The 144,179-nt window shown below is 41.0% G+C and overlaps 7 protein-coding genes and 1 long non-coding RNA gene across 15 annotated transcripts in view; 4 read left to right on the forward strand and 4 right to left on the reverse strand.

Moving 5' to 3' along the window:
- Positions 1 to 1,822: 1,822 nt before the first annotated feature.
- LOC108163902 (chaoptin) lies at positions 1,823 to 62,605 on the reverse strand. 4 transcript variants are annotated; one of them, XM_033392801.1, is made up of 11 exons: positions 62,110 to 62,605; positions 32,224 to 32,525; positions 24,031 to 24,175; positions 18,202 to 18,312; positions 14,679 to 17,955; positions 14,556 to 14,582; positions 14,213 to 14,415; positions 11,708 to 12,215; positions 2,420 to 2,831; positions 2,127 to 2,323; positions 1,823 to 2,066 (listed from the first exon to the last, which is right to left on the reverse strand). In XM_033392801.1, exons 2-7 carry the CDS (start codon positions 32,522 to 32,524, stop codon positions 14,236 to 14,238), a joined length of 4,041 nt encoding a protein of 1,346 aa, XP_033248692.1. In that variant the 5' UTR covers position 32,525; positions 62,110 to 62,605; the 3' UTR covers positions 1,823 to 2,066; positions 2,127 to 2,323; positions 2,420 to 2,831; positions 11,708 to 12,215; positions 14,213 to 14,235. The 4 variants fall into 4 exon arrangements, with proteins under 4 accessions (XP_033248692.1, XP_033248693.1, XP_017154917.1 ...); XM_033392802.1 differs by lacking the exon at positions 11,708 to 12,215; XM_017299428.2 differs by lacking the exon at positions 14,556 to 14,582 and having other exon boundaries at positions 62,110 to 62,603.
- LOC108163903 lies at positions 34,546 to 35,231 on the forward strand. The gene is made up of 2 exons (XM_017299429.2): positions 34,546 to 34,657; positions 34,713 to 35,231. Exons 1-2 carry the CDS (start codon positions 34,642 to 34,644, stop codon positions 35,123 to 35,125), a joined length of 429 nt encoding a protein of 142 aa, XP_017154918.1. The 5' UTR covers positions 34,546 to 34,641; the 3' UTR covers positions 35,126 to 35,231.
- A 1,211-nt stretch (positions 62,606 to 63,816) lies between the features above and the next one.
- On the reverse strand, positions 63,817 to 70,180 carry LOC108161584 (titin). Its single transcript, XM_017295873.2, has 4 exons — positions 69,746 to 70,180; positions 64,345 to 69,689; positions 64,119 to 64,283; positions 63,817 to 64,060 (listed from the first exon to the last, which is right to left on the reverse strand). The coding sequence occupies exons 1-2, from the start codon at positions 69,774 to 69,776 to the stop codon at positions 65,515 to 65,517; spliced, it is 4,206 nt and encodes a 1,401-aa protein (XP_017151362.2). The 5' UTR covers positions 69,777 to 70,180; the 3' UTR covers positions 63,817 to 64,060; positions 64,119 to 64,283; positions 64,345 to 65,514.
- Positions 70,181 to 93,528: 23,348 nt separating this feature from the next.
- Positions 93,529 to 96,279, forward strand: LOC108163341. 4 transcript variants are annotated; one of them, XM_017298582.2, is made up of 3 exons: positions 93,529 to 93,694; positions 94,605 to 94,672; positions 94,736 to 96,279. In XM_017298582.2, exon 3 carries the CDS (start codon positions 94,748 to 94,750, stop codon positions 96,152 to 96,154), a length of 1,407 nt encoding a protein of 468 aa, XP_017154071.1. In that variant the 5' UTR covers positions 93,529 to 93,694; positions 94,605 to 94,672; positions 94,736 to 94,747; the 3' UTR covers positions 96,155 to 96,279. The 4 variants fall into 4 exon arrangements, with proteins under 4 accessions (XP_017154071.1, XP_017154070.1, XP_017154069.1 ...); XM_017298581.2 differs by having other exon boundaries at positions 94,593 to 94,672; positions 94,731 to 96,278; XM_017298580.2 differs by having other exon boundaries at positions 94,731 to 96,278.
- Positions 96,280 to 97,707: 1,428 nt separating this feature from the next.
- Positions 97,708 to 98,829, reverse strand: LOC108161200 (BTB/POZ domain-containing protein 9-like). Its single transcript, XM_017295421.1, has one exon. It carries the CDS (start codon positions 98,827 to 98,829, stop codon positions 97,708 to 97,710), a length of 1,122 nt encoding a protein of 373 aa, XP_017150910.1.
- A 17,583-nt stretch (positions 98,830 to 116,412) lies between these two features.
- On the forward strand, positions 116,413 to 116,931 carry LOC117188644. Its single transcript, XM_033392805.1, has 3 exons — positions 116,413 to 116,503; positions 116,555 to 116,725; positions 116,787 to 116,931. The coding sequence occupies exons 1-3, from the start codon at positions 116,428 to 116,430 to the stop codon at positions 116,867 to 116,869; spliced, it is 330 nt and encodes a 109-aa protein (XP_033248696.1). The 5' UTR covers positions 116,413 to 116,427; the 3' UTR covers positions 116,870 to 116,931.
- Positions 116,932 to 120,060: 3,129 nt separating this feature from the next.
- LOC108163343 lies at positions 120,061 to 122,904 on the forward strand. The gene is made up of 3 exons (XR_004472772.1): positions 120,061 to 120,212; positions 120,446 to 120,915; positions 121,430 to 122,904. It is a non-coding gene; the product is annotated as an uncharacterized LOC108163343 (long non-coding RNA).
- The window catches only part of LOC108163340 (zinc transporter 2), a 25,703-nt gene continuing 3,105 nt past the window's right edge, over positions 121,582 to 144,179 (reverse strand). For both annotated transcript variants that reach the window (XM_017298577.2, XM_017298578.2), the window contains 6 exons: positions 137,501 to 137,611; positions 136,379 to 136,499; positions 131,657 to 131,836; positions 122,977 to 123,523; positions 122,364 to 122,511; positions 121,582 to 121,893 (listed from right to left, as the gene is read on the reverse strand). In XM_017298577.2, coding sequence (XP_017154066.1) covers positions 121,748 to 121,893; positions 122,364 to 122,511; positions 122,977 to 123,523; positions 131,657 to 131,836; positions 136,379 to 136,499; positions 137,501 to 137,611 — 1,253 coding nt within the window. In that variant the 3' untranslated portion in view covers positions 121,582 to 121,747. The remainder of the gene's footprint in view (positions 121,894 to 122,363; positions 122,512 to 122,976; positions 123,524 to 131,656; positions 131,837 to 136,378; positions 136,500 to 137,500; positions 137,612 to 144,179) is intronic.

A 144,179-nucleotide genomic window follows, 5' to 3' on the forward strand; every position in this document is an offset into this window, starting at 1 on the left:
GAGTCGATTGAGCCATGTCTGTCTGTCCGTCCCCTTCAGCGCCTAGTGCTCAAAGTATATAAGATCTAGAGCAACAATGTTTTGGATCCAGACTTCTGTGATATGTTACTGCTACAAAAATATTTCAAAACTTCGCCCCGCCCACTTCCGCCCCCACAAAGCACGAAAATCTGTGGCATCTACATTTTTAAAGATACGAAACGAATCGAAATTTTTAACGCAGAATCGTAGAGGATGACTATATGTTCTAGAGTGTGAAATCTCAACCAGATCGTATAATTATTATAGCCAGAATCAAGAAAACAATTTCATTCTTTCTCGCTCTGTCTCTCTCTAACACACAGGTTTCATGGTCGGCTTTGCCAATTGCAAAATATGAGTTCAAGGATCTCAGAACCTATAAGAGCCAGAGCAACCAAATTTGGTATCCTCACTCCTGTGATATCGGACCTTGACCGTTTCGTGTCCAAATTTCGCCACACCCCCTTCCGCCCCCGCAAAGGACGAAAATCTGGGGCATCCACAAATCTCAGAAACTATTAAGGCTAGAGTAACCAAATTTGGTATCCGCACTTCTGTTAGATCTCACTATAAAACGTATATCTCAGAATTTCGCCCCACCCCCTTCCGCACCAACAAAGGACGAAAATCTGTTGCATCCACAATATTGCAGATTCGAGAAAACTAAAAACGCAGAATCATAGATAACGACCATATCTATCAGACTGCTGAATCTGGATCAGATCGGATCATTTTTATACCCAAAAGCAAGAAATCAATTTTCAGTGGCTACGCAGCGCCCGACGTCGCGCTCAGACTGATTTTCTGTCTCTCTCGCACGCACTCTTTGTCGTGTCGTTTAATATTAGCGGCGTCTGCCGGAGGAGAGCCATACTGACTAATTATCGGGTATAAATGTAGAGATGCGGTGTCCGCAGCAACTCACAACGTTCCCCCTCGTTTTCTTTTGTACGGTGGCGCCCCCATCGGTGATTTCTTGAACTACATTTTTAAAGACAGTTATAATCCAGTTTTGTTTTCTCCGTTATTTGTGGGCCGATTTGGACGTGCGACGTCTTCCTGTAATCGGAAAAGTGTCCCCGATTTTTCGAAGTCCTTTTCAAGGACCAAGGATATCCAGGATCACAAATATTAATTTCTCCGCTCTTTATGGGCCGATTTGGGCATGCGACGGCTTCCTGTGATCGGCACAATATCCCTGATTTTATGAAGTCCTTTTCAAGGACCAAGGATATCACGGATCAAAACTATTCATTTTCTCCGCCATTTATGGGCCGATCAGGACGTGCGACGGCTTCTTGTGTTCAAAAAAATGTCCCTGATTTGATGGAGTCCTTATCAAGGACCAAGGATCAAGGATATTTTCTCCAGACATATACCTTGTTCCTTGGGAAAGGACTTTAACAACCCCCAACGTCCTTACTTAGTTTTCTCAGCTATTTGTAGGCCGATCTGGGCGAGCGATGGCTTCCTGCGATTGGAATAAGATTCTTGATCTGATGGAGTCCTTTCCAAGGATCAAGGACATTTTATCCAATCAAAAATATCTAATTTTCTCCTCTTTTTGTGAACCGATCTGGGCATGCCACGTCTTTTTGTAGTCGGGATAGTTTCCCCGATACAGGATACAGCAAGGATGGGTTTTCAATACTTTTATTCATCATAACCTAACTTAGTATAAATAATAAGCTAGTGGACCCAATTTATATCTATTATCTAAGCGCATAAACGTGTATATACTTAAACCTAACAACAACATGGTCTATCTAGAGTCTAGTAGTCCGCGTAGCCCCTGCCTTGGTTGCCATAGCCAAAGTCCTTGAGATAGTTGTTGATGGCCAGGTCGAAGGATGATGGCGGCTCATTAGTTTCGGGCTCTTGAAGGGGGTGCGCTTCTGTCCTGCTGGGATACAATTCGGTCTGGCTGGGATAGGACTCCGTCTAGCTCGAATACACCTCGGTAATGCTTGGATACGATTCCGCTTGGCTGGGCGCAATCGGATACGACTCTCTGTTTGTGGCAAAGCGTAAGGTGCATAAGTCCTCTGTGAAGGAAGATATATTTTAAAATATTTCTACAATTATATGTATACTGATTCACTTACGCGTTTCGAAGCTGAAGCCCAGCGCTTGATTCGGCGGTGTTGTTGATATTCTTGATCCTTGGATAAAGATTCTGACATCCGAGTATACATATGCTGATTTCGTCGCTATTTGTGGCCCGATTTAGTCGTGATATGGCTTCCTGTGATCAGGGGAACATTTACAATGGCGTCATTATCAAGAACCGCTATTTGTGGACCTGCGATTAGAGAATTTTGTCTCAATAAATGGAGTCCTTAACAAGGTAAATACAAGGTAGACAAGATATTTTTCGCAGCTATAAATATGTACCTACTTTCCTCCGATATTGTTCTTGTTCCATCTGTGCGTGCCACACCTTCTCGTAAGTCGACTATTTCTCGTCATCTCTCGACATCTCGTGATCGTTGGAGCGTAGCTTAAGTTAAAATCTGTTTTTAATCATATTTATGTTGCAGCCGCTACATAATGTTGTTGTTGTGCATGTGAATAGATATAACTGATTTAGCTAAAACGTAATTTCATTACACAGATTCAATAAAATTTTAAGCTTAACTAGGTAACAAATTGTACAACTTATTTTACAGCTTTAGGGCAACGCAACATGCATCCGCCAACAAATTGGTGCAGATTTTCAACAAGCATTCCCATGGTGATTTTGGTTTAGCAAAAAATACAAGAAAATTCGAGCAAAAAAGGCCACAGACAAGTGCATTCGGTGTAGTCCCCTGAAATAGAGAAAAAAATGTATTGCATATTGAAAAAATATAGAATATTTAGTACACCTATGGAAATGGAAATTGAGTGTGAACTAAGAATGTTTTGTTTGATTTGGTATGAATACTTTTCATTCCACTTCATTCATCGAATATTTTGTTTGATTTGACATGAATATGAAGTTCGAGGTCAGAAAGAGTTCGGAAAATCCCCCAAAATTCACAAGAAACACATCAACTTCGTCCCAACTAATCTCTCAAGTACACATACTTTTTGGGATATCAATATGCAGGGAACAATGTACTTTTTAAAAATAGATTGCCAACCCATTAAGTTTTGCCCAAGTACGAGCCCGAGCCCGGGCCCGAGCTGCCGACGTAATCTGCTTTTGCTCTCATGGAAGCCGTCCCATTCCACCCACTGGAAAATGGAAAATTTGCTCAACTTTTTCCCAGAGTTATGTCTATGAAAAAGTACCGAAAATCTTCACCGACTTTTGCCTCCGTTGGAGCGTCGGAGCAGCTGCTGTTTGCTGCCTTGGCGCTCTCCACAGCTCCACATCCTAGCAGCAAATTGTCAAGTTGCGGTTGCGCCTTTGAATTATGCAGAAACGGGGATGCAGGAGAGCTCCGGCATCCTTTAACACAACACGGAAGAGGAGTTTTTGGGGTGGCTTGGGGTCTGAGATGTGTGGCAGTGGCAAGCAGCTGAATTTATATGCAGCTTAGTTGCAACCCAAAAATTCTACAAATTTTAATAATAATGAGCTGTACACACACATACATATACAAGTAGTGGAGGTCTTTCCGAGTGTGTGCGCGTGAGTGTGTGTGTGTGTGTAGACATGTGCTGGTAAAATAATAAAGCACTCGCACACACACACACACACACACACACACACACACGCTTTCACATTGTTCGAGCTAGAAATTGGATTGCAGCTGACGCTCGGGCAGAAAAAACAGCCCACTCTCTGGACCAACCTCAACCGAAGGCCCCATACCCAGACCTCATACCATCCCGGTGCACCTCATAATAATATTATGTTGCAGCTGCCAAGGCGCAGAGCGAGATCGTTGCTGCAACTGTTTGCACAGTTTGTGGCATGAGGCAGGCGAAGCAGAAGGCAGCAGGCGGCTGGCGGCTGGCCTGGGGAAGAGGAACGACTGCGAATGTGGCGACGTGTGGTCGCAAATGATATTAACAATTCATTAATTAACCTCATTTCGTTTGGGGTTATGACGAGGAAGGACCGAGAGGCTGAGAGCCGAGAACAAGAGCGACAACCATGGCACGAGTACTGTAGCGGTGACAACATAGAGGAGACTGGACCGACCTGGCCGCTACCTGAGCAAGCCCAATGCCAGGGAAACCGAAGCCATGGTCTCCTTGTCATTGTTCCGGTATCTGCAGCTGGCCCCCAAAAGCTTAGTCAGTCAGTTCATGTGCATATTTATATATAGTCACTATAGTTAGTACGAGTATAGTCCTTTCCGGCAGCCTCCCTTCTCCCATCTCCCGGCACGTCACCGTTCAGTCTCTGCTTTACGCTGAGTTAACTTTGAGCCGGCCATAAAACTCACATGCGGTGTGGCTTTTGGCAGGGATGTTCCAGTAGTTAACACAATTTGGAGTTTTAGGAGAGAAATTATTGTTTGATGAGGAAATCTAACGCTTAACGGATTCATCATTGTTTGCTTCTGCTCATATAATGGTGGTGTAACTACCTTAGCAACTACCTTCCATTACGCCTCAAGAATCCACCTGAAACGAAATCGAAATCAACAGTCGCGAAATATACATAGAAGGATTGAGAGGAAATCATTTCAGACTTGGCCCAAACGTCGCTTTGTTATTACAACTGTCACCCGCCCACTCAAAGACTCCTCTCTATCGCTCTGAGTGCTGTGAAGGTCTGTGTCCTCCTGCTACCATCCTTCTCATCGTCATCATCTTCATCCTGCCTAGATGTTGCTCTGACATTTTAAATAATTAATGTATAATGCATACCAGATGGCAGTGGGCTGAGGGCTGAGGGCCGAGTCCTTCCTACACAACTACCGAAAATGCTGCTACTGTTGAACAAAAATAAAACAGAGATGGAATGGTATGGGATGGATGGAGCTCAACTTTTAACTCAGCTGCGAGTCAACTGTGGGCTCTGAGCACCGCGCACCGAGCCCCGAGCACCGAGGGCACTCAGCTTGGACTCGTTTCCCTCTAATAAATAAGAGATATTTTAATGTTTTTACGTAATTATATGGCGAAGCAATTAAATATTAAATAACATTGCGTTAACTAGTTTTGCGGCCCACCAACACCAGCGATACCACCGCCACCGCCCTACCGTCAAACTGGGAGTGCGCCTCTGTAGGGAAATGCGGGAAATGCCTTCAATTGTGTGTGGGTCACAAAAGGGGTCGAGGGTCAAGAGGTGACAAATCAATCAGAAAATCACTTGGCGTAATAAACTGAAGGCAGGTCAGCAAATCAACCCAGACAGACGGCAATTTCCGTTTTGCAATTGCCATTGCCATATCGAAGAGGGGGTGCTGGCAGAGTGGGGGAAAAGTGACAGTCACGGAGGGATGCAGCGAGGAAGCAGCGCGGCATGGGGCGGCAGGGGGGGGGGGGGGGCGTGGCATAATAAAATGTCTGATGTACGATAAAGCGACGACGAAGCTGCTTAAAAGCAGCAAAGGCACAAACACCACAGACACACACACACACACACACAGATACTAACCCATACCCTCGCGCACACATTCAGAAAGAGCTTTAGAGCTTCCAATTGAATGCACAGCGAGGAAAGTAGGAGGGGCTGAAGGAGGGACGGAGGAGTGGAGTGAAAGCGGATGGCAGACCCGTCCGACTTTTGCTGGGCTGCATTTGGAGTGCTCTCGAGAGCTTGATATTATCACTTCCTGGACATTATTTGGTGCCATAGGCCAAAAAAGGCTTAAGCTCTGCCAAAGCGTCTCAAAGATGCAATTTGTATGTATCTGTATCTGTAGATGGATCAGAGCGAGATGTGCCACCAAAGAAGGTCTTCGATTTGCATACAAGCTATATATGGAAATGGGCTAAAAAGAGCTATAAGTAGGAGAAGACGTTAAACATGTTCTTCGAGGGGTCCTAAGGCAGTCATCTAACATTTAAAGATGGAAATTTATGCAGAGGAGAGATATTGGAAGTGCTAGAAAGATGATGATTGTTGCCATCTTTTTTAAAAACTAATCTCAGGATATATGTATAACCTTCCATCCTTCTTCCATCTCTCCTGCACAGCTCTCAACATTCTCATCGATAATTCTTTGGGAAGCCCTCGCTGTTATGTCTGTATGTGTGGTGTGCGCTTTTGTTGCTGGCAAAGTTTCTAAAGAAATTGCACTTTGACTCATGCTTATTACAATAAGCGTCGTTCTCTGGTTCTCTCGTTCCCTCGTTTGTTGGTTTGTTGGCACCTGCCAAGTCAAAAGTGGATGCCACTGGAAGGACTCTCCACTCTTGCAACTCCCTGTAGCTCCTTCCTCCACTCCACCCAACCTGAAATCTCTGTGCGTCTATGGGGCGCCCAGTTGAGTCAAGTTCGAGCCTTGGTAACAAACGTAACGAACGGAAACGGATATTGCATACTTATGCCGAGTGCAAAATGGCAACCAACTTCGGTGGGAGTCAGAGTCAGACACTCTGGCAGACCAGCTCCAGCCCACCCTTCGTTCACTTTGCACAATCGTCCTCCCGTTCGATCCATCCATCTACAGGTACTATATACATACATATATAGTAATACACACATCGATACGATACGATACGATGGGATACGAAAAGCGGCAGCCACCGACAAACTTTGTGAAAAGGACTTGTAAAATCAAAAGCCGATTAGATTCCATTTCAATGAGCAGCTGGCTCTGGTTGGTCATTTGGTGGGTGTTTCCCAATCTGAGGGAGGGATGGGGCATGCACCTGCTCTGCTCTGCTCTGTTCTGTTCTGCTCTAACACACCATATGAAGCACGAGCCGGGAATCGGACTAGGAGCTGTGGCCATTGTCGTTGCCGTTGCAGTTGCACAATATCTATACTCGTAGCTGAGGAACGGCTTCACGAAAATTGAAACGGCCGCAACGTTAGTCAAGTGTGGAGGAGCGGAATGGAATGGCCTGGACAGTGGGGGTGGGGAGGGCATATGCGTATCTGTGGCCCGTACTTGATTAGTTCTGAAATTAAACTAAGCAACGGGCATCGGTAAACGCTCACGGGCCTGTAAACCGAGCTGCAGCTGCAAATATTGATGGCGATGCTGTGATTAGCGATAGATGACAGGGTACGGCACACAAGGCTTTGCGATGGTACCGATAGAGCGGTGATATTAAAAGGTGTGGCTCTACAAATACTATACAGAGATTCTGAGAGCATAAGTAGTTATAGGATCTCTTGGGTTAACGTTTAAGGAAGTTTAAAAGACATTAGTCTAACTTTAATGATAATTCTTTAGAAGATATTCCCAGCAGCATGTTAGCTGCAGAAAACCCTACACCAGAATCACTTTTAGATATCCCATTACAAAAACAAACACAATCCCTTAATTTTATAAAATTTCCTCTATATATAGAAAAAGTCGTTAAGTGAAAAGTGTGATTTAATTTCCACTCTCAAGGACGTTTCATCAAATCAACTGTGGGAGTTTTCAATCAGGAATCACATCATTGCTCTTTGGTCTGGCATGGTCGGCCAGGAGGAGCCAGCTCTGGCCAGGTGCCCCCATCCATGGCCGCACTGAGAGCACCATCATCAACATCCTGGCGACTCCTTCCACTGCGTCCTCTCTTTCATCTCTTTGAGCCGCACAGAGGGGCTGGGCTCTCCACTTACTCCCACACCCACTCCCACTGTCCCTGCCGCATCTGCATTGCTTAGTCATGTGTGCATTTGCCAACTGATTTGAGCCAGAGCCCTCAAGGGAGAGCATTGAGGAGCGTATCCAATCCCCACCAGTCCGCAGTCCGCCATGGTCTCCTTGTCTATTTGTTTTAATCAGTGTAGTCGAGCAGCGAGCTAATCGTTTATGATTTAGTTTTGATTTGCTTGGCCGAAATAACCATAAACGGCAATAGATGGTTCCGAATGGACTGGGATGGGTTGCGTCGGGATGGGATGGGAGATACTCTCAACAGAAGTGGACTCATCGAGCCCTGTAACGAGTACGAGCACGGGCACTCATACGAGTGGTGCCACTGTGTAGTGAACCAAACCGCTCCCGAATGGGAACGGGAGACCCGGCCAACCGCTGCTGTGTGTGTTTTCGACTATAAAATTAAATTGCGATGTGGTGGAAAAGTTAGAGGCAATGCCCACTGTTGCAACAACAACAAACTGTTCCTTACTGCCCCACATTTGGTCAAACACAGATACACACACACACAAACACACTGTGACGCATAAAAACCAACACACGCACAAAAAGGGAGAGGAAGAAAGAAAGGGTAGTTTCGAAGGCCGTTGGTTTGGATACCCTACCTGAATTTCGGGACCGGATTCCTGATGGAGACTTCTCCTTTGTCCTTTGTCAAAGTTCATGACTAGAAATTTCATTGAATCTCCAGCTATGACTGTGGAGAGGTTCGCTGTTTGCAATTTGTCATCAGTGTGCTGGGAATCGTCATCAGTTGGATCGGATCATCAGTTCATCCTCTAGGAGAATCCATTTATCAAATTCATAGCCGAAAAGGGGCCACATTTAAGAGAGGAGGAGATGGAGGACATCAAGGAGACTGCCTTACAATTTATAGAAAAAGTACAAGGTGGTGTACTGATGAATTAACACACGTCTTGGCGTGTGATAGATTTGGATTAGTTACTCAAAAACAAGGCCTAAGCCATGCATACCCTTGAAGATCGTATACCTATTTATCAGATATTTGTTATATACAAACTGTTAAAACCAACTGCAATTGTGAATGTTTTGTTGGGCTACTTGGAGCTATAAATAAAGGTTTTTTGATGGTTATTTACTTTACTTTTCCAAACTTCAGTTCATAATCGTTATACCCTCCGCTTGAAGGGCATGACTACTGCAGCAGTGAACAATTGTTCAGTGCATATCATTTGGTTAAAAGGATTCGTTTTACTCTTCGGTGTGGTTTGGTCTGCACACATACATCGAAGAGCAGCGGCTACCTCTGTGTGCGTGCTGTGCCGTGTATGTGTGTGTCTGTGTCTGTATGTGCAAATCAACTAATCTGCTCCCCACGGCAAAGTTACGAGAAGACCGACAATTATATCCGCTCTCTGCTCACAATTTTTGCATGTCGTAAAGTTTCTAGTGGTGCACAGAGCTCCACTCCACTCCACTTCACTTCACTCCCATTCCCCATTCCCCGCTCCCCATTCCTCCCACCTCTGCGGCCCCCAGCCGGCGTTCTAACGGAACTCAAATGGCCAGCAACATACGTTAGTTGGATTTGCTGAATGCTCTTTCTCTCTGCATGGTTTTTTCCTCTTGTTTGGCGGAAATGCCCAGAATTTGTTGTGACGGAAGCAGAGGATGAGGCCTGGCATCGGTTACGGGGGAGGAGGAATCAGGTCGCTGGCTATAAAACTGTTTTGAGTAGCTAAAATCAGATAAAAATATTGCATTTGAAATGCATGAAATTGTTTGAAATCTCTCTTGCCTAATGGATATTTTCAGGTACATTTGAATGTGTATCTTGTGTGAAGATGATTCCATGAAGAAAGATATAAATCTTGGGTATTTTAGTGCGAGAAAAGAGATTATAGGAATTTCTATTAATGGCGTGGTTTCCATATATCAATCCATTCCCATAAAGTTCTCCCAAGGCCATCTTTATCTTCTATCTAAGATCCTCGATGCATCTCTCACTTGCTCCCAGCTGAAAGAACTCATGCCCTAACTTCTCCCCCAAAAGAGCATCTTAGTTTCGCTAGAAAATCTTGTATTTTTCTCCAATTTCCAATGTTGTTGCATTCTTTCAGGAGAAGCTCTGGGTGCACGGCACGTGTAGCCATCCCATGTACATATGTATGGGCGGTGTGTATCTGTATCTGTATCTGTGCCATGCTGTTGCCGTTGTGCCGAGTGTGAATCTGCCCTAGCATTACTGTTTGTATTGCAAAAGTTGTTGTAACTTCGTTAAAATAAGCACTCTGTTAGTTTGCCCGCTGGCTCGACGGGAAGCGGCGTCCCCTGCCCATCACATCCCATCCCATCCCGTCCCGTCCGTCCTGTTCCTCTCCGGGTCTATGCCTGTCCATCGGTGTGGCCTGGTCCCCCCGTTCGAGTCTCCTCCTGTCAGGACTGGGGCGGACTGCGGGGTGGCTGGGCAATGCAGCAGATTTGTCGGCGGTTTTTGCCATTACTACCATCCGGGCTACTGGCTCTCCCCTCCCCGATAGTTGGCACATCTGCATTAGTAATGGTGAGTGGCGGCGAGTGCCAGGCAAATTGGGTGGATTTGGATTTACCTGCACTCGTCGCCAGCTTTGACAGCCAAGTGCATACACTCAACTTATCCCCCTATCCCTCCCCAGACCTGCTGCTGCCACATCCCCAGTAAATACATGTGGCCATAGCGCGCCAGGGAGCTAAACTTAACGTTTAGCTGCAGTCGTAGTCGTAGTTTTTTGGTGCTCGTTCCTTGGTGGCTATTAAATTGCAGCAACTCTTAATGGAGCTCCCCCAGCTGCTGCAGCCCGAGCTGTTCATTCCTTTCGCTTTCGACTGAGATGTGGCTAAAACAATACCGATACAGGTTCGGGGAAGGGCAACAAGACCACCCCCGGGTAATAGCACCAGTCTCAATGGCAGTCCCTCACCGACAACTTGTACTTAGCGCCGCTTCCTTCCGCTCGACAACGGGGTAAAACGAGAGAAAGGCGAGCAGAGAAATGCACACACGGAGAAAGGCATTCGGGGGAAGCTATCGCCGAGAAATGCTCATGGAGAAAGGCGGCGTTTTTGGGGAAGTCCGTGTACACGGGCAAACAGCTCGTTGGCAGGCAGCGCTGTCAGAAATGCAATTAAGTCGCATCGACATGCAATCTCCGGCAACGGGGTGGAAGAGAGTCCCGTCCGTGCACCATAAAGAGACTCGGCAACAACCACACACACACACACACACCCGTACACAAAAGTCTCGCGACCACACACTCCTGACGGGAGTGGGAGATGAGAAAAGCCTTAAAAGCGCTGAAAGGTTTCAGTTATCCCCTCAAAAAACAAAAACAAAAAAAGAAAGAAAACCACCAAACACACACAAGAAAGAGAACACACAAGCTGCAAAAAAGGGGAATCCGGCTTGACGAGTCGGGAAATACCCTCAAAGGAACCTCCAAAGGAGAAGACTCGCGGCAAAAATTGGTATACGATGGCGGAAAATATGCCTGTCCTGAGACTGTTGTAATGAAAGAAAGCAGGGAACCTTTTCGATCATTAAATGGGACTCAAATATAGACAAGCTAAGACCCAGAGTTATCCAATTCTAATACTTCTTTCTAGGATTTCGGTTAAAGGTGACGATTATTATAAGGATAAAGCTTTCATATCACACTCATGCAGATTTAAAGAGCAGGGGATACCCAGAAACAGCACGTATATAAAGAGTTTTTTAGATGACGGAAAGCAAGATTTAGATCAGAGTCTCATTTAATAATATAGCCTAACATTAAAATAGATTCCAGTGCTAGAGATTTAGTACCAAAATCATCATCTAACGCTTTCTTTAAGCTAAGACTTTTGTCTCTGAACTTGAAGAGTATCAAGTTTTGAATTTAAGGCCCTTTTTCCCCTTTCAATATATGAATTTTTGAGTGCATTCCACGCGTTTTCCCCTCTCGCTGCGAAACTTTCAATTGTTTCAACTCACTTACCAATCAATTCCGGGACAAAGGGTATCCGCCGATTGCAGCAGCTGCCACGCAGGATTGCAGGAGGCAGGCTGCAAGGGCTGCTGGTCGTAGTGGGTCAGGGAGCAGTCAACACACAGGATCTAGTGGCCAAAGGAATGCACTCATTGGAACACTTTGGCCCGCCGATAATCCAATTATGGGCCTGGCCAGGGGTTCCATAGCCGCGTGCTGCCTCCCCCTCGGCACACATACATATACAGACATACGTAGTATAAGCCCTGGTCCTTTCCTGGTTCCGTGTTTTCTTTCTATGGGGTTTTATGGCGGCGCAAGGGTAGTGCTGGCGCGCAACACCTGAGGCAACCGCGTCGCCCTCCCATAATTTGCGGCAACTTATTTCGCCCGGAGTCAAGTTTCACACTAAAATGTGTAAAAGGGTCAACAGCTGCAGGAGAGACCCAGTCGTCGGTGCAGCCGTAATCCTTATTGGCGGCGGGAGGGGGGCGGGCTAATCTCTGGGGTGTCTCGCCTGATGGGTAGGGGATGGATAAAATAGTACACTGGGTTACTCGTGAGTGAAATGTGCAGTGAGCAAAACCCAACCGATACCATAACCAATTCCCATTAGCGTGAAACACAAAGGGTTAATATTTCTAGCATTTTTGTTTTTATATTTATTTCATATTCAATTTTTCATTCAGTATTCGATATTCATTTTCAGTTTTCAGTTTTTATTTCTTTCGGGTTTTGTTTTTGTTTTTGTTTTTCACTACTTTAATTTTCTTTCTCCTGTTTTTATTTTTATATTTATCTTCTTTTTTTTTGTGTGTTTTTATAGCTGCTGTAGATTAATTGAAAAAACCAAATAACAAAAAAAGAACGAAAAATTGAATGAATAAACATAATGAAAATTCCAATCCATTTGCTATATGGTATATATGTATTTGTATGTATGTACAATATTATTTTATAGAAATTCCTTAAAGTTTTTTTATTCGAATGAAATTTCAGTTAGAAAAAAATAATTCATTACCAGCAGCTTTTTGTGTGTCTCTGTCTGTCTGTGTGTATTTCTGGCCATATTTCATTTACCACTTTGTCCCATTGAATAGTTTATTTATTCAATATCATTATTAATATTATTATTATTATACTTGTGCATTTTGCATCATCGTCGTGTAAACAACTACAATTAGTATCACGATTGTCATTGTTGTAACAAAAGGAAAATAAAGGGGGAAAAAGAGGGGAAAAAACATAAATGCAACGAAAAAATATGAATGCATAAAAACTCGATTACCTCTGCATCTGGGTAGGGTCTTTTCTCTGGCTTTTTTTTGTGTTGTAATTTATTTCGCATCGCTTGAAAATCGCTTTTCTGTCTGTTTCTGTTTCTGTGCGCGACACGATTATGCTTTTCATTATTTTAATGATAACTATTCAATTTTTATGCTCGTACTCGTATGTACTTCTTTATTTTTTTCAACCTTTGCCCCAAAACTGATATGTACTTATATATATGTAGTGTGTGTCTGTGTGTGTGTGTGGGTTAAAAATTGACTGCCCGCAAAAGTAGGCAAAAATTTGTAGTTCTAGTTCTGCTGTTAGTTGTGCACTGTTCTCTACGGTTCGTTTTAAAAAACAATTGTTAATTGCTATCCAATAACTGCTCATATTTATCGCCATAGATATATGCCTCCAATCGTATATATATATATAGATTTATTATAGTTAATGTACTTATTGGCCTTGACTATGTAAATTATAAATTATATGCAAATATTTGTAACTAGAATTCGTTTTGTTTTCCGTTTTGCTCCTTTAAAAATAGTTGTTTAAACTATTATTAACAACTTATGGCTCTAGTTCGGATCTAAAGTGTTGATTAACTATTCTCTAAGTGTGTGTGTGTGTGTTTTTGTGTGTAGGAATCATCTTATGTTCGCTGGTGTGTGTGTGTGTGTGTGTTATCTGTGTAATCAATTGCATTAATTACCATTTATGTTGGCCAAGACACAGTCGTCATGCACTGGGCGGAGATTCTCGCGGGAGGTTAATAATTTTTGGATAATTAACAAAAAGTTTCGACAACTTTATACGGGAGTATTGTTGTGCTTGGAAGTCTTTGAGCGGAAGAAATGGTTTTTAATGAGCATATCAATGAGTTTATCGTGAAAAGATGAAGGAAAATTGAAATCGAAGTCCCTGCCCGGCACATGACTTGTCCCACTAATTATCTGTTTATATGTATGTATATTGTATGTATATATATATATATATGACTTTATTGAATATAAAACTTATCAATTACGAGTGGACATAAACCGATTTGCTTGTCATTCAATTGTTTAGTATCTTTATTGTTACGCGGGCCCTCTCACCCTCTCATTAGCTAAATCCCAAAAATTCGTAGCTACCGATTAGAGTTAGTGTTTTATATATATAGTATATATATTTAGTATCTACATATCATACAATCAATTGTTAGTTGAGTTACTTCGGAGTCCTCCACCACACACAACTTACTTGGCCGGCAACTAGAGCCAACATCAAAGGGTCATCGTCGTCATGATGGGCAGCAGCAGGGCCATGGCGAAGGACAGCAGGAACAGCCGCTGGCCGGAGCTGCTCAGAGCACTCGCCTGGCACAGCAGATCCTCGGGAAAGATCTCCAGGATGGGCAGATGACGACCCGAAGTAGGATCGTGGCAGGTGTTGGCACGGGCGCGCTACAGGGAAGAGTGGGTACACGTCATTAGAAGGGGGGGGCCAAAGAATATTCCATGGAAATGTGAATGTAAATTTGCAAAGATACTCGCACAAAGAAAAATAATGAATATTCCAATGAAAGATATGTGCAAAAGCTTACGCGCATATCGGCAATCGATAGGGGTAACTTTTTCCCGAAAAAAAACCAAGATTTTTCATTAACAAAACAACATCAAAAGAAGGAGAGTGTTTGTGGAGAGGGCGAATCAATTACCGCACTCACCTGAACCATGCGCTTCAGGTCATCCTTTTGTATGACCTTGATCTGGGCCGACTCCCGCAGCCATCGTCGCAGCCAGTGCCCGAACCACACCAGTCCGCACTCGCATTCCAGCGGATTGTGCGAGGTGATGAGGCCACCCATAATGCTGCGAGTGCCCACGGCATCCCAGTAGCTCTTGTTCGGATAGAAACTATCGGCGGCCAGAGCATTGATGCGATTGTGTGATATGTCGATGGAGAGATGCGGCACCTCCCGGAGCGTGTAGAAAATCCCCGGCGGCAGGTCGGAGATTCGGGTGTGGGATATCTTCACTTGCAGCCGCTGATTGCGGGCGAGGCCCGTGAAGACATCGGGCGATATGGTCTGCACATTGATGCCGTACAGCTCGACGAGTCGCAGTTTCGTGTTGTTGGCCAATTTGGCGAAGAACTGCGCCCCAATGTTGGGCTCCAGGCAGTGCACTCTCAGCTGCTGGAGTCCCGGAATTCTGGACACAATTTCGCCCAGATTGGCATGGGAGCTGGCATGGAGTTTCCGCAGCGAACGCAGCTTGGAGAAGGCCTGCGGATTGGACACCTTCACGTCGAGGATGTTCAGCTCGGACAGATGCCGCAGGCTCACCAGATCGTGCAGCGTAATGCGTCGCAGGGGATTGTGGGCGAGGTCGAGGACCCTCACCGAGGGCGGCAAGTGCTCGACGGCACAGCTGGCATTGATGAGCTTGTTGTGGGACACATTGACGTGCCGCAGGTGCCGCATCGAGCCCAGCGGCGACAGCTCCTGCAAGTAGTTGCCACTCACGTCCAGGTACGAGAGCAGCGGCATCTTCAGCGGCGGCAGGACATACAGTCCCATGTGATGGAGACTCAGCTTTCGGAGGCGTGGCGTGTGCACGAACACCTCGCGCAGATTGGTCGTGACCAGGGGGTTCTGCGACAGATCCAGGTTGGTGAGATTGTTCAGGAAACTGAAGGTGTTGTCCGGCAGGATGGTGATGCGATTCTGGGCCAGGCTGATGTCGTACAGGAACTGCGAGTTGATGAACATCGAGGCATCCAGGTACTCCAGATTGTTGCGGGACATCTGGATGGACCTGAGGGTGAAGCCAATGTCCGTGAAGGCCGGCACGGGCCACACACTCAACTGATTGTCGGCTATGTCGAGGAACTCCAGGCGCGTGTTCATGAACACCTCGCGGGGCAGAGCTCGCAAGCGGTTGGAGCTGATCTTGAGGATCCTCAGTTTCCTCAGATTCGAGAACTGTTCCACCTGCAGCTGGTCCAACTGATTGTGGCTGAGGTCCAGTTCCTGCAGGCTGTTCAGGCCCTGAAAGCTGCGGCGCCTCAAGGAGGTGAGGTTGTTGTAGGCGAGATTGAGGATCTCCAGGAATTCCAGATCACCAAACGCATGGCTCTGCAATGCGCCCAACGAATTGTGGGCCAAATTGAGGAACCTCAGGGTATTGGCCAGGTTCATGAAACTATCCGACTTGGCCACGTGGTTGTGGCTGATGTCCAGCTGGTAGATGTACATGTAGCTGCTCAGCTCATCGTCGAAGCTGGAGATGTGGTTGTGGCTCATATTGAGGCGCAGCGGAGTCGTCGCATTCGACACGTAGTGGAAGGACTTCAGCGACAAGGAACACAGCTGATTGTGCATCAGATCCAGGGCGGCCAGATTCGGCAGGACTGTGAAGGCCGCATGCGATATGTTGACCAGCCGATTGTGGGACAGATCTATGTAGCGTAGGAACTCCAGATTGTGAAAGGCGTGACGCGCAATTGTCCTCAGACGATTCGACTGGAGGTTCAGCGTCTGCAGATCCCCCAGGTTGTGAAAGGTCTGCGACTCCAGGTGCTCCAGGCCATTGTAGGACAGCTCTATCTCCACCAGATGGCTGTGGACATCGGGCATGAAGAGACCGCGGGGCAGGGCCTTCAGCTGATTGAAGCTCAGATTTATGTAGCTCAGCTCCCGCATTTGGGCAAAGGACTCGTTGGAGATGCTCTTCAGATTGTTGTTGTCCAGTCCCAGCCAAATGAGCTGCGACAGCGGCAACAAAGCGTCCAGCGGATCGAGACTCTCCAGACTTCTGGCCGGGAAGACGGCGAACGAGAGCTCCAGTATCTTCAAGGATCTCGAGACATTCTCAAAGACCAGCGGATGATGGATGGTGATGTCGTTGAAGCTCAAGCTGATCTCCTGGATCTGATCGAGACCCGCAAACGATCCCAGATGCAGATGCGTGATCTTGTTGTTGCGCAGCAGTATCGTCTGCAGATTAATGCCCCACGAATCGACGGCGAATATGCCCTCGGGTATGTCCGTGATCGAGTTGTAGCCCATGTTCAGATACGAGAGCTGTGTGTAGTTCTTCAGCCCCAGAATGGGTATCATGCTGAAGTTGTTGCCACTCAGGCTGAGGACTCGCAGATTGTCGGTGTAGGAGGGCAGGTTGACCAGCTGACTGATCTCGTTGGACGTCAGATAGAGGTACTTGAGGCGATGCAGCGAGGATATGGCCACGGGCACTGTGGTCAGTCTGTTGCGCTCCAGGTCCAGGTATTCCAGGGTATCAGTCAGGCCCTCAAAGGCAGCCGGGTGCACTCGGCTGATCGCATTGAAGGCCAGCACCAGATGGGCAATCCCCGTGGCCTTGAACACTGCCGCCGGCAGCTGAGTCACGAAGTTCTGCTCCAGATTGAGCGCTCTCAAATGCACATCCGAGTAGTTCTGCTGGAAGTAGTCCGACTCGAGGCTCTCAATACAGTTCTGTCCCAGGTCCAGGCGCTCCAAGTGCATGCGCAACGGCCGCACTTGCAGCTCCTTCCACTGCACACTCTTGACGAGATTATCTCTCAGACTCACGATCCTCAGGCCCGGCAGCTGCTCAAAGAGCTGCAGCGGAAAGATGTTCAGCAGGTTGCTGGACAAGTCCATCGTCACCAGCGATCGCGGCAGATAGTTCCCCGACACGTGGTAGATCCTGTTGTTGGACAGGTCCAGCCACAGCAGCTTCTGCAGCTGCTCAAAGGGCCGACCCAAGGCCGAACGATCCCCGGAACTGGGCGAGGGCTGATACAGCGAATTGCTCGCCTCCTGGCTGGTCTGCACGGCAGCCAAGCTCGAGGGCTGCGAGCTGTTGTCATTGGGGGAGCTGAGCTCCAATGAACCGCCATTCGGGGACACTTCGGTGATGTCGTTGTCCGCCAGATGCAGGGAACGAAGTGTGTCATGCTGGGCCTCCCAATTGCCATCCAAGGTGGTGATGTGGTTGCTATGGAAACGAAGAGAAGTAGGATACAAGTCAATAGAAAACTACAAATATCTATAGACTAGGAGGCAAGCCAACCCCCGGCTCACTCGCTTCTCTCGCTCACGCCGATATGAGTACAACTTGTTTATATAATAGACAGTTATATTCAGCTCTACGCTCATATGAAATCCATCTCTAAGAACTAGTCTGAACTCTCAACAATCTCAGAGAACTTCCCAAGGAAGTGACCCCCTCTATTCCACTTACCGTTGCGCCACTAGTCGCGTGAGTGAGTGCAATCGCTGAAGTGCCTCCAGGGGTAATTGTTGCATCTTGTTTCCTGAGATATCCAATGTCATCAGCGAATGTGTCATCGTGCTAAAGTGTGAGATGCAGATAGAGAACGTGGGTGAAAGAGATGTACATATATATGATTATCGTACGAGTGCTGGTGACGGTGGTGGGGCAGGGTAATAGTTATCAAAAATATATATAATGCTTGCAAAGTTTGGGCAAAACTTTTCCAAAACTATCAACAGTTTCCGCTTCTGCCTGCCGCCCCCTTGGGTGCTTTGGAAATTGACGTGCTGCCTGCCTTTTGACATATCCTACACACAAGTCGGAAAACAAATATTTAAACTTAATTAACGCGTCGCAAGTCCCCGACCCAAGCGACCCTCTCTCCCAAACACATCCTCGCTAGGCTTCATTAATAGCCATCCACACGCACTAGATACACACCCACCTATGGGAGTACCCAACACATACACATACATAAATACATACATATGGAGAGTGGAGAAAAGAGACAGAGTGTTTCTGGGGTGAAGCGACGACCTCAATTATGAAAACCACGAGGTTTTCCAAACAAGCCCCACAGCCTCCTCCTCCTCCTCCTCCTCGTCCGCCCCAGCCTTTTCCCCCTTCCATCTTTTTGTAGTTTTTGGGGTGTTAGTGTTTGTGCTGGTTGTAGTTGTAGCTTTGTAGTCGTCGTCGTTGTTGTGGTTGTTGTTACTGTAGCCGGACTTGTTGTTTTATGCGACGAAGAATCAAACGCAAAACCACATTTTTGCGGCTCGTTGTCGCCCCCACTTCTGTGAAATACCCTCCATCTCTCTGGCCGCTTCAGTGGTCGTCGCTTTTCATTTGCTGCTACTGTCGCTTCTCTGCTCCCCGCTCTTCCCATCCTCTGGCTACAAGGTGTATTAAATAGAGGTCTGAAATGGCGGCCAAAACTTGTTGTCAACTGCGTTTCAGACTACGATCTTCTGGGTGGATGCAGAAAAAGACTAATAGTTCGACAGTTTGGCTCTGGTTCAAGGTATATTTTGTAGGAGGTTAGACAGTCTTAGAGACTAGTCTTATTCAGCATTAGGTTTCTGGGTGGCAAACGAAATCGTACATCGGGTATTTACATCGGCTTCGTTTCTTGGTTACGAGCCACATATTGAATATTCCGCTCAACCGAAAGTGCTGATTGGTAAGAGGGGACCTGTGTACATATACGGGAAATCTCAAAACTCTAGTTGTATTAAGCATTAGGTTTCTGTGTGGCGAACCAAATCGTAGACAACACAAGTACATCGGATATTTACATCAGCTTCTTTTCTTGGTCTCGCATTCGATTACGAGCCACATATTGAATAATCCGCTCATCCGAAAGTGCTGATTGGTGCCATGGCCAAAGAATGCCCACATTGTCTGAGCAATATATTGAATATTCCCCTCATCCGAAAGTGCTGATTGGACATGTCCACACTGTCCTGTGCTCAAATTCAAACCTGACTCAGATGGCGTCACCTTTCTATTCAATGCACCTTGTTCTGGCGCTACCTGCTCTTCTCTTTCTTTTTGTATCCACTGTCGGTGGTTAGCGGCTGTTTTCGGTTTGCGTTTTGGTCGCCATTGGCCGGTTGTCGTTCTTGTAGTTGTAGCTGTTCTTGTTGTTGTTGTTGTTGAATCTCCAGTCCAGTTGTCGCTTTTGTTGTTTTTCTTGTGGTCAACAACAAGTTGCGTGTATGCGTGCTTCGGTTTTGAGCAAGTGTGCGTGTCCATATGTGTGTGTTTGTATGCGTTTGTCATCAAAAAGTCTCCCAAGTAAATATAGGCAACATTGTATGGGTCTACGAGCAGCACATGCGAGTACATAAGTATAACCCAAGAAGCCGAGGGTTAATTCAAGTTTTTCAAAAATACTTGTACACAAATGGAAGGACATGAAAGCGGAATTGTTCTGTATCTGGGGAATTCAATATTTAAGCTCATATCTGGATACAATTCTAAACCTGTGGGGTATTCATTGAACATTAAATATCCATTTCTTTCGCCTGTTTTCTCGTTCGACCCTCGCTACCCATCAAACTCCCGCTCTCTTTCTCTGCGGTCATGTCATTCAGAAATGTATATGGAATAAGCGGACAAGTGCGCATTTAACGGCACTTTGCCACCGAGCACGCAACAAGCACGGCACAACAAACAAAAATACATTCGTACATGCATGCCATATGGGGGCCAGCAGTACAGTTGTGCGTGTGTGTAATTTAGCAACATTGCATTGTAAATTATTAATTAGCAATTTTTGAAATACATAAGTACTTAAATATTTATGAGAACTTTTCCATCTGGCGTAGCCCACAGCCGAAACGGAATCGAGTCACCTCCTGAATATGCCTTTTATGGGTATTATAAAAGGTATACAAATATACCACATATGCATACACATGTACATACATAAGTTGTATTTACTATAGGTGCACATTCAACTTTAACCAGGGCCTGTTTTTGCGGTCGGAACCGGAGAGATGCTCAAACACGTGTTTGTTTAAGGTCCGCAAACGCAAATAAGCGGGGAAATCCTCTCAAATTATATTAACTTTGATGGACTCACCCAGATCCGTTGCCGGACTTTAATAATACCCAATTAAGAGTGTAAGTTGCCACAATAAAAACTTTAATTTAATTCAAATAATTCTGGTTTAAGGCACACATTTAAAGTAAATATAAAAAATTAATTTACCCTGAGGGCATTAAGTGGGAAACTCTAGCGAGCCGAAATACGGGTCATATTTTCAAGCAAATTAAATAAAGATAATAAAGTGATAAAAAATGAAATGCTATAAAATTTCAATTTAATTTTAAAGCCGGTTTTAAGAACTGTCATAAGATTTCATCATGCGTAGCTCTTAAAGAACTCATTAGCATATCCATAAAAAATGCCATCTTTAATAATTTGAATGAAATAAAACTTTTCCAATTCGCTTAAATTTTCAGTGAATGCTGAAAGGAATTTATGTACACCGAGAAAAAAAATCGAATCTTAAGACCTTTTTGAGTCCTGCAATTCAAATTTGATAACCTTTACCTTGGCTCCCTCTCGAGAGCCGCGAGAGTCGGAGCCTTCCTTTCTTTTCTCGCCTAGCCTCTGTTCCGTGAAACTAGCCTTTGAATCTGTTTCTGAAAGACGGATTTTCCCCCAGTGTATTATATGATTACATATAATCCGTTTCCATGCAGTATGATATATTTTTTTGCCGCCCAGAGCACATTTATACTTGTCCTGATCTCTCCTTCTTACTCGAGTGGAGTTTTCTTCTCTTTTTTTGTTCCGCTGAACAAACTTTTTGATTAACTGACGTCGCACTGGCAGTGGCGGTTGGCTGTGGCGACGGCGATGGCGATGGATGATGAGATGTTAGAGAAACAGGGAGCCGGAGCCGGAGCCGGAGCAGGGGCAGGAGGCACTACTAGTAGGTAGATTGCACTGTGAGGATGGGTAGGTTTTAAGCACATTTGCCAGGTTTATGAGCATTAATTAGTTTGATTTAAATTCTTAATGTCGGTGGAGTGTGTAACCGTGTACCACAGATAGTCTGTCTGTCTGTCTGTCTCTCCCTTTTATGCTCTTTATACTCCTCCTCTCCCCTCCGCCCTGTCTCTCCGAGAACTGCAAATAACTGTTAACTGTGGGCATCCATTTAACTTTACTAACGTTATGCGTATGTGTGTGTGTGTGTGTGTGTGTCTCTCTGTGTGGAGGGCGGCCGCATGTGGTTAAGGGGCGTGACCCCAACTCCGGTTACCCTTTGTGCTCGTTAAAAAATTTTCGCGTTTCATTTCGCAGCAACAAAAAAGCGCATAAGAAGATGGAAGAGTAAAAACAAAATATAACAAAAAGGAAAGGAAAGCCCAAATGGCTGCCAAATGCGGTCGACTCGTTCCCTCTCCTTCCCCCCAGTCCACCAGTCTCTTTGGCCATCTCTTTCCCACAAACGGTTAGCAGAAGCATGGAGTTCGGGGTGGGGGTGGGGCAAAAAAGGGGCACGTCACCGACGACTCGGTCAAATGCCTGATGCGTTGTGAGTGCGCGTGCGGCATCATAAAAAGCTAACGAAATATGAGCTTGTATTCACTGTACTACAGTCAGCACAACAAGCACATTTCTCTGCCGGGCGTGAGTTAACTTTCTCCAAAGGGTATCCTTGGGGTTAAATGGTTTTGTAATCGAGTTATTCTGTGAAAGGGAAAGAAGGGACCCGATCTACCCTTCCAGATCGATGAGTTCTTTGAGATCTTGGGAACGCCACAGCTCGAGTTAATTCTGTGTAATACAGGGATCTCCCAACTCAATGTTCCCGATTAAGAAGTGCCTCTAAGAACTTTAAAGTTGATAAGAAGATGGGACTGAAGAATTTTCAAATTTGTTACCTTTCCAGAATTATTGCGAATTGCTTTTATAATTAGAGTTCGTAAGAATTATAATTTTGTGATATAAAATATTTATTAATTTTTTGATTTTAAAAATATTTATTTATTTTTTGATTTTAAAAATATTTAATTTACAAATATTTTATCATTTTTTTTTTATATCCATTATAATTTTTGTAATAAATAATAATAAAAAAAATGTATTTTTGATTTGATTATAAAAATATATCAGCATTTTTTTTATATCCATTATAATTTTAAAAAGTTGAATAAAGTTAAAAAGAAATGTATTTCTGATTTTGATTATACAAATATTCATATTAAATATAAAAATACTTTAATAATCATACAAAAATTAATAAATAAAAATCATTTTGCTATTTTAAAATTTGTAATTATATTATTATTTTTTATTAAAAGTTAAATTACAAATTGAAAATAAAAATGTAATTACTATATTTTTTTTGAAGGTGGGGAAGGGAAGGTGTCTATCTATACTGATCTCTCGGTTATAACAGTTATTAATATAATAAAGTGGCAGTTTTTATCCTGATTAGATCCTTTAAAACCCCGCCAGGAAACGGTTTGAAAATAAACAGACAGGACGAATGATCTAGATGTATGAATATATCCAAAATGCAGTCGGAAATGCTTCCAGTTCGACGTTCCCTACACCTGGACACGTAATAATTGTCTGTGTAATTAACTAAAGTTAATTTACACTGAAAAGAAAAAGGTATTTTCCTTTGAAATTGCATTCTCTAAGAGTACAAATACTTTCGGTCCTGGCATATCTTTAATTTTCTGCTCTCGCTGGCTTCGCTTTGCACACGTTTTTCTCTTTTTGTGATTATTTACACTCAAACAAATAGCGCTTGAAAGTTGTTCCTTCCGTTCTTGTCCCACGCTCTCTCTTTCTCTCTCGCTCGTTTTTGTTGAATTTTCCCGCTGCGTGTGTGAGTTTGCATTTCCCGCTTGCATTTTCAGCCTGAGTGCCCCACTGCGAGCCATTCTCCGCTCAGCGCGCCCAAAATCTACCATCCACCATCCCACACACACATCCCAGAGCGCGGCCCCTCCCCCCCCCCACGCTTTGTTAAACTTAATTTTACGCCGTTTTTACAACTTGCAGTTTTCCGTACGAGTGTAAAAAATATACAAAGCGCAAAAACACTCTTTACTCTTCAGACACACACACACGCACACACACCTCACCTCACCACATTTTCTGAGATGAAAAACGGGTCATAGGCTCACTCGCTTTTAGTGGGTAACCTGTCCTGTCATCATTCCTCTATGGAGCAGCACCAGGTGCCTGAGTGGGGGTTCTGGGTCACCCATATGAGTCAGCACTTTCCCCCGTTCGCCCCCGTTTTGTTCTTTTACACTCACCTGAAACTCCGCTCGGATATGTCCTGCAGCTCGTTGTCGATTAGCTTCAGTGTCTTGAGGCGCAGTCCCTGGAATGTCTCATCGTCGACACTCTGCAGATGTGTGTTGGACATTTCGATATACCGCACACTGCTGTGCATGAACTCTGTGGGAAACCAAAAGATAGCAGATAGATAGATGGGGAGATGAGATGGTGGTAAGAACGTTAAGTACATAGAGGGAGAGCTGGGAAATTGGAATTGGTTGGATATTGGATATAGTCCCGAGCACTGGCGTAACCGCCACAAAGTGAGAGCGACAGAGAGAGTCCTCGCAGCGATGAACCATCAGTTCATCATTCAAATTGATTTTAAACGGCATTCGAAGCGCTTGCCATAAAAGAGGGAACACCCAGTGTACCAGGACGTGTAGCGACCCCCATCTATGGTCCATCTTTCCCTGTCTAACGATGATGGCTTTTGTTTTGGCAGTTTTGATCGCCGGCGCGTTAAGGCAAATGGGTCATCAGCGTGGCATCAGACAATGGACCGAGCGGAGAGGAGTGCACACCACGCTCGCCATATTCGAGCGCCAGAGGCACAGGACCCGGATGAGGACAAAGACCAGGACAGCCGGCAAGCAGCAGGGCAGGAAGCAGGACAGCTGAAACAAATTCCATTTCATGTCTATGGCAAAAGACAGTGACATCTTGCTGGCGTATAACAATGAATCTCGCCCGTACTCGATTCGCTCGTTTTATTAAATTTTTATGGGCCAATGGCCAAATCGATTAGGAAGTTAACCAAAATGTTTTGAATGCCACATGAGGGATGTGCCATTGGGGGAAGAGCGAAAAAATTAAATTGCCCTTGGGGATTCTCAATTATTCATGAGAGCCGCAGAGAGAGAGAGCGAGCGAGATTTTGGGCTATATTTTGCGTTTATGAATGAAACCCATAAATGAAATTCTATTTAAAAATTGTTACCCCCAGAGCACTTTTCTGCAATTTTACCCCAAAGCCAAGCGGAACTTTATCAATTGAAAACCAAACCACACTAAAGTTCCATCAGACATCATCGCTGGCGTTGGCACTATTAAATATTCCACGCAGCAGGAAACAGAACAAAAAATATAGAGCCAAAATAGGCAAAACATTGAGCGATTGAATTCTGCACTTTCTGTGCCATTGAATATTTATAAGAAACAATCAATTGTTGGTCAGAGATTCTGTTGTTGCTGCTGGCTTCTGGCTTTATTGTGTGGCTTTTTGATTTTTTACTATGTGCATTTTTTATTCTGGTTTGAACTGATCAAATTGATGTTTAATTATTTCGCTCCGCAGTCAAGTTTTGCGCCACGGTTTTCGCTTTTTGTTTAAGCATTCAGTTCATGGCCACATCAGTCAGTCAGTCTGTCAGTCGGCCGTGTGATACAATCTCTGCTCAGTCGGGCATTTCGCTTTGACTTTAACGCGGCGTATCCACGAGATACGCAGATACAAATTGGAATACACATGCATAATGTATGCGTTTGAAAACCTGCTAACTAAAAATGGATATCCATTTACCATCCCTCCCCCCCCTCCAGTATCACTGACCCCATCTTTCACTCACTCAATCTCTCACTCTCTCTCACTCTCTCTAAAAAAAAGCCGAAAATGACAATTCACAAAACAACGAACCGACAAAAAGGAGGAAATTTTTCAATTAAAAGCGAAAAGTGCATTTTCATGTTGCACGTCAGTTGCTCTGCCAGTGCTGCGGCGTTACCCCCCTCCTCGCACACGTATTCTGAGCAGAGCGGGAAAGACACGTCACGCCACTCGGGAAGGACACAGCAGTACAAAAAAAGAAAGATATTTCTTCTATGATGGAGAACATCTCCTGCTCCGACTGTATGCCCACGGCAGGAGCATACCAATCCACTCCTTCGTGGAATGCTTAAGGTAAGGTCAGGCCATAATTTAAGTTGACAAGCATGACATGGAAATTCCCTTCGGACAGTAGTAGCGGCAGCGGCAGCGGCATCAGCCGTTACCATAATCAGGCTAAAACACATGGTCACCCTTGGTTGCCCTGTCTCCCTCTGGTCTCTGTGTGTGTGTGTGTGCGTTTGTCAGGAGTTCCAATTCCATGTGAGGACTCGCCTTGGGTGACCGATTCCTTTGAGAGCTACGCCATCCACGCTTCAGGCACTCCAAGGACTCCCCGGGAGTGCTGCTCTCTGTCAGCTGCCAGCTCCTGCTCTCTGCTCCTTGCTGCTGCTGCTGCTGCTGCTGTGGCCCCTGTTTAATTAACACATGCTCAACGAATCGTAATTTAATTGCGGCGTTGATGTCTCCCCCGGGCCCCGGCTTGAGTCACATAAAAATTGAGGACCCTGCTCTAAAAGGGGGCAATGCTGGGGAAATTCATTAAAAACCAGTTTGAAACTTATTTTATGTGCAGACGCTACTAAATAATAATTCCAAAGAATTTATTCATTAGAAAAACTCATTTCAAACAATCAAAAGTTGCTCTGCGAAAGAGAGGATTTTTATTTCTTTGGTGGACGCGAATGACGTTCATAATGAGAGCTCTGCTCTGGACAGCTCCCAGACTTTGACTTTGACAGACACTAAACGAAACTAAATCAAACTCCACTTAACTTTAAACTTCGATCTTCCATAAGTTATGACTCTCTTTATGAAATTGTTACTTCGCAGCTTCAGAGAATAGATGGATGTACTTTAAGCACAAAGATCAGGATCAAATCGCTGACAGCCTTTAAATTGTGCTTTCCCTTTACAGCAGACACCATGTGTCGATGTGTACACCCCGTACACACGTACTGCAAACATATATTTTAGGTGGTGTGCCCGCCTACAAACAGTAGTATAAGCACAAAACAGAGCCAGCTTACATCTTAATTACATATCGCATATTAATACAATATTAATCATACGCCCTGTTGACACGCGTGTGCGCTCTCGCCCTGACCCCAAGAGCAAGGACCCAGCAAACACGTGGCCGGCCAGGCGCATTCGCCATGCAAGTCAAGCAACAATATATCCATATAGGAATATACTATATGGATAGACGTGTACGTATATCCGTTTATATAGGGTGTGTGTGTGCATATCTAAGCTGTTGTTGCCAGTGTTTTGTTATGAGTGGACAAACCAACCCGAAGAACCAACACCAACACCAACTACAGCACATATGGCGTTAATAAACTTCTACTAGTCCGATGCCTGAAGGGCCAAGAACTGAAATGAACTTGGGGTGGTTGGGGGGTGGGTGGGTGGGTGGAATGGGGCTGGGGAATGGGGTGTCGGAGGACTTGGAATGGAAGCACTATGGCCACTGTTGGAACCATCCGTCCATCGTACGTTTGGCTTGTATTTTATGGCCTCAAGTCAATTCTCTGACAAAATGCCAAGCATATTTATTTATTTACTCTTGCTGCCAGGCAAAGACCACTCTCTGAACGTAGTCGGCCCCACGTTTCAACATTCAACATTCACGTTCGACGCTCTCGTCTCTCGTTTTGCGTCACTTGCCAAGTGTTTATTCAACTCCCTCCCCGGGCCAGTATGTACATATGTACGGGTATAAACCATATACATATACATATATCCGGGGCGGCAGTGAAACTCAATAAAACAAAAAACAAACAATAAAGTGTCCGTGAAGGGAAGCAGAGAGAGAAAGCGAAGGAGATCCAAGGAGGAATGCCTAACGAGCTGTGGACACATAAAAATCCAACAATTATCTCATCAAATGTTTCCAGAAATATACATATCCATGACTTGAATTAAATCAAAGTGAGACAAAATAATTCCCCAAAAAATACCGTATCAATTTTATTACAGACTTAATAGAGTAAACAAAATATTTTTGACCAAAGAACAAAATTTTAAGTGTAAATAAACGAAAGACTTACATAATTATTGAAATAGTTATAAAATATTTGCCAATTGCTATATCAAATAACAACCAAAGGAAAAGCCACTCAAAAGTTAAAATAGTAAATAATACTCGTAGTCAAATGTGCAATCTTATTGAAAACTTTACGTAAAGCTAAGCTGTCTGTCTGTCTGTCCGTAAAAGCTTACATAATAACTAAAAGATAATATTTTTGTTGTGAAACTCTTTAGACAAACAGCGAAATATTTGCAAATGTCAAATGGCAAACTATTTCCTAATTGTAGTATCAGCAACAGTCAAGGAAGGCAAATAAACAAAATAATAAGCCAAAGAAATATTTTCAATTATTTTACACTCGCAATAAAGATTTATAGTCTGTCCTTAAATGCTATGGCAACAGTCGAGCAATCAGTTATTCTCTTGGCATTAAAAATCTATATCTATCCCCTGAACTATTCCTTCAGATTATAGACCGTAATATTTACAATCACCTAAACATATCAAGCTTGTAAATTCTTTTCTTTCCTACTCTCCTTTATTTATCTTTAATTCTTTAAGTATCTTAGTTCATTATTAGCAGATAATTGTTGGTTAAATTAATAAATAAATACGGTAGATCCTCCAAGATCAGATTATTATAATATGCATATATCTGACATAAAAACGATTGGTCTAAATTGGTTTCCATGAATTTAAAAAAATCTATAATGCTCTTTTGATGATGAAAATAAATTCAAAGGGAAGGAGGGATTGCTAGAGAATACACCCAGGGCTTATAGCATTTAAAAGAAATATATTTTCATATTTAAATTAAATATATTTCCTACAAATTGAATATAATTTATTTATTTTTAAGTATTTTATATTTAGATTAAACATGAGCAGTATTAAAATAAATTAATTTCACTATGTTTGTATTTGAAAAACCGTATATTTAATTTAAATACGGATTTTAGATAATACTATGCCATTTTGTCGAATAGATGAAGATCTCCCAGACTGTGATCAAATCTGATCATTTTGAGCAGTAATTAAATCAAAAGCAAAATTTTTCAAAAATCAATTTAAGCTCTTAATGCTAAATATTGACAAATGAGTGACAGATATCCACAGTATAATTTTGAAATCTACATGATTTAAGTCTATCCAGGTTTTTGTCTCTTAAACCCATCTGTAGTTCCCTTAAAATATGAGAAACACTTTATTCTTCCTAGTAATAAATATTTATAATTTGTAATTAATATTAATTTGAGGTTTTCCCAGCAATTGTATTTAATTTCATAGCATTTCTGTCTGCTTTCACGGAAAAAGCAGAGTCACTCAAAACGATATGGAAACTGTTTGCGAGAGCTCAAAAGGAGTTGAATTTCGAGTCTGCTATTGGACCAATTTCTATTCTATACCTCAACTAAAGACAACCCTTCGGTTAACAAAAACTTAGAACCCCTACATTCCCAGCCTGTGTGCATGTGTATCTGTGTGTGTGTGTTGATGAAGATTACGTCAGCTGAAAAGTTATTGTTTTGGCCAGGCATTCAGGAAGGGGGCTAAAGACAGGGCAAAACCCCTCCAATAGAGAGCGAGAGAGCCTGGGAATAGGAAGCTTCCATTTATATCCATATAGTTTGTGTCCTGCAGCCAGCAACAAAAAAGAAAAAAAAATGGATGACACTGGACACAGGAAACGTGCGGCATGTGGGCAAACTGTCGACGTTCATTTTCGTTTTTCGGTTGCTACGAAAAATAGTTTCGGCAGGAAAATTGCGGCCAAATCGAAGAACGTAGGGCTAGCAGCAGCCCAGCCAGGCCTCTGGGCCTCTCAGCAAAATGCTTCTGGCCAAGCGTGAAAATTACCAAGGGAAGAGAGAGCCCCACAGGGGGAGACAGAGACAAAGGAGGGGCCCCTAAAATGAAACATTAAAAATAAATCTAAATTGCAACACAATCTTTATTTTTTTTTTGTTTTTTGTTTTGTTCATTTGCCCCCATTCTTTCACATGAGCAATGGACAATAGAAATTCAACATTAAATTACGGACATACTCAGGAAGGACCAATCTGCACCCTCTGCATATTTGTGCCCTGTGTGGCACAGGGAACAGAAAGAGAGACAGACGCACAGAGAGATATTTTTTGGAGAATTTTTAATGAATTTTTCAACTTGTCATTGAGGGGCGCATCCCCTGGTGGCGTCTGCCCCATCGTCTCTACAAGTTTTTCTGGGTGCATATTTGTGCTTCCTTTTTTCGGTTGCTGCTGGACCACATGGTGACATACCAACTAGCCAACCAGCCAGGCAGCCAGCCAGCCTTCTAGCCAGGAAGTCGCTTCGATGAGGAAGGCGGAGGCGGAGGCGATGGCAGGGGCCGTGGCACGCAATTAGCCAGGCTGTCAACCAAAGTGTTTTCTGGGTAAAAGCAGAGAAAAAACTATGATTTTCCTTTCTCTCTTTCTGTGACTCTGAGTCGGACTCTGACTTTCTCTTCGTTTGCATTAGAATTGCTAATTGCCAAAAGTTTTCCAACTGCAACATTTCTTCTGCTGCTCGAATGCAATCGTTGTCGTTGACATCGCCATCAACGTCGACAAAAATATATATATATATAGAGACATCTGCATATTTTGTTGGCATTCATTGAAGGAGCAATTTTGAGTGGTATTAAAAATAAGAAGAAAAAAAGAATTTGATTTTTGGGTTCCATAAAAAAAGTGTACAGATTTTCTATAGAATTTTTGGCATTTAATTATCTATAATATTGGAAAGTTTGCTTATTAAAAACACTATAAAATTATACGATTCGGGTATCGATGAATATATAGAACTAATAATTTCCTATTTCATTTGCTGGCATATAATTAATTTTAATTTGATTATCCATAATATCGGAAAGTTTTTCATTAAGGCAAATGCCAATGCAGATGCAATTGAAAAGTTTTCCATAAGAAACGATGGATAAATTGCCAATGCGGAGTGGCGACTCCTCCGGCGAGAGGACCTCCAAACAAGAGACAAACTTTTCTCTCTCTCTCTCCGGTGCCGCATCCTTCTGCCAATGTCTGGCCAATTTTTGTGTGTTTTGCCAGTCAACAACTTTGTTTATTATTTTGTTTCTTTTATTTTCATTTTTTCCAACTTTTGCGGTAACTTTTTCCCCAAAAAAAAAAAAACCGTCGAACCGACGACTCTGTGGACTCTGTGGGCGTGTCACAGTTGTTCCGAGTATTGCGGAAGAAAAGGAACATCAGAAGGTAGTAGAATGCTAATAATTTCAACGCGAGAGATTCTCTCGCACACACACACACAGAGAGAGCAAGAGACAGCGGAAGGAAGGCAGAGAAGAAAGCCGCAGCAATGAGCAACATTTTTGTGGGGGCAAATGGAAATGGAAATGGGAAAACGACAATGGAACTATGGAAACTTGCCATTCATTCATTACTTAAAAAAAGAGCATAAAATAATGCTGGAGAGGAGAGTGTTTCGCGACTTTGGAGATACCTACTATAGGGGGAGAGATCTACAAAGTTAGAAGATAAAATATCCATTTTCTTGTATAAGACAGTATTTCCTATCTTTGTCGAGCTTTTCTTATAAACAATACATTTTTCAGAATTATAGTAGTCATTTTTAGTGGCTCGTTATGTAAAAAAAGGAAACATCTGCAGACAGTATCTGAAATTCAAGTCAGGAAGCTCCTGCCTCGCTCTTGTGCTACCAATCGTGAACACACCCTCACCCTCTACAAATAATGGGTATACAAAACTACCAAAATTAGCGTGGAATTTGCCACAGCAATCGTTACAGAACTTTGCCCCAAAAGGCACACAACCAGAGAGAGACCAAACGACAGACTGCCTGCAAAAGAAGCAAATAAAATGAAATAAAATAAAACTTTATTTTTACAACTAATTGGCAAACTTAAATGTAAGATTTCATTTTGTTTGTGGCCCACGACAAAGCCGTTTGAGGCTTCATTAAAAAATTACACTCTTGCCGCTGCAGGCAGGCATAAAAGCACAAAGGAAAGGACGGGTGACAAAGGGACACCATCGAGGCAGAAGGCCAAAAGGGGACGGGGACGGGCAGATTGCTAGCCAGGACAAAACAATAGTATTTTCATTACGGGCTATGTGGCCAAGGCAATTTATGACCAACTGGCAATGAAAATATTTGCCACATAAATAAGAGGGGCGAGACAGGGCTCGAGGGGGGGACAGACACACATTGACAGCCGATGCACAGACACTCACGTGTGGCAGGGAGAATGGGGTGGGGTGGGAGAGTGGTATCTCGTGTCCTGTCTCTTACCTGGAAACTTGTACAGTGCCACCTCGTTGCAATTAATCTCAATCAGCGTGCTGGTCTCGTTGGGCAGCCCGGCGCACTGGCACATCGAGTTGAGTGGACAGGCATAGAGTATGTCCTGCTGCTGGGAGCCCAACAACGCCGCCGATCCTCGGCCTCCGCCGCCTCCTGGCGGCATTGGCGGCGGTGGTCCCCGTGCCAGGACCCTGGCCGTACTCCTCGACCATCGCTGACCTCCGCCATCGAACTGCCAGCAGTGCGTTGAGCTCACCAGACAGGAGATCAGCACTAGGTACAGGTGCATGCTGAAAGCAAAAGAAAATAAGCAAGTTCCATTAGCTTCAAATACTCGGCTGAACCAGTGGTTAAGAGGGCGCTTTAAGAAAGAAATTTGGCATTGGGGGCAGCACATGGAAAAATCCAGAGTGTAGAGACACCTTGGCCCTCAGGCATTTGTTTATTTGTTGCTGCTTTGCATAAATCACACGTTTGGAAAGCGAAAGCAAATGAAATGGCATAAAATTAACGTTAGTTCACACGCATCAAAGTTGCACAGTGGTTTGGGCTAAAGAAAAAATAAATAAAACAATCTGTACATAATCCCATACGTCCAGACAAGCCCACTGCACACAGCACTAGGTGTTGGCAATGCCTAGAGAAAACACACAGCACTAGGTGTTGGCAATGCCTAGAGAAAACACACAGCAGTTAGTGTTGGCAATGCTGAGAGAAGAGTTGGTGGAACCAACACTATTGATAGTGTTGGTAAAGTGCGATAAACTATGAGAGTTTCTGCGATACCAAGTCTTTTAGAGTGGTACCTCTACATCCTTATCTTTCTATTCTACAGTTTTGGCTCGTCGTCCGATATTTTACTCATATTTGCGCGAGCGAACCAAGCGAGTGAGCCGGAGGCTGGCTTGCCGCCTAGTGTTGTATAAATATTTATTTATTTGATTAAGAAATACATTGAAGCATATTTGGATTATACAATTAGAAAGTATAATGTTCTTTTCTACGATCTCTCCTTGTTTCTTTTGAGCTTCTTCATTTTGTAGCGAAGTCTGTGTGTCAGCTATGATCTAATGATACCCTGTGGTACATAATTAGCCTGCAATTGAAATTTGATTCAATTTAAACATTAAAATGTGATAACAACTTTACAAAAGCATAAACAAACCATTTTCCGAGGGCACAATGCCAATTAACGTGGCTCTAATTGTGTTTTAAATACTGTTGAACCAATGTAGATATTTTTGCTAAAGCGACCTCGGCTCTCCTCGGAACGACGGAGGAAGTTTTCGACTAAAAGCCTGCGACAACTCATGCAAATGAGCCGCAGTCGTGTGACACACTCTTCCTTCAGGGGGGGATATATGGCTCTCTTTCGGGCTTTCACACACACATGGCAGGCAGTGCCTAGCCCTAAAAAAAAGGGACCAAAGAATGGCAGGAAAGTGCGCAACCACAACACGTACGTACGTACGGCACGGGGACGAAACGGAGGCGCCTCCACAGCCACATCCATGCAGAGAAGTCGCATATAAAACATGTTTCATGTACGCTGGATGTGTGATGTTTATTTGACACGCCAAAGTATATAATAACAAATAAAAACTTTTGGCTTTGGCTTTGGCTTTGGCCTACCGCACCGCCAGACGACGACGACGACGGCGACGGCGACAAGGATGAAGGACGTGAGACGAAGGACGAGGACGAGGACGAGTACGGCCCATTAGCACGATTGTTGAGCTTTAAGACTCCCGGCGGTTTACCTTGCCAGCGTTCGAGTGTGGGTACCGGTGTGCACATTACGACCAGCCATAAAACTAGCGTCGAAAAATACTCGTATAACCGAGAGCCGAACCGAGCCACCGACACACAGCCCCTGGCCATCCCCCTCGCCGTCCACCCGCCGAAAAATCCGCAAGTTATTTCAAGTCGACTCAAAGTTTCGGGGATAAGTAAAATATATGTTATTGTGCATATAGGAATATTAATAAAATATGCTTCAAAGAGGCGGCTGTGGCACGGAAATAATAATAGGGGCTAAGCCCCTGCTGTCTGAGTGCCAGATCAAAGAGCCGGCAAGGCGATGACCAGAAGAGCGGCTTATTTGAATGAGAAATAAAGAGGGAATATATTTTACAGTTAATAGGTTTTGGCCTGCAATAATGGCGATACATCAAAGAGCAGGGACACCTCTGGCCATTTGAAGGAGAAACAAAGAGGGTCAATAAGGATTACAGGTAATATATTTGTCGCGATACCTATTGCCTGAAAAGTAATCGATATGTGTTAGTTATCAATTTCACTGACAGTCGATGCGGAAGGAGTTTTAACTTAGTTCAGTTTTTCAGTTTTTTTTTCCAATTGAGAAAAATCCGAATACCTAAAGAAGAAAAAAGAATACCTCGCATCATGAACTTGAATCTTGGTCAGTGCACATGTTAATCTAAAATTCTTTTGCTTGACTTTACTTTAACCAATAGACGAGCACTTCAAGCAGTCCCAGGGGCAAGAGGCAAGTTCTTCGCGCGTTACTGTACGCCGCAACCGACATCTGTCGCTCGACGATGAGAATACTTCAAAGAAGCCTCAAGCGCTTGACATTGAGCCAAAGAAGACTCGGATCGAATTTTTAAACTTGGAGAATCTCCGACCAAGTCGCCGCAATTGTAAAAAGCGACATCTCGACGATCGCACTGCAGGACCCAAGCCACTGGAGGATTCTCCTGCCAAGAACCCAAAGACGCGTCGCTCATTGTTCAAAACATTTGAGGCAGACATCAAAGAGCCAAAGAAGGAGCCAATGGAGCCGGTAGTGGCCCAATATGATCCTATGGCAGCGCTGTCCAAGACCTTGGCTAGCCTTGAAATATCCCACTCAATGGATATCGATTAGGAGGAATAACCGATTTACACACACACATACACAAATAGGGGGAGGGATCAATTTCAATATAAAAATAAATCTATTGGGCCAAATCGGAGACATTTTTCTTAATCTTTCGCCTGTTGTTTGGCCATATGTTCTTGGCATAACATTTCGGCCACGATGTGGGGGAGGCAAAAACCAATCAGGAAGATCTTTCCATTTGCCGCCCGCCACTCTGGATGATTGTTTTTCATTATGGCAGGATGGTGACAAATCGAAGTATTTTCCTTTGACCATGTAAAACAAATGATACATCATACGGTTGAGTGCGTATCCACCTTTGTGTGCACCTTCCACAGAACATACAAAACATCCACAAAGTCAAAGAAGTCGAAGTCAAAGTCGAAGGATGGAGGCTGCCGGACGGAAGACAAAATAAAAACGAAAAAGATAAATATGTCGTAAAAGTTTTTTATTTGCGTTTTATTTTTGTATTTTTGTATTTTTTTTTGATACGGCAAATGACTAACTTGTCGGCTGACAGACGGCCAGCAAACAGGCAACGCTCTGGGCCAAGAACACAGCAGCAGGTCAGGGAGGGGGCTAAAAGTGGGGCCCCGGATGGCAAGAGTGGGGGTCTAGGGGTCTATGAGACAGTCAGGAGCGACGCCTGTCACGCACACACGCCCCCCAGCTGAGGGACCCCGGCAGATGCGGGCTAGGCGGACGGACGGCTTCCATCTGACCCTCAACCTTGTCCGACAGAAACTTTTTTACAGCACAGCACAACAAAATAAACAAAATGTTTAAACAGAAACTAAGTCAAGTTAGATGAAGTTGGGATACTCTTAAAAAAACGCTAGAGATGAGCAAAAGAAAACGTTAGGTATATATTTATCTGAGGAGCAAAAAGATAGACAAAGGCAGAGCTGAGTTTTGAGGGGAAATTCGGTGGAAAGTTCATTACGAACTGGCAGGAAATGTGCAGAAATCTTAGGGATATGTTTGCTTATCCCTATGGATATTCCATTTAAAATATAGTCTTAATTCAGAGGCCAAGGCAAATATCAATTTCCAACAAAGATTGTTAAAAAATGAAGTATCTTAGGATCTGTCCTTGACATCTGCTCTTTCTCAAAGCCTAACCACTGGAACATCTGCAAAATGTATTTTGATATTAAAATTTGTATGTTAATTCGAAATTTGTATACTTTTAAACTTTTTCGGCTAAAATTAGGGAACGGAACCTTAAAGTACAGAAATAATTCTTGACGAATCAACGTCAAGGTATCTTTAAATCTTGACATATTCGTACGAGTATGTACGGCTCATTATTCATTCATTTGATAATACCCATAAAATGTCCGATACCCGTTTTTTCTGCATTTTAAGAGTATGCCAAAGAGCAAACTACACAATAAAGTGTCCTTCCTCTGCATCCGACACTCCCTTAGCCTTTGGGGCCATCATCTTGCCTCATTCAACAGTGAGAAAGAGAGATGGAGATACCGGAGTTGACTGCCACGAAAAGGTCAACAAGCGGCACGAAGGCAGGCGGCAGCCAGGCAGACCACAAGTTTTTATTACGCATATAATGCCAGCGATTTGCCCCAAACAGAGCTGCAGAGTCGCTCGGTCGGTCGGTGGAAAGTGTGGGGGCGGAGGGTGGTTGGATCACAGAGGTCTCTGCATCATTTTTATACTTTTAATTTTTTATGTCGGTGACACAGTGACATGAAATGTCAACGAGCTGCAAAACAAACAGCAGGAGAGACCTGGACCTGGACACAGGACCAGGACCAGGACCAGGACCAGGACCAGGATAAATATGATGAGCGTCCTCCTTTGGGGATCTCCGGCACTCGCACTCGCACTCGCACTCGCACTGTAACGAGTAGTTGCTGGAAAACTGACTCTGAAGCTTATTGCGAAGGCAGAGGCAGCGGCAGAGGCAGCGCAGCAGCAGCGCAGCAGGAAAAAGCGTAGCATTCATTGGGGAGTCGTTGCCAGAGCCTTGCCTCGCCTCGCCCCGCCCCGTCGCTTCCCTCCGCCACTCTCTGGTGAAAATTTGCGAGTTTGTGCGATAATAACATATGTAAGTTGCCTCTTCCACCATTCGTGTATCTGCGTATCTGTGTGTGCGCCTGCCTGGATGTGGGTTTTAAATTTAGCCCATAAGCTGCTCCGCACAGCTCCTGCTTCGCCCGCTGTTGCACTGGAAGGTTACGGATGAGGCAGAGCTTTTGCCCAACAACAAAACAAATAAAAATAATTTTAAGGCCGCCGCTCAGACGGGGATCAAAACTTTAAACGAACTTAACAAACTGTGAGCGTGTATTTAACGCAGCCGAACATGAAAAAGGTTGAGGTGTGGCCGACGAGCATACCATACTCCTATATGGTGTGTATGTATCTTCGAGATACATTTCAGTTAATCGGCGTCAAGTCAATTAAGGTTTGCCCCCTCCCGAAAAAGTTCACGAAAACTGTTTGCTTTTGTTTTTTGCTTCCTGCTTCCTGCCGGCTAAAGCGTTTGGGCGTTAGGGAAATGCTTTCCTCTATTAGAGTACAGTTTTTTGTTTTGTGCAGGGCGTTGCCAGTCGGCGGAGGATTACCAGGGCTTTTCCGGCTAGTAACAATATTAGCTTTGAGGGTTCTGGGAGATGAAAGCCTGTCGAAACTTGTGTAACCAGGTTATGGCATGAATAATACCGAGTATTTATTGTGTTTGGGTATATTTATTAGCCATTCTATGGACGTCATTAACATTTAGTGTGTTGCCAGTCTGGGTTATGGACTAGCAAACTATCGTGCTTATGGGTATGGGTATTTATTACTTAAGTATCATATATAACAGGGAGAAAACCTCAGTTTAGAAGGCAGTTTTCTTTGCGAATCAATGATCATCTCTTGGGGGGAAAAATAATGAATTTGTACTGAAATAAAAACTACAAAACTACTGTTTATCTATATATCCATCAAGAAATGTCCATTAATCTATACATCTACTCCTAACTACCTTTTTTACATATATCCAAAAACAAATAACTTCTTTAAACAATTTCCGATCATCGAATCCCCTTTAGACGCTCCACAAACTACATCCAAGTGTGTGCCCGTCTATAGCTCTTCCACTCTCATATCACACCTTGACAGATGCAAAACGATCCATCTTTGGGGCGCTTGACTTGCAAATATGCAACGGATTGGGTTTTATGAAACCATTAGCAGAGAGCGCCGCAAACTTTAAGATACATTCATCTTGTGAGGCGCTCTAAAAAATATGTTAGCCTGCAGTAAGGGATTGGCTACAATTGCTTGGCCATATAAATCACACACACACACGCACACGCACACGCACACGCACACTAAAAGATGCATCCACACACACACACACACACACACACACTCGCATATCCAAAGTACAGTCAGTTCATTCAAGTGTCGTTTATCGCTTTTTGCTATTTTGGCAGCGCCTTCCGTGAAACTGGCGTTGGGTCATAAATATGCCAATTTGGCAGTGCACCCCGTCCCTGAACACCGTCCTCTCCACGTACAATCTCCTGCCACTAGCACTCCCTAACAAGGTGATTTCTTTGCTGAAACTCAAACTCTGAACCCAGCCAGCCATACAGCCAGTCAGTCAACGGGAGTCAGTCAGAACAATAAAAATAAAATTTATTACTCAAAGTTTATGGCATAGCAATAAATGTATCTTTTCTGCTGAGTATCTCAGTATCTGTATCCATAAATATGCACCCATTCGCACCTAAGTGGCGCGGGTGGGGTTTGAGATGGAAAGGGGCATGGCCACAGGGGTCGCCACATGTGGCGCACTCTTATAGTTGCCTTCTGTTGAAATTATTATGTTGTTTGCCCTGCCCCTCCCTCAAACGGGGAAAAAAGGGTCGGTCCATCCTCCCATAGCTCCAATCCGAAACCACAAAAAACCTGGAGTACAACCCTTGATTCAAATCCCATAAAGTTGTCGAGTTGCTGTGATAGTTGTGTGCCGGCCGTTTCCATGCGGCATGGGGCATGGGGCAGGGGGCATGCGGAGAAGCAGAGAACTGTTGGCTGTTGGCAATTGCCGCATCATTAATCTTACTCACGGAAACGGCGCTTAGGTCAAAGTTTTGAGTTTGGGTAATTTATCTTCGACTTGCCGCAATTATGTGCTAGGGGGGGAGTCCCGGACTCGCAGATAGGTGGGCGAAGAAAAAAACGACCTAGGCAATTTCCCCAAGTCGTGACTCCAGGTCCCAGTGGCAATCCCATTCGCACCTGAACTTGAAACCTGATTGCAACAGATTGGAAAACTCTTTAGCAAACGGTGTAATGCGGGAGTTCTCCTGGCAAAAGTTTGGGGATATTGAAAACTATAGTGCGAAAAGGCAACAGGTTTTTGGATCTACAGAAAAGTGTACTTAAAGATAAGACATTGTCGAATCTATAGATATAAGGACCTTCCTTACTTGAAGAGAATCCAAAGATTCCTAATCGAAAATTTCCCACCAGCTTTGCGAAGTGGTGCTTCTAGGTCCCCAGGTCCCAAATCCCATTTCGCACCTGAACTTGAAAAGCCGCGGATGTACGGCGGTCGAGGCCCCTTTCATCAACTCTTTCGCGAGGGCTGCTCTAATAATTCTTTCACTCAATAATTTAACAGCAATTTCGCGCCCAGAGGCACTAAAATTAAATTGAAGTGTTTACGGAAAACACATGAATTGCTTATGAACGACACAGGCGCAAAACTATCCATGGGAAATAGAAGAGAGACAGAGAAAGAGAAAGAGACTTGCCCCCCCGAAGCGTGTCATGTCGTGCGGTGGGCGTGGTCGGTGTCCCACTGCGTCTGTCTGTGTGTGTCGGAGCTCTGAATGAATGAATGAATATGTATGTACGTATATTCAATGCTTATCAAGCAAATGACAGTGCAGAACCAGAAAGTTGAGGCCGACAAACACAAATGATGACCAAGCAACCCGTTAGAGGGCACATTGGTACAGGAAAACTGAAAGAAATTACACATAAATAATGACCGAAGGGTGCAAAAGTAATTAATGGAGAAAAGGCGGATAATTAGTAAATGAAGAAACAACTAAATAATAACTGAATTATATGCGTACGATAATGGCACAATCTTTAATGTAGGAAGTAATTCTACTAAATATTTCCTTTGACATCCCATTGAATTTGAAATTTATTAGATTAAATGTGCGTTAACAATTTTATTTTCTAAAGGTCTTTATGTGCCGGCACGCTTGTTATCCACGCAATTGCGACATGCTCACATGCACATTTTCGTTATCTTCTTGTTTTCGTTCGCCTGTTCTGCTCTACTATTTCGCCTGGAGGCTGTTTGATGGATATTTCTAAGCGTTTTGCGGTTAATTTCTGAGTCAACGCTTTTCCCTACTAAAAAATGTAAATCCCAGAAAATAACCCTCTATTTCGTTTAATTTTTCCAACAATACGCAGCCCACTGTTTGGCTCCTGCTGTTGTTCTCCCGGACACACTGCCGCACAATTAATTGCGTAAACAAAACGCGACACGAGCTGGCGGTCGGGAGCTGAAGCCGGGGCGGTTCTGGGCATTGAATTATTCAAATCATCTATAATTACAGCTGGCAACTCGCTCGATTGCCTGCCTTCCCGTCCTGCCTGCCTGCCAGTCCGTCGCTCGGTGCTGCCTGCCACCTCCTGTCGCAGACCCTGACGCATTTATCAATTAAATGCGAACGCAGCAACAAAAGCAGCAAAAGCAGCAACTGCAGCGGTACCGACAAATCCAGTAATTGCAACAATGAGTAGAATTGGGAGGAGCCCTGGGCCCTGGGTCCTGGCCTCCCTGGCTATTGCTGGGCCAGCAATTAAATTATTAAAAGTTTGTCATAAATAAAGTCAGGCACTTGACAATTATTTAAACGAATTACATGCTCGAGCGGGGCAAAGCGACAACAAAAGGGTACCAAGAGGCCTAAATGATTGGCCCCCAGTTTCAATGCGCAGAGGGATGCAGGGAGGGGGTAGGTGGGATGGCTACGAAAAAAAGGATTGACTGAGGGGAAAGCCAAAACGATATACGAGCTTTTAAATTTATGCCCAGCTTTTATGGCATCCCTTTCGCGTATGTGTGTACTCGGGGTTTATGAAATGCCGTGCGGCTGTTTTCAATTCTCTTTATTTTTTATTTTTTTTCAACTGTTTAATCTCAATTACCAGCGCGAAATATGCAATAAATCTGTTATTGTTTGCAGCTATAACCAATTCAAAGGGGTATCAAAGGGTTGTATTGGAACAGGCGGGAGATAACAAGGGAAAAGATCATCAGAAAGAATATCTAGAAATATCATAGTCTAAAACTTATACAAAATACCTAAGGCACTCCTTCCCTACTACACAGAACGTCTTTTTATAGTTCCAAAAGTTTGGTACCCATATAAGTGGGTATAATAAATCATGGCCCATCATATATCATGGTTTTTATGCTATATAATGTGGTAAATACTCATCCCACTCCAGTCTCTAGGCTTAATTTTCAGAAGTACTTATCTCCAAGCTCTTTTCTAGGCGGAAATCCCCCTGAAGATCCCTGAGTTCCCCTTTTCCTTATGGTATACAAAAACGTAGCATACTTTAGTGCTGACTATTTACTGCCGAAGCAAAAGGATCAATTTTGAGCCCCTGCAAAACCCCTAGGTATCCCCTAGTCGAATCCCCAGTTGGCCAAAACGATTCAAGCCTTTATTTGTGGCTGCCGCTGTTTCTGTTGCCGCTGCACGAGGGTCCGAAGAGTGTGTGTCCGCGGCGGTGTTTTATGCCATTCGCTCAAGTGCCCCCGAACGCAGTTGGGGCAAATGGCGCTGGCGCTGGAGCTGGAGCTGCTCTCCTCTGGCGCTCTCGATTTGCTACCTTACTCCGGTCTGGTTCGGTCCACTCCGGGCTCCTCAATGCTCAAATCCCTCACGGTACTTCTTTTCACTTCCCCCACTTTGGATTTTTTTCTTTCCTTTTTTGCTTTTTTTTGTGTATGTTTCATGTATGGCGCAATAAAAACACAAATAATGGCAAAAGTCGTATGAAATGGTGGTGGTGGGGGGGGGGTTGGTGGAATATCTGAGGGGAGAGAAACATACGCAATTTGTGCTGCGTTTGGGGGATTCTTGTTTGGATGTTTGTTGGATTGTTACATTTTCTGATTATTTGTTGTTGTTGCGCTGGTTTATGCGCTTTTTGTGTTGTTTTATTTGTATTATTTATTTGGCTGTTTGTTAGGCGGAGGGTTTAAGCCTTTAAGCACATAATTTCAATTGCTGTGCATAACACAAAAGGGATTAACTTTGATTTTGACGTGTGATTTGTATCTGTGTCTAACGGACGGGGGCCAGCCTTCCAAATCTGTGTGTAAATTACCCAAAAACAAAAAGCCTACCGCCCCGAAAGCCCAATGAGTGTTTCACGCAGATTTTGGCCAGATTCTGGAAAAGCCTGGCTCTCCATCTCTCTCTTTCTGGCAATTGAAAGGCAAACGGAAAACGGAAAACAGAAAACTGGCAGTTAAAATCCACAAAAACCAGAAAAAAATTCACCGACGCATCTTTCACAGCCTCAGAGCTCAAAGGAACACTATGAGGTCTGCCTGTCTGGCTGCCTGGGTCTTAAATGATGGGATTTATCTTGGCCTGCCGTTTGAGGAGGTAAAATATGCAGCTCTGCCTCAAGTAGATTTAGCTGCTCTCATAGCTGCCGGCTGTTTAATGTATATGAAGTACACTCGCACTCGCACTCGCAGTCGTCCTCCGGCGTACATATTTATGCGTAAAGGAGGTCATAAAGTTTCCTTTTGCCCAGGATTTCGCCTCATTTTTGGCTTTGGCCAAGAGAAAGTTTGCTGCCAGAGATTCTTCGTTAAACTTTAAGTTACTTTATATTTCGACAGCTTAAATTGAATTAAATTAAAAGATTTACTTGGCGCCGCAATATTTGTTTGGTAAATTAAAGAAAACATGAAACTGCCCTAATTTTTAGTTGAAGCTCTTTTAGTTTTGGTTGTAATCAATCTCTCGTTCAATGAAGCCCAATTTGAATTGGATTGAACATATTTTCAGGATACTTTTTCCTACACTGAGAAAAATGGCAGAGTAAAAACAAATAAAACCATTAAATTAATAATAAGATTGAAAATTACAAACATAGTGAAATTAAATAGAATTTACTCAGATTTAAATATAAATATTCTTATTACACTTTTCAATAAATAATTCAAATAAATAAACATCTCAAAATAGATGTTTTAAATTAAATTGAAATTAAAATTATTTAATTTAAATATGAAATTTATTTAATGTAAATATAAAATCTATTTAAGTTAAATATGAAATTTATTCAATTTAAATTTGAAATATATAAGGATCAAATATTTTTTTATTAATTTAAAAATGTATTTAATTTAAATATGAAATGTATAAATAAATAAACACCTCAAAATATATGTTTTGAATTCCATTTTTAGGAAATATATCTAATTAATGTAAGAAATTTATTTAATTAAAAATAAAATCAATTTAAGTTAAATATGAAATTTATTCAATATAAATATGAAATTTATTTATTTTAAATAAGAAAAATATTAGGATCAAATATTTTTTTATTTATTATAAAAATGTAATTAAAAACACTTCCATGTTAATATTTCCCCATCTCGAGGCACATATAATGCCAAAAATATTTAAATCCAAGTGTAACTTTTCGAGTCTCTTGGCTTTTTTCCCTGGTAATAACTCTTTTCTTTTCCCTTTTATGCAATACATTCTCATCATCCATCATCAGTGTTTTGATGCATATAATTTAGAAATCATATTCATTTCATTGCGTAAACCTCTTCTGTCAATCCAATTTGCATAAACTGCGCCTATTATAATCGTACAAATGTCATCACAGAGTCTCCGCATTGATCTGCGGTTTCTGCACTCACATACAGCCCTCATCCAACTCCAATTTGCAGCAATCCAACCGCAACCAGCACTTCTGTAAAGCACTTCTCTCTCTCTACGTGGCTACACATGTGTGTAGGAATGAGAAGCCAGAATGGCGACACTTTGCTAACTAGAATGGCTTCATTAAGGCATTAAAGCGACAGAGCCAGAGCCAGAGCGGGTCGTGTGCTGAGAGAAATTTATGAATATGTGGCATGATTTGGGCTAATCACGTTGCTGCCATTACCCAAAATTATTTCACATGTAAAGCGCGTGGAACCCCAAAGAAAAGCCAAAAACAAAATGCGAGAAAAGAACATTATTTAAATATCTTAATGCGTTAAATTTACGAGGTCCAAGGCATGTATACGAGTGTATTATATACCTAGGATGAATGCTTTTGTGGGCGGTGGAAAGGGAATATTCAAATTCGGTCAGGTGTATAATTAAATTGCAAAATTTGCGGGCACACGCACAGGGCTGGAAATGTTGAGGATTTGAACTTCTAAATGGTTGCCATTGCCACATCGCTATCGTCGCCTGATTATGCCAGCCACTTGACCGCCACTTAAGACCAGGGGCCGCCCCCCCAACGCCCTCAACAACGAAAAAGGTCAAAGTATCAAGTTTTCAGTTTGTTCAAAGCTCCAACTAAAGTTCTATATGGAAATGTCCAGGGGGGTGTTGGTCATCAGTTGAGAGAACGTAATTCCCCATAGATGAGCGCACTGGCCCATCGTTCATTGCGTTCTGTGGCACTTTGATGATGAAATGTGTGTCAATGACTCCCCGAGGAGGGCGCGGAGACCAGTCGACAGATGATATGCGTGCCTCGTTATAAACCTAATGAATGTATTAAGCTTGCAGGATGTGAATGTGTGAGGGTCCTGCGAGTGTAAGGTGGTGTTTGTTTTGGTCTGGAAATTTCATTCAAATTGAGTAATTTGTGGAGGTATTACACATGGAATTTTCTATTAGTTAAAGAGACATCTGACATCCAAGCAGAAGGGCAAAGAAAGATATTATATCTATTAATAATTTACTGTAAGTACGATGTACATTTTCTCTTAGTCTTATCCTCCCATTTCGTATTATAATATGTACATGAATTACCCAATTCCAAAGTTATACAAATGAAATGTTAATGACTTCTATTTAAAGAACAAAAGGTGTGAAGGCACTCATTATGCTCCAGCCCCCAACGCCCCACCCCAACCGAAATGCCAGCCTTTTGTGGACATGAATATATTCCAGGAAAGGAAATGCCATAAATAGCTGCCTTCAAAGGTATTAGAACGAAAGAAAAGCCGTAAGAAAATCATCCTCAATGGGCAGAATCGAAATGCCATTAATCTTGGGGCGTAAGTGCAGCTCATAAGTTGGGCCTAAAAGTTATTGACCATGCAGTTAATTAAGTAGCTCTGCTCTGCTGCCAATAATCCTCACACTACTGCGGGTATTTCTTGTATTTCCGCTGCCGCTGTGTTGGTGGCACGTTTGAGAGGTGCTTTTCTCATTAAATGCGTAAATTTAATTGCTTCGACGGCGACACGTGGCGTATAATTAATGACGAGAATTGTAGCTGAAGAGTGCTGTAGAGAATCCAGGCGCAGCTGGAGAAGACAGAGAAATTCCGCAAAGGGGGAGAGAGGCAGAGAGGGAGAGAGGAGAACTTCAACCAAACATTCACTGAATAAGTCATAAGGTTTTGGCTTTTCACCAGAGCAGGAGAAGCTCAAGGAGCAAGACAGAGAAGGGACAAGGACAGGGACAGGGACAGTCAACATCCGTCGTACACAAATAAGCCATATCATTCGCATTTCGTGTATTGACTGACAGTTAACATGGCTTGGCAAAAAGTTTGCAACGACTTTTGCAATTGTCCTCCGTGCATACAAAAAAAAAAAAAAAAAAAAGAGCCCCAAGTCGAAGCCAAAACCAAACCTAAAGCACAATTGCAACTGTCATACGCATGCAGCCAGTACAGGGGGGGCATGCAGCACAAAAGTCCTCCACCAGCACTACCCATACATACATATTGTACGGTAGGGTACGGGGATACATATATATTTGGCAACAATTTATAAGGGCAATACGTGCAGGGCATATGCCCGGGTTAGGTTAGACTTCCTGTCGAGGACAACTATGCGAGGTCCACGCGTGTGCATACCAATGGCCCCGGTCGGTCGGTCGGTGGGTCGGTCTCGAGGACAAAGACCTGGACAGACAGCCAATCCCAGCAAACATTTTAAACTCCAAGAACAAGTCATGGGGCAACAGCAAATACACGCAAAACATGAAAGGAAGCCAAATCTAGCCTTGGGCTGGTTCCAAACTTCGAATACTCTTAAAGGGGTTTTTGCAGGTGAAGAAAAGGTCATAAATACACACGTTTTTTGGGTTTAAAGGACAGAGTTATGATATGGTTAGTAGGCAGGGGGCTGCATATGATGCTAAGGATTATCCTGGACAACAAATATGAGATGCAGACCATTTTTGCTTTTAATTTATATAAAATCTAGCACTTGTGAAGCCTTAGCTTTAGAGAAACAAAAACAAAGTTTCTCCCCAAAACTTGTGCTCCAATTAATTGGCAGAAACCATATGTGTGTATTTTGAGGGCAGCCAAGGCATGAGTATTGTCCATTTTGGGCGGGAATAAATGAGTAAAAGCTACAAAAAAAAAAAGAATAAATAAATAATAAATATAGAAAAAAAATAAAAAATAATAATTTGTCATAATAAATATGATTAAAAAATATTTTGGTCTTAGGTTTAGGTGAAATGAACTTAAAAACTGAGAGATTGGTATTCCTTAGAAGAATAAACAGATCTTAACATTCAGTTTCTTAAACAAAAATCTTAATCACATTCCTACCTTCTGCGTGCAAATTCCTCCTCTACCTTATAATACCCTCGTTTTTAGGGTATCCCAAAAAAAAATGTAACTTACAACTGCAACTTGTGCCCGAGGTGGTCCCAGACTTCTACTTCAAGTTCTGGAAATTGCTCGCACTGCGTTGGCATATCTCCTCCTCGGTTCGTACCTTCCCCCCTCCCACCCGACCCAACCTATGTTACACAATTCGATAATAAATATTACAAGCTAGACAACAAAAGAAGAAGAACCCATACATACATTCTCCATATACATACATATATATGTATATATATCTCGTATAGAATACGAGAATTCGAGAAGAAAACGAAAAAGTTGCGAGCACAAAACGAGCGAAAAACAAATTAAATTCGGTTTGCTGTTCTCATTTTTTGTTCCGACGCTTCTTTTTCGTTTCGTTTCGTTTTTTATTTTTGTTTTTGCAGTACACAAATTTTTTTAGCAATTACGTTTTCACGAGGTGGAGGGGCTGCGATGCGGTGCAGTGCTGGTATCATAGGAGGGTATAAAGACTGCACGAAGTCAACGATTTGCATAAGTTGGGCGTGGCCCTGCGGGGAGAGGGGTTTCGGCTGGGGCGTGGCATTGGGGGCCGCGGCCGGGGCCGGGGCGTTGTCGCATTGATTACAAGCGTGAAAATGAATTTCGATTATGCGACGAAGGACGAGCACAACGAAACGACAGCACAGTGGGGTATGGTTGAAGCAATGGCCATGTTTTCGTTTGCCTTTTGCTTTTGCGGCCCATTGTCACAGTCGTGGGTCGTCGGTCGACGGTCGCCTCAAGGTACGCCATGATTTCTGAGTCCTGGCTGGGGATTCCCCCAACAGAATAAACCTGATGAGGTTCGACACGGTTCGCTGGCCGTAGCATATGTACATGTGTACACGTGTATGGATTTGCTCGTAATTTGTGCAATCCACACGGAAATGTAATCAGAGAAGGTTCTTTAAATTGTGCCACACACACACACACACGCAGAAGATTTACATCGGTAAACATGTCTGTATAGGGCACATGGAAAAAACATTTGAACAGAGAAATCCCTTTTTTGTGGATATCTAGCGAGGCAATGAATCGCCTCCAAAAATATGATGGCTCTGAATATTTAAAATATTTAGTTATGGTATTTGTTTACTGTTATTCAATAAAAAAGGAAGAGATCATATGAGAACACAAACAAAAATATTATTTTAACCGGAAGAAAAATATTTGTACCAAAATTCTAAAGAATTGTTGATGGATTTTTATACCCGATACTCAAAATGAGTATTGGGGTATATTAGATTTGTGGTAAAAGTGGATGTGTGTAACGTCCAGAAGGAATCGTTTCCGACCCCATAAAGTATATATATTCTTGATCAGCCGATTGAGCCATGTCTGTCTGTCCGTCTGTCCGTCCGTCAGTCTGTCCGTCTGTCCGTCCCCTTCAGCGCCTAGTGCTCAAAGACTATAAAAGCTAGAGCAACGATGTTTTGTATCCAGACTTCTGTGATATGTCACTGCTACAAAAATATTTCAAAACTTCGCCCCGCCCACTTCCGCCCCCACAAAGGACGAAAATCTGTGGCATCCACATTTTTAAAGATACGATAAAACCAAAAACGCAGAATCGTAGAGGATGACTATATGTTTTAGAATGTAAGATCTCAACCAGATCGTATAATTATTATAGCCAGAATCAAGAAAACAATTTCATTCTTTCTCGCTCTGTCTCTCTCTAACACACAGGTTTCATGGTCGGTTTTGCCAATTGCAAAATATGAGTTCAAGGATCTCAGAACCTATAAGAGCCAGAGCAACCAAATTTGGTATCCACACTCCTGTGATATCGGACCTTGACCGTTTCGTGTCCAAATTTCGCCACACCCCCTTCCGCCCCCGCAAAGGACGAAAATCTGGGGCATCCACAAATCTCAGAGACTATTAAGGCTAGAGTAACCAAATTTGGTATCCGCACTTCTGTTAGATCTCACTATAAAACGTATATCTCAGAATTTCGCCCCACCCCCTTCCGCCCACACAAAGGACGAAAATCTGTTGCATCCACAATATTGCACATTCGAGAAAACTAAAAACGCAGAATCATAGATAACGACCATATCTATCAGATTGCTGATTCTGGACCAGATCAGATAATTTTTATAGCCAAAAGGAACAAATCAATTTGCACTGGCTACGCAGCGCCCGACGTCACGCTCAGATTTTCTGTCTCTCTCGCACGCACTCTTTGTCGTGTCGTTCAATATTAGCGGCGTCTGCCGGAGGAGAGCCATACTGACTTAGTATCGGGTATAACTGTAGAGTTGCGGTGTCCGCAGCAGCTCACAGCGTTCCCCCTCGTTTATTTCTGGAAATGTGTATCAAATAGATTGAATTTCGTACAACTTCCAGAGAGCTTTAACAGTCGTCAGTCACACACTAATGATATAATCCGCAGCCAAATCCACATTCATTAATTATTTAAAATCTATTTATAAAAAGCTGTGCTTTTTTCGGCGTATCCCCTTCCAGTATTACTTGATTTTTTGATCAATTACTGTTGCTGTTGTATTCGCAGTCGTCTTGAAAAATGTCCTTTTTATGCTTCATTACATGGCGTCTTCCTGTTGTCAGTTTTTCTTTACATTTCGTTTAACATTTGTCACTTTTATAGCCGCATGTGCGTCTCTGGCTCTCTCGCGTATCTGTATCTGTGTCTGTATCTGTCTGCAATGGTGTGGGTTTCCTTCCGTAAGTGTTTGCGTGTGTGTCCGCATATGCCTCGCAGCTGCCCATCTTCATTTTGGTATGTTTTCGCTTTTCTTTTCTTTTGTCTACCCTGATTTTTGGGGGAGTTCGAGGGTGTATTGGACAAGTACAGGTGTATGGAACATATTTATGGGAGGAAGGGTTTTAGAGTAGATATAGGGGTCACCAAATGTAAGCCTGTCACAGATCAGAAGATTATTAAAGCCAGAATAAGGAAGAAAGATCTCTCAATTATAGAAAAAAGTTGTGAGTCGTCGTCCGATATTTCATTCATATCGGCGCCAGCGAGCAATGCTAGTGAGCCGGGGGTTGGCGCAGGAACGAGGCGAGTGAGCCAGGGGTTGGCGCAGGAACGAGGAGAGTGCGCAGGGGTGTTCATTTTATATATTAAAAGTGTTGCCAGTCATGCAAATGAAATTCTCGTTGACAGAATTACCATCTCTCACTGCACAAGTATTTTTTGAACAGCTCTCTAGCCTTTAATCTAAAAACGAGGAATCACCTGGTCGATACACCCAACATAAAACTCTTATATATGTTTTTTTTGTCTCCTACTCGTGTTGCTATGACTGTTGTTGCTCTCGTTTCATCAACAGCTGCCGCTATTGCTGCTGTTTCTGTTTCTGTTTCTGTTGCTGTTGCTGCTCCTGCTCCCAGCTAGAGAATGGGGATCCCCTGAATACTTTCGCCCAGCCTCTTTACAACTTGATTTAAGGTTCAGTTGATATGTCGCCATGTCGGCTTCCCTTCACTCTCACTTACACACCCATTGCCATTTCCCCACATCCATTGTGCCACTGTGCCACTTCCACTTCCACATCCACATCGAGTCCGTTTCTCGTTCTGTCTTCGTGTGTGTTGTCTCCTGACAAATGTCATGTTCAAATTGCAGACTGAACTTTTGACTTTTGACAACGAATGGTAGCAGCAGCGACAGCCGATGGCACCATACCCAGAACCAGCAATGATGATGCCTTGATAGATATGAAGTGGATTTCCCCACCAACAGTCAAGGTCGAACATAAATAATGAGTGACGAAAAAGGTCATTCGAGAAAGCACACTCTTAATATATAAAAGTGATTGACTTTCCATCACTCTACTCTCTCCTACGCTTTTGCGAAAATTTGATTCCCATGATAACATTGCATTATGAAATTCCTCTCTCTCTGTCGCTTTCCAACGAGTATTAATAATTGTGGAAATATTTTGGAGCTCTTCATAATTATTGAATTTCAATATTTAATTCATTTGCATTTGGCTGCCATCCGAGTTCTCCTACCATTTCCACTTAAATTTGCATCTCTAATGAGTTTCAATCATCGACGGCAGCAGCCCAGGAATTAGTCCAAAACTAAGTAGACAAATCAGTTGCACACGGCATGGCATCGCATCATTTTGAAAATTATATATTATATAAATTTGTGTGGAATTTTGTCAAATTTATATGACGGCAAATGACCAAAAGCCCAACAGCCACATACATTTTTAATAATTATTCTCCATCTGGCTCAAAACACATAAATACTAATGGGATTGCTGCGTCAAATTATTATTAGATATTGTACTCGTACTCGCCATACTCCAAAAACGAAGGCTATTAAAAACCTGAAGCATGATATTGGCAAATAAATATTTATGGATAGGAATTATACAGAAATATAGTAATGAAACTCTGAAAAATTTATGAAAAATAATACTTAAAAAAGTAAAAACAACCACACAGAAATATGGGTATATTTTTAAACAGCTTTGTGCTTAATTTTTTCACTAAAAAATTTGTTTGTTTTAATTGTATTATGCTTAATGGTAAATATAGATTAAAACAATTTTCAAGCACCTTTTAGACCTGAGATTTTATCTATGATTCAATGTCAATTGATTGAAATCACTCGAACATTCTTCAAAAAATATTATATAATGTTCTAGAGGTAAATAAATTTAAAACTATTCCCGATGTGAACCAAACCAACTTTTTCTGATAGTTCGGGGGTTACATAAATTTTTAAATATATTGATACTTTTTTTTCTTCAGAAATAGTGCTTGTTTTTTATTATTTTAGTATTATTTTGACTTTGCAAACTCGGAAAAACTCGAAATAAATTTATTCCTTGGGAGTTAGTATTTTTCTGGTATAGTTAGATTATCCTTTATCCATCGATTTTTATAGATTGTTTTTACATAGATGGTTCACAGCGGAAAAAAAGTGTACACATCAAATTAACAATTTTTCAAGTAGCAAAAACGAATCTGTTTTAAGGAATATAAGCGGGAAGAATGGGGCATGCCGTTAAGCCCCAAGAAATCTGCTTTTCTACCGATTCTCCCCATCAATGAATTGATGAAGTCATCATTATGATTACCAGTCTAAGAAGACTTTTATGCAGCCCTTTTATACATCAAAAATTAGCTCCGTTCTGGCCACGTTTAATTTATTGATCTATCACCGGATGGGGGAGGCCTCGGTGGGCATGGCCCTTGGCATTGGGGCCTCAATCAAATTAGCGTGTTAAACTACTTAACATGGTGAAAGACAAGCCCCCAAACAGAACTCCAGGAGGAGGATGCGAGGAATACCTACAAAAGGGGGGCGTGCCACATTACAACTAATTGAATTAATCAGCTTCATTATTTTGGTAGTATTTTGGGAGGGATTTAATGCATTTACAGGGCTTGTTTCAATAAGGAGAGGGAACCAAGACCAGGACCAGAACCAGGACCAAGACGATGACTCCCTTTGTACACAAATTCCCTTACCGAATCGAATCGAATCGCATTGAATTGAATGGCAAGGAATGTTTAATGTAAGAGAAGAGAGAGCTTGAATTTAGGAATTTATGTGGCTACGTGCGGGGCATTTGCCAGTCCTCCAGAAAAGATACATGTGTCGATGTCTCTACCTTCCCCAAAACGGAAGAAAGTGTGTGGCGTGTGTAGTGTAGTGGCATTTGTGGTATGCATATTTAATGACATCGCTGGGCCATTATTGAAATTGGTTCATACAAAACAAAAGGCGCAATCAGCACACACACAAAAACCCACAAACCCAACATAAAATCAACCAACAATCAAACAAACAAACAATCATCCACTCAATATGTTTATGTTTAAACAAAAATACTTTAGAAGCTTCGATTTGTATAAGTATTGCCGCCAGATATGGATAATATAATATACCTTTTTTTTGGTATCGGTTTAATCAAAAGGTTTGGTTATTTTGGTTTCGTATTTTGGAAAAGAATCACTGGGAATTACAGTTCAAATGATGATGATGACACAATCAATGTCCCAAAAGTGCGCCCAAGCCCACACCGAGCGACAGGTGACACAACAGAGAGAGAGAGAGAGAGAGAGAGAGTGAGTATCTTGTAGATACTTCACACAATAAGGTACACAGACAGGGAGATATATTACCTACATCCAAATACCCATACCACCCATCCCATCCACTTTTATCCCCACACGAATATTGTATTATTTTCAATAAGCAGGCGACATATTGATAACAAAAGCTTTGAAATATATACAAGCGTTCCTCTGATCGGGGCGAACCCCCATGCCATCCCCCACATCTACGGAACATTTTCAATGCCTGGAAAATATTGAATATCCCCCAGCACACACACACACAAAAGACATGACAGAGCGAGGTAGCATCCAAGCATAAAACATTTTGTGGAGAAGAAATATTGTATGGTCATGTCATTGTATTGGTTATATATTTATATATACGGATGTGTCTGTGGTGTGCATGTTGATGTGGGATTAGACTACTGGCATCGAAAGGAGGCACTGAGGAATGGGGGCTAGCAGTGTGTGTGGACTGCAGTAGAATTTCTATTATATTCTCAACTCTTAAGCGGAGATGATGCCAAAATGATGATATGAATGCAATGATAGAAAAACCGCAAAAACCAAGAGAATTTGAATGCAAGAAAAAAAACGGTAGAAAAACCACCTAGAAAGAAAGAAAAACCATTTAAAAATGGCAGACAGCAAAAGATGCAAATGAGAAACGGTTCTGGTTCTACTTCAACCTTCAAAAGTTAACCGTGTTTTAGCCTCTCTCTAACCTCTCTCTATCTCCCTCTCTTTCAGTCAGTCAATCACTCCTCCTCCGCCTTCGATTACAGCCGGAAGAGTGACATTTTTAGTTGCAGCAGCAGAACCCACAATCTGAATGGAAAAGATGTGAAGGAAGAACCATACCATTTCTCCCGTTCTCTCCCACTCTCGCTTTACAATACCTTTCCATCTTTTGATGCCATTCCAACCACCCTTTTTGGAGCAGCGTCTGCTGCTGTCACATAATCCCCTTTTTCAATAAGATTTAAATTTGCATTTGACACATATTGGACGACGACAACCAGAGCCAGAACCAGATAAAGAATATGGGAATGGGAACGGGAATGAGAATGGAGGTACGACGAGGATGAGGATGAGGACGAGGACGAGGACAATCCAAAACCATCGAAAACCAAACCAAACGACGATGTCGACAACAACTCACAAAACAGTGAATAGGAATCTATATGCATATATCCTTGCAAATACAAGTGCAAAAAATATCTTGGCAATAATATTTGACATATCGAAGATTACATGCCCTTTAGACACGTTCAAATCTCACAAGAATGCATGATAAATTGTGTACAGAAGTAAGAGTTATGGGAACTGGTAATCTCTTATATTGTAACTGAAAATAATCTTCTATTGAGAGGAGATATTGATGTGAATTTAAGAAAAACATAAGCACCCATAGACGGACTATTTTTAGAGGCAGATACATCAGATATTTTATTTTAAAGTTAACTCCCTCTTTTTACAAACTTGTTTCTCTAGACGAAAGACAGCTCCTGAAATACTGGGCAGATATTTTATCTATCCAGTGAATTTCTAACTAAACAATTTGTAAAGAGTGTTCTATAAGAATTATCCTATACAAATCTAATAATTCCCAACAATTTAGAACACTTTCCCGTGCAAAAACATAGACGAAAGCTAAATATTAGTTATACAAAATTGAGTTTCTTTCAAAAAGGGTAAACTTTAAGCAGATCTTTAGTATTCCATTTCCTTCGTTTCCTTGTATGTACTTACTTCGTACTCCCTCCACACATTAGCATAGGCTCCACAACAGAACATATATTTAACCTCGTCGCATGCATAGCGGAAAAGCAGAAAAGCGGAAAAGAGAATGCAATGGCAATGGCAAGGAGGTGGCGAAATCGGCTGGGTGGGCTGGCTGGGCTGGGTTGATGGGAGGTTACCTATGGCACCTATGCGGGACAGGTGACAGCTGAGGGACAGCGCAAGGGGAGGGGGGGGAGGCTAAAATAGTGCAAAAGGTAGCATACAATAGAAGGAAACTGCGCGTCATTAGCATAGCTAAGGGAATTGTTTTAGTTGGTTTCACTCGGTTTGGTTTTGTTCAGTGGGGGTTTCTCTTCGGTTTGGGCTTGGGTCTGGGCTCTGTTCGGTTTTTGATATAGGTAGGTACGTGGGGCTGGGACCGAGCCAGTGGTAGAAGCGACCAACATAGCTGACATGTTATGTGATTTGATTTGGTTTCGCATACTCTTTCCTTCTATCTGTCCGTCCCTTTGTGAACGTACGAATGCAGATATGCTCCACACACTGGCGGGGTGCGCGGTGGCCAATGGGGGTAAGTACGTTTTGGTTTGGAAACCTCATTAGTTCGACATTCCAATATGTCAGATTGTGGCTATTGCCACATGCGGCAAATACGAGTACCAATCAAAATTCCAGCAACAGCAGCACCAGCGCCAGAGAGTATTCAAAGCCAAGAGAGGGAATCGGAAAACATTAAATCAAAACGATAAATGATAGCCTGGTAATTAATTGTGAAGATTATTCCTGAACAGGCAATTGCTGCCACAAAATGGTTTTAGCTTCCTAATAATTTTGATTTTGGTGGCGAAGAGGAAAGAGAAATTGGCATTAAAAATAAGAAAATTATTAGTAAATTTCCTACAGCCTAAAATAAAAATTGCAATCTAACAAATTATTTCAATATTTGTATTTAAAAGTTACGATATAAAACTTATTTAATTTTGTTATATTTAAAAAAATATATATATATAAAATATTATAACTATATACATACATATAAAGTTTTATTTAATGGCTACGAATAATATTTATTTTTTATTTCTTCAATAAAACGATTTTTAAAGAGTTAAGTTTTATCTATGTATTTCCAAAATTTAAATATATTCTAAATACAATACCTTTCATGATAAGGGATCTATGTCCTTCAAGGACGTATACTATTTTCTATTATATATATTTTTTCTTCCATATTCTGTTGCATTACTAAATGTAGTATTAATTGGTAACGTTTTGTTTAGGGAAAGAACAACTAGAGCTATGTTTTGGTTAGGATAGATTTCCTGGTCTCTCTTCGACTTCTAAATCCGCTCTGAAACCTCCTACAACCCCTTCAAATCAATTCAATCCTTTCTCCATTGTCCTAGTGCAAATCTACATTATTTCATTCTTTTATTTGAGATCTATGCTTGCCATTCAAATCAATACTCGCTTTTCTGTGCTACCATTTCATATTTCATCATTCAGCAGATGCATAACAATGCCGTAATATCGTATTGTGTCATCTTCCACTTATTCTCTATCTAATTGCATCTCGTCTAACATTTCAATTCATGTTGCCCCATTCACTGTACTGTCAATAAGTTGTCAGTTTCCTTGGGCACACAGACATACCATACAGATAGATAGATAGACAGGCAGACGTTCACTTAGTCCTTTCCACATATATCGCACATACACATGTACATAAATGTCCGTACATGTACGTACGAGTCTGCTCATCCATTTTGCCATTGTGTCGAAACACCGCCAGGCACCCACTCCGTTCGTAGCCTCTCCTCGCCAGCTCTGTGGATCGTGTTTCCTCCTTAGCTCGCTTCATTAAAAAGTAAGCCCTTTTAAATTGGCCCTCCTGCTTCCCTTAGCCCCCGACTCCGGCTCCGACTCCAATACCGATTCCGTCCGCCACTCTATTCCCGCTTTCCATTCCGCCAACCAATTGACATTCATAGAAAGCAACGACAGCGTTTCGTTCCCAGCTCCTCTATTTAGCTATTTTTTCCCCTTTTTTTTTGGGTAGTGGTATCCTTCTCAAATCGTTTTGGCCTGTTCATCTTTTTTGGCCATCTTCTTTTTGTTGGTTTGCGGAGTGCGTGCCCGTGTGTGAGTGCGTGTGTGTGTTTGCCTTTCAATTTGCTGACTGCGTGTGTGCCCAGTTAGAGAAACATAATCGGGGAATACTTTTCCAGCTATTTGCGTGGCAAACACTCGCAGGCCCAAGATGGAAACCAACGAGCCATCGAAGCGCAGCAAGCAAAATTGTCAAAAAAAAAAAAGGGTTTGTTTGAATTTGTTGCCTAGGTCCTAGGCTCTCCTTTGTCCTGTCTCCTGTCATCATCTCCCCCAAAATATCTGTCGGGCAATTTACATTTACGATCCAAAAGCAGCCCCAACCGGTGGTACCCGTCAAAATATGTTAAATAACAAACTATTTTGCATTTTTATTTTTATTTTTTTCTTTTTTCGCCCCTACTCGTAGCTTTTTTCTGCCGCCTGGTATCGGCCATTAGGCCAATGTTTGGTTGGTGGAGGGCGGAAAGGGGGAATGCTCTGGTTTGAATGCTTTGAATGCCAGAGAATTTTCTTGTGGGTCTTTCAATGAGGAATGTCTGCGTCGGTCTGGTCTCTGTTTCTGTTTCGCTTTCTGGGCTCTACGCCTATGTCTATGTCGGTGTTGGTGTTGGTGTCTCCCCCCCCTGTTTACACAACCATGTCAATTTAAATCTATGTCAAAACACACGACTTAGTTGAGGTTTATTTATGTCGGTCTGCCCTCGCACACAAGACTCCTCCTTCACATGGAATTCAATAAAAAAAATAAAAAAGAAACCTGAAAGCGTGGGGTTTTCCACTCCTGTATTTTATTTGCATTTCCGAGTCACGTAAACGGATCTTTGGCACTATCTCTGGATAATATTCGATTCGTTTTTGTCCTGCCTTCTTTCTTGCTTTACTGTAAATTCCATTGAAATTGGTTTTGGCGCGGGGGCAACGCCCACGCCTCATAATAAAGATCTACTTTCCGTCACATATTTGGGGTTTGAATTAAAGTGGAAAATGTGTGCTCAACCGTTTAGACCCGGAGGGCGGGGCGTGGCTGGCATGGAACGTATGATTAGCATCAATCAGTGGATTGGCTGGACGTTTAATTAAAAATCAATCAGTTGCTGTGACATAAAACTGAATGCTTCGATAAACAGTGGAAAAGCAAAGGCTGTGGTGCTGTCGATGCATAATAGATACAGGGTTTTAGGGCTTTAGACCCTAAACTGTTTTCTAGCGTGTTTAACGGCGAAGGACTCTGCCGTTGGTGGAATGTGGGTGGGTGTGGCACCAAGCACGAAGTACCGCTACAATTTTGTAGTGGACATCAATCATTTTGTTGCGTTACATGAGGCAAAGTTTTCGTGCTAATCAGCAAACCCCAATAACATGATAGATTAACTCTGACTTCGTGGGCAAGTCCAAGGCTAGTCGGAGGTTAGATCCCGGTAATTAAGGCTACGAATTGATTGGGAAATTGTCTGTGATTTTCGTGGTCACCCAAAGACCTTTAAGCTTATGGTAGGTCGGGGGCTACTTCCCTCATTTCCATTTATTTTCGTGACCATTAATGGGTTTCATATTTTTTGGGATTATAAAAAAGGAATATGCAAAAGTCCATACTTGATTATTTATTTGGTATTTTAATACCATAATTATTATATTTTGTTTTTTTTTTTTTGGGCAATTAATGCTTTTTCCTGCATTATATAAATTAATTAGTGTGTTTAAAAAATTGAATAAAATATTTAGATTGTTAAAAGAAATCTCAAATATTGTATTATTTTTATTATATTCAAAATAATCAACTCCGTAAACCTTTTGGCTACGTTTTCATAAAAACCAAACAAAAAAAAAACTTTAACAGTTTAACAAAATATTTCATACAAAATTTGATTTATTAGGCTCATAATAATTTATGTTTCAAAGAAAACTAACGCCCAGGCAACTGCCGCAGGACGACAGGCCGACATGAGCAAAGGGCCAAAAGGTTTAGGCCAGAAGGCTACAAAGGAATCGAAAAACATGAAATATTGCCTTCTATAAAGTGGATTATAAACCACCCGATGATAGAGCGGGTGGACAGGACCTTCTGATGATAGAGCCGGGGGTCTCAAAGACCTTCTGAAGACAGAGCCGGGGGTCTCAGAGACCTTCTAGAGGCGGCCTCGCAAGGACCCAGGTCAAGGTAAATTAACTCCGACAGGACAACCAAGTGGACCCTGTTTATGATTACTTTCACGCCTGTCTGGTCATTAACCTCCGAATACCGAATACCGTGCAGCCACATACCACCCCGCAAAGGAAAACATTTTCGAGGTCCGTTCGCCCTAATTTGTTTTTTTACATTTTTATTAGTCCACAAATAAAACTTTTGGTTGTTTGTCTATCCATGACGAGGGGCCTGAGCGATGGGTGCTAGAACTGGTAGCATAAACAGATCAATAAAACAAAACGTAGAAGCAAAGCCAGGGTCGACAGGGCACCACAGAAACTACCAAAGGGAATGTAACCAGAAGACCAAACAGCAACACCAACAACTGGCGCAGTTCCCATGCAAATTTCTCAAGAACTGCCGCCGAACCCCAGCCCCAATGCCAGATCCTGCCTATAGGAGGACAACGACAACGACAACGAAAACACTCTCCACGCCATTAACTGTTGCCCGTCTATTTGTTGCTACAAATAATGTGTAAGCAGGCATATTTTTGTCAACGAGGCTAATTTCTGTCACAGATTTACGTGACAATGGCCTCCGCAGAAGGCAAAAAGCAGCCCCACCCCACCAGCCGAACATAACAAAAAATATGGTGGGGGCGGGCAAAGGTGAGGGCGAGGAAGAAATCCAAAGAAATCCCCCAAAAAAACAACAATTACAAAACAAGTTTCATCAAAGGAGCTGGGCGCTGGGGTTCTGTTGGGGAGCTGGGTAGGTTCTGGCTGGTTTTTGGTTGAAATTTTTGTTGTTCTTCTTTGGCTGCTCTGTCACTGAGGTTCGTCGTCGTCGTCGTTTTGCGGGCAGTCCGTAAAAGCCATAAAAAGAAATATAACAGGCAGAAGCAGAAACAGCAGCAGAAACAGCAGAAGGAAAAAACAGAGAAGCCCAAAACAAAACTGAGCCGTGAAGCAGCAGCGTCACAAAAAAATAAAACTGGGTTAGCTTGGGTCCTACGAGTACTCATACTCATACTCATACTCATACTCACACTCACACTCGTATTCGTATACTTATTCGTACTACTCCTCCAGCCGCCCCCTCTTCCATGCCACTCATTGTTGTCTTTGCACCTACGCTATGGTGTGTTTTTTTGCTCTTTATGAATGATGCGCCCTGTTGTTGTCCGTCTTGGTTATTGTTGTCCGAAGAACCTGAATGTGTGACACATATGCAATGCCCCCACCGCACTCTACACTGTACACACACTCATCCCATGGATGATTCTAAGCATTTGTGCTAGTTTTTTCCTGAAAGCATCTTAAAGACCAGGCATAACAGCATGGATGATGGCCAGTACAGCCAGAGATCGATGGAAGTCATCCGCCATAGTCAAAAGATAGGTAGACCAGGGAAACACTGGGAAAATCGTAGATTATCTATATTTGGAATATTCCTTAAATGTTGCCCCCAACGGCTTTCAAGATTTCTGCCTCCCTTGTACAATGCAATGGTAATCCTCTCGGAGGAAAATATCTTACGACACTTCCTAAACCCCTTTTAAAGTAAAGTCGGAAAGCTTCTTACACAGTGAAAGCTTAGGGAGAGCCATCTTAATCCTTGTCTCTGCTGCTTAAATTTGGAACGTACATCGTACTTATGTTCGCATGATTTAATAACTGATAGTTAAGAATATGTGAGTGTAAATTATCGTTGTTATGGTTAATCGTATCACTTATAGCACACACACACACAATAAACCATCATCTAATATCGATAATAATAAGCGACAGTTAATTAATTGCTATGTAAGAAAACATCGCTAACGCTTATTAGGACACACATCAGGGAACATGTCGGATAGTTAAGAAGACAAAATTAGTCCGAATTCAGGCATTGAAACGCTGGGCAATATTTTATTTCATTTAATTTATAAATACCTTTCCCATGAAAAAGTTCACAGAAAAATTATTTAACGTTGTAAATTCCACACCTAAAAATAGTTCACATTCGAAACCTTTGAAATTTTATTTCTTAACACATTCATGGGCAAATATTTCGTCATAACTCGCACAGCTTGATGCTTGTACATCGTGGATTTCCATTCTAACAAACCGAATTCCATCTGTGTCATTCCCAAAACTATGACAAATAAAGAAGGAATGTTCTAAATACAGAAAGCTACCGCTGGAATGATATTCAGACTATTCTGCAAACTACGTTCAGCAACAGGATTGATTGGTATTCACAGTGGTTTCGTAAAACGATGCTTCAAACGAAAAAAAAAAAGATAAAAGAGGCACTTGATAAGCTATAATTTTTCTAATAAGATTAGGATAAAAATATATAAATTAATGTTAATGGTGGCACAGCCACCACGTTTCCAATTGAAACGTAACCTCAATTTGGGAATAGCCCAATGCCCATGCCATTGAGGTGGCCCACAGACATTACCGGGCTCTGGCTCTAGCTGTGGCCGATAGCGATCCGAAACTCAATGGACATTACCGCAAAACAGCAGGAGGTGGCCATCATCGAACCCGTAGACAGTCAGTCCATCACCATTGCCGATTGATGCTGATGTGTTTGCCACCAGATGAACATTTAATTCCTTCTTCAGTGCCCAACCCCAGCCCCTTTCTGCATATATGGTGCCCAAGTGCCTGCTGTCCCTGCGTCCCTGGCTTTTGTTTATTGGCTGACAAGTGCTGCACATCCGGGCTGGTTGCGTTTTGCGGAAATGAGCAAATGACTAATGACTGACCGAACAGAGCGTGAGAGTGAGCGGGAGCGGGAAAGAGGGGGAGAGGGAGACACCCAAAGAGCTACAGAGACACCCATCCATACGATGGGAGTCCGGCTCTGGCTCTGGCTTTGGTTCTGGTTCTGGTTCTTTTGCCTTTTTCTGTTTACTGTGCGCTTCAATTAAAGCATCTTGCAGGAAATTGAACTTTTAGTCAAGTGGCCAAAGGATGGGGGCAGATGGGCAGATGGTGGATTCGAGATGGAATGCCACTGGGGTCAGAGGGGGCGGCGTCATCAATCTGTTACGTACTTGACTTGAAGCGGGGGGTGGTGGTGAGGCGCTGTTTAAAGCTTCTGTGGCGTATCCGTATCGAGTTGTTGCATGTGCCCAAGATTTGTTTTCCTTTTACTCAGCTTTTCCTTGGCTTTTCTTAGCTTTTCCTTGGCTTAGCTTAGCTATTTCTTCCTCGGCTCAAGTTTGATTAGCACTTCACTTCACTACAATAATCACAATGTGATTGGCGTTGGATTTACGCTTTTCCTTTTATTATGTGAATTATTTGCTTATCTTTTTTTCAAAAACTTAACATTGCTGTTTAGCGTTACACGTTCACGTTCCATCGCCATCGCCATCGCTTAAGTACGAATTTCTCATAACATCAGCACTAGAGAGATCTCCGCTATCCCGTCGTATCTCCACACGTCTCAGGCGTCACGGTGCAACCCCAAAAGCGGTGCTCACGCGCCAAATAACAAACGTGCACTGGCACATCCGTGCAACATTATGCGGATTTTATGGCACGACAACGACACCAGACCGACCCAAAGAACACGACGACCAGCTACGACGGCGGCGGCGACGGCGATGACGACCTTCGACCAGAGCTTCGTTTTTTTAGATCACACGAAAGCACAAAGGCAGCATTCAATACGAAATTTGTTGTCCTAGGCGCAACAGACGAAAGCCGACGGCCCAGTCGGCTCATGAGCGCCGGAGAGCACTCCACAAAGAGAGTCTGCACATGCGTGCCCATTAATTTCGAAGCTGGCAATGCTGTTCGAAACTGGACAGTGATTTGATGACGATGAAGATGAATGAATGAGTGGGCTGTATGGTGTGTGGGTGGGGGGTGCGCTCTATGAATAGAGTGGGATGGATGGTGGGGCCTGTTTTGCAAGATAGGAGGGTTGATTCAAGTTCAGGTCGCCCTTTGACCACAAAATACCGGCTGCTAGCTAATAAACTCCCAAGGAGCAACCAAAAATGTTGTTCCAATTTATTGTTCAACATTCTTCTGCTCGTCGTAGTCCTGATTCTGGGGGCTTTTGCTGGCCCACTCTCACCCCTCCCCGCAAAAAACTAAGACTGATAAATGGCCACGCACTCTGGCAATTTGCAAGTTTTCTTCAGCTAACCCCAAAAGTTTTATATGCCTCATCTTGTTGTAGGCGGGCGGGGGGGTGGTGGGGCCATTACGGTTCTGGTTTCAGGTCCCAGGTCCCTGCTCCCTCTCTGAGTGCTGTCCTGTCTTTGCTGCTGTTTTTAATATACAATATTAGCCGGTAGTGATGTTTCAATTAATTTTTAAGGTGCTGCCCCCGTCGCTCCGACCCATCTTCAGAGGAGGCAGCACTTGTCAGTGTCAGACAGAGACGGCCAGAGATATGGCCAGAGATGAAGATAGAGAGGCGGCCACGAGAAGAGACCGAAGGGAAATTGTGGGGCGGAACCGCATGCTAAGATATGATGGCAGATGCCAAGCAGAGGATGAATAAATGGCCTGGATGCAAAGTTTAAATTTTTCATAGTCGGTTGCTTCGGTTCGGATGTGTTCGGTTGTTGAGCTCCCGCTCGCTCTTCTGTGGTTTGGGCATCCTCTATTCTTGTGGTTTGCATTGGTCAAACTGTAGAGCAATCGGACATTAAGCAGCTGCCATGGCGGAGAAGACAGATTATTGCATTTTCATTGCATATTCGATTCAAAGGAACAAAATGCAACATTATTAAGACATAAAATATGTGCGGATAGAAGTTATATTTTGGAAGAATTTTGTAGTAACATATTTACAGGGAAAACTTATTCTAATTCTCCAGAAGAGTGATGCAATGACTGCTTATGACTGCTCATAATGCAATTGGATGTGGAACCAAATCGATTCCAGTTACATAAGATCTAAATCTGTTATTTTGTGTGACACCATAGGGGTACACCGTCTCTTGTTTTTGTCTACACAGTATCCGGAAACCATTTTGATGAAACCTTTTCAAAGTCGATTTAAATATTATGGGGAATACAAGATTAATAGTAAGAAACTCACGCGGCCTGTTGTTTAATTCACGCAAACATATCTCCACTTTTAGCTGGCATTCGTTTTCTGCCTCAAATCCGCAAGCTTTATCATAGGCACACGTGACTCCATCGAATGATAAAGGACAATACGGGTATGGGCAACCTTTGGACTTTATAGCAATACTCAGAGGAGCTGATTCGGGATGTTTAATATAGTAAATTGAATTACAGCTGTACAAAATAATATAGATCACCTAAGAGGAGAACGATAATGGACTTCATGTTGTTTGAAAGAGCTAGCACATGAGACTGGTGTATAATGGGATTTCTCCAGTTACGGAAAGTTGGTTACGGAAATTATCTTGTTGTTTTCCACTTATATTATAAATCTACCATAAACGAGCGGAGATGTTCTCAGCAGCGGCAAGGGCCGCGTCTCTACATTTATACCCGATATTCAATCAAGATGTGTGTTGCTATCTCGCTCCCCTCCGCCACCGCCAGTGAGCGCACACTGCACGAGGAAGAGTGTGTAAGAGAGAGAATGAGTAAGCGTATTAGATTAGATTCTTATTATTATTATTAGATATTTTAAATTAAATTATTTTAGATTTGAATTAGTTATTTTAATATATTTTTTGTAAAATTCTTCTTCGAATTTATTTGCCGTTTTTCTTAGCATCATCTGTTCTTCTTTTTTGGGTTTATCTGTTATTGCTTAATCCAATTTTTCCTCGGATTTTCGGTTGATTCCGATATTTTCTAGAAACCATACTTCTTCTTTCCTCTTCTTCTGTCGATTCTTCTTTCTCCGCTGCTTTTGTTTCCGCTTCTGGTTTCTTTTCCTTAGTCTTCGCTTCCTCTGCGAAGAGGAGTTTTTGAAAATTGATTTCGTTCTAAATTGTTAATTTTTTTTCTTTCTAATGCTCGTTTTGTTATTGGTTATTGTAATATTTTTCTACTCAATTGGTCACATTTTTATTTTCTTCCAAAACTGATGTTTCTGTCTGTGATTCTCTTTTGGATTTTTCTTCTTCACATTTTTCTTCCTTTCTATTTTGGTTATAGTTTCTGTAGAGGATTTTTCTGATTATCCTATAGAATTTTCGTCTTCAGATTTAGATTTTTTATTGACGTTTCCTCCGATTTTGCATCTGTTTTGTCTTTCTCAGAATTTGCCTTTTCTGTTGTTGATTCTGATTATTCTGAAGATCCTTCATCTTCCTTCATCATTCATTCTCCTTTATCCGATTTTTCTATTGATTTGGGTTTCCCTGCTGGCTCTTTCATCGAAGTGGGTTCTATTGATTTAGGGTCCTCTGTTGGTTCTTCTGTCGATGTGTCTTGTTCTAATTTGAGTTTCTTTGTCTATTCTTCCATCAATGTGTTTTGCTCTGAGTTTGGTTTCTCTGAAGATTGATCTTTCAAATTTTTTTCTTCTGATTTGAGATTTTGTAATTGGTGTTGGCTTCCTTCCATGTGTGTTCTTCCGATTTAAGTTTCTCTGCAGGTTCTTCCTTCGATATGAATTCGGCTAATTCAGGTCCCCATGCAAGTTCTTCCTGCGATGTGTCTTCTTCTGATTTGGGTGTCTCTTTGGATTCTTCCTTCGATGTGTGCTCTTCTGATTTAAGTTTCTCTGCAGGTTCTTCCTTCGATATGAATTCGGCTAATTTAGGTCCCCATGAAAGTTCTTCATGCGATGTGTCTTCTTCTGATTTGGGTGTCTCTTTGGATTCTTCCTTCGATGTGTGCTCTTCTGATTTAAGGTTCTTTGCAGGTTCTTCCTTCGATATGAATTCGGCCAATTTAGGTCCCAATGCAAGTTCTTCCTGCGATGTGTGTTCTTCTGATTTGGGTGTCTCTGTGGCTTTTTCTTTCGATGTGTCTTCCTCTGATTTTGGTTTCTCTTTTTGTTTTTCTGTCGATTTTTCTTCTTCTGATTTTGGTGTCTCGTTGGGTTCTTCCTTCGATATGTGTTCTTCGAAGAAAGGTGCCCCGTCAGGTGCTTCCTGCGATGTGTGTTCTTCTGATTTGGGTGTGTCTGTGGCTTTTTCTTTCGATGTGTCTTCCTCTGATTTTGGTTTCTCTTTTTGTTTTTCTGTCGATTTTTCTTCTTCTGATTTTGGTGTCTCGTTGGGTTCTTCCTTCGATATGTCTTCTTCGAAGAAAGGTGCCCCGTCAGGTGCTTCCTGCGATGTGTCTTCTTCTGATTTTGGTGTCTCGTTGGGTTCTTCCTTCGATATGTGTTCTTCGAAGAAAGGTGCCCCGTCAGGTGCTTCCTGCGATGTGTGTTCTTCTGATTTGGGTGTCTCTGTGGCTTTTTCTTTCGATGTGTCTTCCTCTGATTTTGGTTTCTCTTTTTGTTTTGCTGTCGATTTGTCTTCTTCTGATTTTGGTGTCTCGTTGGGTTCTTCCTTCGATATTTGTTCTTCGAAGAAAGGTGCCCCGTCAGGTGCTTCCTGCGATGTGTGTTCTTCTGATTTAGGTGTCTCTGTGGCTTTTTCTTTCGATGTGTCTTCCTCTGATTTTGGTTTCTCTTTTTGTTTTTCTGTCGATTTTTCTTCTTCTGATTTTGGTGTCTCGTTGGGTTCTTTCTTCGATATGTCTTCTTCGAAGAAAGGTGCCCCGTCAGGTGCTTCCTGCGATGAGTCTTCTTCTGATTTGGGTAACTCTTTGGGTTCTTCTTTCGATGTGTCTTTTTCTGATTTTGGTTTCTCTGATGAGTCTCCGTCTGTTTTGTTTTCCTCTGCTGTGTATTCTTCTTCACTGGCTTTTTCTGTTGGTCCTTCTTCCATCCTGCCGTCTTCTGTTGTGTCTTCTTCTATTGCGTCTTCTTCTGTTGTGTAATCTTCTGTTGTATCTTCTTTTTCAGTTGTGTCTTCTGCTGTTATGTCTTCTTCTGTTATGTCTTCTTCTGTTCTATCTTCGCTAGTTGTGTCATTTTCTGTTGGGTATTCTGTTGTTTCTTCTTCTATTGTGCTCTTTTCTATTGTTTGGTTTTCTATTGTGTCTTCTTCTGTTATGTATTCTTCTGTTGTGTCTTCTTCTGTTGTGTCTTCTTCGGTTGTGTCTTCTTCGGTTGTGTCTTCTTCGGTTGTGTCTTCGTCTGTTGTTAGTTTTTCTGTTGTTGGTTTTTCTGGTGTGACTTCTTCTGTTGTTTCTTTTTCTGTTGTTTCTTCTTCGGCTGTGTATTCTTCTGTTGTGCTCTCTTCTGTTGTGTCTTCTACTGTTGTGTCTTCTTCTGTTGATGGGTTTTCTGTTGTGTCCTCTTCTGTTATGTATTCTTCTGTTGTGTCTTCTTTTGATGTTTCTTCATCTGTAGTGTTTTCTTCTTTTGTGTCTTTTTCAGTTGTATTTTCTTCGGTTGTGTCTTCGTCTGTTGTTAGTTTTTCTGTTGTATCTTCTTCTGTTGTGTCGTCTACTGTTGTGTCTTCTTCTGTTGTGTCTTTTTCGGTTGTGTTTTCTTTTGTTGTGTCTTGTTCTGTTGATGGGTTGTCTGTTGTGTCCTCTTCTGTTATGTATTCTTCTGTTGTGTCTTCTTTTGTTGTTACTTCTTCTGTTGTGTCTTCTTCTGTTGTGTCTTCTTCGGTTGTGTTTTCTTCGGTTATGTCTTCGTCTGTTGTTAGTTTTTCTGTTACATCTTCTTCTGTTGTGTTTTCTTCTGTATTGCTTTCTTCTGTTGTGTCCTCTTCTGTTGTATATTCTTCTGTTGTGCTTTCTTCTGTTGTGTATTCTTCCGTGGTTTGTTTTTCTGTTGTGTATTCTTCTGTTGTATATTCTTCTGTTGTGTATTCTTCCGTGGTTTGTTTTTCTGTTGTGTATTCTTCTGCTGTGCTTTCTTCTGTTGTGTATTCTTCTGTTGTGTATTCTTCTGTTGTGTATTCTTCTGTTGTGCTTTCTTCTGTTGTGTCCTCGTCTGTTGTGTATTCTTCTGTTGTGCTTTCTTCTGTTGTGTATTCTTCCGTGGTTTGTTTTTCTGTTGTGTATTCTTCTGTTGTATATTCTGCTGTTGTGTATTCTTCCGTGGTTTGTTTTTCTGTTGTGTATTCTTCTGTTGTGCTTTCTTCTGTTGTGTATTCTTCTGCTGTGTATTCTTCTGTTGTGCTTTCTTCTGTTGTGTATTCTTCTGCTGTGTATTCTTCTGTTGCGTCCTCTTCTGTTGTTGATTTTTCTGTTGTTGCTTTTTCAGTTCTTTCTTCTTCAGTTGTGCATTCTTCTGTTGTGTCTTCTTCTGTTGTTCCTTCTTCTGTTGTGTTTTCTTCTGTTGTGTCTTCTTCGGTTGTGTTTTCTTCGGTTGTGTCTTCGTCTGTTGTTAGTTTTTCTGTTGTATCTTCTTCTGTTGTGTCCTCTTCTGTTGTGTATTCTTCTGTATTGCTTTCTTCTGTTGTGTCCTCTTCTGTTGTATATTCTTCTGTTGTGCTTTCTTCTGTTGTGTATTCTTCCGTGGTTTGTTTTTCTGTTGTGTATTCTTCTGTTGTATATTCTTCTGTTGTGTATTCTTCTGTTGTATATTCTTCTGTTGTGTATTCTTCCGTGGTTTGTTTTTCTGTTGTGTATTCTTCTGCTGTGCTTTCTTCTGTTGTGTATTCTTCTGTTGTGCTTTCTTCTGTTGTGTCCTCGTCTGTTGTGTATTCTTCTGTTGTGCTTTCTTCTGTTGTGTATTCTTCCGTGGTTTGTTTTTCTGTTGTGTATTCTTCTGTTGTATATTCTGCTGTTGTGTATTCTTCCGTGGTTTGTTTTTCTGTTGTGTATTCTTCTGTTGTGTATTCTTCTGCTGTGTATTCTTCTGTTGTGCTTTCTTCTGTTGTGTCCTCGTCTGTTGTGTATTCTTCTGTTGTGTTTTCTTTTGTTGTGTATTCTTCTGTTGTGTATTCTTCTGTTGTGCTTTCTTCTGTTGTGTCCTCTTCTGTTGTGCTTTCTTCTGTTGTTTCCTCTTCTGTTGTATATTCTTCTGCTGTGTATTCTTCTGTGGTTGGTTTTTCTGTTGTATATTCTTCTGCTGTGTATTCTTCTGTGGTTGGTTTTTCTGTTGTTGTTTTTCCTGTTGTGTATTCTTCTGTTGAGCTTTCTTCTGTTGAGCTTTCTTCTGTTGTGTCTTCTTCTGTTGTGACTTCTTCTGATGTTTCTTTTTGCGTTGTGTCTTCTTCGGTTGTGACTTCTTCTGTTGTGTGTTCTTCTGTGGTTTCTTCTTGTGCTGTTGCTTTTTCCGTTGTGTCTCCTTCTGTTATGTGTTTTTTTGTTGTGTCTGTTTCGGTTGTTGGTTTTTCTGCTGTGTCTTCTTCTGTTGTGACTTCTTCTGTGGTTGTTTTTTCTGTTGTTAATTTGTCTGTTGTTGTTTTTTCTGTTGTGTCTTCTTCTGTTGTTGGCATTTCTGTTGTTGGCGTTTCTGTTGTTGGCGTTTCCGTTGTTTGTTTTTCTGTTGTTGACATTTCTGTTGTTGGTTTTTCTGTTATGTCTAATTTTGTTGTTGCTTTTTCTGTTGTGTCTTCTGGTATTGAAGGATGTGGCGTCCCTTGATTTTTGACAATTGTTTCACACCATGGTTCTTTCCCAATTATGTGACATTCGCCATCCACAATATCCGGGGCCTTATAAGCTATTACATAGATAAATAATTAATATAAAATAGAACATGGCGGATTAATTACTCACGGGGTAACTTCGCCTGCTTTCTCAAACACATTACAAGATCGTATGTACAATTTGACGGTATTGTAAACCAGCATTTTCGTTTTGGATCTAATGCACAAAAGGGCTGTACGAAATCCCTCCGACTGATACACAATTCAAGACACCGGTTTTTATGTCCATTATGTCCATCAATGGTAATCAGGACTTGAGATAATTATAGGGAACATTGAGGTATTTCTACATAAACTATATTTTTATCTGGCGAGATTACCTACAAGAGTCAGCAGATGCGACCTCATCGCTCACAGCTCAACAAGAAGGACCGATGACTACCGTAGAACTAATGGGGAGACGAGATTTCGCATGTCCACACGATTTGTGTCGGATTTGTCATGCCTATCCGTATAGTTATTGAATTTGATTAGAGATAGGTTGATACAATATGGTTTTATGGTAGAAATACACTTAGAATTTCTTAGTATTTGACCTATTATAACATTTCCATGGATCATACGGACTGGAATTTTATTTTTGTATTTATATCTACATATCTTATTTTTTGGTGTTATTATTATTATTTTGATGTCTTATTGTATTATTATTTTTTTCACATATTTTATTATTTTCCTTAGTTGCTTAATATTTGGTATTTATTTATTTCTTTTTTATTATTTATAAAATAATATTTTTTCCTTATTTTTCAATAAACCTCCTTTTTATTACTACTTACTAGTTAAAATTTTTTTTTATTATTTTAATAATTTTATTTATTATTTTTACTTTTTTTTAATATTTTAATTTTTTTTTATTATTCTTATTTTTTGTAATTATTTTAATTTTTTATTATTCTAATTTATTTTTTAATTCATTTATTTTTTTCTAATTTTAATTTATTTTTTAATTCATTTAATTTGTATCATTTGAATTTATTAATTTTTTTAAATACAAATTTAAATTTTGAATTTTTAAATAATTTTGTAAATTTTGTATTAATTTTTTTTTAAAGTTGTTTTATATTATTTTAATTTATTAATTTGGTTTTATTTGTTTAATTGTTGAATTTCTTCATTGATTGGCACAACATAATTGAACTAAATTATGGTAAAATATTATTGATATGGATAGACGGCACTGAATTATATGCCACCCGACTTGTCTGTGAAGTTGTTGCGCTGTGAAAAATCTGCATGGAAATGCGGATCAAAAAACATCAGCTAATCCACCATCGACACATTTGCAAGTGTCTGGAAAAACGTTCAGCGTTCATCTCTCTCTCTTTCTCAGAAATTCCGTCAACAATTTTCAGTCAATTGTGTAAGGTCGTTTGCCATTTCAATGAAATACATATAGAAGTTCTGTTCGGTTTTGATTCTGTACTGTTCTGCTGTGTCCTGGTTCTGGTTCTGGTACTCGTTCTCGTTGAGGTCCTCCTTCTTCTTCATCTTGTTCTTGTTCTTGTTGCGGTTTAATGGATTTGCAGTTTGCAGTTCCTTAACAATTCCATGTTATTTTCGCTTTTTTGCGTTTCCCTTTTCGCGTTTTGCCCTTTTAGTGTTGGAGTAGAATTTCCCCAACATTTTTTTCTCATCGTTTATCCCCATTCTCCTATTCTTTTTTTTTTTTGTATTTTGGTAATTGCTGGCCATTGTTGTTGCTGGCTGCAGCAGAAGCAGCGATTGCAGGGCGAACTTTTCCCAATGGAGTTAACAATTGTATAGCATTGTGCGAGTAAAGTAAACTCTTTAAATATCCCCTGGACGAGGTCCTAACCTGTGCCCCCCCCCCACATCCCAAGCACAGTTATCAATCGAAGACAAAATCAAGGACAAAGTTTACTTCTTTTTCCCCGGCGGGTGGGCAAAATCTGTGCCAGCAAATTAACTCGTACCCAAACACGTATCTAATTTCATTTTCACTACATGTGAGGCACATAAAAAACTAATTCAAAGCGCTCAATATAATTTATATCCTATCTGGACAACAAACAAGCCAACAAAAAACAGGAAAGGAATCGTGCAGAGTAAAGGACCAAAGGGAACAGGGGACAGGGCTCAATCGCTCACAGCAATCAGGGCAAAAAGGCGAAAGATATATCTATATATATATTTTTTTTTTTTGTAATTTTTATGACCCCAAAAGACACATCAATTCCGAAGGGCAGAGATCTCCCCGAACAAAGGACACCCAGAAGAGGTGTAGTCGCCGTAGCCGAAGGAAACTTATTTAAAGATGTAAGCGCAATAAAAAAAAAATAATAAAAATACAACTTTTACCACCCCCGAAATGCTCGACATTTGTTTGCTCTTCTCCGGGCATTGGACGCCTCTCCTACCCGATTCCCGACTATAAACTGTTCCAAGTTCCATGTTATCTAAAGTGTTAAATCACCTGATGCCGTCAGCATGAAATTTACGCACATAAATCTTTCGAGGGCCAGGCCCAAAGTCCAAAACTGAGAATCGTCGAAAAAAAAACATAAGCAGGACACGGGCCAAAAAAAAAAAACACACACACAGAGCCGAAGAGGCAACAACTTGTGGGCTAGGAAAGCCGAGGGTTGCCCGAGAATAGCCATCTACAGGGTCCCGTGCATCATGGGGCAACTCTTTGGGCAACCCTCTGCATATGAGTTGTTTAAAAAGGTTGCCCGAGTAGGCCGTTGACAGTCTACAGTCCCAGACTCTAGAGCGTGCCTCCATTTTCAGCCTATTCCCGACCCTTCTCCCTGCCACGCGGGGCAGCGTGGGACGGGACGGGACGGGGCGGGGTTAAAAAGGTTACGTGTGCCAATGCGTGAGGGGCAAGGGCTTGGTCCGACTTAGTTTGTGTATATTTTATAGCTTTATAAAAGCGCTTTGACCTGTCGAAGTTGATCGGGGTCCCGGGGTCACTGCCAAGAGATGCATGGATGTCTGGATTTTCGGGGGCTATCATTTGCCCATTGCCCCATTGATTGATGCGGGCAATGGGGCTCTGCATGGGTAAGGCTGCGTTGGGCCTTTCGATTGGCAGGAAGTGCGCGTGATGGGTCTTGGCTGGTGGGTGGGGGGAGGATGGAGAGGAAGCTGTTCAAATAGTTTCGCAATTGCTTGCCATTCAAGCCAACTCAGCTCGATTGCTTCTGCCTTTGTTTTGCGCCGTTGTCGCTGATGCTGCCACTTCTCTAAACCACTGCCTCGTACTCTTCGCCCTTTTTCCGCTTTTCTTCGCCCGTCTACTTGATGTTTTTTAACGACAAAAGCGTTAAACTTTTGCTGCCCCCCCGTGCACCTGGCCAAAAGTGGGTGGATTAGAGTCTGATGCGGGGCGGGGGCGGGGGGCAGGAGGAGCCCTATCAGTGGCAGTGGCAACATCAGCCAACAGCAAAATCAACAAACGGCGCAGTAAAACAGCAGCAAAGCCAGCGGAAAAATAAGAGAAAACCGTTAAGAATAATATAGAACATGATTCGATGGGAGAATACCCTGGAAATACCCAATCTACCACATACCAAAGCCCTCCAAGCCCCGTCTTTCTCTTCGTTTTGGGCCCGTACAAATGGTACAATCTATATGAGTTTTTATATATCACAGCTCTATAAATATACATAGCTCTACCGCAAAGAATTCTCATGTCTTTAGTATTGTGGATAGGTGGAGGATTCCTTTCTCTAAAAAGAACAGACTCCAAAATCTGTATCCCTCTGTCATGGCTACTTCGATCTACTCTTACATTGCATAACCTATATAACTCCGTTCTCTTGGGGATTACTGGGTGTACAAAAAAACACAGTAACTGGCATTATAACACAAACAAAAACAGGAAAACGATGCGCATTGCAGTAGACAGGGGGGCAGAGCAAGAGTATTGGGAGTTAGGGAGCCATGGGGCAGAGGGCACGGGGCTTTGATGCAGGGGTGGGGGGTTAAGGGGGGTAAAGCCAAGGGCCAGAGGGGCAGTGGCGGATGCTTTGGCAAACGGTTAATGTAATGAAAATGGCTGGCGACAATAAAAACAACATTCGATGTGTGGCAGTAGAGGGCCGCTCCGCTCGCTGGCTGTTATCGAGGGTGGTGCCGCGATGACGACGTTTATGCGACTCTGCCAATTGGTACAAGTTACACATTTCTTTCCTTTCATTCTCTCTTTCCTGCCCTTCCCGAAGCGTTTTAGCCCTCAACAATCAAGTCTAAGGTGAGCAGGGCTAAAGGAAAGGAAAGGACCATCTTTTGTAATGACACTCGTAAGAAAATGATTCAAATTGGCCACAGTTTGCTGCTGCTGCAGCATTAACAGCTGTTCGAACTTCGAGGTTGAGTTGAAGCGGAAAAAGAGACTCACAGACAGGAGGACGATGCGGAATGCCTTGTGTGCCTCGACAAAAAGTGCCTCGAACAAGTATGAAAGGTCTGACAGCAGAAATCACACTATACTCCTTTGATGGCATAAAAAGAGAGAACTAATGATGCTTAAGGTGGGTTAAACCATAAATAAAAAATCCCATAATTAAATACAAATCTCTCTTTACGATTAAGAGACATAAGCTAATGCCCCTCTACAAAAATCAACCTTAAATCATGATCCTTTGATGCTTTCAATGTTTAAAAGATTTCGTTTCTGTTTTTCGGTTCAGTTATCTGTTTTGGAATGCTACCCCAGAGACCTCTAACAATGCCAAAATCGAAATGAAAGAGTTGGCTAAGAGGCAAACAGAAGGAGGCAGAGAGAGAGGCACACACAGAGAGGGAGGGAAGGAGGTAGAGGAAGTGTGGCAAGAGCTGCCTGCGGAATTACCTTGGCAAAAACTTGCCGACAACTTTGTGCATTTGCCCCCTGGCATCTCTCTCTCTCTCTGCACCCAATGGACTGTGTGTGTGTGGCAGGAGCCAATAATGAAAAACTACTTCAACATGCAATAAAGCAGAGTGGCAGGTTTTTTGAAAGCAGAATACGAATAATAATGAATTAATTGATTACAGTTTAAATGGGAGCAGAAACCGAGGAGAAGGTCTTTCATTCAGCGGGCAGTGGGTGGCACTTCTGCAAATAGAAAACCCCGTTTGGAAAAAGGTGCAATCAAACAGCGAAAACAAAACTCAAAAGCCGGCACCACACACACACACACACACACACACACACATCAAGGGTATAATAGGATGAAAGCCCCGCAATGAACTTTACCTAATGAAAGGTATTTTGATACCTAAATAGAGATATTGCTACATGCTCTAATGCTACTGGTGCCCCTCCTCCCCCTCTGTATCGCCCTCCAAAAAAACTAGAAACACTCGTTGAAGAGGCAGTCTAATTAAAATTTAATTGCACATCTAAACGAAATTTACTATAAACAAGTGGATGGGTGGTGGCGGGTCGTATTCGAACAAACAAGAGAGCGCTCAATAAGCGTGTTCGTTCGGGGCGCAAAAGATAGACAGCCAAATATCACGCATACGCATGGGTGTACGCGTATAAATGAATCCACACCGTTGAAGAACAATCGCTTGATGAGTGCTATAGATACACTATTCCGAAGGAAGGGAGGTAGGAAGGAAGAAGTTAATGAAACATTCCCTCCCACGGGGGGGGAGGCATTCCCTTGAGATGGGTTTTACGTTGAGGAAATACCTTTGTAAAGGTAAAAGGAAATACTTGCCACAGCGAAAATTCAACAAATTGTACACATAACAATTAAATCCGCACACCCCACTAATTAAAGGGTATTGAAATGCTATTATTTGATATTAAATTCAATTGCATAATGCAGGAATGCAGCTGTCTGGCTGGCAAGTGGCAGAATACACCATCGATAGATGGACAAAAACATTTCACCCAAAATACTTTTACAACATACAATTTTAACCAAAAAAATACACACACCCACACGGGCATGGGGCACAGGAGGCATGGACATGGACATGGACATAGATGGAGCGGTGTATAGTTCATAGAAAACTCTGCGCCAAAAACTATTCTTTACATAATTTATACAAAATTTGTGCACTAATTGCAATAGTTAATGCAGATTTCAACCGCATTTGAATGTTGTACGTGCCATGGCGCCTGCATAGCGCCATCAACCTCCCTGCCCCCTGCCTGCTGCTGACCAACGACCGCAAAATATCTCATTTACATACAACGGACAGAAGGACACCCGCACCGGGGATTCTGCGGAGCAAGAGAGGGAGAGAGAGAGGGAGAGAGAGTGCCACTGACCAAAGAGTGAACAGCTGTGGACCGCTCATGTGAATTGCATGAAGTGCTGCCACGTGCTACTCCTCCTCCTCCTCTCCGCCCCTTCTTTTTGCAGCAGCATCAAAGAGAGTGGCGGCCACTGAACCAAACAGTAACACGAGCAACCGCAATTGATTTTCAAGGGGCATGACCGCGCGGGGGGAGTACACGAGGCTGCTGTATCATGTTTGGCGAATAACTGTTCTTTTACCACTTTATTAAATTACACGTTCCGCCCCCTCCCACAGAAAACCAATAAAAATAACAACACAAAAAAAAAACCAAAATCCCAGACAAGTTTAATATATTTAGATCCTCTCGTTTTTAGGGGCAGAGTCGCCCTGGGGGATATTTTAAGGTTACAGAAAATGTGCAGTTAGAATCACAGAAGAATTGGTATAAGGGATTTAAAGGATAAAGTATTGATAATAGATAGAATTTATTTGTACTTACCGATGGCGTAATTGTTATAGAGCTGTAGCTAAGGTTATCCGATAATGAGACTTTGTTTTTATCAGAATTAGTTACAAAAGCATATCTATATTTATTGATAGATGAGCTCAACACATACCATATTCCATTATTTTGTAGGTAAATTTTTGTGTATATTTAAAATGCCTGGAATCGATATTACCCCTTTGGAAAATATGTGCAATTTCTTCTTTAATTATAGGATTTAAAAAAATGAAATATTTTCAATATTTGAAAAAATATTTGAAAACTTAAAATATTACAAGCAATTTAATTAAATTTAAATATCAATTTTTCATATAATGCACAATATATTTGCATAATTAAGTCATAGAAACGTTTACGTTTCCCAAACATTGGGATGGTCTTTGATGTACAGATATTAAAGGATCAGCCAGGATCAGGTCTAGGATATTAATTACATAAATAATGAAAATTTTGAGGTCTCAAATCGTAAACCTAATATTTTTAACGAAACCAATCTTTTATTGGATATTATTATAATAAGAAATGTAACAAAAAATCAATGTATCATACATATAATGCCGAGTAAAATCACAAACAATGGGATGGTCTTTGAGGCACATGAAATGTTGTGGGTTTCAAATTGTTTAAATAATATTTTCAAAGAAGCCTCTCTTTTATTGGATTAAAAAATAAAGAAACACGATTTGGAATGCCATAAAAATTATCTTAAAATGTAGATAAAACTACGACTTACCAAAGTAAAATATTTCAGAAGTATTAAGCATCATCATGAAGGTTCTATTTTAAATATTTTGCCAACACGGAAAGTATCTAAAATAAAGATTAAAGAATTTAGTGAATAAATCAATTGTAATTTTTTTTAAAGAAATCACAGCCACGGAATAAAAATGCATTCTATATTATTTATAGAAAGTAAAAGTTTGTTGACTGCATTAAAACTCACACATTTCCCACCATAATTCATAAAAAAAAAGCGAGACATATTTAAATCATTTAATTTCCATTAAATATGCCAGTCAAAATATATAAAGGTGTATAGGTCAGAGGTGTGTATGGCTTATGGCTGGATATGTGTATTTAAGTGCTTTATTAAGTGCAGTTGCATAATCTTAATTGAAATTGCATAATCATTTTTGGCCACACAGACAATTTGCAGTCAAGTTTGACAGTTATGCTGCTTCGGTCTGCTGTTAAACTGCCAATTAGTTTAACAACAGCAACAGCAGGTGGGAAGGGAAAGGGGTCTATGGCTCTGTGGTCGAAGGGAAACGGAAACGAGGCCGCCATTGGACCAAAACTTCAAACACAGAGACACAGGCAAACATCTAGAGAGTAAGTCACGAGGCGGAGGCGGAGGCTGCTGGAGTGAGTCAGGAGGAGCAGCAGGGAGGATGGAATGGTGGTAAATCACTGGCTAAATAGACAGCCAAAAAGACGTCCGACATTTTTGGTCAGTTACAGTTACATCAATTGGCAGCAGCAGCAGCGGCAGACAGTCGCACACACACTGAACCAAATGGACAACAATGGTCTGGGGACATGTTGTTCTGTACTGTTGGCCAGGCCCAAACAGGATCTGCGATGCCCAGACAGACCGGGGCAAGGAGGCAAATGAAGATTATTATCGTTTGGGGGCAGCAGTGGCACCAGAGGCATCAATCGGTAGCAGTAGCATTTCACACTTTGACTTCAACTCATTCACATTTACGTCACTCCATGTGCAAGGGACGAGGCCTGGCCCGGCCCGGCCTCTAACTATTGTCTCGAACCACTCAAAGAACAAACAGGATTCAGTGGAATTGGTTGGGCGTGGTCTCTTTGCTGGTTAAAGGACTATTCATGTTGATTATTACACCACTCGAAAGCAGACAGGACGGCCTTGTTTGTGTTTGCGACAACCGATAGTTAAACAAGAGAATGCCCCACAGAGAGTGGAGAAAAATAATGAAAACCAGCAAGCAGTTTTTCATGTTTTATTAGCTCTTGTTTGCATTAACAATTAAACGCTGGCGTGGCCATGAGAGGGCGGGGCAAACATACATATAGTCTCGTACTCTCGTCCTCGCACCCGAGTGTATACATTTGAATAGATGCTCCATTTGGAATACCCTTTAGCTGGTCAAGTGGAAAGCCGCCCCGCATTTATTATTCGCATATATTTGCGCACAATTTTCATCTGCATTGAGGTGCAGAGTAGCTTTTGGTTAGGGGTTCATTTGATTTGAATTACAGTTGGCATCATTTCGATTTTCATAATTTTGTGTAACTTTTCGAGTACCAAATTTTGTACGGGCTTTGAAGAGTGTTAGGTGATTGGGTAATGAAGCCGTCAAAACACACACATTTTTGTGGCAATAATTCTTTGTATTTACTTTATCTTTAGGATTGGTTCTGCCAATAATTCAGAGCATCTTTCTCTTCTGGAGGTACTTATTTTCTCCCAATTGAAATGGAGTTTAAGGCAGGAAACACCTCTCAATACCCATTATCTAAGTCAGGATACCCCCGAGTAAATGTAGTCCCAGAATTATTCTGAATATTTCAGGTGTGAATAAATCTGTTTATAAGCTTTTTCAAGACATGTGTAAAGACAAAAAGCATCAATTTTCGTCTTTAAAATATACGTATATAAGGGGACAATCGCCCTCGCTTCGCACGACAACCCCCGGCTCACTAGCTTCGCTCGATCGCGCCAGTATGTGCAGTGCTTAGCCCCGTCTTTGGTGAAGTAACTTTGCCCAAAACCGTCCTGCCTATTTATTTCCTTAGGTAAAAAGACCACCATTCATTTGCCATCTTTCCAAAGCCATAAGCTATATTTCTCAAGGAGATATCCATTGGAATCCTTTCTTGTTTCCTTTGAAAGACATTCCCACTCATTATAATCTCCACATTTGTGTCATTCAATCTTTCTGTCTGAAATTTCAGCGAAAATAAAACAAAATCGTGCACCAAATACTCCCTCAATCATCTCTAATATTGTTTCAGTGCTAAATTGTGAATATTTTGTCTTGAATGCATAAAGAAATTGTTCGTTTTAGAAAGTCAAACTAACCAGCAGATGATCAATAAGCTAATGGGATGCAACTTCTCACTCTTGACCCAATATGCCACACACACACACACACACACACAATTTGATGGGGCGGCCGCCTGGCTGTCCTGTCCTGTCCAGTCTTGTCCCGCTCCTGGCTGCCTGGAGGCGGAGTGGAGTGCATTCTAAGCTTTTGAGGCATGCAATGTTTGTGTTTGGTTACCGCCCACATCAAATGTTGCCAGAGTCCAGGCGCTGCGCACCCGAAGCTCTCTCCTCAACAAAAACAACATTCAACATCAAATAAAAATGCTGTCCTCTTACCCATGGCTGCCTTTCAGAGAGTGTCTGTGTGTGTGTTGGTGTTTGTCCTGCAGGACATACTTATGGATGTATGATGCAGTCAAACGGACAATATTGAAGTACATACTCGTGTAGAACAAGCTATTCCATTTGAGGCCTTTGAATAATTAATGCCACTAAAAATGTTTCTTCGTGCATGTGTTTGGCCCAGGCCCACTATAATGCAACTTTCAGATACATATCTATCTTTCAAAACGAAGTACATAGACGAGAGTGTGTGCATTCATTTTTTAAACCAAAAGTTTGCACATTTTGAACTACTATTAGCTTCATCCTATGGAAATTCCTAACCTACAGAGTCTTTCCTTTTTTCAGAAGCTTCTTTTTATGGTATAGTATTTTTTAGGAATAATTTCGAAAAGCCATTTATGTTCAAAAAAGGTCTCTAAGGTCTTCCTATGAAATAAAACAGATATATACTCTTAATTAAATCCAACTTTAAAGTAAAACCGGCAGAAGGAACCACTTTCGAGCATTGTCAAAAAAGTGTATACTATATTTATTCTTTTGGTAGAAATGCTCCTGATTTATAGACACTGTAGATCAGCTTTTATGAACAACCAACTCTACCCTTTTCTGACAGCTAAAAAATATTAAATAATTCTCAAAAGTTTCTTTATTTCAAGAGCCTTTGAAGTACAACAATTGTACATTTATTTTTAATGATTTAAATAAAATACATACTCCTAAAATATGCACTCATCAAAAATCAATTTAAAATGCAAAAAAATTTGGATTTTTTAGATTAAAACTCTCTCTAAAAAAAATACATTTTCGAGTGGATTCTCGTATTTTCCATATATTTGTATAAAATTAAGCCCCAATGCATTGTGGCGGCAAACTTTAAGTATCTCTTTGTCTCTAGTGTTTGCCTTTGATCGTGTTAGCTAATCTCCAGGGCCATACAATTTATGGGGGATACTTAATTTTTATATAGTTGTCGATAGCCGACAATGGACACAAAAAGTATATACATATCTGGCGGGAGTACATAAAGAATATGCAGGGGATAATCTCTGAAACGTTGTGTTCTCTCGGCGACATGACAAATCGTCCTTATCGCTGGGCCATATAAACATATACAAAAACCAGGGGAGCAATTCACACGCACCAGGCACAAAAAAAAACAAGGGAGGACAAAAAAGGAAACCACCAAGGAGGGGACAAGAATGGAGAGCCTGATAAAGATGTTTTGCTGTTGTCTTTGCTTTTTTTACGACTTCAATTAACTGCTGTGCCGTGTCCGGGACCATTCTGAAGAGCAAGCCTGGTCCAGGTCCCCGTCCCGGTCCCGGTCCCGGTTCCGGTCCCCGTCCAATCCGAGTCTCGTGTGGATGAGTGGATTTGCGTTCATAATTTTTTATCTTCTCGACTAAAGTTGTTCGCATTGTTGTTCCTCTTTGGCATGCATCATTAGTTAGCTTAATGTAGTGCATGGATATCCTAGTAGTGGACCACGCCCCAATATAAGAAAGGAACGAAGGAGGGAAGGCTGGAACTGGAGGATCCACCAAGTGGAGCGGAGTGGAGTGGTCATCAGCTAGAACAAAAGCACAGGCATGTCCATGGATATAGATACCAATCACGATTCGCACAGGCACACACACACACACATACATATACACTAGAGAGAGATTTTCCCATTGAAGAAAAACGGCAATCAATTGCCAAAATAGAACAGACTTAACGTTTCGCTGCTCTTCTCTGGCTCGTTGGCAAAACAGTGAACACTCGATAATCGAGAACATTATGGAACTATCTGTAAAGTTTGATTCTAATTTTGGGGTAATATTTTCTGTTAAAATAGTGACATTTTGTTCCTGCTTACGACTGGGTCTCCCCCTCTACCCCTTAGCGAGTGCTCACTGCTTTTGACCAGCAAAGATAATCGCCGCAAAAACTGCTCCACTTATGCTCGCTGGGCCATTTAGACGCGAACCAGCAACAGCAGCACCATTGGGTCCGGGCGATGCTTACAACTTCCCCCAAAGCCAAAGCCCATGGCTGCCACTGCCACTGCCCCTGCCCCTGCCCCCCTGAATCTACGGCTTAGTTTCATGACTCCACTCCACCTCTAGATTACCTATACTCCTTCGCCAATCCCTCGAAATGTTCCGCCAGGTTCGGAACGCGGGCGGCCTTTGTGTGTTTGACGTTTATGTTAACATGTGTGTTGTTGTCTGCCAGCGCGTGTCTCTGTGGGTGATAGCGTTTGTATCTGTGTGTGTGTCTGTGTGGCTGTAGTTGTTGTTATGTGCGTGCCCTTCCTTCTGGGGCTGAGCATCTGCGGCGTGCCAGAAACCCAAAGTCTGGGATCTGAAGCTGGGAGCCATCCGCTGCTGGATGCCGCCCCGTCTGCCGCGCGACTGAATCGCTTTTGTGTGTGTGTCTGCTTTACTGCTTTTGCCCCGTCGAACAGTGGAACAAATTATGCGGAAAATCGAATGAACATGCGTTTGTGTGTGTGTCTGTGTGTGACTACAATACATTAATAGGGCAACAAGATACTTAATATTATCTCAATTCATTTAAACAGCCAAGAAGGGGGGTGGGGAAAACGCTGGTGAAATGATTATTAAATTATGAATAAATCATCTATAATCGGATGTTGGTAAATGGAATACTCTATCATAACTATTCCAAAAAATAAAAAAAATCAGATAAATGGAAATATTTCTTCATTAATAAAATTAGATTTCAAAAAATATTTGTACCCCATTCGAGGCGTGTACCTTCCCTATTAGATTTTACATTCAGGCTTTTATTCTCCTACTCTACATTTCTGAACTAGATATTCGTTTATCTACCATTCCTATATTCGATAAAGATTCTAAACATATTCTATCAATTTTTCTACATCTTTTAGGTACTTTTGGTTCCATATTCAATGGGAATTTTAAGCTAATATTTTATTTTCTTTATTTCTTATTATTATTTTTTCTTTTCATTATTATTTTTTATTATTATTATTTCTTTTTATTATTATTTATAATTATTATTATTTATAATTAATTTTATTTATAATAATTATTATTATTTACAATTATCATTATTATTTATAATTATTATTATTATTTACAATTATCATTATTATTTATAACTATTATTATTATTTATAATTATTATTATTATTTCTTATTATTATTATTATTTCCTATAATTATTATTTCCTATTATTAATATTTCTTATTATTTTAAATTCCTTTTTTGTACTTAAAATTTGTTATTATTTTTACTCTGAATTCTCAAAAAAAAAAACTTCTTGCATTCCACTCTCTTTATCACTACTTTTTCCCCCTTCCCTATTCCCAATTTTATATACCTTTTCTGTCATATTTTTTGACCCTTTCTCTATCACTTTTCACCCACTGTTTCGATAATTTCACCCACTCACCCGATAATCTCTTCCACTGTGCATTTATGGCCTTTGTTTAACTTTTCTCCTCGCTGCTTGTTGCCGCCTTTTGTTGTTTTGTTTTGCTTTTGTTTTGGTTAGCAGTTGGATGGAAAATGCGCGGCAGGGAGGCAAAAGGGGGAAAAGCCATAGCAGAGAGAGAGCGAGAGAGAGAGAGACACAGTGGGAGATGGAGATGGGAGAAGAACCATAAAAAAGCGCTCGAGGTTGTTAAATTGACAACGTTAAACACTTTGTTTGGCATTTTCTGCATTATTAGGCCAACTGCTGCCGCCGCTTGTCGCTGTAATTGATGCCAGGGCAGAACAGGACCCGCCCCCACCCGCCGAGAGTCAATAAGTGGGGATATATCCCCCATCCCACCATCCACCATCCAAAATCTCCACGAGAGTGGCAGCCCCTTTCGAAGCAGTGATTTAAATGGCTCAAAAGTTAAGTTTTCGTAATGCGTAAGCGGCTTAGATGGAGGAGCTCTCTCATATATGAACATTTGCGTGGGAAAACCTTTTTGCAGACAGAAAGACACTAAGACAGGGACCTGCTGTATCTGGGTGTCTGGGTGTTTGAGTGTGTGTGTGTGGACAAACATTTCCACTGTTTTGGAGGCTCTCGTCAACTGAATTTCACTGTCAATTTAAAGTGACATTATTATATTGAAAAGTTTTTAATCCATTTAAGTGGCTGTCGAGGGAAAAGGATAAAGATGAAATCAAATGAAACGAAACGAAACGAGAAACGAGACCGAAAACGAGATGAGTGGATCACATCCGACAGCCGTTGAGTGGAGCATTAGAGTTGGGGAATTGCTGTTTTATCCATAAAATCTGTTTACCAAAAAGGTTAAGAACCGAAAAAAATCTCCGACTCTGAGTCTGACATCCTGCCGCATCCTGATGCGTTTTTCTTTATCCTGAAATTAGGCACGAGCGCACGTAAATCTGTTGAATGTCATGTCAAAGGGCAAAAGAGGCAGCAGAGCAGCAAGAGCTCGTAAAGTCCTTCCGCTGCTGCCTTCTTCTTCGTTTTTTTTGTTTTTTATGACAGACAAGGCAGAAAAAGGATTATATTCGCGTACCCCCGCCCCCACATCACATCAACCCATCAAAAACTTCTCTCTCAAGCAAATCGCATAAAATGCAAAAAACGTATTAAAATTGACAATAAAGCGAATTTTTTACGAGTGGGGGGGAGATGGTAGGGAGATCTGCAAAGCGATGGCGTAGCAGGGTTTAAATTTTTGGAAAAATACCAAACACCACTTTAAAGCTCGTTATGCATTTTTTATGCCCGCGTACAAGCGGAACAATAAGCGGCAACCCAGTAGCAAAACGGAATAAAGGTCCTGTTTATTTGCCACTTAATTTGCTTCAGGTCTGCCTGTTGCCCTTACAACATCCAAGAGGCAGGCAGGCAGGCAGGCGCCAGTAGAGGAGGAGCTGTGCTTTTCTTTCACCTTCTGCAGAACCACTCGAGTACAAAATATCCGCTCAGCTGCAACTTATGGGGCACCTGCTACTCCACACACTGACTGCGCCTGCCTGCCCCTCCTCCAGCCATATGCATAAGCACGTGTCTGACTAGTGGCCCTGTCCTTAGCCTCTGGCACCCGGTACGCCACCCCTTCATCTTTGGCAATTCCCAGCTCAAGTTTTGTTTGTTATAGTTCTGCCATTTCTGTGGACCTACCAACGTCAGGGTTTACTCTATTCGAAATGGAAATACTTGGATTGTACTTGAGTTTTCACACGGAAATTGTGGGGGGGTTTGATTGGGAAAATATTGATGATATTACGACAAAATGTAAGTCCCTTATCGGTGGCAAACGGATATTATTCCTTATAATGGTACTTATTTATTTGATAAGTATGTTAATCTATTTTTATTTAATTTTAATGTTTAAAATTAAAAAAAAAATATGTATATAAAAGAATAAAATACATTTTTTTACATTGTAAAGTTAATTTATTTATAAATATTATTTATATACTATTTATGACATGGGAGGAAAATGGATATTAATACTTATAAGGGTCCTTTTTATTTATTTGATAAATATCTTTGCCTATTTTTAACTAATTTTAGTAATTAAAATTTAAAAAAATAATAATTTAAACAAAATAATCATTTAAAAAAACAATATTTAAAAAAAGTTAATAATAATATAAAAAAGTAATAATAATTTTTTAAAGAAAAAAATATATTTTTTTGAATAGAAAAGAAGCTAAAAACCTACTATTTCAAAAAACAATCGGTTCGTTACGTGGAAATGTGGAAATTATTATAAATAAAATACTTAAAACCCTTCAACTATCCTCCATCATAAGATCTTTCTAAAGATCTATTAAATATTATACCACAGACACAAAGGGAAAATTAATGCATTGCTCGTATTCCATTTTTCTTTAATTTCTAGTCATTTTTTCAGTCTGATTTTCATAACAAAAACTCAAAAAATAAAAAATACTATACAAAAAAAATGTAATAGTAAAAAATATAATTAATAATCCATAATCTTTAATTAATCCTCCTTAATTAAAACAATCACAAACCTTAATGTAGCATCGACCATTTGATATATCTAAAATTATACAAAAACTGACCTTTTTCAAACTGCCAAATATATTATACCTCTCCAGAGAATCAGCATTTATACACATTAATTTTTTTCCAAGCACAATCTTTTTCTGTCGAATTTATGGAATAAAAAACATTGCAAAAAATATCAAAGACCATAATTTTTACATGAACAATTATTTCACTTGCATATTCCATGGATAATTTATTCATTTTAGCACCTGTTTCAAGGGCACGTTTTTTGCTGCCCGCCCAAAAGAGCATTCGTGTGTCGTATTTTTGGTCAAATTCCTTTTGATATTTGTGTCTGTTGAGAGAGTTATTACAGAGAGTTGCAAAGCATAAAAATTTCCTACTACTTGGCTTCAGCGAAGCGTAAAAACTTATAGCTTGTCTATTCGACTCAAACACACAGCAGGAGAGAGAGAGGGAGGGGAGCCTGGGGGAAAAACTGACCTGAGAGATGGCGGTGTGGAGAGATCCTACATATATCCGTTTCGTCTGTCTACCTCAGACCATGGCACTGGGTGCTCCTCCTATTTGGCGTTGTTGCACTTTGTTTGTTTGTGCCGGTAATATTTCCTTAAATCGAGTAAACAAGTGGAACTCAACAAAGCGGAAACGGAAGCACAATGCGTAGCGCACCCACACACACACACACAGAGAGATACAACCAAATAGACTCACGTATACATGAGTGTTGCTTCCTTCATGTAAGCTCCTTCTGCTGCTGATGCTTATGCTGCTGCTGCTGCTACTGTTGCCCTACGCGGGATATTGTCTCAAAATATGGCGGCAAATATATTTTTGCTTTTCCGCTCAGCTGCAATAACATCATCCCCCACAGCCCACCTCCACCACAAAAAGAAAACGAAGTGAAACCTAGAGACAATGAGAGATAGAGATGGAGAATGGCAGCATCTTAGGTTCGGTTTCACTCTGTTTTATGCCCTTGACGAGGGGTTTTAATGACTATAAGGCCATGAAGAAAGATTATTTGATCCCATTAAATATGAAATGTATATTTTATCAACAGTAGATGGATTTTTTTAATTTTTCTGCGTATTTTTTGTGCCTGTCATAGAGTTTTTTAGCTACGAAAGTCTCAAGGAATCTTTTAAATCGGAACTGGTATGATTAAGACAGTATACCATTATATTACCATATATTATAGCCGTCTAATCAGCCATTATGCATCGGTATTTGTGACTAAAAGGCTGCCAAGTCTAGCGATTTAGGAACTAGGCAAGAATCTGTATTATCTCTTTCAGTCACCGAAAAATTCTACCATTTTTAGTATGTTATATTCAAGAAATAGATGTTTCGGTTTAGAAAGATTTCGATTAGGACATTATGGATATATTTTCCAAGGAATATTTCAATATTTACCCTATTATTATTACAAAATGTTAGAGAAAACAAATATTTTCTAAATAAATATGAATTGCTTTTAATGTTTACCAATCAAAGTGTGAGATTCTAAGAATTATATCAAAATGGAACGACTTTTTATGAAAATACTACAACCTCATTTCTCTGTTCAATGCTTCCTTTCATTACTTTTCGCATATGTTAAACTTATAATTATAAAATAAACCTCCCTTAGAGGGTATCAAGAACGTCTCTTCCAAAAAAGAAAAAAAAAGAACTGAATACTTTTTGTTTTTCTTGGAAATTGCTGTTAAAAATAACAAAGCACATCGTGAGAGTTCTTCCTTGCTTGGCTGCCAACTTACTTCCTTCCTTCCATCCTTCGTATCCCTCTGCTCTTTCTTGCTCCGACAGAGCTTTCTCTTCCCCCCGTTACCCCACTTGTTGTTGTTTATCTTAGTTATTCCCATGGCCTCCGCCGCTTATTCAGTACCACTCTGATTCAATCCTCCCGTTTTCATTTACTTGACTCAGAATTGGTGGAAATTGAGACACACACACACACAGGAGACAGCCAGCCAGCGAAACGGCAATTGTATTTATTTGCACTGCTAAATGGCATAATCGAAGACAAGTCGGGTCAAGGACTTGCCAACAGCCGACGCTGCTGAGGGAATTCTTAAAGCGAATACCGGCAGTGACAGGCTTTGTTGCCATGTTGTCTCTCAATTGCAATGGATATTCTTGTGCCCTCGCTCTGATTCTGGTGTTAGCCTCGCATTTTGACATTCACTGGGGAGAGCAGACAGAGGAGTACACAAGCAAACAAATCAGAAAATCTCAAACAGATTGAGGACTTGGTTTTTGAAGAGTCACAAAAGGAATGATATAATGATTTGCAAGGAAAATATTCGTTCGAAATAAGGCAGAACAAGTAGTAGTCCTTAGAAAGAGAATGTGGATTTTATATTGGAAAAAGGAACATATTTCTTTAACACAAAAGCTACAATAACCCAAAAGAATATCTTAAAATAATATCTGATCTCAAGATTGAGAAGGGATTGAAGTTAACTATTATTTGATGAATAATATCTCTGCTTATTTTAGTACTACTCAAACATAATTCATCGCCAAATACAACAACCAATTAAACAGTTTCCCTTTCCTTTAAATGAGTCCTAAATTTCATACACTTCTTAGTTAAAAAACGTATAAACTTTTCCCAGAGAAAACCCTGAACCTCAGACAATTATTTGCCCAAAAAAGCATTGGTTGCCATTTGGTTTACCTTTCAGAAGCTCTGTTTGCTTTTCCTTAATGAGCCCTAATCGATAGATGGATGGATGGTTAGATGGTTGGGGTTGTAGGGAAGGGCAGAGAGGCCTCTTGTTGACAGATTTTCTCCCCACAAAAACATTTAGAGACTGCTTGAAAACCAGGGAAAACTTCAAAGCAATTTTAGGTAAAGTTAACAAGGAGAGCATTTATTAAATTCCACTTAAGTTTCCGCAAGTCTTTAGTTAACCGCCCACTCGCCGACTGTTTCCCAGGAAATTCCCAGCTAAATAGCAAGAAAAGCTAACTAAAAAGTTGTTGCTTTTTTCACTCTCAACATATTTGAGATGCCTTCTCATCTCTGGAAAAGCGCCTGGCATAGCTCTCCGTCTCTCTCGCAGAGGTCTTTCTCTCTTGAATGAAGGAAAACTTGCGGCTTTGCGAGCAATAACTTTAAGAGAAAGACACAACTTGGGGCTTAAATTGTTTGTCATCAAATTATGTGCAAGTCGATTGTTGTTGCTGATGCTCTGGGCTGTGGTCACTGGGCTCGGGATTTTTTCGTTTTGGCCAAAAAAAAAACCATAACCAAAACTGAAACTGAAAGAAAAATGTGGCAAGAACTACCGTTGACACTCCAATGTTTGTATACTCTTTCTATAACTCAGTAAAAATTAATTTAAGCTAAAAATCACTTAATCAAGCTGTTGCACAATAAATATATAAGGAAATCTTCTTGAATATTTTTTGACTTAAATACAAATAATTTTCCAACCTTTTTTTATAGGTTCAGAATTTTTTTTATATATATTTTGTAATTTTTTTTGTCATTTATTTGAATTTTATTTATTATTTATTTCATTATTTGAATTTTATTTATTATTTATTTCATTATTTGAATTTTTTTTATTATTTATTTTATTAATTGAATTTTATTTGTTTTTTTTAATATTTGAATTTTATTTATTATTTGTTTTTTTTTTTAATATTTGAATTTTATTTATTATTTATTTTATTATTTGAATTTGATTAATAATTGTAATTATTATTATTTATTTTACTTATTTTGTATTTTATTTTTATTATTCTTTCCATCTTGTTTTCTTTCACGCATTTTTTTATCCTTCTCGAGAACTTTTTCAATTATCCATAAAAAAATAAGCTTCCCAAAAGTATATCCTTCAGATACGTATTTTTAAACCTAAGATATATATAAATTAAATATACTTCCTCAAATTGGAAATATTTGTCTTTCTTCTTTGCAAACATCTTTTAAATTTTACAATACCCTTCCAGAATATAGAAACAAAATTTTAAGGAAAGGGAAACAAAAAATGGGCATCATTAAAATGCTGTTACCGAAACGCCGGAACCTTTGGACTCTTGGGCAGTGGGCAATGGGCAGTTGGATCCTGGGTCTTGACCCCCGAAACCACTTTGAGATTCGGGAGGCTTCTGTGCTTCTGTGTCGACAGAGGGCAACCGCAGCCAAGATTGCTCAGGCATATACCCTTTTTTAATTTGCAACATGTCATTGGCAGAAAGACAAGCAAAAGGGACGCGTGGCGTGGTGCAAAAACGTGGAGTGGTGCCCCATGAAGCATGCCCAGAGTTTTGGTTCCTGCCAGAGGAGGCTCCGCAGCCACAGCCGCCTGCCTGCGCCTCGGCCTCGGCTTCGGCCTTCGCCCGCCAGTCAGTGCACGCTTTGTTGCGCCTTTTGTTGGGCTTTCTCTACGCTTTCTTCTGTGTTCCTCCTTTTTTGGCCGCTTTACCCGAATAACCCAAGCAAAAACAGAATTAGCAGCAGAAGTGGAGGCAGGGGCGATGACGACGACGACAGGACAGCGAAGGGGAGAGGGAATACAAGATGAGAAGCAGGCAAAACAGGACACAGCCGAAATATCCAGCGAGGGGAAGTTCCAGAAGTTATTGAAGAATATTCAGTGCAAACAATTTCAATTTAGACCAAAAAGAAATTCCATGTTTTAAATTTTAAATGCTTAAATATTCATTGGAAGAATTAAAATATAAAATAAAAAAAAAAATAAAATAGTTAATTTAAATGTGAAATTTATTTTTTTATTTTATTTATTTATTATTACTATTTTTTATTTTAATTTTATTATTATTTATTTATTATTACTATTTTATTTATTTTATTTTAAATATGAATTATATTTAGATCAAATATTTTCATATTAATGTCAAAATTTAAGTGAAAACAGTTAGGTTTTAATAATTCCAGTCTTCACTTAAAATAAATGACATTCATGAAAATCTAAGTGAAAATATTAAAAGTGCAGTGCTTTTCTCTCTGAATGTCCTAAATAGAATTTTGTTGTAAAAGAGCATAATATTAAAACTAAACGCAGAAATATAATTAAAGTGTATAATATCTAATATTATTTTTATAAACATATACATTCAAGCATACTGAAGAAACATGACTCAATTAAATGTATATAAATATGCAATTTTTTTCTGTACCTATTCAAACATTAATTTATTAATTTCGGATACAGAATTTTAAAGTAGAGCGCAAAATGCTCTTTATTTAATTAATGTTCAATGTAATTCACTTTTAATTCCTTAATAACCATAATTAGTAGATCCTTTTAATTATTTTTATATTTTTTATTCAGACATTAAAAATTTGCAAATGAACCTCACGATCAACCCTCTAGTATGGTCATCGCAAAAACATATACAATGTGATAGACGATGGGAAATGACCAAAAAAAAAAAAAAGAGAAGAAAAAAAAAAGAAGAAAGAAGGAAACAGAAAAAATAAAAGGTAGGTGGAAAAGCAGAAATACACCAGAGAGTAGAAAAAGGGAAGGCGGTGGGTGGTGGGGATGCCAGATAGGAGTAGAATGTCATACAAATGACCCATATTAAATTTATTACGGCACCGGGAGGCAGCACAATGAAATCCAAAAGCCAGGGGATAAAAAGAGATGGAGAGTAGCAGGGGGTGGGGGCGAGCGTGTGGATGGGGGTAGAGTAGTGGGTGTGGAAGCTAATGGCAAACAAAACAAATCACCGACGCCTAAACCGACAGACATATACATATATAATACATAATGCTACTATATATAGGAAATTGTTCTTCTTTTTCCAAAGGGGGAGATGCCGAAGAGAGAAAAATCAGCTTAAAGTCGATTTTGTGGGTAAACTTTTTCCGTCTTGTTTTTCATGTTTTTGTTTTCCCAACGTCTCTGGCATTATTGTACTTGTCGTTACTTTCTGGTCGGTCGTTTGGGTACCCAAATTGATTTATAATCCTGTGCCTGTCTCGAATTTCGCCCCTTTTTTCCCGTTGTTGTAGAAAGTTTTGTCTTTGCAGCGTTTGCCTGCTCGGATTTTAATGAAATATTTCAATTACTTTTCCATTAATTGGTAAAACCTTTTCCACTGCATAATCGAGAGGTGTCGCGTCGCATCACAGCATTGCGCTGAGTCGTGTCGAATTTTCCTTTTGTCAACCGGTGTGCGCCACCGACGACATGTGGCACGAAGCCCATTATCCTTGCAGCTAATTAAGAAACGTGAGACAAATGACAAGCGCAGAAATATTGTACGACAACAAGTATATTATTTTGTTGTGCCACTGCCACAGCCACAGCCACAGCCACAACCTCAAGCGCAAGAGACAAAGAGAGAAACAGAGAAACAGAGACTGACGTGTGCGAGTGCAAATAAAACTAAGAGACGACTACGCGTACAATAAATTGCGAGGATATTGAAGGAGACGGATGTTGAGTGATCGTCGAGAAGGATACTCTGCATATACAAAAAATATCAAAGAATTATAAGTAATATTTATATATTATGCAAGAGAACATTTTAATACAACTAAAAAATATTATTGGGTGCATAAAATTGAAATATTAGTATATCAGTAAAATCATTTTATTTTCAAATTTTAGGCCCCACGGTCATAAGGGTTTTTAAGGGTTAATCAACGTCAACACATGCCGTCTCACTCACACTCACTATACTATGTGCCTTTCAGTCGCACTGATTGCTAGCATACGTTAAGGGACAGCTTTTTACCGACGAGACCACCTTGTAAAATTCCGTCATGCTATGTCCTACGATACCTCTCGTCGTAGTTCCGATATTTTGCTCATATCGGCGCGAGCGAGCAAAAAAAAGGCCGGGTGTTGGCGCGCGAGCGATTACCTCATAGTAATATCATATATTTATTTATCCACTACTGTCCTAGGTGCTACAGTACACGCACTCGATATAGAACTGAAAAATGGGGAGAACTATTCAATCGTGAAGATCAAGACACCAGAAAGTACAGACTAGTCCACCAGACTACTCCTTACCTCATAGATTTATTATTATTTATTTTTTTGTATCTTTTTGGTAGTTTATATTCATATATTCATGATATTCGTAGTGAAAATGTGTATATTTTGTAAGATTAAATTCTTAAAAAAGTTCGACATAATTTTAAGAGCAAAAATACTACACATAAAAAGCAAACGTATAGCAAAATGCACTCCAATCAAGCGAAATTTATAGTTTCTTCCAACGGTGATGGGACATTTTATGTTGGCAACTCTGTTCAAAGCCTAGGTAAATTGGAAGTCATCGAACAGTGTAAGAAAACTGGGCCAGGGTTGGCCTGGCCAGCAGGAGGAGCCGTATCGATGTCCTGAAAAGTTTTAATACTAATTTAATTTTCGATGCAGCCTGTACTTTGCAATAATGTCGGAAATAGTGTAATACTTAAATAGTCCCTTAATGCTAAGGGACTGCTGCTGCCTTAAAATCAATTTAGCTGTCATTTACATACATTTTTCAATTGTTGGAACCCTTTCCTGAATGTGGAAAGATACTTAGAGTAGGCGGAAGGCACAAACCATAGTCGCAGGACATTTTCTTCTATCTGCTTCAACTCCCAACTTAATTAAATCAACTCCATTACGATCTAAAATCCTTTAATATGCAGGCCACCTTTCTTATAGATTTACAACAGCTTTGACTAGGTGGAAACCCTTTATGCTGACAACCCTCTTGATTTGGTGGAAACTCTGTTTTTTTATGGCCCTGTCAGAATAAAAATTTTGTGACAAAGTGAAAATTTTTCATAAATCGTTTTAGCAAATAGGGATTCATTCAGACGAATATTTTCCTGTGCACCACCCAAAAAAACTCCAATACCCGATTGAAAAGAAAAAAAAGGAAAAACACATCGAATAAGAGACAAATACACACACAAACACAGAAGCAACAGCACGGCACTAGCACATAAGTAAGTACATGTCTCCGGCAAAAACATACTCGAACGTATATCCAAAAAGCTCTTCGGGGCTTAAGACAGACGCAAGAAATTTATTAATTATCAATCCTTGAGGTCCGAGGTCGAGGTTGCAGAACTGTGGAGCTCCTGCTCCATCTCCTGCCGCTCCTGCGACGGGTCTCAATCCATACAAACACCCACAGACAATCACAGCAAAGTCCTGATTGGCATTTAAAGCTCTTTAGGAGAGCGAGAGAGAGAGAGCTCTTCAAGACGGAGGCTATGGGCTATGAGGATGGGGCTGTACGAGGGGGCGTACTAGCTGAAGAGGCTGACAGCAAAAATCGAAGTAGAGTGGCTACAGTGAGCCTTAGCTGAGCTGCTTAACGCTGCCAGAGTTCTGACATAATCCATGCAATTGTAAATTTAATAAGGGTTTCCCTGGAAAGGGGCATCCACTCCGCTCCGAGATTTGTTTGGGGATTGACCCCCCCTCAAGACAGTGAGTAGTCAAGGCAATTAAGCGTACGAAGTGGCTCTGGGTCTGGCTCTGGCTCCGGCTCTGGCTCCGGTTCTGCCCTGCTTCTGAGCTTTAAGAAAATGAGCAAAGAAAACTTTCAAGTGTTCAAGTGTGTAGTTTGAGTGGCGTCCAGGCAAGGGGCAGCCTCCACTGCTCTGGTCTGAAGGTCAGACAAAAGGTTGGAAAGCCATTCATAGGGATTCTGCTTACACTGAAACAAATTAAAGCAGGCTAAAGATTAGCAAGAAAAAAAGACCCCCCCATCTAGTGGTCTTACAATTTCCCATCATATTTTCAGCAAATCATTTGAACAAAAGCCACAAGCCTGCGAGTATAAGCCCTCATTTTACTGCATAAATTTAACAATATTTAATCAAAATTAAATACTAGTTTTATTCTTAGGTTTTGCAAGACCTTCCGTCACAAAAGGACACCCTCGAATCCCTGATTAAGTACCCTCTAATATTTTGGTAAGTTGTTGAAATATTTGATATGTTTTTCAATCGAAATGAACATTCTTTTATTTAGAATAGCAAATAATCAGAATGGAGCCACAATTTTTCTCTCCGCTCTGTGATTTGTCCCGGCAAATGGGTTTGATCTCGCAGGATCAATTGGATATTATTTACGATCATCTGGCAACCTTTGAGCTCCTCTACACCGACTTGAAGTCGGCCCAGAACTATGGCGACTGGATACTCTCGAATATGGACATTTGCTGGCGTGGACGATTGATTGAGACACTCTTTTTCTATTTGGATGGAAATGCGTGCCAGCGGGATCCCGATAATGCTGTGAAAGCGCTGCGAGTCCTTTATCATGTGACCACATATTGCACTGAAATCAAAATGCAGCACATTTCGATGTTCTCAAATCTGTTCGTCATTCTGAAGGTCGTACTGGAGCTCACTCAGGTGCAGGATACAATAGTGGATTGCACCCTGGACTTGGTTAGCAATTTTTTGTTTTCCTCCTGGATGATACGCGATGCCTTCGAATCTTCTGGGCTGCTCAGTGCCATGCTGAATAAACTGAACTGGCCTCGTGGGACGGATGTGGTGAAGCAAAACTCGCTGATCGCCAAGATTGGGTTGCTGTTGTATCAATTCCTCAGGCACAAGACACCCGGACCAGCAATCACTGCTCTGGAGAAGATAGCCAAGACCTTGGCCGGTCTTCTGTCGGTCAATCAGGACTTGACTATCCTTATGCCGCTGCTAAAACTCACACGTCTAGTCGCCGAGCACCAATCGTCCATTGAACGGGTGATGCTCGAGACGGGCCTGTTTGCCAACACCGCCCCGTTAGTCCAAAGTCCTCTGTACGAGGTCAAGTATGAGGCCATCTACATATTGGCCAACACGTGCCAGCTGTACGGCAGAGTGAAGCGACACAACCTGCACCATCTCCCGCCAAGCACTCTGCGATACATTCATCACTTGTTCAGCCATCGATGCAAGAAGATACGGATCATGGCCTTGCACCTGCTCACCGGCATTAACGATAATCGTGCCATAGACCCGAGCCTAATGGCTGGCCTTATACCGATAGTCATTCGGTGTGCCAGCGAGAGTGAGCTTGAGCTGGAGGTTCGTGTGGCCGCTGGCTGGACCCTGGCCAGCCTTTCCCTCCACTTGAACGTGAGAAGCATGGCTTTCTTTATGCACTCTGGCGGGGTCCATGCCATGTGCTACCTGCTGAAAACAGTCCAAGAACTCCCGGTACAATTAATCAGAAACATCCTTACTGCCTTCATAAAAATATGGGAATCATATAGATACCTGGCCCATAATCTAGTGAATATCCTAAGAGAGTGTGGCATTATCGCTGGGCTGCAACAGTACATAGACTGCCCAAATCTCGCCGTCAGGACTCTGGCAATCCTTCTAAAGGCTCATAAGGGCTATGACATTTGTTGGGTCGAAGTCTTGGCTATGTTAAATATTGATTAGAAAATATTTATTCTTTATTCATCTATCCAACTGCAAATAATACAAAACGATGAACCGATTTATACAGATTTATCTCATTGAATTTTGTATGGCTCAACTTATAATAAAATTATTTTAATAATCAGAACTGAACTCATGTTGTTTTTCGGGTTCCATTGTGACACTTGTGCCGCAACAAAAAGCTAACGACTGGCACTCTGAAATATCATGCATTTGTGACTTCTAGTCGGTGGACGAGTTTGTTGTTGGTGTCTATTTCATAAAAGTGCGCATTTCGTACTCGATCTCCCGTAAAGCCAAAGGAATAAATCGCCGATAATGTAGCCACCGAACTGGTATTATTTCTTTGCTCTGCAAACAATAGCCATTTTGGACAGGGGAGCACAGGCAGCAGAGCAAACCCGACAATCAGCAGCAGCGGCGAAGTGACGGAAACGAACAGTGAATAGTCCAAAGAGAGGAATGCAGGCAATCCAGAGCATGATGCAATTATACAAGGTGGTCTCGTCGGCAAAAGTCAGTCCCTTAACGTATGCTAGCAATAAGTACGAATGAAAGGCACATAGTATAGTGAGTGTGAGTGAGACGGCATATGTTGATGTTGATTAACCCCTAACAGGCCCGTGGGGCTTAAAATTTTAAAGTAAAATGATTTTACTGATATATTCTGCAAGCAGCAGGCCCGCTTATGCTTTCCAGAGAGTGAGTAGACGATGCGCGAGAACAGTGCACACAGAAGAGCGATGATCCAAAGCAGAAGGGATGAAAGCAATAACAAATTGCTTGCGCGAGTCTTTTTCACGTTCAGAATTATGAATTTATATTAAACCACTTGTCAGCTACCGAATCACAGGCGATCCACTGCCCACTGTACAGAAGTGAAAGAAGAATCGTCTCTCTATCCCGCCTCCTTTGTACCTGCAGCTCTCTCGCGCTCTCTCTGGCTTTCTGCTAGGGTTTGCTACGAGAACAGATTTTTTTAGATCTCAGTAGGAACAATAAGATCTATGTAAATAAAATGTATTTAATGTATTTAATACATACAAGGGAACAATTCTACATTATTAATCCAACTTGTGGAGTCTTATCGCTGACAAAGTTCGTCTTCTTTATTCTTACTCGCGACCGCGGTTTTTGCAGTGACACAACAACCGCATGAATGGATCGCAAGATATTTCTTGGCATCACTCGCAGTGGTGGAGGAGGGCTTCCAGGAAAACATTTTTAGTCGTTTAGTCACCTCTGGAGTGATCTGTATTATGGGTGGTGCTGACTTCATTAAGGTGTTAAACTCTCGCTCCTCAATTAATATGGATACATTCCAGAAGTTGGGGTACGTTCTGACCAAATTTGTCGTGCCGTTTTTCTGAGTCACGGTTTTTTATTTGACAAAATTTCATTTATTGTTTTTAGCTACTGGTTTAGTTCGAATATTTTCTTATTCTGTTTGTTCCAGATTTGATATTTTAATAACATAAAGCAAAGTTTTTTTTATTATGGATAAAATGGATAAGAAGCTCCTCCTCTGATGATACACAGAGTCCCTGTGCCGCTTATTCTGAGTACGTGGCCCTCACATTAAATACAACCGTATCTAGATGTGGTTTTACGAAACGAATGTAGCGAACGGGTCGCTTCTTGAAGTTGAATTTCCTTCCTGCCTCGCACTGAGTCGAGCCAACACGATCCCAGTGAGTGTGGTTGCAAGAGACATCCGCGTGGACCATACCGCATCTCTGATAAAGAAATTCAATACAGTTGATTACGAAAAGGTTTCTCAGCTCGAGGATTTCACAACTTGGGCTAAATTCGAAACGGCGCGCAAGGGATTCCCCGAATGCCACGTTCTCCGCCGGCAACACGACTGCACGGTGGGGCAGATCATTTCCGGTATCCACTTGATCGATTGCGTCGAAAATTTGTTCCGTCTCGAACATGCCGGAGGGACGTACGACATGCAGCAGCTGTCGGACACTCATGAGCGGGAGACGCACAAGCGCAGCCACCGTCTTAATGTCCTCGCTCGGATTGTTGTCCCTCCACTTGCATACAGCTCGAAAGATATCAATTTCGGGGGCCCAGAAGCTCCCCCGTGCCAGGAGTTCCTCAAGTGATACTTTGGACAGCTTCCCGAAGGTTTCATGTTTTACTATATCGGGCCCATTAACATCCATAAACGTGAGGCAATCTTCAGTCCGCTGGTTGAGATTGCTGCGGCGTGCGATATCCAGGATCATGCAAACATTACTGACGTCCAGATTCTGCTGCAGATACTTTACTAGGCCCGTCTCGACGTTCTGCAACCCGTACAGATGGGCCAAATCGAGCACATCGATGATGCCTTCCTCGCCCAGTGTGGAGATGTTCAGCGTGCCCGAGTAAAGATATCTCAGGATTGCCTTGAAGGCTTCTGGCGGCACCTCCAGCTGAACTTCCCGTTGTTTCGACTCACACATACCGCCGTAGAGCATAGCGCGGAAGTACTCAGAACGCGTTGCCAGTACGAGACGGTGGGCCGGCAGCCGCTGATCCTCCACCAGGAACTCCACGTCCGAGTAGGGCTCGTTCAGGCAGAGGCTGGTCATGTCCGCGACGAAGCTGTCGACGTGGTCGATTATGTTTTCCTTGGTGGAGTTTGGGGACGACGAGGTCTGTTCATCTTCCTGGCTGCTCATTTTCGTCGCTGGATCTTTCTGTGCGGAATGGAATTGATGGTGTCTGCAATTGTATTCTTTATGTTCTATAAACTCACTTTATTTCTATTTCTTTAACAATTTTTCTTCATACAGTTGCCTTTAATAACGCTTGAATACGATCGATTGAGTCGCTATCGCCCCGTCGATATATTTGGTAAGCTAAACCTCGATCAAATTGAGACAAATTCTACAAATTACGTATTTAGAGCTTTCTTTTGAAGTTTTTCTTATTTCTTTTACGTGATTTAAAGACGATCTATACACATACAATGAAAAGATACCGAACGCACTGACTGTTTTATTCCAAATGCACTTTTTCCCGCTTCGAGAGTTATACGAAAGCAGAATCAGCGAAATCGTAGTCCAGCGGCTGTCCAGATTGTCGTGTGCGGTTAATCGAACGAGAAGAATTATGATGAATATCATACATACACAAACACATACACATTCAGGGCACACTAATAACAAGGTATGGTCAGGCTTGTTAGAGGCCCTTGCTGAGATCCGTAAGGAGAAGCGAAGCCTTCGTTGCAAGTCCATTCCTAATGTTTCTTCTATAGAATTGATGTAGCTATAGCTAGGATTTGTATATACGAGTATACATAGATCAGAGCTTGTAAGTTGACTATTTTATAAAAGTACAACTGTAAAGCTTGCTGTTCCACTAAAAACGTTTTCTATATACAATATACAAAGGTTTATATACATGTAAATCATAATTATTGTTCACCAGTGGCATTGCCGGCCGTTCTTTCGTATCTCTATCCAGACTTCTTCGTTCCTGCAGTTCTCTCGCGCTCTGTCTTCGGATCGTACTCGGCTGAGCAGCTCCTATCCCTCTCTCTCTCTCTCGCTTTCTGCTAAGATTTGTTGCATAGGGCACGGGAAATTCGGACCGTAAGCCGTCATAAGAAAAATCTACATACCAACATACGCACAACTTTCGTTTTTGTCTAACAATAAATAGTACATATATCATTTATTTAAGATCGATTCTGCTCTACTTTATTATTCAAACTTCAACAGGTTAGGGTGGAACACGCAGTAATAGTTTTTCCAAGAGATCTCTTTCCAAGCAAACCTCTATTTATCAAAGAAGACCTCAATATCTACTAGAATACAACCACAAAAACCTACCTAACAAAACCTATTCTACTGATCAGAGGAACATTAGCCAGGAGATTTCTGTAGGTGATTTGTTGGTTTTGCACTTCTTTAAGAATGAAGTTTTTGCCTCCATAGAATATCTTTCAGATATTATAGGCAATCCATCCTTGTAGTCCAATGCTCTGATTAATGCGAAAGACCTTTTTGGTTCTAGCTTTTTCCATTTTTTTAAAATGTATTTCTTCCCTGAATATTGAGTACTACCTTTGCAGTGTTTTCCCCTTATGGAAGCAGCTTAAAAACCCCTTAATACACCTTAGTTTAAGCCCCAAAAAAAGCAAAATCTAAAGCGAAAAAAAGCAATGTCCAATTGCTTTGCCTAGTTGGCGAACGATTCAATTATTTTTACACATGCTAATTGAATGGCAACCAATCTATGCTAATACACATATTATTTATGCATTTTTCCTCCAAAAATTTGTTTTTCCACACATTTTCATCGAATTTTTTTTGCGTTGTTTTTGTTGTACATTTTCCAGACGCAAACCATAAAAGTTCCTCTGTCGCATGGCGTTGCTGCTTTCGCCATTTCAATTTGTTTGTTGGTTTCGCTTCTGTTTTTTTGCTTCTCCATTTGTATACCCTGTACGATGTGGAAGGTCTTATTATTTTGATAAGATATTTGCGACAGCGTGAAGAGAAGGGATAACGAGACATGGACGTCTGCAATGGATGGACAGTCGATAGTTTTCCAGCTCTAGTTTCTCAAGGACTCCCAGTGCATCCATTGACAGATCTTTCCTTCTTGGAACTACTTTTAGAGGTATTCAAATGAATAAATAAAATAAATTAATAAAAATAAGACTAGTTTCAAGGTAGATAAAGCGCTTTTACTTGATTTATGATTATTAATTTGATTTATTATTATTTATTTCATATTTACACATCTTTCTTTCTTGGAATCACTTTTAGAGTTATTCAAATAAATAAATTAAATAAATTAATAAAAATAAGACTAGTTTCAAGGTAGATAAAACTTTTTATTTGATTATTAGTTTAATTTATAATTATTGATTTGATTTATAATTATTGATTTTATTTGTTAATATTAGGACAATTATTATTGGAAGATAATTTGATGAATATTTGGAAAATATAGATATTTAAGGACAGATATTAAAGATATGGCATTAGTTAGAATTATAGAAAGAATGGTGTCCCGTTTTGTCTCAAAAAATCTCTAAGGAAACCCAAAAGAAACAGAGGGAGTGCCTCTGGCTCTCAAGAAGGATATTGATCATTTCCAGAGCTATTTTCCATCAATCCTCTCTCTCTCTTGATGGTTCTGTGTTTCTTTGAGTATCTACCTCTATCCTGGTAGCTCTAAGAAGCGTATCCACGTCTTCGTCAAAAACAAAATTTACATTTCTAGGGGATTTACATTTTTCGTTTTTGTGCAGAAATTTCACAAAACTAATTGTATGTAAATATGTCAAATGTATGTCGTCAAGACCTGCATTTGTATGGGTGCATGGATGTGTTGTATCTGTGTTTGTATTGCATATTGACAATTTCATAAATGCGGTAACATTTTCAATTAAATATGCGCAACTCTCGCAAACACAGCTACACAAATCGTGAGAGAGAGAGAGACCCAGTCATGTAGATGGATTTTTCTGCCACGCCCACACAGGAAAAGCCCACTCGCCCCTTCCGCTCGTCTCTACCCAGACATAGAGGAGATACACCCCATCAATCCTTGGGAAAAGTCGATTGATATATACACACATGTGTGTGTGTGTGTGTGTGTGTGTGTGTGTATGTGTGCAGGTGTGCAGCTTTTTGGTCGGTTACAAATTGCAAATCAATCAATAAATAATTGAAATGAAAATCATTTTGCTGGTTTCAACTTATCTTCTTCAGCTTTTCCTCCCACAACACACCGGGAAAAACCCCACCCCACCCCACCCTCCACAGACACCCTAACGCCATGCGTTTCGCTTCGTTTCGACTGCGTATGCAAATGGGCCAAAAATTGTGTACATCTATCACTGGGATCGCATCAGAGAACCCAAATCGAAATCGTACCGACGGACAGACAAACAGACAGAGGAGAGAGAGATTGGGAGAGAGAGAGATTGGGAGAGAGAGAGAGAGAGAGGAAGAAATGTGTGAGAGAGAGAGAGGAAGAAATGTGTGAGAGAGAGTGTGGCAAAAGCTGCCATGAGTCCTTCGCCAGGTGTTTCAGATTAGTAATGGACAAAAACTGAAAGAAAGTTTCACCTTTTCTTTTTTCAAAAAGATAAATCACATGGTAATTTTCTATAAATTGGTTTTCCTTGGGACTTCAGCCCCAATTGAAGAAATTAAATATAAAGAAATTCCTCTGATGGATTTGGAGGAATTCCCTAAGGTTCTAAGGGTAGACATTACTATAGTTTCCCTGAGATTTCAATATTAACAAAAGAACTAAGTGCTCTCATAACTTTTATGAGAATTTCAGAATTTCCCACGGAGTGATACCTTTTTTTCTCTATGGCATTCGCTTAGGGTTTTTGTGATTTTTAACTAGAAAAAATTAATTCCTAAGAATTGTTATCCCTAAGAAATTTAGAGATAAATCAACAAGAATTCCCGAAGATCAAGACTTTTCTAAGGTTGCAGTAAAATGGTAATAAAATAGGAAGTAATCCTGTAGATTATCTCTCCTTTGGGAGCCCTACAAATATTTAAATAATATTGTATTTATTTTTAAGCTAAGCTCTCTATGACATTCCTGTAAGATTTTTGTGATTTTAAGCTAAACAAAATAAATTCCTAAGAAATTTAGTGATAAATCAACAAGAATTCCCAAAGAACAAGACTTTTCTAAGGTTGCAGTAAAATGGTAATAAAATAGGAAGTAATCCTATAGATTATCTCTCCTTTGGGAGCCCTACAAATATTTAAATAATATTGTATTTATTTATAGCTAAACTCTCTATGACATTCCTATAAGATTTTTGTGATTTTAAGCTAAACAAAATAAACTCCTAAGAAATTTAGTGATAAATCAACAAGAATTCCCGAAGATCAAGACTTTTCTAAGGTTGCAGTAAAATGGTAATAAAATAGGAAGTAATCCTATAGATTATCTCTCCTTTGGGAGCCCTACAAATATTTAAATAATATTGTATTTATTTATAGCTAAACTCTCTATGACATTCCTATAAGATTTTTGTGATTTTAAGCTAAACAAAATAAATTCCTAAGAAATTTAGTGATAAATCAACAAGAATTCCCAAAGAACAAGACTTTTCTAAGGTTGCAGTAAAATGGTAATAAAATAGGAAGTAATCCTATAGATCATCTCTCCTTTGGGAGCCCTAAAAATATTTAAATAATATTGTATTTATTTATATTTATTCTCGCTATGACATTACTTAACGGTTTTTTTTTTATTTTAAGCTAAAAAAATATAATTCCTAAAAAATTTAGAGATAAATCAACAACAAGAATTCCCAAAGATCAAGACTTTTATATGGTTACAGTAAAATAGCAATAAAATAGAAAATAATTATTTAGGAGCCCTAAAAACATGTAAATAATATTTAATTTAAATAGTGTTTATCCTTTTATTTTTTGTTCACTATAAAGTTGATTCAAATAAAACCTCTTTTAACCAAAAAACAACATTTCATGGCTCCAAATTACCACTTTTCCAACAAACTTTGAACTTTATTCTGCTTATGAGGCTGTTTGAAATAAAAACAAAACGCTTTTGTATTAAATAAACAACAGACTGCTTCGCTTGCAGATTTTTCACTCGACTATAATTACAGTGAAGAAACGACAAATAAAAGTCCATCAAATTACGAATTAAATGTCCATCTATCCCCCATTGTCTTTCTCGCCTTTAAATTCACTTTGTGTCAACTATTATTGTGCTTATATATTCAAACAAAATTCATCCATCTCTCTGGCGCCATAATATTTTTGTTGGTTTTATGTTACAGATTTTCCGAAACTCAGTTTGTCCATTTGGCTTTGCTGACATATTGCCCCGCACAGCCACTTCCACAGAGGTCGGGTCCATAAATATATACAATTTATAACAATATTTTGTTCAATTACCAATTGCATGAAATATATTTTGACAGTTTCCTTCTTTGCCTCCTCGTTTTGTATGCCCTTCAAGAGGGGTATTATGACATTTATTGGTGGTTTGTGACGCCTTGGGTATAAATATAGCCTGGATATGGCACATGTCCGTGTACTATCAATTGGCTCAGGCGACAGCCAAGCCGAAGCTTATTACGCACAAGCCGAAGGGCGCTGCTGCAAGTGAATGAAAAGGGGAGGAAAGTAATCACTTTTTTATCTTTTTTTATGGAAATCTTGGACCCATATTTCTTTTGGATATATTCCCAGTATATTTCCAAAATCGAATCAATATATCAAGTGTTTAAATTCGTATTATACCCCCTACAAGGGTATCAAAACTGTCGACTTGCAAAGCTAGGTTTATCCTGTTGTTTTTTTTTTTTTTTGGGTATAATGCTGCTAACCGATTTGGCGCCTTGGTTTGCCAAATGTTAGTCATTTTCAAATTGAAATTCTCTCAAAAATTCCCGCTGGCATTTGGGCGGCAAGAGGTTGAAAGGATGGATGGATGGGTGGGTGTATAACTTCCACTCAAATCGTTTTCTGAGGGGGTAAAAATCGCTTAGCCAGCCACTTCACTCCACTCCACTCCGCTTCCATCCACTCTTCTACTGGTTAAATTTAATTTCCAAAAGTTCTACTCTTGTTTTTCAGTTTTCTTCGTCGTTTTTTTGTTTTTTTTTTTTTTTTTGCTTCGTTTTTGTCGTTATGGGAAAATCCTCGCACAAATCCTTTGAGCCAGCACACGAACAGCTGCTTTTTGGGGAGAGGAGCCAGCCGCTAGCCGCCCAGCCGCCCAGCCTCCCAGCCGCCGGAATCATATTGTTGCTGCTTGTTGTTCTTGTTTGGCTGCTTTGGTTGCAGATTTACGCACCAACAAATCGTGGAATTTTATTTTCACTGGGTCCAGAGGGCACTGGGGACGGCATAGATGCTGGGATGCTGGGATGCTGGGCGGTGCAGCAGCAGCAGCAGCAGTGAAAAAAGGGCGCGACATTTTCAATTTCGTTCGGCCAACAACAACTGTCCGCACAGGCACATCCATCGATCCGATCTTGATTGCATTTTGTAAATGCCAACAGTTACAGGGCGACACAGATACTCACGCACGCACACAGCCCACTCCGCCACAAGCACATAGATACTCTCACAGACACACATGGGCACTCACTCAAACAGTGTCACAACCAAAGTCTCACCGCTGCGGCGACAATTCAATCAAGTTGAACGCTCTTCAAACGCCTCAGCCATGGAGGAGGTGGACCAGAGGTGAACCCCCCCCCAGCAGCCCGGCATCTGTGGTCTGGTGTCTGCGGATGGTCTGTTGCAGTTCCAGTTACTACCGGCTCTATCTTTTAGTGCAGTTTGAGTTTAGTTAAACCATTTTGTCTGTTTGTAAACCTTATTTAGGCTTTGAATTTTGTTTTAATATAAGTTCTGGTAATAATGGAACAGCGTCTATATGTTGGATTGCATCTCTTATAACACCATCTTCTCTTAATTATAATCGAAGGCATTAATGATGAAAGGTTTCACGCATATTCTTTCTATTATATACAAAAGTTTGGGGTCGTTTTCGTCGCCCAAACTATTATTTTGACGTGGGGCTTGCCTCTAGTTTATTATGTCTAATGATGTATTTTTGTAGGTTTTTTCAGGACCCAAAAGTTTGATTTAGTTGCCGAAACGGTTATAAACTGATATACCAGAAAAGCTAATCCGCCTAATCAGAGTAATCGTCGTAGTCGTCGATAGATGATGCTCATTCCTGTTGAACGAATTGTCAATCCGCATGTTGGGCATTCAGGGAGTGCCTTAATGCATCTTTTGCCAAGCGATGTTCCCCCTCGGATGTCCAGGGAGCTTGGCAAATGGAACAGGTAATATTGAAACAAAGGTCATCAACTTTTTCCAGCAGATAGTACATTTCCTCTTTGTATGCAACTTCCCGTTTTTCAACAAAATTGCGGAGAAGCCCATGGTCTTTCTCAAGCTCTCAAACTTGGTGTTCCTTAATGATTACTTTAGTTGATTTCTCCTGCTCTTCTAGGGCCGAATTTTTGGAGATCTGCTCTTCCAACTGTCGTAGAAGTTGATTAACTTCAGAAGAAGCCGGGGCCACTTGGTAGTTTTGAGGCTGGAGCTCGTTATTTTTTTCTGAATCTTGACATTATGCGATTTTATATCCGAATATATCTTCCGAATTTGAATATCCTCGGCGATATTTGTATTCTCTTCAATAGCTAGTTTCAGTTTTTTATAAGGTGGGGGGCCTGCTGTTTCTCACGAACGGTGTCTGTCATCTCTTCACAAGCATCTCTTCTTCAGATTTCAGTCAAATTAATTACTTCATCATTGGAGTCCCCTAGTCTTTAACTCGATTCCGATAACGAATATTTATTAACACAAGCGAGGAAAATTACTTATTTCCCAATTATACTTGTAATTCTTATTACAGTGTGGCCAGACCAGCGAAAAATAGTAAAAATCTAAAAATACCAAAATTCGAACTGCATCTGCAGCAGAGGGCATGCCTCCTAGTATTTATAATATAAAAATAATGTGTTATAAATCGAATATCAATTCATTAAATTCATACATTCAAGGATTTTTAATTTGACTGAGGTCTGATATGCTGTCTGATATTCACATATTCTCCCTCAGAAAATATTTCAACCATTACATCAGCTGTTCTTAGTGATGGGACTTGTAGATTTTACACCACCCCGATAACTTTGGAGTGTTTTATCGAGAGAGAAAATACCAGAATCACATGTCTGATTGTGTTTGCGAATTTGTGCTTTTCGCTTATGAAATATTAGTACGGCCAATAAAAGCCATTGGATAGATATGCCACAGTCAAATCGTCGGCAGATAACAATTTTCATATGTCACCATTCAAGTTCCATGAAAATATAGGGGTATTTTCTCCAGACTCTTACAGCTGCCCTTCAAGAATGTTTGCATCTGTCAAAGGACAAAATATAAAATATATTTAGCATTGGATATGTAAATACAGCTTTTTCTGTTTTTACGCGTTAGATTGCTTCGTGTAACAAAACATGTAAAAAAAGACATTGATCGTATGAAAAAATAGGTGATTGGTTCCTTGTCTCTAAAACCTATTAAAATTAGGGAAAAATAAGCAACGTTGGAAAAACAAATTTACGTATACAAAAATGTCTTTACCAGACACTTTTGATTGCATTGATACTTTACAAAATACTAACACATTTCTATTGCAAAAATGTAATCCCCTTAAGTTTCCACAAAAAGGGAATTCCCATAAATTGTATCTATCTACAATCTATCTACTTACATAAAGAGATACATATCTCTTTATCCCCTTTCTTGGTTTCGTTTGGTTTCTAGCTGCTGAGCTGTTTGTGCTTTTATCTGTTTGTGTTGTGTTATTTTAAGCCGTGCTAAATGGAATAAAATCGTAAAAAATTAAAAATTTTGATTTTCGAACCGTGTAAAAACAAAATTAGGTGTAGAGGAAAACGCATATGGTTTAACTTTTCTTCATCTCTGCATTTTGTGGGTATCACATTCCAGCATTTATTAAGACAAATATATGAACAGTACCGAACAAGGCGATGTTTTTTTGTAGCATCACAAAATTTGAGACATTTAATTTTATGAAACTTGAAGAAATGGTACAGGAGCTTGAGAATATTGATAGAATCAGTTAATGAAACATCATTATTTTAAATCTTGTGGTAGACTATCTAAGAACGAAGGTGGAGCGACTATTACCTGCCTGATTTGTCTTGGTTTAGTAATGCCTGTTACATTAATAGATTTAATAACCCTTTTAAAGGTAAAACAAAGAGAGAATCCATAGATACGCCCACAAACGGATCGTTTGCATCGCAGCTATAGGCTCAAAACCCGCACTCTGATATTCTGGGAACTTATTTTCTTCATTTGCAACTGCAAATTATTATTAACTACATGTTTTGAGAGCAGCTTTTCTCCCCACTCGAATTACAAGTAAGTACGAGTACTTTCAGTGCAGGGCCTTGCTCACGGGTGCTCAAGGGCTCAACACATTTTTAATTTCTAAATAAACTTTGCGGTTGCTGTCGGAGCTGTGGGCTTTGCCTGTTGTTTCTGGCGTGTCAGGAGCAGGACCCTCCTCTACGGGGCCTTCCAATCTAAATACAGAGCCCAAAAATAACCCCGAAAAGCCCTTCAAACAGAACTTTTCCTACTTGCAACGGCGCAAATGAAGTGCCGCATCAGGCATGGATGGGTTGGGCCGGGAAGGGGAAGGGGAAGGGAAGGGCACGTGTAAGTGTGAGAGTGCATTTGAGCGAGTGTGTGGATGAGGCAAAAGCGAGTGTGATTGTGCAAGTGTTTTTATTAAAACCAAATGACAAAGTTTTCCCTTGAACAGCAGCCGGGAGTCAGAGTCAGAGCCAGAGCCAGATCGAGCCAGAGAACGAGCTCAAACCCAGAGACCAACAATAGAGAGCTCTCGATTGCCTCGACTTATGAGGTACCTGGTAGTCCTGGTATAGAATCCTACCCTTGTAAGGAAGGTACATGTTTTCTTCATTTAAGAGATCGGTAGAACGAATGCTGAACGCTTTAGCCCTGACTGATCTGCTGGTAACATTTTGCTACGTTTTCACGACTTGGAAGACCTATAGAACAGGTGGCCAGACAATGCCTTAACTACTGGAAAGGTTTTCCATTAATTTCTGCTCATCATCATACCATTTTTGATATATCTTCGTGGATAAAGATCTATTTTTAAGCGATCAAATGTAGAAATCTGTTCTTTTTTCGAAAAATACCTTGATCCAAAGTGATACCAAAAAAGTACGCTTTAGCTTTTATAATCGCTGATATTTATAAAAATCAAAAAGGCCTATATTCTACATAATGACGTCTCAAATTTAAAGAATATACCCCAATTTTTCTCAACGATTAACGGGGTATACAAATAACCCAACAACGTCAACAACAGCCAAAAGCTAATTTACACTTTTGTTGTTTCGGTTACTTTATATACGTGGCAGCCCCCACCCCCCTTCCATTACCATGCCCCCCATCAGCAGCCAGCATGCACCGCCGCCGCCGCCGCCGCCATAATGGAAAAACTATTTTGCGAGGAACAAATGTTGTCAAAAAATTTGTGAATGCTAAAAAACAGTCAACACACACACACACACTCACACAGGAGTCAAGTGGAATGTGAATGAAGGAAGCACACTGCAAAGGGGAGAAGCGGAACGGAAAAAACTGAAATACCAAAAAAAAAAAAAACACACACATAAAAAAACAAATCAAATGTGTGAACTTTAACACTATTTACCGCCCAAAAGAGTATGCAGCGGAAAAAGTTTATTCATTTAGCTGAACGAGCGAGCAGACGGCAGGAGCCAACCAACCGGCAATCCGGCCCCTCGCTACAGTCTCTCCCACATTATAGCCCAGTAGCCCCGTCGATCCATGCCGCAAGCACTTGCCACTTGCCGTGGCTGCCGCCCCTCCATTGGTATTCCATTCAACTCTTTCCACTTGAGGTATAGAGCATTTCGAGCTCATTTTGCTCGCAAGTGGTCTCAATTTAAATTACTTATGCCATGTAAGCTCATTAAAATCACACACAGATACACAGATACACAGATACAACGTGTATGCACCGATACAGAGATACAAATTGCAGTTGCCGATACAGAGATACAAAGATACTTGTACAAATACAAAAACAGTCAGAGCTACAGATGCAGATACAGATACAAGTCACAGCTTACAGTGTCACACACACAGATACATTCAGCATATCTTCTGTACGTATCGCGTGTGCCATGATTTCAGGGTCTTCTCTAATGAGGTTTGAGGCTTTAGCCACCATTCGCCAGCAAATGAGGCGTATCCGTTAATTATTGACTCTAGTCGCACAAAAGGGAATTAGTGAATAGGGAAAATCATTGGGGATCCTCTCATTACACAACAGCGGAGGGGCATAATCCATGGCTTACGAATGATTGATGTCAGTGTGTGTGTGGAAAGCCTTCCATTTTTGGCGTTTGAATATCAATCGTTTTCATTCAACTTTTCATTTCAATGAATATTTGTTTTCAAATAATCGGGAGTTTTCCCTGTATCGATGGGTTTTCCTTTTCCTTTGGTCTCTAGGTTCCCATTTCCATCCATTTAAACTTCAATGAAACTTGTTTTTAATCAAAATAGTAAGTAAATCGATGTATTTATGCGGTAACGATATTAATTAAATGGTAATCGATTTTTTATCTATTTTTATCGATTTGTTTACCGATTTATTTAATTTACAAGAAAGGAAATTGTCTCCAGGGATTATTAAACTTTTTATTTGAATGAATAATCGGGAGTTTTCCCTGTATCGATGGGTTTTCCTTTTTCTTTGGTCTCTAGGTTTCCCTTTCAATCTATTTAAACTTAAATGCAATTTTTTTATAATTGATATAGTAACGAAATCGATATATATATGTGGTATCGATATTATGATATATATGATAATCGATTTTTTATCGATTTATTTAATTTACAAGAAAGGTAATTGATATCCATGGATTATTCAACTTTTTATTTGAATGAATAATCGGGAGTTTTCCCTGTATCGATGGGTTTTCCTTTTCCTTTGGTCTCTAGGTTTCACTTTCAATCTATTTAAACTTCTATTAAGCTTGATTATAATTAAAATGGTAAAGAAATCGATATATTTCTGCGATATCGATATTATTTATATGATAATCGATTCTTTATCGATTTATTTAATTTATATCAAAGAAAATTGTCTCCATGGTGTAAACTTTTAATAGCACGGTTTTATTATATGTTCTTCTTTCTTGATCGTCGTATTCGAATGAATGTGTGTTGTCCTCGACAAGTATCGATATATCGAGTACATTGGTATTTCTTATAATACTATCGATGAGTAAATCTTAAACTAATATTCAAATCTTATAAACTAATATTCATATTTTACAATGGATTATTTTTCCTATTCAATCGATTTCTATGATCGATTTTTGATCAGTTCGATTTATTATCGGTTATAAATGGACTGATTTTAGCATTTTTAAAAAGTTTTCTTAAAAATGTATAACCAGAGCCCTCTTAAATGCCTTTTAGTAACATATTTCATATGATGGCCAGCTTATCCTTTTCTCAAAAACCCAAGATCCCATTAGTATTCTTTAATCGAAAAATCGCCCCGTAAGAAGTGTCATTATGTGTCTGTGGGGATCCTTTACCCTTTCGTTCTGTTGCCAATTTTCAAAACTAAGTTCCGCTTCTGGCTTTTTTTTCTATTCCTCCAACTATCTCTCTATATATCCATTCCAGAACGCGAAAACTTCTGCTCCATGGCCGCCGTGTGGCTAGGGTTGAGGTTGACACCATGTCAGCGGTGCACAATTTATGTGTAGTACTCGCATGTGTGTGCGAAAAAGAAAGCTTGCGGACTCCTACTCAGCGCAAAAAATGGAATGGCATAAAAAGAGTTCAAACCGCCAAGCGGCACAAAAATGTCCCGCGGACTAAGCGGACATTCATCCCTCACCTCGCCGGCAGGCAGAGGCTGTATTTCCCCAGGATTCATCCTCTGGACATTTACCCAAGGACTGAACCTCTGGGACACACCGCCCCCCCCAGGCGGGAGTGGCGCAATAAAAACTAGAAAAATCTGTGACCAGTCAATGCGGGTGCTTCGTTTTCTCCACGTTGTTTTTTTTTATTTTGTTGCTCCTCAGCGAGAGGTTCATCAGCGTTTGTGTTCAGGTTGGCTGGGGATTCCTGTTCCATCTGGTTTGCGCGGGTTAATTGTTTTTCTCTTTTTCGCTGAGTCGGCGAGACTTGGGGAAAACCGCGAAAAAAAAAAGTGAAACACAAAGCCCCGCGCACACATAGAGCTTTGAATAACTTTAAGCAGCAGCCACAAAATATTGGCTTAACATGCCGGGGCGTTATATATATTTTTTTCATTTGCTTTCGGTTGCCACAAAAAATATATAAAAGTGTGAAAGAAAGCAATAGAAAAAGGAGACCCGAGGCTAAGCGACAACATGCGGTGTGTGCGCAGCCAGAGGAGAGTCTGCAAAACCCGTCCAACCCGTCACCGAACCCCGAACCCCGAATTGGAGTCCCAACAACCTGCGGGGTGGCACGAACGGAACACGGTCCAAGTTCATTTGCAGTTTTTCTCCGCTCTGAGCCAAGTACAGTGGAGCACAATACAAATTATGTTTAGGCTTTGGGGGTATGCACGAACTGGTAGGTAGATTGGACTTTAGACTAAAAACCACATTATGAACGGGGGCAAATCTGAATGATGAATGGTGCGAGTGCGATTGTGTGGGATGCTTAAGAAGAAGCTGTAAAGAAGATCTGATTAAGTACTCAAGAGAAATTGTGGCTAAACAGCTTTTGGTTTAGAAGAAGGGACACTTAAAAAAAGCGAGACGACTGCCTTGAAAATCTGAAGATGGGAGTTGAAAACCAACTTATAAAGATTTAAGCAAATGATTATAGATACATAAAAAGATAGATAGATAGATCGAACTGTATTATAGTATATGACTATTGACCCATATTGTCTAAGCGTATGAAAAATCAACTGGTATCTAAGAAAGATCACCATCTACTGAATTGTGTATGTAAAAAATTATACTAAAAAAATTCGTGTATTAAATATATTTAATTCCGAATATAAATAAAATAATGAGACTAACTCAATAATAATACGTTTCAACTTGTGGCAGTGGGATTTAGCAATAAAATAAAAATTAAGAATAATAAAACAATAACAAAACATAAGAGAACTAAAAATAAAAAAAGGATAATAAAAATTAAATAATGAATAATACAAAAATTAATATACAAAAAAATAGTACAACTTCCAAAAAAAAAACAATAAATATATAAAAAAATATATAAAAAAATATATAAAAAATTTAATAAACTAAAAATAAATACAATAAAATACAAAAAAACTACAATAAATAAAACAACAAAAATACAATAAAATAATAACAAAAAAAAAAACAAAAAAATAATAATAAAAAAAGACAATCAAATAATAATACAAAATACTATAAAATAAAAATTTAAAAAAATACAATAAAATATGACAAAAATAAAAATAGGTCCATGTAGGTTTAATACAGTACAATAAACAAACAAAAAATACAATAACATAAAAAAACAAAAAAAATACAATAAAATAAAAAAAAAACAAAAAAAATCAATAAAATAAAAAACAAACAAAAAAATTTTACATAAAAATTAAAATTAAAAAACAAAAACAATAAATAAAAATAGGTCCGCTCTCTACGATTTCTTCGTAGGTGGTATATAATAATGATTGATAAATTTGTACATACAAATAAATTTATTAGTATTAATTCCCATTTTCCTATTAGATATGTACCGAAAAATCGAGTATATATAACTATATTGCATATATGTAGATGTACTCACCGATATGATGAATTAACAGCGATTTTTAAATTAATTTCCAAACAAACAGGACACCTAGAAAATATATTTCCCACAAAATATAGAGTCCATAAATTTATTTATCTCAATGCGGTTAAAGATACTTCCCTTAAATATGAAATGAAGTACAGATAGTTATACAGATCCAGAACTTTTTAGACACAATTCTCCTATCCAAACCCTGAATATGAATTCCCCTGACAAAAGTTGCCTGCATCTTAATCATCAAGATACCGGGCTAATCGAATTAAGGATCCCAACGCGTGGCTACGCAATGAGATACATCCCTTTGTCCGGGGCAGATTGTTTAATTTGTGTCAACAACATTTTTTTTCGCGCTACATATTGACTTTATTTATTTATTTTCCACACACACCACCCCCCCTCCCCACTGCCCTTTGTGCATTGTTTTGGTTGCATTTTGCAGCGCAATTACACAGTCGCCTATGTAGTTATATCTTTTTTCGTCGTTTTTTGCGAACGCCTCTCCATTGCAATGGCAACAATTGTGCTTGTTCTTGTTCCAGCTCCTGTTTTCAAGAGACGAGAGAGAGAGAGAGGCAGAGGCAGAGGGAGAGGGAGAGAGAGAGAATCCCTTCCATCCCTAGAGCGCCCATGTATTCCCTATAAATTTTTTACGATTTTATGCAATTGTATAGTTTGCAAAAGTTTGTTGCAGCTATTTTTCGGTGCCACGCCGTCGTGGCATTGTTTTTAACAGCAGAAGCAGCAACAGCAGGGAGTACATACAATGCACCAGTCGACCCGATCCGACACGCCCACTGGCCACTACCATTCCTAGTCCTCGTGCCCCGTGCCCCCTCAGCAGACCTTCTGCATCCTTTAGACCATTGCCACACCGCAAACGCGCCGAACAAATGAACTCGAATGTCCTTTTATATGCGTTCAGTGTTTATTGTGCCATTTTCTATGCCTCTGTGTCCTAGTCCTAGTCCTAGTCCTACTCCTAGTCCTAGGCTTCTGCGCTACAAAACTTGCCAACAATTTGTTGGTTTCTTTTTTTTGTAGCTTTTCCTGGCAACAAAAAACATCTTCAAGGCCCCACACTGCAGGGCACCCGACCAACATCGATCGTTTTTCCCCCGAAAAGCTTTTGGATAAATTCTACATAATTCATGGAGTTCCCCCCTGCCGCCATCGCTGGGGTCTACCAAAAAGTTAGAAGACTTTAATGTGGCCAAGTCTTGCAATGAAAAGAATGGGTGGCCCGGCCCGGTCCGGCCCGGTCCAAGACCAAGCTCTAAACGGAAGGAAGTTGCTGGAAAAGTTTATGCCGCTGTTTACTGACAAAATGTGATTGCTATGACGGCTACGACTTTGGTTTTGTGGAGGTTTCGGGTTTTTCGATACAAATATTGAAGAAGGAAATGCTGATTGTAACTACAAAATGTTGCAAAAATAGATTTTCTTTGATTGTTGATTTTGTTTAGGGGGCAAGGGAGTGAAAGTTTTCTTATGGAGGAAAGGCATGAAGGAGGGATCTTTGATAACATAAAGACCATGTATCGTATTCTTGATTGCGGTATCAAAATGTGATATATTACAATATTAGATCCCCATTAGATCTACCAAAACCTAGTTCCAGGTTCTTAATGGGTTAGGGGTGGGATAAATATCATTAATGCTACTGAAACTCAAATTAAATTGCCCCAAATATTTATTCCCTAATAAAAACACCACAAACCGGATACCAATCAAAAAGCATCGATATCTTTAAAGATTCTCAACTTTATTTTTAAAAGACAGTCCCCAATCCCTGGTTTTTTGGTATAAAAACCAGAGCTAAGCCCCCTCAGATCTTTTTATATCCCCCAATCATACAGAGAGAGAGAGGCACGCATATTTTTATATACAATATTCCGTAGAAAAAAAGTAACTTTCCATGCCCATCCATCACTTAAATATTTTGCTGTTTCAGCCACCGAGGGAGGCTCTCTTGACATTTTTTGTTAAAGCTTTATTAAGCAACTGCAATGCATCCGTTGCGGGGCATTATATTGGCAATGCAGCCCGCAATACAAGCCGCGACGCCTGTCCGGCCAGGGTGGGGAAGGGGGAGGGTCGGTGGGGGTTACCGGTTTTTCCACAGTTCCCCTACAGTTGTCACGGCTTCCTTTTCATAGACAAATATTGCACTCGGCGGCAGATGCCCTACGGCAGGGCCTTCTGCCCTTTCCCCAACGCACCGGCACGTTCTTTTTCTTTCTTTCTCGTTTTTTTTTTGTGCTGTAACGCCGCTTTCAACGAACGATCCACGTGCCACACTCCCACTCTGCACTCCGCACTCTGCCCGACTGGTGGCGGCACTCTATACACAGTATGGCAATGTCGCGGCTTTTTCTTTTCCTCCTTTCTTTTATTTTACTGAGAACGCAAGGGCGAAGGGTATGCCAAACACGTGAGTCCACATAAGCACTGGAATAATCGTAGGCATAGCTGACCCCTAAAAGCCGTGAAAAATCAAACAGGTAATAAAAATCCTTGGCTTGAGCTCCACTCCACTCCACTGAAAAGCCCATCTGCTATGGGTTTAGACCTCAAAGATGAGATCGAAAATTATGACTTTGGATAAGTGAAAAATATCCCAAGGTGGGTAGCTAATAACAGAAGGAAAGAAGAAATGCCTGAAGGTCTGCTTTGCAGCGACGAGCGGGTCTCCCTCGACGCCTCCTCCAGACGCCGCTCCAAGTCCCCCAGACCAGTAGTCTTCGCTGTATACCACCAGGTGAAGAGTATATGATCTCCGATCTCATCTAGACCGCACGTCGGGCAGGTGTGCCCGCGCATATAGTCTCTAATTATCTGGGGGTATAAATGCCCCAGTTACATCTTATTCCCACGTTAGTCGAGACTTCCATAGCCATGAAGTTACCACTGCTAATTCTACCAGGTAATCTATCCATCAGTATCAGTATCTCTAACTATCAAACTCTTTTACAAGCTCTGATCGCCGCACTCGCTGCGGGTAAGCCGATAGAAGAATGCGAACAATGGTGCAAAAAAGACTCAACAGAGATGTCGCAGTACTGCGTGCAGGAGGAACAATGTTACATTATGATCCCCCAATGTATGGTGGACCAGATCAAATGTATTGTCAAGCACGGGGGTCAAGGTGGGTTCAGGTACCAATGCTATGATATGGCCTTGAATCGAACCTTTTCTATTTCTTGTAGATCCCGTAGAGGTTCTATCTACTTTCGAGGAGAATTGCAAGGAAAAGGAATCCAAATGTGACAATACTGTATCCCCCTTTTAACGCTAATGAACGATTTATGTACATAAGAGGATTTACATCGTTAAATATACATTTTCAATATATAGTTTGACGTTTAATGTACCATGAATATTTCCAAAGTGGAGTTATGGAAGTAATCTCCCTTCCCTTCCCTCCACATTGGAAATACTCATGGTATAATTGTATAGCTAATCCGTTGAAAATGAGTTGAGGCTATAAAAACCTCAGTCATCACGCTATTCGAGTTTTCTACCACCATGAAGTTGCACGTATTGATTTTAACAGGTATCTGTCTATCCATCAATATCCAGATCTATAGCTATTCCCTATATAAATTCTCTCTCTTATATTCTCAAGCTCTAATCGGACTCGCTGCGAGTAAGACGATAGAAGATTGCAAAAATTTGTGTGACAATAATTCGACGGATATCTCGGACTATTGCGTAAAGGGTGTAGACTGCTACGGTCCGATGGTCCCTCAATGTTTTTTCAACAAGCTTAAGTGCGCTATCGACATAGGACATGGTGGGTAATACCCCTAAGACATAGATTTATAGCTCAACTTTTGTTTTTTTTTGTTTTTAGCTGATGTAAAGGTTCTATATTCTTTGTCAGACAATTGTCTCGACAAACAACCCAAGTGTAAGAAGAAAATAAATATCTAAAATCTAAAATATATTTAATGCCCTGAGTTTTACTCAAGATACAGATCTAATCGGATTTGCTGTTTATAAGAAATTTTCTAAAGACAATTCGAAACCCTCGAGGTACTGCATGTACATATGCTGGAAAGGGCCTCTAGATCTCTAATCGAAGAATGAATTAAGTTTTCGAAATGGGGCATGGACTTCATCGTTTTCTTATTTCCTTTTAGCTACAGAAGATACAAAAGATGTTTTCCAAATCATTTTCATATTTGAAGATTGATTAAACATTTGCCAAATGCCCGTGTACCCTAGGAACTAAACAGATCTCGGTAGAGTGTCATGGAATAATTGTATTAACAGGCATAGCTGATCCGTTACAAAAACGAGCAGCAATAAGTTCCAAGTAAAACCATGTCTCCAGCTATAGTACCAAAGGTTTCTTCCACCATGAAGTTTCAGCTTTTGTTTCGAGCTGTTCTTCTGTTGGCCTCTCTTCAAGCTTCGACTGGACAATGGAGGAACAGAAAATGCCAAGAACTTTGCGACGATAGGGGTCCCAACAGCCACTGTATATATTTGGATGAGTGCTGGAAGCATGTGCCCGAATGTGAAGTGAATACGATTGTATGTTTTGCTAGCAAATATAATGAGCCAGGTAAGACATAAGGCCATACAGAGTAATACAAAATTAATCGAAATATATCTGAATCAAACAGGTTTAAAAAATAAAGAAGTTATTAAGGGCACCTGCTCAGAAGACTTTGCATTGTGTGACGGCTATTAAAAAAGCATTAATTCAATGATTATTACATCAAAAATGTCTGTTTTCCTCTCATTATGAGAGTTTTATTCGAATCGTTGCAATAGTCTCTATATTCCACGCTGCAAGCCGCAGCAAACTTGGTCACACGTAATATACCAAAAAAAAAAGTTCATCTGAAGGTATTTTGGTATCGCTGCATATCTGGTCACTCTTTTTTGCATTGAAACTTAATTTTAATTATACAAATGTAATTAAAAGTTAATAAACGAATATGTACTGCCATACTTAGCCTTGTTTGATTACCAGGCATCTGCTAGTCGAAACCACGATTAAATTTCGCCCAGCTCTCTCTTTCTTGTTTTTTCTGTTGTTCTTATTGCAAGTATTTCATGGCAATGGTCGTTTACGGTTCTCCCCCCCCCCCATCCCCCCCCCCCCCCCACACACACACACACACACCAGTCCGTGGCCCGGACATTCTGGATATGGCCCCGACAAGCGTTCGGTTTATATTGAAAAATTTGAATGCTAGTAAAAAGTTTTAATTGTCGCCGCCATTGCTGTGTGTCACATGTTGGCCTCTGTATGGGCTTGGGTCATTTAAAAATGCCCGCCGCCACTGCCTGTTATTCTTAACAATATTTTTCAATACAATTTTCCCTTGATTAAAATATGCATTGGACAATGTTTCCCGTTTGGTGCATTCAACTGGGGAATGCTACGGAAATGTATACCCACCACCCCCCATAACACACACACAGTGCTGTGCAGAATTAAAGTGATTTTTCACTTAATTCTTGGAGAGATTTTCCAGTTGTATTTTCTTGAAGCACATGACCGCTGTGTATACGTATTTCAAAAATAAATCTGCAAGTCTCATTCCCCGGTTGCTCCGGTTCCCAGTCTACCATTTTCCGGTCTCATCTCATATTTCCCAAGCATTTTCGCGCCCTTTTCGTTTACTTTGTGAATTTTATAATTTACACTTTTCTGCGCTTCTTGTGTTTCTTGTTGTTTATCTCTCGGCTCAGAAAGTTCGAACTGGCTAAAAGTTTTTAATGAGCAACGACGTTGGACGTCATCGTTTTGGCCCCTCCCCTTTCCTGACCCACTCTTGTTGGCAGTACTTTTGCCCTCCACGGCCACCTCACACCCCCACCCAAACGCACTGCTTAGGGAAAATGCACGCGGAAAATTTGTTGCGAAAATGCAGAGTGTTTCAAGTGGAAAGACTGTAACAGGGGTTAGGGAACACACAATGTGGAGGATGACAAACAATTTCCAGAGATTTAAGTTTAGCAAGATATATTTTCAATTAAATTTGTCACAATATTTGCACTAACCTTGAAATGGCGCCATTTTTATGCATGCCGCATATTCCTCTAGTTTTCAAACTTAATACACTATTATAGACTCTGATACACTTTAGTTCAATGTTTTATTCACTGTTTCACTTAAAGTTCTACAAATAACATCACTTTACGCAATAAAACACTTATTTCTATTTTCCGCGCTCGATCTGATTTTTTTGTCGAGATGACACTGGCCTTGCAGATCCGCCTTCGCGGCATCGATAGTGTGCAATACCGATAGTAGCTTGGAGTTCTTTGGCGCCACTGTATACATATACTCTTATGATATAATATGTAACCACCATAATCCGCACGAGCAATCTGCTCTGATAATTTTAATAGAAAATATATTTACTGATAGATCAATAAAGCTCAGCTCAATGAAGCTTTTTTGCTATCGATATCTGATCTTTGCTAAAATCCATAACGCCTTGATGAAATGGCCTAGCGCTTTGCAGAAAACGACATGCAATATTGATAGCCAAAAAAACCGCCATTGTATTTGTTTACATATGCAAAACAATTTGATTTTTGAATTTAAAACCAATTGGGGCTATTTAAAACAATAAGTAAATAAATATTTAATCATTTGGTGTTGGTGGGTAAGTAGCTACACGCAATTCATGTCTTATGGTGCCTCCTGTGTCTGTGGGTGTTGCATGTTAATCACCTAAAGTATGTGTGGCCGCCCAGACTGCATCCATCTGGCTGCCGCGCTGCCGAGCCATGTGCATTCAATTCCAACTGCAGGTCAAGTGGCCGCCAAAGCAAAAGCCGCAACGTGAGAATCCGAACTAAACGAAATCCCTCTCTTCGTTGCTGCTGCTCTTTTTAGCACACTTGGAGCTGCGTCTGCGCCGGGTGTTGGTACTGGGAGTGGGTGGAACCTCTGGATGCCGGGTTTTACTAAAACTTTGGGCCTTACCTAGCATGGCCCGTCCGTATTCTTCGTTTGGCTAGAATTTGCGGCATTTGTTCAAGGTGGCAGCCGCGTCGTCTTTGTTCGCTTGGAGCATGCAAATCTGTCAACAAATTGGCGGCGATTAGGCGTCACCACCCACCACCTACCACCAGGAGGAGTAGGAGAGCCTCCCACGTGGGAATCATATGCCGCCTAGAGATAGAAATGCCGGCCAGTTTGTCGGTCAACAATTTAGACATAATTTGAAAGCGTCGCCTCGTTTCAGTCCACACGCAAAGCGTGGTCCTCGCTTACGCAATGGCCACATGTCAAATTATGCATAATGGGAGCGCCAGCAGTGGAGTGGAATGGAGCCAGGTGGTTTGGGCAGGAGGTGGGCTCAGGTAAGCCGATGGATAGATTTTTTGGGGGAGTATGAGGATGTGGCTGCCTCAGGGCAGTCCCCTATAAATTGGCATTAGTTCTGGGTTCGGTGGCCATTTTTGTGTGCAATGCCGGTGGCGGGCGGGTTGCGGGCACCGACGAGCACCGAACGGCAGCTTAATAACTTTTATGCGTGTTTGCATATCGCTCATGCATCGAATTTGATGGAAAATACATACATGAAAAACTCTTCCGGCCAATGCACCATGGGGAGCGATGAAAAATTGTTGTGAACAAAAAACGCCGTAGAGATTGGCCCAGTGTATGGGGAAATTCGATTAAAAAATTGTACATACAAATGGTTTTAGCTTTAGAGGGGTTTTAGCGAGTTAAATGAATTGAGATCGAGTTGATTAGAATCCTCTACGAGTGGGGCTACACACAATCACTTTCCTGACAATACTAGGAGATGGTTAATGGGTTACATTTATGCTTAAATCACCTAAGTATTATTCTATATAAACCCACGCCCAGATGGCACCCAACGCAAGGCTTAAAACTGTCCCATGTTCCACATTATGCACGAGATTCATCAACACCCAACGACCAGCCCCACTGCAAACCAGCTTTTGATGAACTGCTACTGATGATGGGTAATATGTAAAGCAAAAGCAGACACAAACATGTAATTTTGTTTATAGTTTATAGTGGATTTGTGTTCTAGTCTCCATCCAGACACTCATTACATATAATATATATGGATGGGTAAGTGTGTGTGTGTCTTAACAAATACATTTAATATATATATTCAACATTATATATTTCAGTTGTTGGGGTTGTTGTTGCGATCCTCTACTTTTGTGGGACATTGCACTGCATGCAGCTCTCCATCTGGGCAGTATAATCCTCAATTTGTATGGTCGTCTCAAAGAAGTTGTAGCGCAAGTGCACCGCCGAAGTGGCTGCATCCAGTATCTGCTTTGGATTGGCATTAGAAGCTGTTTGTGTGTGTGCGGGAAGAAGAAGGAAACGATTAAGCGGTATCAGCGTAGATGATAACATTAATGGAATGAGGAGGAGTGCAGAACCCCTCTGTTCAGTTTCTCTCTTTCAAAATTGTCCACGCTTAAAAAGCCATTTCAAAAATAATTAAGCTAATTGCGCACTGACTGCCCATGGACATGGACAAGGAGCAGTACCAGGCAGCCGCAGCAGCAGGAAGGACTGCCACCAGCATTGGAGTGGAGTGGAGGAAAAGCAGCTTGAAACAACAACAAATCCATTGGGATAATTACCATACCCAAAGCGCGCTTGGTTGTGGGTCGATGGGGGCCATGGACAAACACATGTATCAGCAACCTTTTTGGCCTGTTTCGAGCCATGGACATGGGCTCCCACACACACACACACACACACACACACACACACACACACACGGATGGACGAACACCCTGGGGCTGCTACTCACCAATGGCCAAATGCGCAGATAGCGCCACTTTATTAATGCTCAGCGCCCAGATGCGCAAATTGTGGACCCGCTCAACGCCCTCGATGCCTTGGAAAATCTGCAGTACTTCGGTATAATGCATATAGTTGGGTGTACCCTCCATCAGTACCTGCCAAAAAAAAAAGGAAAGCAACGAATATATACGATTACTTATATGCTTTTGCCCAGCCATTTAACATTCGCTTTTTGTTGGTTGTTGTTAAATGAACTTAAATCCTTGATAATTGTTCCTATTCAACGTTTTAAAACTGATTCAAATAACAATATCTATCAAATTATTGGATTCAATTATGGGTAGTCAATTCATTCAATGAATGAGTGAAATTTTAAATGATATTATTATTGAATTCATGTTTGAATGTACATGTTTCTGTTGTTTTTTGATGGATGATTCAAGTTACGAAAATGTATTTTCGCCATTTCCAATATGGTGTGTGTGAAAAGAGCATTTAAAATTGTATTTAAATGAGATTCAATGATTAAACTGTAAAAATGATTTTAAGCTACATTTTAAAGATTAATTTTGTAATTGTTTAAGCGAGAGTTTACTTATCGCCCTGTCTGTCTCACTTACCAGGAGGGCATCTTTCATGATCGTGAACGTGGTGAAGAGCACAATGATGGAGAACACAAATGTGCAAATGGGATCAACGATGGAGTACTCTGGCCAAAAGTAGATCACGAGAGCAGCAACAAACACACCAACACTCTGGATGACATCGCCAATCACATGGATCAGGGCCGCCCGGACATTCATGTTGACGGCCTCACGACCCGTCGACCCGCCATGATGATGGGCACCCGGCGCCGTCTCGGCCAGCACGGCCGCAATTTCCAAATCCAGCGTCGGATCCACCAACTTGGCATTCTGATAGGAGTAGGTCGGCAATCCGCTGCCCGGCAACTCAGCATCCTCGGGGGCAAAGGCCACGCCGCCCTCAATCCGCTCTGTGGGCGATGCAGCGCACGGCGTGGATGTGGCATGAGCATGGGACGGCAAGCGGGCCGTTGTGTTTGACTTCTTCGGCTTCTTGGATTTCTTGTTGGAACTGCCGCCATGGCTATGGCCCTGACCGCCGCCCAAGCCATGAGAGTGCCCATGCTGCAGTTGTACGCCCATTCTAGACGGCAAAGAAATTGAAAACGTTATCACAAATATTTAATATACTTGAAAATGTAGCAAGAGCTATGTGGCGTGCCCTCACCGCCTCTGTGCATCCACTGTCTGGGCCACGTTAGCCAGGCCACAGTACGAAAACAAAAACGCATCCCAAAAAGTGGGATTCTTCCTCCTTTTTTTTCGTTTTGTGTGTGTGTTCGTTTGGTGGCACAAAATGGTGTGGCGGACGGGACGGTATGCGGGCAACGCTATTGCATTGTTTCGTATTTTATTTCAGAATTTTAATGCACCAACAACACTACCACAATCGGGCAAACACACAGGTTACGCACTGTGGGGCCAAAGTGGAGGGAAAAAGTTTCGCATTTAAAAGAGTTGCAGAATTTAAACAGAAAGAAGTATAAGGAACTAATTTATGAAACATTTTAAGCAACTAATCCCCAAATTCAAGTGTAAAAGAAACATTTTCTAAATTTTCTGATTGCAAGAAATATTTAAAGAAATTGTGAAATGTGCCACGAATGTAGATTTTTACTGTGAGTCTATAACCAAAGGATGTTTCCTCTGTTTCCTATTTAGGGCAGGGAAATTCCTCATAGCCGGCAGTGCTTTTGTTCAGTTATTGCATTGGAATTGTTTTTGTATGGAAAAATGTGTTAAAAGGTATTTAAGTTGTAAATGTTGGAATTTTCCGTGGAGTTAATTTTAAATTTTCAGTTGTATTTTCTAGATAAGAAACTAGTGTTTTATATTACGATATCAAAAATGTAAAAAAATTCAAATACATTTATATAGCAATAAATTGTAAACATTTTACTGAGTTTTTAGGTGAAAAACTTTTAAAATTGTCTAGCAAAAATTACCATGAATTTATTTTAAAAAATAGACAATAGAATAAACCCAACAACAACTGATATCTGCACACTTTGCTCTCTATAAAATATATGTGCAGATATTTTTCTACCACTTAAACTTTAACTAAATTTACCAGCAATATCCATAAATCAATTACATTTTTCTTTTCAAAAATAAATGACTCCATCACACTGTACCCCCCCACACAACTCTCTCCTTCGACCAGTTTCAGGAACCACCTTCTCTGACTACTCCCTAGAACCTTGTCCCGTTCCCCATTATAGGTTCAGTTTTCAATGTTTTGCTGTTCTGTGTACCGGAAGGTGTGTGCGAGTCGTCGTCCGCCCCTCCATCCTCCTCCGGGTGGCCGTGCCAAAATTCGAGGCCCATTCTGGTGGGGGCTGGTGTTGATCCAGTTCCAGAGTACGTCCGGATGCATTGCCGCATGCAAATACAAATGTATTGTCGAAAATGGCAACCGGTTGACTAGTCTCCACTGTACTCCCATCAAGCCCGTCCAGTACTTCCCCCCAGTATCATCCCTTGTTCGTCCGTCCTCACACGGCATGCATCAGGCAGTTAATAGCTCGGCACATTGACTTTTTATTCATTTTAAATGCTCCGACATTGAAGATTTATGGGTTTTCTATTTGGGAGGAAAAAGGCCATGGTCGGGCCAACCGACATACCAAAACGGACGCTGCGTACAGCGGACAGAGCCGATTTCTGGTGCTGCTCCGTTTGTATGGCTATGGCTATGGCTATATGGCTCCACTCTTGTCCGCCGGCTGCACTTAGCCGGCTTTTTCGGGGAAAACAATGCACTGTGCCGGGGCATCAATAAATAAACTCGCATAAATTACGCACAAGCCCATTGGCAGGTCCAAACACAAAGCACAAAGTGAACAGTCACGGAGCAGCAGCAGCAGACGACTCTGTGAGAGAATTGGAGTATGGAATGGGCTGGGATGGGCGGGAGCCGGCAAACAAACCGCAGACCGAACTCCAACCAACCCCCCACCCGAAAATCCCATTCAAACCCTGCGACGACGATGTCGATTTGCGGCTAATTGACGTAACGTCAATTGTTGACTCAAAGACAATTTGATTCTCTTAAAAAGATATCACGTAGCGCGGGAGGGCCCATACTCGTAAAAGTTCATTAGGTTGGATGGTGGGGGCTACGAAAACTGGGTTGATGAACGACCCCAAATGAGAGCGAACTTCGGCGAAGCCAAATGAAAACATTTGGAACTGCAAAAATAAATTTAACAGGAAATGGAATGCAAAAAGACTTAAAGAATAAAGTGGAAGGGAAAAAAGGTTTTAATTGAATCGGTACCCCCATAAGAATCTCAATCTTTTGAATTTAAGGTTTACTAAAGGAATCCTTACCGAAGAAATAAAGTAATATCTATTCTTGTACGATTAAAATTCCAATTCAAGTACCACCCATAATTCCTGAATAAAGTGGAAGGGACAAAAAGGTTTTAATTGAATCGGTACCCCCATAAGAATCTCAATCTTTTGAATTTTAGGTTTACTAAAGGAATCCTTACCGAAGAAATAAAGTAATATCTATTCTTGTACGATTAAAATTTCAATTCAAGTACCACCCATAATTCCTGAATAAAGTGGAAGGGACAAAAAGGTTTTAATTGAATCGGTACCCCCATAAGAATCTCAATCTTTTGAATTTTAGGTTTACTAAAGGAATCCTTACCGAAGAAATAAAGTAATATCTATTCTTTTACGATTAAAATTCCAATTCAAGTACCACACATAATTCCTGAATAAAGGACAATCCATTCTCCACGGTAAATCTCCCTCTCTCTCTCTCTCATAAGCAATTTGTCTAAAGAGTCCTAACGATTTCTTCCACTTAGACCTCCTCTTGGATTCTTCTTTCTTGCAGTTAATTTCAAAAAAAAGTTTTTGAGAAGTTTTCAGCCCTTTACTCACCCGTATGTTGGGGAGGGGGAGAGAGAGGAGGCGCTGTCTTAGACAGACCACGAACAAAATAAATAACAACACCCGGTTGTAAAATGCGCGTTAAGATGAGCGCAATAAACGTGTCCCCTTGTCGTTATCCCTGTGTCTTGGTCTTGGTTCTGGTTCTGGTTCTCCTGGTTCTCCTGCTCGTCCTCGACAGCTTAACGAGCTGCTCATCCGGGTGACACCCAGGACTGGGGGCTAGAACCAGAACCCAGAGGTCTGTGCACATTCCCGACATGCCCCGAGACATCCTGGAGCCGGGCGGCAAATCCTGGCAACAGTCACATACGATCCCAACCGAGACCAGACCAGACCAGAGACCAACACACAGAAGCCCAAGGAAAGGAAAGCCAAGGCGAGTTGAGTCAAGATATGCGCTAATATTTATGTTCCTGTCAATTAAATCAGGACATGGCGTATACGCCACGTTGCCAGCCAGTGAGCCAGGCAGCCAGCAAGCCAGCAATGGAGCCCGTCCCGTCCGTGGATCGTAGGTCCCAGAGTCATGGCTGGTGTTGTCATGGCTGCTGTCGTTTGTTGGCCACTAACGAGGCGAGTAAAGATGCCGCAAAATCAAGGGAAATGCTTCATTGCGCGCTACAAATTACAGCGACACAGTTGGAACAACAATGCCATGGGTTAGCACTGGCTGGGGGCAAGGTCTTCAATGGGTGGGGTGGGGTGGCAGAGGGGACCCTGATGTTGGGGGCATGTCGCTCGCATTGGCATTTTTTGCGCTCCAGGACACACACACACACACACGCTGGCAGGGGCACAGAAAGATAGAGAGAGGGAGAACGAGAGAGAGAGAGAGGGAGAAGTGGCCCCGGTAATGCCTCGGCAATCGGATGTTCAAAGTCAAAAAGCGTATGTGCTTCGCATTGAATCCCTCGCATCACAGGAGGAGCACCACCACTGACCACGGAGCCAGGGCGAGCCTGCAACTGGAGATGGAGACTCGGAGCATCGGAGCCTCGGAGCTGAAGCTAAAAGCTGGCTCTGGCTCTGGCTCTTGGAGCTCTGGTGCTCTGTACAATTTATTTAGTGGCCCATCAACGCGTTGCCTCGCGTCTTCCCCATCTTCATCATCGTTTATATTTCTTCTTTCTTGTTTTTTCCACCATTCGCTTTAGTTTTTTTGTTTTTTTCTTGTGGGTTTGACAAATTATGGCCACATTTGGCCTGGTAGCTTCTCTTTCGAGAGAGAGCCAAGCAGCCAGGGAGACCATCACAGCGAGGTCTTAAGAAATTGAAAATGAAATTGAGTTGTCAGGCTAACAAGCTTTTGGCCAGCCTTGGTCTCAAGTGGCTGACTGGCTGGCTGGACAGGAAAGTGGAGAGTAGAGTGTGGTGTGGAGTGGAGTAGAGGCTCAATATTCACATAGTAAATACACTAAGCTAAGCATATACAATAAATGGCATAGCATTTATGAGTAGTGAAGGCACATAATGAGGAATCTTTAAAGAGAATACAGAAAATACATTTTTTATATCCCTTAAGCATCCTACTCTAGATGCTGTAAAGTCTCTTGAAATAAGGGGAATTTTAAAACTAAATTTAATTTCGATTACATTTTGGGATTGCTTTTAATCTCTTTCAATTATGGATTCTATTATAATAATCGATTGAAAATAGACTTAAATTCTACGCCGAAAAACAAATTCTACGGTACATCCAGAGAAAAATTACATTATAAAAAGAAACACACATATTTCAATTAAATATTCGATTTTTAAATGCAAACATTTTGTTTAGTAATATTTATCTTTTCTTTAAACATAAATGTATTAAAAAGTCATATTAATACGGCCAAAATTTAATTAAAAAAACTTTAAAATAAATATTTCATTTATAATTTAGAAATTTAAAAAAATATTTAATCAAAATATTTTTTTTTTAATAAAAAACCTTTCTTTTTACAATTTTAACTCTTGTGGAAAATCTATTGGTATACATTAAAATATTTTTTCTTTGGGTGTACATATCATGCGTCATGTAGCATTGCCCCTCAATTTTTCATATTGTTTGACTGTTTTTCGGTCCAACATTTTGTAGCCCCCCGGTTCGCAATGCTATTTTTAGATTCCAACACAAGAACAAGAACCTTTGGACCAAAAATGTATTTGATTACTTTACCGAAAAATTCGGAGCAAAGCATTCATCCGTCCATAAACCTAACCTGCCATTCTCCCATTCTCATGCCCATTCCCATTGCCAGCAGCACCTTCCTGGGGCACACTCTGGTTGTAATTGCTTTAGCACCTCTTTACCCTCACTCTTCCCTTCACTAAGCACCGCCTGCCTGCCTTCCTCCCCTCACTAAGCACCGCCTGCCTCCGTTCTCCCTGCCTAAAGAACCACCATCACAAAAAAACATCTCATATTTCACTGACTTTTGCTCTCGCTAATGTCCCACTTGCCGCTTAAGGTCACGCTATATGAGTGTCGTAGTGCTTGTGGGTACTGGTACAGTGAAGAAACCGTTTTCAAAGGTCATCTAGGAAGTCCAAGCGAACGAGGAGCGCTGCTGCACGACGCGCACAGGCAGAATTCTGGGAATCATCGTCTTCAAAGTCAGGTTTTCCCACTTCCTTAAGAGTGTTTTATGGGTAAGAATAGGATTTATGTATTATATCCCAAAATATCTTTTAAATCGAATTACTGTATAGATTTCTCACAAGATCATCTCTCTAAGAGGGATCTCTACAGTTCCTATAACGATTTAAATTCCTAAAACCATAAAATATTTCATTGATCTTTCTATTAGGAGCTGTCTCTCTAGTTAGTCCTGTCCCCTGGTCGAACTTTCACTGTATTTTCTCCGTTCATTTCTTCTCTCTGCCGTTTTTTGTTTCTCCATTTTCTGCTGGTATTCGGACTCCTCTTGGTCCTGCTTTTGGCGGTCCTAATGGGCGTTTTAACGATGTGAAGTCGTCGGACGACGCGTCGTTGCCGCCACTCAAAAGTTAACCCAACAACAACAACCAGAGGCACAAAGAAAAGCGGGGGGGAAATTCCGTTGTGCGTGTATGTGAATGTGTATGTGTATGTTTGCCTGCCATTTTCGGCATTGTGCTAATTGAACTAAAAACTCGGGGGAAAATAAAACCAGACGTGGAGTAGCCTCTACAACTAAATGAAACTAAGTAAAAAGCCTTCAATGGTAGGAAATAGTTTTCGGGAAACTTGCCACCGACTACCGACTACGGACATGATCGCCAGTTGCCGCCCAAAACGCACATAACGGGTAAAAGGTGGCCATTTAATACCGTTGTTCGAACACAGAATGAAAGCAAGATGGCATCCATTCGAGGAGCATCGGCAAGGAAGCCCAGACTTGACTTTACTTCTATTTTTATGGCAGCATCTTTAGGATGGCCTTAGCTAAGACCACCGTGTTTTCCCCCCATAAAGACCACTTCTTCTTCTGGCCAACATCTAAGCCAAGAAGCAGAAGCAGGCGAAAAGAGAGGCAGGAAGGAAGGAGAACACGAGAGTTGCTTCTGCTGCACGTTTTTCACAATCAATTCACGTAATCAAACAATTCAAGTGGCAAACAGTGAAAATGCCAACGTCAACTGGAAAATTTTTGCGCTATCCCCGGAACTAGTACCAAAAACAACAACATCAACAACAACAAGATGGGGAAAGAGTGGATGGTGGGTGATAGAGGTAAAGTGAGGTGAAGGAGAGAAGGTGGAGTGAGTATAGGGCGGGGGGTGGCATGTGCACATGCACATGTGTGTGCGCTGCTCTCAGCATTGAACGTTGCGATTTATGCGCCAAAAACTATGCTTCGACAGCCACATGAATGAGCATGAATGAGGCAGGAGATGGAGAAGGTGGTAGCTGGAAGAGGGGCTGATAACGGGAAGGGTGGTGGCAGAGGGGAATACTGCTGGCAGGTGCTGCACTCGGCGGAATCACAACAAGCAGAAGCGTTTAGGAAATTAGAAAACGAAGAGAATATGCTCTTACATGCTCATTAAATACATTTTTTGTTTGAAATTAGATAATTTATCGATTGACGTCGATATTTTATGTTATCGATTTTATAGTTTATCGATATGCATACAACAAGTTTAATATACATATAAAACAAACAATAAATAATCATTTCTGCCTGCTTTATTAATTTAATTAATTTGTAAGTTTTCTTTTTTTATTTTTTAATTTATTAAGAGAAGATGAATTTTTTAATTTTTAATTAATTAATTTTTTAATATATTAAGAACGAAAATTGTTTAAGTTTTTAGTTAAATCATTTTAAATTGTATTTTTAAGTTTTTTAATTTATTAGAAAAATAAGGAACTTTTTGGGAAGAACCTAAACCTAAAGAGATTTTTCTCAGAATTATAGGATCATCTAGCTTAAGGAAAAACATGTAAAATATTGCAATATAAATATAAGAATTATGTTAACAAATAAAATTCCAAGTCCCACTCTTAATTCTTCTGTGAACATAAACTCTTTTCTTAAAAATTTAAACCCCCTCATAAATTACAGACCCATTAAAGGATCATAAAAACCCTCGTCGTTCGTCCACGTAAAGATCGTAAAATCGTACCCTGGTCAAACTGCAGTTTCAGAAGCGTTGAAAACTTTGTCAGCCGTCGATTAATTTTTTAGCTTTCCAAATTGAAATTAAATCCAATCGCATCCACAGCGACCAAGTCTTCAGCAGGCATTATCCGAAGGGTAGACGGCAACTGGGAGAAGTCCCCAGTCTGGAGAATACACCACCTTTGGGGCTAGCCAAGGCAAACACCAGCAAACTCCTCTTCGTCGTTGCCGTCGCTTTGGCCTTTTGTTGACGCAGAAGAAAAAATCGCACAAAAAGAAAGAGGGCCATAGGAGGGGGCAAAAATTCTAAACTTGTGGAAAAAGTTGTCGCTAAAATGTGGAGAAAGTTGCCGCAACAACTGGCGGATACGTAGGGGAATGCCGAAAGGGAATGGGCATGGGAATGGGCATTGGCAATGGGCTTGAGGATCGACGGGGACATCGCAGAGACATTTTGCAGCACTGTGTTGACCCATTTGCTGGCCCTGCCATGACCCCTGCGCCCCCTCCCCACCCCCTTCCTTATCCTGTCCGGGACAAGTTGATTGCGGCAATTGCAATTGGAAAACTGCCCGGGGGAAAACAGCGGAAAACTTTTCAGTCGCACAAACAGATAGACAGACAGAGTGACAGCCCCAGACAGCAGAGCGTGTTTTTTTTTGTTTGCCATCAAAGATCTACATATAGCACTATCAAAAAGGTGGTAGCCGTTTACTTACATGACATTAACCAATATGGCCAGTCCCGATGTGATCAGCATGATCCTGGCATCCACATCAAAGTCCCCGGTAATGAGGCGTCCAACGGCCAGCCAGACGAGTATACCGGTGATGACCCAAATCATGAATACCGAGGCCATGGCGCCAATGACCTCGGCGCGATACCAGCCAAAGGACATCCTGTCAAACGATAAGAATGAAAAGCATAAGAAATTAATATAAGTTTGTCAGGGAAAAATAAGAACGAGAAATGCAATTGCACAAGGAAAAACTTTGCTTCTTAAATTTATCAGAGGCATTCCTTAAAATGTGGCTTACAGAAGAAGAAAACGAATAAATTTCATCTGTTTTCCATCTATCATTAAAGTGAAAGCATATCTGTCATTGTATCACCTTGAATTCGAGCTCTAAAATAAGTTGCGAATTCAAAAGACAACTTGTATTGCATTAACTTTAATTTATTTCCATCACTCATCGTTAACTGGAGCCCGAAAGTATAGAACACCATTTAATTGAATTACTTGCAACCAATCAAAGGAAGCTTCATTCTCAGTAAATTTCCAAGTAAACCTCAAAGAAAAGGCATGTCAAAACCAAAACTCTTACAAACAAAACAGACACACAAATTGATGTGGGAATGTATGGCGTGGGATGGCATCCCCCGTTTTCGACCGAGTGGGGATGACTTTTCATAGAATAGAATTCTGGCATAAACATGACTTGATAAATGTGACCAAAATTTGTCAAATGCCATTTTAATTTGAGTCCTGCACACACACACACACAAACAGGTTTTCATTTTGGTTATTTTTTTTCTGGGGTGTGGCTCTACCCAGATGATAATTTTACGGTGTTGGAGGGTGGTCCCCTCTTTCCACTGTACGAGTATTTTTCCCTAATGTAATGAGCGTTTTGCATGTGCGTTTACATACACGTTATATTCGTATATTTTTCGTTGAATGTATACTTTTTTTGGTTGGGTCAAAGTCAACACCTCAACGACGGGGACGGGTAAGGGGACGACGACGGCGACCAAGTCGAGGGTCGTTCAATTAAAGCCCTACCTAGTGAAAGACCAGACCGTAACCGGTAACCGACAGGACGGGGGCCCCTGCCACTCTCTCGTTATAAAATTGAAATAATGGCAAAAGGCAACAATTTTGCCAGCCTGCTAACTAATGCGATGCCAGCGAGGCAGGCAGGCAGGCAGTGAGGAGCCTCCAGGAGCAGGAGCAGGAGCCGGAGCCGGAGCAAAAGCAACGAATGTCTCGCCATAATAATACAATTTAATTTCCAGCAAACATCCGTCGTGTCCTCCAACTCCTGCCCATCCCTCGCCCCCATGGCCCTCCTGCATTCCCCAGATTCTGTCGAATATATATATGTATATAGTGTATAGGTATGTCGGGATGGGTGCAGTCGGTTGCTGTTGCAAGTGCAGCCATTTGCTTAATGACCGCCTGCTGCTGTCGGAGGAGCAGCTCTCTGGCTCTACCATCGCTACCTCAATGGTGGGGCGCACTCACAGTGGGTCCTGGCAGCACGATGATTAAAAGTAAGTAGCCAAAACACTTAATTGGGATTAGCGAAAATGAAATATGTTGTGTACTTGTATGTAAGACAAGCACGAAAAACATACCACTTTAAATGCAAATCAATGAAGGCAAAAAAACATAAAACATAGATCAAGTAATGAAAGGTTTGTGGAGAAGAAAGAGAGATAAATGGAGCGGAAAAGGATCCTATTTTAGGTTTATCTTTTAGTTGGGATACTTTAGACTTTATTCAAACGATAAATGATAATTATGGATAACAATATCAGCTGACCTGGCTACGAGGGAATGACTTGAATGAGCGAATGGACTTCAGGAACAGGTTTGAGTTTGAGTACACGTGTCGATAAGCAATTTCTGGTAGTTCCCGATACGCAATATAAATCATTTGACTCATATTTGAATTTGAGCGCCTCACAGAGTGGACATTCTTTGTCTATAGCACCAATCAGCACTTTCGGATGAGCGTAATATTCCATATTTGGCTTAATATTTGCTTCCAGATCAAAGCATACTTGATTATGTTTACAATTTATATGGGATATTTGGATATTGGATTAAAAAATGGTTTATAGTGGTGGAAAATAATTTAAAAAACTATTCGTCCTCTTGGGAGGACACCGGGACACGAGACTTTCAAACATTCGATTTCTCTTTCCTCTTCGATTTATGCCTCAGTTTCATGAGATACGAAAACAAATTCGACTGTTTCTATTTCTATGAATTATTTCATATGATATCTTGTTATATAATGATTATTTATAAGTAGTTTTCCTGCCATTATCCCCTAAAATATATATTTACTCCTACTCAAAAATAACGAAAATTTTCTTTTCACTGTGTTCCACTGTTTTAGTTTTAGGTTCGTTTTGAGTTTCGTTTTCTGCGTTTGCCGCTGCAATTGTGCAAATGTGTTTTGTTTTGATAAATTAGGCTTGTCAACTCGGCAACGGCGGCGCCACAATGGGTGGGGCATGAAGAGGAGTCCAAGGAGTGTGGGGATGGGGGTGGGGAGGGTAGGGCAAGTGGAAGGTAGAAATTCTGCGAACCGCACAGAGACCAGACTGAAGCTGAGGCTGAAAACTAAGGCCTCAATGCCACCACCATTCCAGCAAACATGCTGCAGCAGCAGCAGCAGCAGCCATGCAGCATGGAACCAGAAAGAACACAAGACAGAGAGAGAGAGAGAGAGAGAGGGAGAGGGAGAGAAACTGGAAACAGAAACAACATCAACGAGGCTGAGGCATAGTCGGAGACTGATTCAGAGTCTGAGGCACCAGCAGCAGCAGCAGCAGCAAAATTTACAAAATTACCATGCAACACGCTTGAAATTGCAAAAGTTTTTCATTATTCACTTTGTGGCTGCAGTCGAGTCGTCGAGTGAGTGAGATTTTTGCATGAATGAGCAGAACGTGCCGCTTGCCACCCAGATCCTCCTCCTTTCGGTTTGAGCCCAAGATGGATGCAGAGGAGCAGCAGCAACAGCGGCAACAGCAGCAGCAGAGCAGGGAGTGCTCTTGGTCCCAAAGACCAATTGAAAAATGTGCAACGGCCGAACGTACGCAGAAGCAGCAGGAACAGAGGCAACAGCAACAACAGCAGCAGTGGCAACTGCAACAAAAGCAGCAACAGAGGCAGCAGCAACTGCAACAGCAGAGCTACAACTGCAACAAAAGCAACCACACGACGCAAGAAGAGGAAGGCACTGAAAATTTGGAAACAGGCTTTTCGCCTAATTAGACGATGGCGAATGGGGAAATGGAGAAACAACCGGAGACACGGCTGGTTGCAAACACACAGAGCGTGAGTGAACGAGACGGGGAGATGGTGAGGCACAGGGCACGCCCATGCCCATGCCCATGTGCCACGGGACCAGTCGAGCGACACAAAATTATGGTGGAGGCGCCACCGAAGAAAAAATGGAATATAAATTGCCATGCAAATACTCTAGTTTTCAGGATCAACATAAATTACATAGAGATATTGGACATATATAGGATTTATCTGTTAATCGCTGATATTCCGAGTTTGAAGGTTATTATAAAGATTAAGAATTATAGAGAGATCATAAGATATAAGGAACAGATATATGAGGATTCTTCCTAAGACCCCCTCGGACTTCCCCCGGCTCACTAGCTTTGCTTCCTCACGCAGATATGAGTAAAACATCAGGCCACGACGACAACCCAAAACTAGTTTATATAATAGAGATTTTACACCAATAAATATGCCCAGAAGATCTTAAATTCTCTAAAAACCTCTATTACTAATAGTAGTTCGAGTATCAGAATGATATATCCGCTTCAATAAATATGAATAGAAGTGTTTTTTCGCCGGTAACTTTTAAAATATTTAAATTCTTTTTCTTCATGTGGAAAATGTGCATTTTTTTGTAAACGAGTTTATTGCTACCTATGGTGGCATCTTAATCTAGTTTTAAATTTAAGGGAAGAAACAATAAATCACAGGTGATACATACATAGAATTATGTACAATATTTACAAAAATAAATGTAATATTACTGTAGGGATCTTGTAGGGAGATCCAATGTATGGCACCTTTTGTGTCAAATTTTATTTCTTTATAATTTAATTACTTAACTTTAATTTTTTTTAATTTTTCTACTTTTTACTTTATGTTAACTTTATTCCATTATCAAAATACAATTACTGCACTGTAATAGCTACCCTTGCCAAACAAAGAATAGTTTTCATAAACTCTCAAAATATTTCTAAATATACAACTTTTCTAGAAAATTATTTCGTTCAAATACTTCTCCAAAGTTTAGTTTTGGGGAATACCTACACCTACATACATATATCCTTCCTACCTTTTGAACAACATAAACCCTAGAAATAGTTCTCCCCAAATAGTTAACATACCCAACTACCAAAAGAAAGGATACATGTATTCAAAAAATTGTTTTACATTACTTTCCCAAAAAGAGACTTTTGGACTCCATCCAGATGAAGAGGGAGCGCCGCACTCCCCAAAATGTCACGAAGCAGTTGGCAAAAAAAAAATAAATAAAAGACGAATAGAAGTAAGATTGAAAAAAAGAGGGGAACTTTAACTTTTTTTTGATTTCCCTCTTCCGATTGCCTTTTGGCAGTGTCTCCATTTTTTGGAGGAGGAGAATGGAAATTTCTGGCTCTGGCAGTACACTTACCTTTGCGTAGATGGACGTCCGGCAATCCAGATGGCAAACAATGAGATCATAAAACTGGCAAAATCTGTGAGCAAATGGGCGGCGTCTGTGGCAATGGCGAGACTGTTCGATAGGTAGCCACCTGTGGAGGAGACGAGAAGGTGCGGTGCGGAGTGAGTAAATAAATGCGCAAAAAATTAACTCGACAATCTGTGGGAATTGCGGGAGATGATTGGAAGAGAGAGGTGCGAGAAGTACGAGAGGTACGAGAGATACGGGTACGGTTAAGGGTATACAAGGACTCGACAATCCCCTCGGCTTTGCTTTGGGTGCAAAAAGCAAAAAAACAGCAAAAAGGAGGAGCTCGCTTGGACAACAGTTTCGATTTGAAAGCGAAAAGAGAAGGCCACAGCAAAAGGCACTGGGGAAAAAATCCCTTTTGCCTCTCCCTCTCTCCAGTGGGAACATTGTAGGTAATTGCAAAGCGATTAACGGCAACAGCCGTCCGTCCAAGGACCCCGACATCGTCGCCACTCGAAAATTAAATGTTTATTGTATAACCAACAGAACCCTTCAACCCTGACTCCACCGACTACCTCCTGTTCCTGCTCCAGGGTTGCTTCCCCTCGTCATAAATGAAGCGAGAGACGAGGCAGAGGGTTGACAGCAGACAGTAAGCCCTTCCGGTCGCCATATTGTTGCACTTCCGGTGCTCAGTTTTTAATCGTCTCGTCGCCGTCCTCATCGTCATCGTCATCGTCGTCTTCTGCTTGTCCCGTGTCCCGTGTCCCGTGTCCCCATGTCCTCTGTCCTCTGTCCCGTATCCCTTTTCCGTTTTCCCTTTTTGCTGCCCGAATTGTTTGACTTTCACATTTGTTCTCTTTTTTCGGGGCTTTCTGCTTTTTCTCTCCTTTCTCTGCTTTCTTTTTCGTCCTTCTTGTTTATTTGTTGGCTCAGTTTCTCAGAGGTGAGCGAAATTAGTTTGGGAATTGAGACAGAAAAAGCAAAAAATGGAGTGAAAAATGGGTGGGAGTTTCAGGAATTGAAAGACCAGTCGCCGTACAATGAAAGGGTGTGGGATTTTCGCGTAATGAATGGGGGACTTCCCGTGGCATTAAAAACGGACTCGAAACTCCAACTCACCCACAATTTCGGCAATCATGAAAACCAGACACAAAACACTGGCAATAATCAGCTTCCGACGTGCCTTTATATCCACACCCTCGCTGCGGGCACGATGGCAATGATCTCGAACTGAAAATAGAAGAAAATATACAAGGGAAATGTTGAGAATATTTAGGTAATTTTATGATGAATAAAGCTTTAATCTAAAATGTGTAAAATTCAGTAAAAATAAGATATTTTGGTAAATATTATTGAAAAAAATAAAGAATAAAGCATTTCAAACTATTATTAAAAAATAATTGATAAATGTGCAGTCCAAGCCATAAAACAGCTTTTTTATGGTGGCAAAAACTTAGGCATGATTTTTGAGAATAATTTTAAGATGGATTTTTAAAGGATCACTATTCTAATTTTCTTTTCATCCACGAAAAAAACAAGATATAAAATCTAATATCAAAATCTTATTGGGTTTTAGGACTCAGTAGAAATGTGTTCTAATATTTGAAGTCCTATGAAATTTTAGTTGTATATTTGGTAGGTATGCCAACAGATCGGAAAGTGTTTTTCGTATCCTACCACGCTGGGTATCCTAGAACGCTGGGTTTCTTGAATCGGGATTTTAATATTTTCCGATGAACAATATACAAATATCCCATACAAAATATAAAGAAAGTCAAGTACGCTTTAATCTGGAGCCAAATATTCAGCCAAATAGTAAACATTCCACTCATCCGAAAGTGCTGATCCAAATTCAAACCTGTTTCTGACATCGACAATGACATCGTTCGGAGCATCAGAAATAGTTCAAAATACTCCGGCAAATGGTTTTTATAAAACGAGATTATATACATTAAAGGAAAGATAGTCACGAAGCCGTTCCACCAGTATATAATATGTTGTATCCCAATTTAATTGGTACCCAAACCTATGTATACAAAGGTCCTTGAAGCGCATGACAGTCCTTCCCATTATTTTATATAGTACACAATTTACAATGATTGTTTGTATACTGCAAAAATAAAGCCCTGCTTCGTTCTTCTTCGCTTTTGTTTGCACTCATCCCCATATTTACATTTCTTTTTCCCCTTTCCGTTTTCATTGAATAAATTTAATGATTGTTTCCTTTAAGCCCTTTCTTAAGAATATAAACTACGATATTCTTTTGGCTGCGAAAGTGTTAAATTAACAATGTGGCAGGGCTCATGTGTGTGAGTGTGGGGGAACCCTTTTTATACCCGATACTCAAAATGAGTATTGGGGTATATTAGATTTGTGGTAAAAGTGGATGTGTGTAACGTCCACAAGGAATCGTTTCCGACCCCATAAAGTATATATATTCTTGATCAGCATCAATAGCCGAGTCAATTGAGCCCTGTCTGTCTGTCCGTCTGTCCGTCCGTCCGTCCGTCCGTCCCATTCAGCGCCTAGTGCTCAAAGACTATAAGAGCTAGAGCAACGATGTTTTGGATCCAGACTTCTGTGATATGTCACTACTACAAAAATATTTCAAAACTTCGCCCCGCCCACTTCCGCCCCCACAAAGGGCGAAAATCTGGGGCATCTACATATTCAAAGATACGAGAAAACTGAAAACGCAGAATCGTAGAGGATAACTATATGTTTTAGAGTGTAAAATCTGAACCAGATCGTATAATTATCATAGCCAGAATCAATAAAACAATTTCATTCTTTCTCGCTCTGTCTCTCTCTAACACACAGGTTTCATGGTCGGTTTTGCCAATTGCAAAATATGAGTTCAAGGATCTCAGAACCCATAAGAGCTAAAGCAACCAAATTTGGTATCCACACTTCTGTGATATCGGACCTTGACCGTTTTGTGTCACAATTTCGCCACACCCCCTTCCGCCCCCGCAAAGGACGAAAGTCTGGGGCATCCACAAATCTCAGAGACTATTAAGGCTACAGTAACCAAATTTGGTATACGCACTTCTGTTAGATCTCACTATAAAGCGTATATCTCAGAATTTCGCCCCACCCCCTTCCGCCCACACAAAGGACGAAAATCTGTTGCATCCACAATATTGCACATTCGAGAAAACTAAAAACGCAGAATCATAGAGAATGACCATATCTATCCGGTTGCTGAATCTGGATCAGACCGGATAATTTGTATAGCCAAAAGCAAGAAATCAATTTGCAGTGGCTACGCAGCGCCCGATGTCACGCTCAGACTGATTTTCTGTCTCTCTCGCACGCACTCTTTGTCGTGTCGTTTAATATTAGCGGCGTCTGCCGAAGGAGAGCCATACTGACTTAGTATCGGGTATAAATGTAGAGTTGCGGTGTCCGCAGCAACTCACAACGTTCCCCCTCGCTTTCTCTGGAAAAGTAGTTTGGAGCTCCTGCATCTCGGCTCCTCCTGCTCCCTGGGCCATCTGTTATGCCGTTGAGCATGCAATACATATTTACAAAACAGGCATTTAAATTTATTTAACATGGTACGTGAATAATGACCACCAATGCTACTGCTGCTGCTGCTGCTGCGACTGCTCCTGCTCCTCGGTGCTGCTGCCACGCCTCTCCCATATGGATTCGTTACGGGGTATATGACCCATTTCCGGGAGTTTTCCCGCTTCGTTTTTTGCTGTTCTTTTGGGTTTTATTCCTCCCTTTTTTTTTTTTTGGGGTGTCAGTGGCAGTGGCAGCGAAAGTTGGGTAGTGGCTGCTGTTGGTGGCCGCTCCGTAGCATTGGCTAGGAGCAGTCTATTAAATACTTTATTGCATTTGTCGCAGCCGTATTTCATGCTTTGTCATTTCCGCATGCATTTTCTTTGCACTTGCAACTGGCTTCAGCTCCTGCTTGCCTCCTGCCTCCTGCCCCTGCTACTGCTACTGCTGCTGCTTCCCTCTTTTCCTACAGCTCTTTCTCCTGCTTCAGTGCCTTTTCCTGGTCGCCTTTGTTTGGTGGAGCAGGGGAGTCTGGTGGTGGAGCAACCACCAGGAAGGTGCCTTCACACATGTGCATATGCTTCGATAGACTGGTCGCTCTGCCGTTCAGATTTTTAGAGATGAGTGCGTGAGGGATTATTAAAGATTATTAAACTGCAGTATTAAGACATCTTCTATTTAAAAGCTACGAAAATAGAGCTCTCTATAATATACAAAGTTTTTGGTCGTCGTCGTCCGATAGTTTACTCATATCGGCGCGAGCAAACGAAGCGAGTGAGCCAGGGGTTTCTTCCCTAGATATATTATAGTTTTCTTTTTCGATTGCTTCATATTCTGGACTTCTGTTATTAAACATTTTCTTTACAAATTATTTTTCTTTAATTTAAAGTTCCATAAAGCCTATCCCTTTGTATCACTCTTTGATCCGATCGTCTCACATCTCTAAAATCCCCGTAGTTCCGTTTCTCTCGTGACCGTTTCGTGTCACGCTGCATGCCGATCGTCTCCCATCTCTAATATCCACATAGTTCCTGTAGTTTCGAGCGCGGTTTCTTCATTTGAATTCAGAGCAAGGACACGCCGACGCCTGGTCTCTCGCTGCTGCTGGCGACCTCTTCTCTGCACCGCCACCTCCGCATGTTCCCACATGGCACCGCTTTCTTTCTTTCCTTCTTTCTCTCTCACTCTCTCTCGCAGTAACAATGCCGGCAGCGAAATTAAATTCCTGTGCATAACCAAGGCTCGGCACTGGTACCTTCAACGGCTGAGGACACAGACGACGACGACGACGACGATGATGACGACTGCGATTGTGGCACGTGAAAATTTCACCTATTAGACCCGCATCCGAGGCGGAAACCAGCTGCACCTCATGGCCGGTCGTCTGCAGCAGCATCAGCAGCATCAGCAGCCGCCATCTGATGCATAAGAATCATCATACTTGCAATTTAAACAACTCCGATCCATCTGCATCTTTAATTGGTCGCTTTGGACCGTCCACGTCCACATGGTATTCGCGTCCTCCATTTTGCGTCCCTGTTTGTTTGCGCAATGCGGAAAGTATGTGGAGGGGGCATGCACCTTCCTTCCACCCAGCTATAACAACAATTGTGTGCTGTGTGTACTTATAAATAATTAATGGCAGAACGGGATGCAATGCAAGTGGAACCCAAATGTCGATCCCAAGTGCATACAAAACGGGTTCGTAATTGAATAGAAATAAGTCTGCAACAAAAGCCACGAGTACGAAGTATTCCATTATTTGCAAATATGAATGCCATGCCACAAAACTCGTCAGCAGCTAAATCTCTGTTTGTTTCGTCAACACAGCGATACAAGGTGTTCCATCATCCGATGAAGGGAATCATCAAACATTCATGAATATGAATTATTCAAACGGCAGATCTTTTTATACAGATTATTGCATGTTATAAATGGTTAATCCGATGATTAATTGAATCATTTAGATAATGATTTCAATGAGATATTAGTCTCTTAAGGGTTTCTTATAATTTATTGACTTTTTGGAACTAAAATTAGCATGGTATGGTATTTTATCTCTCTATTATATAAAAAGGTTTCTGGTCTTTGTCGGCGTCCGATGTTTTACTCAAATCGGCGCGATCGAGCGAAACGAGTGAGCCGAGGGTTGGCGCACGAGTGACTCGAGTGGGCATAGGGTATCTAAAGATTTTCTTTTGGTTTTATGATCTTTTAAGATCTCAAATTAGTTAAAATATTATACAAAATTAATTTGCTTGATTTATTTCCTCAAATTTTGAATAAAATGCTTTTATGTCTATGAGAAATATCATTAATAACCAGTCTGTAAGATTCTTCCTCAAATCAGTATTTCCTTGATCTACTTTCTCGAATTCTCAAAGCCATGTAGTATTATTGTATCTATTATATATAATAACATGAATGAGAGATAGTCTCTATCTCTATCTAATCTCCGAAGACTGTTGTGTTGTTTTACAATCAGAACAATGAAAACAAGGTCTTTATTCCCTATAAAAATACTATATCTTTTAGATTATCATTTGTTAGATAGAATACATCCTTACTTACTACTCCTTACTTTGTTGCTGGAAGTTATTTTACAACAAAATCATTAGCTTTCCCCACCATTGCATTTTCTCTAGTATGTACTCTCCTCTTTCTCAACCTCCTCCCTTGCCATAACTTATCTTTCATTAAATTTCCTTTGAAATGCAATCTCCAATTGTATCCAAAATAATCACCGTGCAACACAGCTATGCATCTGTTGACTGTTCCTCATTAGCCACAATAGCATGATAGTTACCTTCTGTGATACAGTTCTGCTCTTTCCGATTGAACAAATCCATGTTACCCAAATCCAAAACACGCATCGATAACAATGAGATGGCGAATCACTATTCATGGAAACCATGCGAGGGAACGAACTGATTAGTATTCCAGCATATGGGATATTGTGTGCTCCCATCTGGGCCGCGTTTAACGAACGACTAACTAGGGACTGGGCTTACAATTGGAAGCAGCTGCTGCCTGCTGCCTGCTGCAACTGCTTTTGACTTGGTCTTGAGTCTTCAACTGGAAGGAAGGGGGGCAACAGCAGCAGGCAACATGCGCTCGGGTCATTTAATGGGGGAGCTTGTTACTCGAACTTTGATTGAATGAATTCACTGAAAGCGGCCAGATGATTGCATATTATATGTACACATCCCACAGATGTGTGGGGGGTACTTATACAGTGAAAGGCCGTTTGAACGAACCCACACGTTCATAGGGATTTTGGTACGCTCTAAGTCGACGTGGGTTTAAATCTTTATGTAGACTTTTAAGCCGTACAAATAAAGTCTTTACGCCTACCCGCATGCCTTGTGTTTCATTTAGTCCCTAATTAGTTCAGAAATAGAAGAAGCTTTGGGAAAAACCAGGGTTTCTGTAATGGTAATTCGTATATTCGTTTATGAGATCTTTATTTATAGCCGCCAAATGGATCCATCTCTATCTCGAGGCAACATATAACTTCTGAAACTTTAAAGCCATTCTTTTCCTAGTCCGTTTAAAGGTGTCTCGGTCTATTCAATTTGGTATCGTATTTAATGTTGATTTTGGTCCAGAAAGGGGTTTTAGATTTATACATCTGCCATTTTTCCCTTTCAAATACTTTGCTTAATCAAATCCCTAAAACTTCCTTAGTTTCTGCCCGTCTCTAGACGGTTAATACCTTCCTTTTCATGCCCTGCCCTAGGCAGTTAATAAAAATGCATCCGCCAACAGTTAAGCTCCACTGTTTATAAGACTAAAACTCTCTCTGGTCTGGTCTGCTCTGCTCCACCACCATCGTCTAGACACAAGTTAATGTCATTTAGGGGTTGACGTCGTTCGTCGTTCATCGTCTGCCAATAAATCGAATCATCAACCAAAAAAAGCGGAAAATATTGAACATCTTGCAGACTCCGTGGAGAGGAAATTAAAATATAAACTTCAACGGAGGTTCCCGACAACGATTCTTGGCTCCTTCGATATATGTATATGCTTGAGGAGATGGAAAAATGACCCCAACATTTATTTTGGAGGTCCATCGACGTTGTCATACGTAAATTACGAGGAGGAGAGATGTTTCTCTGGTGCGATTTATGGCAATAGTCGGATGCGGTCTGCTCTCTCGATGCTGCTCCCATTGGCGGTGTGTCACCAAAGAGCATAAATTTTGATTATGCCCCAGATGGTGGGGCGGGCAGTACTTCCTTCAAAATCGAGGAGAAAGCAGCAGCAGCATCAGCTGATTGATGGGCCC

This window comes from Drosophila miranda, chromosome 4 (assembly GCF_003369915.1).
Source record: "Drosophila miranda strain MSH22 chromosome 4, D.miranda_PacBio2.1, whole genome shotgun sequence".
NCBI lineage: Eukaryota > Metazoa > Arthropoda > Insecta > Diptera > Drosophilidae > Drosophila > Drosophila miranda.

Excerpts from the sequence above, each read along its gene's own strand:
- LOC108163902 (XM_033392802.1), bottom strand. The coding sequence starts at position 32,524 with ATGCACCTGTACCTAGTGCTGATCTCCTGTCTGGTGAGCTCAACGCAC. Across the intron at positions 17,956-18,201 it reads ACGCGACTAGTGGCGCAACG|CAACCACATCACCACCTTGG; the intron begins GTAAGTGGAATA and ends TCGTTTCCATAG. Across the intron at positions 14,416-14,555 it reads TATCGATTGCCGATATGCGC|CGCGCCCGTGCCAACACCTG; the intron begins GTAAGCTTTTGC and ends TCTTCCCTGTAG.
- LOC108161584 (XM_017295873.2), bottom strand. The coding sequence starts at position 69,776 with ATGTGTTTGAGAAAGCAGGCGAAGTTACCCC. Across the intron at positions 69,690-69,745 it reads AAAGCAGGCGAAGTTACCCC|CTTATAAGGCCCCGGATATT; the intron begins GTGAGTAATTAA and ends TCTATGTAATAG.
- LOC108163341 (XM_017298582.2), top strand. The coding sequence starts at position 94,748 with ATGGAGCCACAATTTTTCTCTCCGCTCTGTGATTTGTCCCGGCAAATG.
- LOC108161200 (XM_017295421.1), bottom strand. The coding sequence starts at position 98,829 with ATGAGCAGCCAGGAAGATGAACAGACCTCGTCGTCCCCAAACTCCACC.
- LOC117188644 (XM_033392805.1), top strand. The coding sequence starts at position 116,428 with ATGCCCCAGTTACATCTTATTCCCACGTTAGTCGAGACTTCCATAGCC. Across the intron at positions 116,504-116,554 it reads ACCACTGCTAATTCTACCAG|CTCTGATCGCCGCACTCGCT; the intron begins GTAATCTATCCA and ends CTCTTTTACAAG. Across the intron at positions 116,726-116,786 it reads TGTCAAGCACGGGGGTCAAG|ATCCCGTAGAGGTTCTATCT; the intron begins GTGGGTTCAGGT and ends TATTTCTTGTAG.